This window comes from Tasmannia lanceolata, unplaced genomic scaffold (genome assembly GCF_043159265.1).
Source record: "Tasmannia lanceolata isolate RefF3 unplaced genomic scaffold, GAP_Taslan_0.1 ptg000016l, whole genome shotgun sequence".
Lineage (NCBI taxonomy): Eukaryota > Viridiplantae > Streptophyta > Magnoliopsida > Canellales > Winteraceae > Tasmannia > Tasmannia lanceolata.
In genome coordinates, this window is record NW_027518693.1 from 1,045,253 (window position 1) to 1,178,212 (window position 132,960).

At 37.7% G+C, this 132,960-nt stretch overlaps 8 protein-coding genes across 16 annotated transcripts; 4 read left to right on the forward strand and 4 right to left on the reverse strand.

Moving 5' to 3' along the window:
- The first annotated feature begins 6,170 nt into the window (after nt 1–6,170).
- LOC143848820 (putative F-box protein At4g09190) lies at nt 6,171–6,908 on the forward strand. Its single transcript, XM_077357886.1, has 2 exons — nt 6,171–6,224; nt 6,270–6,908. The coding sequence occupies exons 1-2, from the start codon at nt 6,171–6,173 to the stop codon at nt 6,906–6,908; spliced, it is 693 nt and encodes a 230-aa protein (XP_077214001.1).
- A 4,469-nt stretch (nt 6,909–11,377) lies between these two features.
- LOC143847859 (putative disease resistance protein At4g27220) lies at nt 11,378–17,159 on the reverse strand. 4 transcript variants are annotated; one of them, XM_077356659.1, is made up of 4 exons: nt 13,507–17,159; nt 12,100–12,248; nt 11,849–11,899; nt 11,378–11,723 (listed from the first exon to the last, which is right to left on the reverse strand). In XM_077356659.1, the coding sequence occupies exon 1, from the start codon at nt 16,858–16,860 to the stop codon at nt 13,525–13,527; it is 3,336 nt and encodes a 1,111-aa protein (XP_077212774.1). In that variant the 5' UTR covers nt 16,861–17,159; the 3' UTR covers nt 11,378–11,723; nt 11,849–11,899; nt 12,100–12,248; nt 13,507–13,524. The 4 variants fall into 4 exon arrangements, with proteins under 4 accessions (XP_077212774.1, XP_077212771.1, XP_077212772.1 ...); XM_077356656.1 differs by having other exon boundaries at nt 11,378–11,738; XM_077356657.1 differs by lacking the exon at nt 12,100–12,248.
- Nucleotides 17,160–27,688: 10,529 nt separating this feature from the next.
- RAB18 (RAB GTPASE HOMOLOG B18) lies at nt 27,689–43,479 on the reverse strand. The gene is made up of 7 exons (XM_077357690.1): nt 43,348–43,479; nt 43,026–43,231; nt 36,800–36,868; nt 33,275–33,340; nt 31,511–31,632; nt 31,145–31,273; nt 27,689–27,945 (listed from the first exon to the last, which is right to left on the reverse strand). Exons 2-7 carry the CDS (start codon nt 43,162–43,164, stop codon nt 27,841–27,843), a joined length of 630 nt encoding a protein of 209 aa, XP_077213805.1. The 5' UTR covers nt 43,165–43,231; nt 43,348–43,479; the 3' UTR covers nt 27,689–27,840.
- Nucleotides 43,480–45,870: 2,391 nt separating this feature from the next.
- On the forward strand, nt 45,871–52,677 carry LOC143848766 (uncharacterized). 2 transcript variants are annotated; one of them, XM_077357805.1, is made up of 3 exons: nt 45,871–46,247; nt 50,915–51,077; nt 52,232–52,677. In XM_077357805.1, exons 1-3 carry the CDS (start codon nt 45,918–45,920, stop codon nt 52,414–52,416), a joined length of 678 nt encoding a protein of 225 aa, XP_077213920.1. In that variant the 5' UTR covers nt 45,871–45,917; the 3' UTR covers nt 52,417–52,677. The 2 variants fall into 2 exon arrangements, with proteins under 2 accessions (XP_077213920.1, XP_077213921.1); XM_077357806.1 differs by having other exon boundaries at nt 45,873–46,247; nt 50,915–51,053.
- A 1,318-nt stretch (nt 52,678–53,995) lies between these two features.
- Nucleotides 53,996–66,512, forward strand: LOC143848435 (Protein phosphatase 2C family protein). The gene is made up of 9 exons (XM_077357382.1): nt 53,996–54,155; nt 58,451–58,593; nt 59,226–59,324; nt 59,427–59,585; nt 60,037–60,123; nt 60,247–60,338; nt 64,138–64,209; nt 65,890–66,014; nt 66,137–66,512. Exons 1-9 carry the CDS (start codon nt 54,043–54,045, stop codon nt 66,141–66,143), a joined length of 897 nt encoding a protein of 298 aa, XP_077213497.1. The 5' UTR covers nt 53,996–54,042; the 3' UTR covers nt 66,144–66,512.
- Nucleotides 66,513–69,783: 3,271 nt separating this feature from the next.
- On the reverse strand, nt 69,784–71,697 carry LOC143848552 (U-box domain-containing protein 26-like). Its single transcript, XM_077357509.1, has one exon. It carries the CDS (start codon nt 71,095–71,097, stop codon nt 69,856–69,858), a length of 1,242 nt encoding a protein of 413 aa, XP_077213624.1. The 5' UTR covers nt 71,098–71,697; the 3' UTR covers nt 69,784–69,855.
- A 15,894-nt stretch (nt 71,698–87,591) lies between these two features.
- On the forward strand, nt 87,592–106,847 carry LOC143848617 (DNAJ heat shock N-terminal domain-containing protein). 4 transcript variants are annotated; one of them, XR_013235429.1, is made up of 11 exons: nt 87,592–87,902; nt 91,689–91,748; nt 92,252–92,334; nt 95,169–95,325; nt 95,828–95,957; nt 100,581–100,739; nt 100,829–101,007; nt 101,874–101,954; nt 104,502–104,642; nt 106,048–106,155; nt 106,361–106,847. XR_013235429.1 is itself a non-coding variant. In XM_077357596.1 (10 exons), the coding sequence occupies exons 1-10, from the start codon at nt 87,816–87,818 to the stop codon at nt 106,084–106,086; spliced, it is 1,116 nt and encodes a 371-aa protein (XP_077213711.1). In that variant the 5' UTR covers nt 87,592–87,815; the 3' UTR covers nt 106,087–106,847. The 4 variants fall into 4 exon arrangements, 3 of the variants coding, with proteins under 3 accessions (XP_077213711.1, XP_077213712.1, XP_077213710.1); XM_077357596.1 differs by having other exon boundaries at nt 106,048–106,847; XM_077357595.1 differs by lacking the exon at nt 106,048–106,155 and having other exon boundaries at nt 87,593–87,902.
- Nucleotides 106,848–108,626: 1,779 nt separating this feature from the next.
- On the reverse strand, nt 108,627–125,589 carry SKP2B (RNI-like superfamily protein). Of its 2 annotated transcripts, none has more exons than XM_077357598.1 (5): nt 125,456–125,589; nt 124,226–124,489; nt 110,764–111,112; nt 110,550–110,691; nt 108,627–109,369 (listed from the first exon to the last, which is right to left on the reverse strand). In XM_077357598.1, the coding sequence occupies exons 2-5, from the start codon at nt 124,465–124,467 to the stop codon at nt 109,014–109,016; spliced, it is 1,089 nt and encodes a 362-aa protein (XP_077213713.1). In that variant the 5' UTR covers nt 124,468–124,489; nt 125,456–125,589; the 3' UTR covers nt 108,627–109,013. The 2 variants fall into 2 exon arrangements, with proteins under 2 accessions (XP_077213713.1, XP_077213714.1); XM_077357599.1 differs by lacking the exon at nt 125,456–125,589 and adding an exon at nt 117,649–117,838 and having other exon boundaries at nt 124,226–124,363.
- Between the last annotated feature and the right edge of the window lie 7,371 nt (nt 125,590–132,960).

Genomic DNA, 132,960 nt, shown 5'->3' on the forward strand with positions numbered 1-132,960 from the left:
TCATTTAGTATTTAAAGGGCTTGAAAGAGCTTTTTGAAAACTGTAATATCCTTCTGAAAGCCCTTAAAATACTAAACGATGAGAGAGTTTGAGTGTTATAAAAACGTTTGTAAATTTATTGTAGATCCTTATATGGTTAAGAGTGTGTTATTGTAAATTTAGATAATTTAGATATTATAATTTTTCTAGAAAATTCTGTAGGTGACATGACATCCTGAATGAGAATTATGTCTTCACGACTTTTATTCTACACAAAAACATCTTTCAAATGGCACTAACTTCTTGAATTTTCTATATGCCTCGATAGACATTTGACTGAACCTAAGTTTACTTACAGAATCTGTTTTGCTGTCTAACCCAGACACTTGAACTTAGTTTCCAAGAATTCTGGTACTTCTGTAGGAAGAATTTGGTGATGAAACTTTGTCTTATTATAATTTGGTTATCTAGTTGACCTTAAAACTATTGAACGAAGAATTCAGATTAAAGTAGTCTATAGCGTGAATCATTCTTGACAAATTAAGAAAATACATGAATTATGTACCATCTACAATATGTTACTACCGTTTTTTTATCATTAGTGTTTGACTGGTAACTGATTTAAACCTTTGAACTTTTAGGAGAGTTGTCGTGCTATGTTCAGGCTTTTGCCTAGGGCACTTTCCTTTTTGTTTGGGGTTGCCATTCATGGAGGACGGGTTAACGACCCATTTGCCCTTGTTTCCCAAGTGGCAAGTTCGTTTACAAAAGTAGTCTGGTTGCCACGTGTCTGATGTTTAGTGGATGGACGGATTTTACCCCTAACTGTATTCATGGACAAAGACCATAGCCTTGTATTCCAGGATAGATTGATCTGGATAAGTTGGTCCCAAATGATAACTGAAAAGTAGTTTATCTTCAAAAGGCAAGGCTAAATGCAATTCCATCTTTTGGTAGGAATTACAATCATCCTAATTTTCAAAGATTAAGGTCATGTTTGTTATTGATTATGATAACAGATTGTTAGTCCAAAACCTATTATTGGGTAATTTTGAGTCCAATAATAGGCTTTGGACTAACAATCGGTTGTCATAATCTGAAACAGACAGGGCTTAAATATTTTTGAGGAGAGATCTTATCTTGGATAGTTGTGCAACAAACAATGAATGCTTTTATCTTGGAATATACCTAATCGAGGACAATCTATCCTACAAACAAACAGGCCCTTAGGTCCTTGCTGCACCTAGGTATGGCTTCCTATGCAACCCATATTATATGTTTGGAATGGAAAACCCAAATCATTGGATTTGAAATTCGACCTCCTACCATGGATGGCCCCATGATACAAAATCATCATCCAAAGACGGCATCTTAACTGTCCTCTATCATTGGATCAACTGATCTACAGTGCCCTTGATTAGACACTTCTTATGTCCCACTAATAAGCAGAGGGAAATGATATATTTGCTCCCTTTTGTTCCCCGGTCCAGCCCTTTCAGTGTAAAAACTGTAATCATAAATACAATAAAGGGGGTGGCCCGGAGAAGAAAAGGAAGCATGGTCCAACATCATAAGATGGGCCCACCTAAAAAAACACGGCACCAAATTCTTACAACTTTTGAATTCCTAATCATCCAATCAATGGGTAATGATCGGTGGGCTTTAATACTTGCATCCCACTAAGGCCCAGTTTGGGTTGAAGGAATGTTTTGAAAAAATTTGAGAAGGAAAAATATTTCTAAAAGTTCCTACAATTTTTTACACGGTAACTAATCTATTCAATTTTTACTTATTAAGGGCAAATGTAATGTATAAGGGAAACGGGGCCACATGACATAAGGAGGACTAGTTTTGTCCTGAAAAGTTGCTTTGGAAGACTATTGGTCTCACAATTGGTCATGGAGCAAAAATACGTCTTCTTACTTATACTTTACCCGTGCTAGCACTTATTTATCATTGAGCTAGAGTCGGGTCTGTTTGGATGTACACAATATTGAAATAGAAGGGGGAAAAAAGAGATTCTGGTTGCTTTCCTTTTCTTTATTTGGAAAAAGAGAGCTTTCATTTGGAAAAATTACACCCAACAATTACCATCATGTGAATAGGGAAAAGGTTGCATTTTCTATATTTTTTATGCAATCAAAGGGGGGCCCGGTTGAATTCCTGTTAAAAACTTTCTTCCATTACAAGTAGAATTATAGTTGTGCATCAAACTTTCTTTCCATTACAAGTGGAAAGTATGTCCTCACCTGTTGTTCCACCATACCAATCCCCATTACAGCAGTAGACGGCAGACACGCGTTCTTACTGCCAATATCTCTGGGATCTTTCAATGCTATTCGTGTAGTTTTTGAGAACATTGAGGGTTTTAAAGCAGCATGATATTTCTTTGGTTGTTTTTCGTGAAGACGGGTTTGGGAGACTTGAATTTTACATAAAAGTCCAACGCGGAGGCGTAAAAAATGAGGTGGCCAGTTTTAAATTTTTAATCCCCACCCTTCTAGAATATCTCCTGACCAAATTACAAAACTCTTCCTAGTCTTATTCTAAATTACATAAGCAACCTTTCATCTCCTGAATTTTTTCGAAAGCCTGATGCTCTGTTTGGGTCCCTTTTTTTTGAGAAAATATAGCAGAGAATATAATTCTACTAATTCGTTGAAGGATGTTTCGTAGGGAATTTAGCGAAATTGGGGAGTTTGACCGCCGGAGATGTCGGGCGCTTGTCGGTGACGTGGAACACTCAAAATTCGCTGGATGAATTTCTTTGAATCGAAGAAAAAATGGGAGAAATTCTCAGGCAAATTCTTTTTTCCTGTAATTGTCATAAGTTTTTTCCGTAATTGTCATATGTTAATACATTTGTTGGTATTTTTTTCCGTAAATTTCCTACTTTGCTTCTATTTTTCCGTAATTTTTCATTTAAAACTTAGTATTTCTGCCACAAATCGTAATGATTACCATTTTTTGTTATTTTATATTTTTGCTAGCCACCTTTGCACTCATGTTACTTCTGCCAATCTTTACACAAAGGATGGGCCACAAGCCGACAAGTGGCCTCGACGAAGGTCGCTAGCAAATTCCTATACAAAAAAAAAAAAAAGGGAAATGTTATCAGCACTACTGTATTTTTATGAGGGCACTCCTCACTTTATTAAAAGTACGGTATGGCCCACACCATAGGATGATCCAAACCGTCCATTAGATGGGCCATAGCCTAAATAGGTTATGCCCCAAAAATCATTTCCATAGGCTGATCCTAACCCTCCAATCTGAATGTTAGAGGGTTGATCCTAGCCCTCTATAGCCCTCTATAGATCGGAGGGTTAGAATCAACCTATGGAAATAATTTTGGGGTATAACCTATTTAGGCTATGACCCCATCTAATGGACGGTTTGGATCATCCTATTGTGCGGGCCATATCGTACTTTTAATAAAGTGAGGAGTGCCCGCATAAAAAAATAGTAGTGCTGATAACATTTTCCAAAAAAAATCTTAAAAATACGGCAAAAAACCTCCTTCACATCTCCTAACGCAACTAAACAATGTCTGGGAGATTTGCTCTCAATCTCCCCGTTGACTGATTTTCTTTTGATTTGCTTTTAATCTCCCTTTGACTTCTTCTTCTTCAAATCCTCCCAACATCTACCAGCATCCAAACAGGGCATAACTGAACTCGTGAATTGGAATTGGCATCCTATTTCAATTCCTATTCAAATCCCCCATTGAATGGAAAAAAATTGGAATTCCTTACTGCCTGAAAGCCTAAATCCTTAACAATTTATTCCACCCTGTAGCTAAAATTCCCTCTATATCCTTAATTAAAAGTCATCAAATTTCACTTAATGTCTTCGATTAGATAAATTATCTCCACTCTCGTCCGTTGTGCGATACTTTATTTTACCTATGTGAACCAAAAAAAAATCGAGACTTATATGTATTTTTCCCTCTTCCGTTTGGAGAAGATAGTTTCTTCTGAGATTACTTGCCCCTCATACCAAGTCCAGAGTTGCAGTCTGTGTTTCATAGTCTTTCATTAATCTGCCTTAATTTGGATGCTAATATCCATATCATAGTTGCTTGAGTTGCTATAATGGCTTCAATCTCATCAAATTCAGCTACTTTGTCATAGCTTACCTTGTATCGTAGAGAAAGTCGGCATTTTCAGATCATTAAAAAAAAATACATGTTTGAACCCGTGTTTCGAAGGGATTTGCCAGCATCCATCGCAGAAGGCATTTCGTGGATGGTCTGTTGCATCTAATAGCAGCCACACAGTCACACTTTTCAGAATATCGTAAGAGGAATGCCATTGTTGTGGTCAAATCAATAAATGAAATCAACGGAAATGAAAAAAAAAAAAATGGGTATCATTCATCGGAGCCAAGAGAGCTCATGTTGAAAAGGTCAAATCAACGGTCACGGTCACAACAATCCTGTTTTTATTTTCCACACGGAATCCCATTTTCATAGTGTTTTCTTTGTTGAAAAGAAATTATTTTAGGATACTAATATTTGCACTACCATATTCTAATAATTGCAAAAAGTCAGCTTGTCCTTTCCTTTTTAATTGGGGATTTCCTACCGTCCATCTCATAAGGCATTTCGCGGATGGTCTGTTGCATGTGAAAGTAGCCACCAAGGCTCATTGTTCAGCAGATTTTGTCTTCATTCACTTTGTAGCTGCTCTCACATGCAACAGACCATCTGCGAAATGCCATTCTGCAATAGACACTAGCAATTATATAATCATATTAATGCAAACATCAGGTGCGTTATTTTGTGGAGAATAATATATTATCCATTATGAGATTTTAGGGAGAATATGAGCCCTTGATATTTGATCCAACATCAGAGCAGTTTTTAAGTTGCTGCTGAGGGATGAAATAACAAAGATTAACAGTCAATTTTTCACTCGTGTGGTCGTGCATAGTGTGCCGGCCCAAAGTTTGAATGCATTGATTCAACGTAACTTTGCATGTACAGAGATGGAAGTTGAAACGAGAGAGAGAGAGAGGAAAGGGAACTCTTTCCTTTATCTTCCCACATAAATAAATACTCTTCAACATCTTCCTCAGACTTTCTGTTGAATTCCTCCACCAAATCACTTATGCTCTGTTCTCTCGTCGGGAAAGAAAAGGAAAGGGAAGCGAAGGAAACTGACGTAGCAGAAAGGAAAGCGAAGGAAAAGAAACCTCACAGAAAACCTGTCAGATGAGCGTTTCGTTGCACAGAAACCTGACAGAAAGTTCCCAAAAACTTCACAAAAACTACAGAGATATGTGTTTCGTTGCAGGGAAACTGAATAGAAACCTGTTAAACATAAACTGTGACAAACTAACATGTAGAATTCTGAGTAACAAATACATTAAACCCAAATTCTGTGTTAAAAAAATCAGAAATGTGAATCTCATTACCATAAACCACTAAACCCTAATCCTAACCCTTAAACCTTATTTCCCATCACAAGAGAATAAATACCAAGCAAAATAAATATCCAGCACAAGAGAATAAATACCAAACAAAACATGTTGATTTGCAAAAAAATAATACGAACAGGTACGAACAAATACCCAAAATATTGTACCAAATACAAAGAAATGAGGAACAAATACCAACCCTAGATCTACCCAAAATATGAAAAAATGAGGAACAAATACCAAAAAATATTGTAACAAAACTTGTTGATTTGCAAAAAAAATACAAAAAAAATATTTGTAACAGATGTACCCAAATACCCAAATACAAAAAATACAGTAACAGAAGATCTATAAACCTTATTTCTGGAACCCTAAATCCATATAAATCATAAACCCTAACCCAAATCTGTAAACCCTAAACTAAATGCATAAAACCATAAACCCTAAATCCAAACTCGGAAACCTTAAATACCAAAATATAATGAAAAAAAAAAAGATAAAAAATGAAACCTTAACTAGTAAATCTGAATCCCTACCCTCAAACCCCTTATCCGAAACCCTATATCCAGCAAAAAAATTCAGAGAAAGATAGAGATAGAGAGAGAGAGAGAGAGAGAGGAGACTTACCGGACGGAGGTCTTGCGAGAGAGAGACGTCGACAGTGGTCTTGCGCGTGCGAGAGAGAGAGAGAGAGAGAGAGAGAGAGAGAGAGAGAGAGAGAGAGAGAGAGAGTGTGTGTGGGTAAAGTCGGGGAAATATAGAGGTTTCCGATGTATGAGGTGGGGAAAGGGCTTTCCGTGAAATCGCGGAAAGCCCTATTCAACGTAATTTTCTATAAATTTCCACGTAAATTATAAAAGTTTCCGCAGAAACTAAAGAAACACGGTTTTTGGAGTTTTCCACGGAAAAAAATTGAACTTTCTGCGGAAAAGTGGGAAAAGGAAACTAAAAGAACACAGCATTACGTATGCAAGCGATGGGCCAATCTCATATCTGACCCTCTCTTTATCGACACTCACCTATCTCAATCTCTCACCCAAGCTAAAACCTCCCTTATCTTCCAAGGCAAACGCTACAAAATCTACAACAACAACACCACCACGACCAAAAGGTCCAGATCCTCTTCCATTCATATCTGCGAAATGGAAGAATCAGGAGAAATCCAACTCAGATTTCAACTCCACCACCTCAAAGGTCGCGTAATCTCTACCTGCAATGGCTTAATTTTGCTCCAACACCTCCGAAACCTTCACGGTCTGAATCCCATAACCCACCAAAGATTAACACTACCAAACTCCGATCTCTCCTTACGATTCCCTCTCCACCCCAAATCCATTGGTTTTGCCTTCGAGCCATCTTCTAAAAAGTATAAAATCATAAGTTTTTTCAAGGACAAGAAGGGTGTTTGCTTGCATTGCCAAGTGATCACCCTTGGCTCGAATTCTCATTGGAGGGTGGTTGATGGTCCCTTCTCCCACCTTGGGATTGTTTCCCCACAATATCTGTGAATGGAGTCTTCTATTGGGTGAATGGGAAAGGAATCATCTCTATGGACATGGGTTCTGAAACGTTTTGTAAACTCAGTTCCCCGATTTTGGTGAGGTCGGAGGTTTCCATGTGATTGAATTGGGGTGTTCTCTTTGTCTGGTGCATTTCTTCTCACTATATTTTATCGATTTGTGGGTTTTGAAGGACTTCCGAAGAGGGGAATGGGTCAGGGAGCACCGAATTTCCATTTCTACTATGAGAGATTGGCCACCCAACTCATTCGATCACATGATCGCACTTGCTAGTTTTAGAAACGGTGAAGTGCTGATCTTTGAACATGACGAATTGTGTTGTCTGTGTGCATACAATTTGAAGCTCCAGAAAATGAGTAAGCTGAATGTGAAGGAGCGTCGCTTTCGATTGCATTTCTTGGAAATGCCTACCTTGCTGCCTTATATTAACAGCCTTGTCTCTTGGGAAGTTCATGATGAACCTAGATGGAAAGAAGCATGATCAATCTTCATTGATGTGATGGTGCATGTTTTTTGCTCTCCTTTCTTAGAATGTTTCTTATTCTCCTTATTATAATTGTCATTATTACTGTTATGTTACTTGCTTTTTTACTTTATCATATTAGTTGATCCATTCAATTTAGTTATTCATATTTGTTTATTTCATGGACTTTTGCTGAGTACCTGTTTCTTTTCTAGGTGAATAATCTGGGTTACGATTAACTGTGATTTTAGAGGTCGATCTCATTTGATTGATTTATCTTTAATTATAATTGAAACAGTTTTGTTAATGATTTTTCCAATATTTATCTGCGTTTCTTTGATTATATTTTTCTGGGTTGAATAGTCTCTTTCGTAATTCTTTGTGGTTCTAGCTGACTCATGTTATTGATTTGTATATTTTCTTATGTCCGCGCGTGTACCTTTCTTGCGTTCTGTTTTCCAGTTCTTATGTGGGTTTATTTGTGTCTGTTCTTGTTGGTTGATTGTTTTGGTTTGCAATGTTGAGGATTGCCCACCTTTATCTTTATCAAATGTTGATTCCACAAAATATTTCCTGTGGAATGATATATGCGGAAGCAGGAAATACCATTGATGAGTTGGGAAATTGTTTGCAAGCCTCAGGTGGAGGGACAAGATGCAATGAAGAATCAAAGGTCTTAGAAGATGGGGCGATCATCATTGATGTTAGCAAAAGCTTTATTTAATTTTTAGAGTTTTATATAAGTCTTTTTAAGTCATATGATGGGTAATAGGGTGTCTTTACATAAAAGTAGCTTAAGTTCATTTTAAATAGGCCCCACACATGTAAGATTTCGTGAGATTTTGTACGTTTAGATATGGTAACAGAGCAAAATAGTAGAAAATTACCTGACTCCCACCTTGAGCCATTTGGATCTTAGACCTTTGTCTCTAGAAAATATCTTCCTGTAACACTATCGTTTGTGTTCCTCTTTAAGAGCACCCATCTCCACCACCATCTCTGAACTGGCTGAGCCTTCTTCCTCCACCCTTGATGATTATTAGTCGTTCCGTCCGTAAACAACTTGGATGGATGAAATGGGAGCAAATATCGTGTAGTTAATCGACGTTACTTTATAATGGGGACGGGGAATCCACGTAAAATACATATCAGGTCAATTAGGACTCCACTACAGAAACCTGATTACAAACCATTATCCCAAAATAAAGTGCCTTTAGACCATAATTTCATATCTTTCCCATGCTGTCATGGACATGCCTAGTAAATTTCTTTTTACTTTGGCTGCGCTCTTGTTGGAGTCCACGTTGTACCGTACAGAGTCAATCAAAACTCCTTTGACTTTCTTGAGTTAAGACTGAGTTAGCCAATTACGCACGTCACTCATGCCATCTTGACTATGATTTGTTTCCACCTACGTTCACGTTTTGAAACACTACTTTAGACCTTAATGGGACACATTATCCTGTAACCAACCTGTACCTGTAAGTTCATTGTTGGCCGATATGTGCTCCAATACATTTGCTGATCTACGCCTATACTCTATCTGTGGCTGAAGCCCATCACACAGATCCTGCATTTTTAGGACAATCCCTGCTAACTTCCAAGGTTCAGCTGATAGTCTTTTTGCTCATGCAATTGCGTTTGAAGAGCCACCTATTGTCAGATTTCGACCCAAAGAGCTGGTGAAGGTTTTCTACACAAATAGCAGCGATCTTGCTTCCGCTTCATTTGAATCACAGACCCAGTTGGTCCCGAGTTTGCTTTGATAATACTCCCACTTCACCCAAAATCCCCCTTATGCCAACCAAGCCCAGTTTGCCCATGGAAATTCTGTCAAAATTCATCTTAACCATCCGGTCAGTGGTGGCATCCATTTCGGGGTGGCCTTTGTCTTGTACCCTTTTCCCAAATATTTTCTCGAAAAATTAACACAATTCCTAATTTCCATGGGAAAAAAAAAGAAAAAAATGTCATTATGAATCATTTCCGGATCAAAACTATTCGTCAATCTTTTTTCCACTGTCATAATCTTATTGATTTTAAGGGTTATAACGTTGTTATGAAGTTGTTTCCATCTTCCCAAACTCTAAAGATTTTTTATTTTTTCACATTGGATTTAATATCCAAGTTGCTTCGCATTAAGTATGTCTTCACAACACTGTTGGATGTCTGAAACCAGGGAACATCGAAGGTACCTTCCCTTTCCCTCAAATCGCTAATGAAATATTTTCCAACTAACATATAACTTTTGGGCTCTAATGTTGATCAACATTACCCTTAAAAAGGCTACTGATATTTGCACTACAATGTTTTGATAATTTTACAAACTCAAGCTTGTCTTTCATTGGCCCAATGACTTGAGAAATCCCTATGTGACAAGGAGTCTCCTTGTAAATTTTCAACCAAAATTCCAGAAAGTTATTAATTGGGCCCCCCGAATAACCAATCCCCCTGTGGGTAAATTCCTGGCTCGGCCCCTGAGTAGCCAAAAAAATTAAAGCTTGACTAGATTGTGTTCTTTAGCTTAAGCAGCTCAGTCAAATTGCTTACTTTTATTACTTATTGCATTTCAAATTTATGGAATGGAACACTAACCAACCTATCTCAATTTTGGAAATTGATATCTTTGGAAAGTTATCTCTTGTTTGCTAAGCATTATCCTTTCCATGCTTGTTTCCTTTGTTTAAAACAGTTCAAAACACATGTTAATTAGCTCTATTCTTTCTTTTTTCTTTTGCAGTTTCCCAAGATCTCATCCTTGGAAGAATTTTAATGATGCGAACTCTCTTTTGCAAGAATGCTCATGAACTAATCTAGGCTTTAACACTTCTGATGTGTTTGGATGGAGGTGGATTTGGAGAGGAGTGCAGGAAATGGTATATACCTGTAGTTATTTTTCTAGTTTTGTTGGATATTGTCTTTTCTAAACTTCTTATTTAAAACTACATGTGGTTATTTAGGTTTCCATGGAAAATTTTACTGGAATTTTTCTATGGTGGATTTTTTTTATACCCCATGAACGACATGGATGGGGCCCAATAATTTTATAACACATGTTTTGACAAGGCGGGGCCCATCATTTTACACCCATGCATAACATAGGCGGGATCACCATTTTACACCTCATGTTTTGATATGGTAGGACCCACATTCTCTACCCAAACCCATGCATACCGTGGAGCCCATTATTTTACAACCATGAATGGGCCAGCCATCTCCACCCAAATCTATGCATAGGGTGGGCCGATCATTTTACACCATATTTCGATAGGGTAGGTCCCACCACCTCTACTCAAACCCATGCATTGATTGGGGCCATGGGTGGGTCTGACGATCTCCACCTAGGGTGAGGAGGACCACCATCATGTACCTGATGAGATGGGACCATTATTTTATACTGATGCTGAAAATCGCCTAGTCACAAAGATGCCTTATAAGGGTGATGTCTTTGTCTTCCCTCAAAGTCTCATCCACTTCGAATACAATATGGGGCCAACCAATGCCATTGCTATTGCCGCTTTGAATAGTGAGAATCCTCGTGTCATTGTCATGGCTAGTGCTCTCTTCGGATCGAACCTGCTCATCTCTAGTGATGTTCTTGGTAAGGTCTTCCAAGTGGAGTCCAGGATCTTCGCCCAAAAATAACTGGCCAACTTGTTTCTCTAATAGAGATTTCAATGATAGGGGTGTCAACGGATCACTTTGGATCGGATCCACCTATGTCTTACTTACGATCCATTCAAATCCCTTGTTGGTAGGATTGGATTAGTATTGTTCTTTGTATGATCCTAACCCTACTATCTGTCGAGGTTTAAAATGGACGGCACAGTATGTAAAACTCTATGGATAGAAGGGTTAGGATCATCATGTGGAGAACATTTTCTAGGAACACCCTATCTACATCAGCCCAGAAAATAAATGGTTTGGATCACCCAGATAATGTGCACCATATAATTATGGAATCTGATCTGTAAATATTAAAGGAACCATAATAGTAATAAGCACAAATCAGATGAATACATGAAAGTCACTTTAGACACATGATCTATGGAGTTTTAATCCAATAAAATAGCAAATAACAGAACAACGAACCATAATAGTTATAAGCACAAATCAAATGAATACATGGCATGAGAAGTCACTTTAGACACATGATCTATGGAGTTTTAATCCAGTAAAATAGCAAATAACAGAACAGCTCTAGTCAAAAGAATCCTAAAATTCACCAAAGATTAAATGGTAGGATAAGATGGTAATCCACCAAAAGTTGTTGTGGTATGTCAAAATGTCAACTCCATGGCATACACAAGCTAGCCAGCACCCATAGTATCACGCCAAAGCTGTAGACATTGCATCTGCAAAAAAATAGTGTCCTCTTCAATATCAATTAGAGACAAAATAAAAGCATTGAATGAAAGGTAGCTCCTTATCAATGGTTCCTAAAGGAAACATAGCTAGTACTTACATGAGATTGGAATGGTTCATTTCTTAACACTTCTGGTGCCATCCATTCTGGCTGCAATTAAATGGAAAACACTTAATTTTGACATTGCAAGGGAAAAAGAACAAAAGAAAGATATCTTCATTTAAGCAAAATGCAGATGTCTTAGACTAATTTAAAGAAAGATGAAATTGCCTTATCCTGAATACATAATATTACTAGACAATCAAATATGGCTCAATGTAACTATATACTTGAGAATAATGAGATTTAACCTTCGACTAGAACTCTCATTAATCACATCTGCAACAACCAGCACTATTTACTTTGATCAAGGTGAAACAAAGTAACAGAAATATCACAATAGTCCTATTTCTTTGGAGCCAATATATTCATGCATAGATTGATCACATGAAGAGGACCCCTGCACCACAAGCATTTCATTATAAAAAAATTGGTTATATTCTCGAATGTCTAAGGATCTAAAAGACAGCAAATCATAAACAACCAACATGAGTAAATAAGAAAAAAGGGCTTTTAAATCTGTAACCCTTGCAGCCAAGTTGCTAACACCACATCGAGCAACTGAAGCAGCACATTATGAGTAATGATGCGACAGCAAGTGCCAAGTGTTTACGACAAACTCACCGCGAACATTTTCCACCATCAATAAATCATAATTTGTTGATGCGCTTGATTGATCAATGGCCTAAGATCATCTGATCAAGGTGTTCTCAAATGCATTTGGCCGGACTTGTGGTTGCAGGTCACAGGTCAGATAACCAGGTCTGATCACTTACAAATATGGCAAAAGTGGTGACCCAAAAGGTGAATGTTAGGAAGGAGCATTTTTTATAATTTAAAAAGAAGACTCTTATTGTCACACTATTTTTTTTTCTGAATGTTGATTGAGTTAATAAAAAGCCGGATGACCAAAGACTCCAAGAATGTCATCAACTGCATGCCATGTCCCCACACTATTGAACATAGATAACTAATAATTATAGACACAATATTATCTGTTGTATTTCTTTTACTTCTTCTACTTGGGGTTTCGGATTTGAGAGGGGTAAGTTAATTTAGGCATCACTGAAACTGGTTACAAAACCAACTCTACAAGATCCGATCTTTTGATCTCCCTTTGTAGAGGGCATGACACACTTACCCTTGTTTGTTTTGAACTTTCAGAATTGATTTTGAGTCCAAAACAGTTTAATTCCCAAGGACCTTGAAAACAAAGCCAATCCTTAAAAATAATGATTTATAAGCAATAACATAAGCATTTCCTACGCATCAACATCATGCAGACCACCTATACCTAAATGTAAACAGCTTCAACCGTCAAGATTCTAACAAACATAATATCAAACACATAAGGGGTTGTGCTTTAAAGTTAAAATCTGCTTCAAAATGGAATACCAAATTTCTTATGACTTTAAACATCCTTTAATAGGTAGAGAACTGGATGCATAATGCAAAAGAACAATAAGAACTAGGAGAGAATGATACAACAAGAATAATAAAAATAATCATAATTACAGAGTTTTTTCATTCTATATAAGATAAGGATTGTGGAATCCATGTGGTAGTAACTTGGAATGCTATTATCTCTACAATAAATTAAAGTAAACACAAAGGCATAACACATCATTAGATAAGAAAGGAAATGAAATGAAATTTACCTCATACTGAAACGGCTGTTATATGTCGCCTTCGTCCCAGTCTCCATCTTCGTCCTCCGACTCTCCATCTTCGTCCTCCAAGTCTGAATATTGATGACAAAGAGGTAGCAGGCGTGACATGTCGCCTTCGTCCTCCCACTCCAACCCTTCAAACCATGCTTTTCTTCCGTCAATCTCTTCAAGTTTAGGTGCATTCTGGGGTCTTACCGGAAACCTCTTTAAATTCGGGCATCCCAATACCCCAATAGATTTCAAGGATGGGAAATCAAGAAATACATGGGACCCTCCTCCTCTATTGCGATGGCAGCAGAGACTTGTAAGCTTTGGGAGTTTGTCTAACTTTATAGTCTCTAATCGAGGAAGCAGAGTCTCTTCCTCTCCAGTTATTATCACCTCCATTTCTTCACACCGATATACATTGAGGTATTCCAATTGTTGGAGCCCTTGTGCTATGTTCCACGAGAAGACATCCTTTAACCTGCGGCATCTTCCGATGGTTATTCTTCGTAGATTTTGGAAGGTTAGAGGTGGCGGCAATGCCAACATCACTTCCTCATCCCAGATTATTTTCTCCAATCTTAAGCAATTGTAAACATAAAGTACCTCCAATTGTTGAAGGCACTGTGCAAGAACAGGGGAGAATAGACATCGCAAGCTAGGGCACTGATCCACCATCAACAGGCTTAGGTTGTGGAATGTCCCTGTTGGTGGTATGGCCCCCTTCCATATACACGACAGTTTGGGCAGATTTTCTAATCTCATTTCTTTCAATGTAGAGAGAGGTGATGTAGTAATAGCAGCATGAATCTCTTCTCTCATCCCCTCTTCGTACTCAAATACCTCCTCTAACTCTTCACAATCGTCTACTTCGAGTTTCTCCAAGCTTTGCAATCCTTCAAGCAGATCATATGATAGGATATTTTTTAATTTCCTACAACCGGTAATGTCCAGCTCTATCAGGTTCCCAAAGAATCTAATAGGAAGCGGGCCATGACAGATTTTTTCTAATTTCTCCATGCGTTTGAGGTCCAATCGTTGCAATAACCTAAAAGCATTTGGTGGAACCCGATGAGATTCTTCCACCGTATTGATGAAATGTTCCATTTCGTCACAACGGTAGAGACGGAGGTACTTCACGCCGTTGAAAGTGACACCTTCATCATCCAGGAGGTGTACAATATTGGAGACGCCCTTCAAGTCAATTTCTTCGCTTCTTTCTAATAACAGTTTAACCCACTTTGATACAGGGTATGACATTATGTCGATGGATGAACACTTCTCGTAGCTGCTAAGCATGTACCCTCCTTCCGTCACGCAGATCCGAAATTTCTTTAGTTTTTCCCAAGGGCCGGGGAGTTCTAGAGACAAACAATTCACGTCTTTAACATGGATGTATAGAACGGTCAAGCGAGCCAAAGATGCCACCTCATCAAAGCTTGCTTTACTTCCATCACCGCTGCTGCTGCCTCTTACCTCCCACTCATTGAAGCTATCTCCCATGTACAATTCTTCTAATTTAGTCAACCTTGAAATGACATTCGGCGCTACCATTGTAAGAGCAAGACTCCATGTCAAGTCCAAAACCTTCAGATTGGATAATTTCCCTATTTCTATTGGCAGTTCTTTGATCGCAGTTTCTCTTAGGCTAAGGACTTCAAGTTTCTCCAAACCTCCAAGTTCGGATATGTTATCGAAACGCCGGCATTTATCTAAGCATAGTGTCTTCAGGTTTTTTAAGTACGATGGTGATTTGGGCAATGCTGAAATCTCGGTATTACTTAGATCCAAGACGACAAGGGCTTCCATTCCTTCAAAGAAATTATCTGGGATTTCTCTCCAACCATTCATTCGTTGTAGTAATAATGTTAAGAGACGTGGGCAATTCGGCTGCTCAGGGAGCCCACCAATTGAAGTTCCCATAAGTGAAAGCCTCTTGCATTCATCCAAATTCTCCGGCCACTCTGGCAGTTCCACTCCCACTTTAACTAGAAACCCGTGCTCTTTTCTTGATGCGATCCATATGGCCACATCTCTTACAACATCATGCATTTTTACGCAATCTTTCTTGTCACCGTCTAACAACAAACAAGAATCCTTAAGTATATCAACCAAGGCATGTATTTTATTCCATGCTTTCTCAAAATTGTCGACACCATTGAAAACGCTCTCCCCCATCATGTATCTCATCAATAGACCCACTTCAATGTTACGATCTTCGGGAAAGACACAACAAAACAAGAAGCACAACTTTGCTTCCCCACTTCTGATGTAGTCGTAACTCAGCTTGAGACAAGAGTACACCTTTTCTTCAACACCCTCTATGTTTGTTGGAGAAGCAAGCTTTAATTCTTGAAGTGCATTAGCCCAAATCGATGGGTCTTTGCCTTTCAGTGCCCTTGCAACTGTGACAATCGCTAAAGGCAAGCCCCCGCATTCTTCAGCAACTTCCCTTGCCAAACTCTGCAATTCATCAGTTTCAGCAACTTCTGCTTTCTCTTTGAATAGTTTCCATGAATCTTGTTTAGATAAGACTTTGACTTCGATCATTTTCTGGCAATTCATATCAGTACATACACGTAATCTCCGCGTTGTCATTATAATTTGGCAGCCTTTTTGTGTACCTCCACAGGGGATTCCGACCTTCATCAAGTCCAATCTATCCCACAAATCGTCCAAGATTATGAGTATCTTCTTTTCTTGCTTTAATCTCTCCAACAGCCAGCCCGCCCGCACTTCTTCCATATTTTCTTCAAATTTCATGCCTAATTTCTCAGCAAGTTCACCTTGGATCTCTTGCAATTGGTTTTTGGAAACAGTGACCTTTACAACCTTATCATACAGCTTTCCCACCTCTTCCACTAGGGTCGTCTTGCCAACACCTCCCATCCCGTATACCCCGATGATGTTGATTCCCTCCTCTTTCAATGCCTTGATGACCAGCTCCTTAGCTGATTCTGCGGATTCAAAAGCCTCAAATTCTCCTGCAGGGTTAAAGCTTGGACAAGGGCGGGGAGTTGATACATGAATGGAATCCCCTCTTGTGAGTAGGTCATTAACATCAACCATCTTCTTCGTTGCTTCTTTACCTAAAAAATAGCGTGAGCTGAAATTGGGACACCATCCCTTGAAACATCTCTTGTTCTCCTTCATCTCATCATCCAATCTCTTCGTGATTGCCTCAATGTCAGCTACTTGTCTTCGCCATAACTCCACTTCACCAGGGATTTCTTCTACATTCCTCCAAGCAGCGTCCACTAGTCGTTGCACAACTTCTCTCCTCAACATTAGATTCTCAGCTTTGAGTTTAAGATTTTCAACACTCTTTTTAATTTTTATAGTGAACAAGATAATCATAACGGCGCTTAACAAAATCAAATGGAATCGTCACCACTTGTAAGATGAATGAAGCTAAAGGAACATAACCAATAGCAGCCATGATGTTGGAGAAAACAAGGGATCTCAAAGAGGAAACTAAGAGTGGAAGGAATAGCAAGCAGATGAGAAGCTAAAGGAACTGAAGAAATGCCTGTCTACCTTATTTCTCTTTCTTCTTCCTGCAATAATTTAACCTTTGACAGCTGTAAATAAAAAATAAAAAATCCCAAAAACTGAATCGCCACCAGGCAATTTACAAATATGATCATAGTTGCAGACTCTCTTTTTTTACTCTTCTATTTTTACCTTTAAAGAAGGTCACAACTGATGGAGGTGTGTCTACTATGGCAAAGTCGTCCCCATCTTTGATTCATGGGAACCCTCCATCTAATAGGCTTTCTCTTTATCACAATGGGGTCGATCGATTTGTAGAAGTTTCTTAGTTTTGCCTTAATTCTTTCTCCATTTTTAAGAGTGCAGTTTTTATACGGTGTCAGGCCCTGTAGTCTAGTATTTTTCATAGTGTACGGCTAACACTTTAGGATGATCCAAACCGCCCATTTGATTGGCTTTTGTGCGATAAAATCATTTACATTAGATGATCCTAGCCTTATGATCATTAGAGGAACTTCATATTATGGGAAACTCTATAGATCAGAGGGTTGTGATCATACTATGGAAATGATTTTTGGCTCACAATGTATTTACGTTGCGGCCCATCAAATGGACGGTTTGGATCTTCCAATGGTGTAAGCCGTATAGTCCATTTTTTTTTTTTCGAAAAGCATTTTTCTTTTAATATAATATTTTCGTTTCTTTCTTCATTCTATTTCTTCGTCCAAGTGTTTAATAGTTTTTTCGACTCCGGGTGGTCCCTAACCCTGGAAGAAATGGAGTCTTAGATAAAAAAAAATGGTTATGCTACCGTCCTGGGCTGGAGCCTACCTAGAGGCAGGTATGGAATTCGGTGGGACCCAGCTTGGTGTGGGATGAGAGAGGGCGGTTGTTGCCTTATGCGGTACTCTCTCTTTCTCTCTCTCTATTTGCGAACATGATCATTGTTACAGACTATCTATTTTGACTCTTTCATTTTATTCATCCATTAAAGCAGGTCACAAGTGGGGAGGTGTGTCTACTATGGCAAAGAGGTCCCATCTTTGATTCATCCGAACCCTCCATCTAATAGGCCTTAAGTTGGATAGTTTCTTGGTTTTTGCCTTAGTTCTTTCTCGATTTTTAAGAGTGGAGTTTTTATACAGTGTTAGCCCCCTATGGTCTAGTATTATTCATAAAGTAGTGTACGGCTAACACTTTAGGTTGATCCAAACCGTCCATTTGTGGGCTTTTGTGCGAAAAAAATCATTTACATAGGATGATCCAAGCCCTATGATCTTTAGAGGAACTTCACATTATGGCAATCTCTCTACATCGGAGGGTTAGGATCATCCTGTGGAAATGATTTTTGACGCACAATGTATTTACGTTGCGGCCCATCAAATGGACGGTTTGGATCTTCCAATGCTGTACGCCGTATAGTACTTTTTGAAAAGGCTTACAACAAGGCATTTCTATTATTTTGGAGCTTTCATATGGTATAAGCCCTATAGTCCAGTTAGATCGGAGGGTTGGGATCATCCTATGGAAATGAATCTTTTCGCACAATGTATTTATGTTGTGGCCCATCAAATGGACGGTTTGCATCATCCAATGGTGTAAGCCTTACAGTACTTTTTGAAAAATAATGGACGACACAAGCTTACATCATACAATTTCTATTATTTTGGAGCTTTTAGCCTTTCATATGGTGTAGAGCTCGTAGTCTAGTTTTTTTGAAAAAGAATTTTCCTTTTAATATATTTTTTCGTCTTTTTCTTCTTTCGTTTTCTTGGTCCCAGTGTTTAATACTTTTTTCTGACTAGGGGTGGTCCCTAACCTTGGAAGAAATGGAGACTAGATAAAAAATGGTGATGCTACCATCCAGGTTGGAGCCTGCCTAGAAGCAGGTATGGAACTCGGTTGGACCCAGCTTGATGTGGGATGAAACAGGGCGGTTGTCGCCTTATGCGCTCTCTCTCTCTCCCTCTCTCTCACGCCCTTTCCCTCTCTCTCTCTCTCTACCGTCACTCGCCTTATGCTGGATTTGTAGAAGTTTCTTTGTTTTTGGGTTAGTTCTTTCTCGATTTTTAAGAGTGGAGTTTTCATATGTTGTAAGTCCCTATGGTCTAGTATTTTTCATAAAGTAGTGTACGGCTAACACTTTAGGTTGATCCAGACCGTCCATTTGATGGGCTTTTGTGCGAAAAAAAAGCATTTACATAGGATGATCCTAGCCCTATGATCTTTAGAGGAACTTCACATTATGGGAACCTCTATAGATCGGAGGATTAGGATCATCCTATGGAAATGATTTTTGACGCACAATGTATTTACGTTGCGGCCCATCAAATGGACGGTTTGGATCTTCCAATGGTGTAAGCCGTATAGTACTTTTTGAAAAATACCCTACTACACAGGCTTACAACATGGCATTTCTATTATTTTGGAGCTTTTATATGGTATAAGCCCTATAGTCCAGTTTTTTTCAAAAATCATTGTCCTTTTAATATAATTATTTTGTTTCTTTCTTCTTTCTATTTCTTTGTCCCAAGTGTTTAATAGTTTTTTCTGGCTCCGGGTGGTCCCTAACCTTAGAAGAAGTGGAGTCTATATAAAAATCGTGATGCTACCGTCCTGGGTTGGAGCCTCCCTAGAGGCAAGTATGGAACTCGGTGGGACCCAGCTTGGTGTGGAATGAGACAGGGCGGTTGTCACCTTATGCGGTACTCTCTCTCTCTCTCTCTCTCTCTACTATTAGTAAATGGATCCCTCCATTGGGCATCCTCTTTTCCCATCTTTCTTTATTTCTTATCTTTTCTATTCTTTTTGGGAGATGGACCCGAAACATGCATTGCTGAATAAATATTTTGTATCCGAACTGCACATGCGTTGCTTGCATTAATTCCGGGTTGGCCGTGTATTTTATTTGGATGTGTGTTGCCCTATCGTTTTTCTTACTTCTGAATTTGTTTTTTACCATCTGTGTGAGGCAATTTGCAAACATGATCATTGTTTGTTGCATACTATCTATTTTGACTCTTATCATTTTATTCATCCATTAAAGAAGGTCACAAGTGGGGAGGTGTGTCTACAATAGCAAAGAGGTCCCATCTTTGATTCATCCGAACCCTCCATCTAATAGGCCTTAATTAGGATCTCATATGGCCAATAATTCACGATTTCATAAAAGGCTTATATAGGCTTTCAATTTATCACAATGTGGTCGCTCAATTCGTACAAGTTTCTTAGGTTTTCCCTTTTTCTGAATTTTTAAGATTGTAGCTTTTATATGCTGTAAGCCCCTATAGTCTAGTATTTTTCAAAAAGTACTGCATGGCTTACCCTCTATGATGATCCAAACCAGCCATTTCATCGGCTACAATGCAAATAGGGTGTGCCCAAAAAAAATCATTTTCATAGGATGATCTTAGCCCTATGATCATTAGAGGAACTTCATATTGTGGGAACCTCTATAGATCGGAGGGTTGGGATCATCCTATGGAAATGAATTTTTTCGCACAATGTATTTATGTTGTGGCCCATCAAATGGACGGTTTACATCATCCAATGGTGTAAGCCTTACAGTATTTTTTGAAAAATAATGGACTACACAAGCTTACATCATAGCATTTCTATTATTTTGGAGCTTTTAGCCTTTTATATGGTGTAGAGCTCGTAGTCTAGTTTTTTTGAAAAAGCATTTTGGCACTCCTAATGATCTCAATAGTACTTGGGTTTGTTTGCTTTTTTGACAAACTGTGCAAGCAAATATTTATGCGATGAGGGATACAAAAGGCCCAGGCATGACGCTCCTAATGACCTCAAACATGCCCTCATGACCAATCATCAATCAAACCATGGCTAATCTAAGCCGTTCTTCGGAAAGCCTCACTTCAGATAGTTCAATGCAAAGAAGAAAAAAAAGCGTAATAATTGGGTGATCCTAACTATCCAAGTAAGATTGTATAAGAGCACTAAAACCGGCGATCACTTTAGATGGTTCAATGCCACGTGGACGTGTTCTGATCCGTTGATTTGAATTTGGTAGCCCACTTACTAGATTCTTAATCACCATGACCTTCAATTTATCCATGCTAATATAACTCAATCTAGCATGCCAAATTGAAGCGCCATCATTTGTACTCATTTTATCAACATATAAAGTCGAAACCGATAAAACAAACAAATCTTTAACTCTCTTACCGGTATAGACAACATCCGCCTTCAAGCTTGAAATATTCCGAAGAAATTTCACCTCCTTAGGCCCGAACAAAACATAATTTCCTGCATCCACCGCATTTGCCACCGAGAAAAGATTTGTCTTCATACCGGGAACATGAAACACACTCTTAAGTGTAATGGGATCCTCATTCACTCCACCAATGGTGATGACCCGTTCTTTCTCTACCTGATGTATGGTATTGTCTGCCGTGATGATAGCATTATTGCCTTCATATTTTCAGAATTTTGAGAATTTAGATTCGTCACTGGTAAGATGATACCCACAACCGGAATCGACAATCCAATCATCCTCAAAATTGATAGATGCCAAAGCACCCACTGTAGTAGTTTCCGCCACAAAACATCTACCCCAATCTTCTTCATTTTTTGGCTCATCAACTTTTTCAGCTGCATTGCCATCATTCAATTTCACACGACAATTATTTTGTATATGCCCAAGTTTACCACATCGATAACACTTGATACCCATTCGGTTTTCATTACCCATAACGGATTATCCTCCTTCATCTCCACCTTTACTTGGAATATTTTTCTTCTCTTTGTATTTGTTGAAGGGTTTCTTTTTACTAGAAAATAATGCTTCTCCTTTACTACCGAATATTGAACAACTCGCCATTTGTCTAGCTAAAGACTCTTGTGAAGCAAGAAGATTTTTAAATTCCACAAAAGAAGGTCGCCAATCTCACCCTTGAATCGACGTAACATAAGGAATGTACTCTCTTTTCAACCCACGAATAATATGCCGCTTCATTCGTGCCTTCGAAATAGGCTCTTCCGGATCCAATAAAGAAATCTCCGAACAAATATTCTTAATCTTCAAAAAAAATTGAGAAATAAAGAGATGACCTTGTGTAGTATTCACCAACTCATTCTCCAACATTTGTAGACGTGCCATATTCTTCTTGTTAAGCAATCTATCAAGGGTAGTCCAAATCTCACTCACCGATTTACACCCAATGATGTGCTCAAACAAGTCACGTGAAATAGACCTCTTCAAAACAAATTCGGCCTTGGCATTCTTCATCATCCACGCCTTCAATACATCGGCATTTTCTTGTGTATCTTCCGGAGCTACAACGGCATTGCCACAAACAACCTCCCATAAATCTTCTCCCACTAGATATGACTCCATACATGTTCTCGATTGATTTAGTACCCCAATGCCGAGTCCACTAACCCTTCCGCTCATATCCATCTCCAAAGCACTGATTGAACTTCTTCACAAAGGAAATCTTGACAAGCACCAACTACCACCTTTGTGGCTCTGATACCATATAGAGAAAGACGGCTTTCGCAACACCGGAATATCTACTTCTCAAATAGTGCAACCGAAGTTTACACTAGCCCAAGATCAACAACCAAAGTAGAAGAAGAACAATACCCAAAATCGATGTGCTTCAATATACGATAGAAGACAATACAAGACAAGAACAAAAAAGAAGAAAGCTTCAAAATATAGAAAATATGGGAAAGCTTCAAACACTAGCTTGCACACAAGAGCTTCAATGGAGTTTCAATGGAGGTCTCTTGCTTAGTGGAGAATCTCTACCAAAATAGTTAAAAGAGAATAGGCTTAGTCAAGGAAAGTAAAGAGAAGTAATAGCTTAGGTAAGTAGTAGTGGGTATGGGAAAGTGGTGTCTTAAATGCTTTGGGAAGTGGTGGGTTTGGAGTTCCAAGTAATGTTTGAATTTGAAATAGGAAGTAATGGAAAAAGTTGTAGTAAACATGTGTGGCTCACACATGTGCAAGCTAAGCCAATAAAAGACCAAAATGCCCATGGACACAAAATACATATTTCTCCTCACTACATCTCTCAAAATAAAACAAAATAAAGCTAACCAAAAAATACACTCTAAAATTAACATTTAAATGGTGTAAACCCCGTAGTCTAGTTTTTTTCAAAAGGCATTTTCCTTTTAATATGTTTTTGTTCGTCTTTTTCTTCTTTCGTTTTCTTGGTCCTAGTGTTAAATAGTTTTTTCTGACTCGGGGTGGTCCCTAACCTTGGAAGAAATGGAGTCTAGATAAAAAATGGTGATGCTACTGTCCTGGTTGGAGCCTGCCTAGAGGGAGGTATGGAACTCGGTTGGACCCGTTTGGTGTGGGATGAAACAGGGCGGTTGTCGCCTTATGCGGTACTCTCTCTCTCTCTCTACTATCACTCGCTTTATGCTGGATTTGTAGAAGTTTCTTAGTTTTTGCCTTAACTCTTTCTCGATTTTTAAGAGTGGAGTTTTTATATGTTGTAAGCCCCAATGGTCTAGTATTTTTCATAAAGTAGTGTACGGCTAACACTCTAGGTTGATCCAAACCGTCCATTTGATGGGCTTTTGTGCGAAAAAAAATCATTTACATAGGATGATCCTAGCCCTATGATCTTTAGAGGAACTTCACATTATGGGAACCTCTATAGATCGGAGGATTAGGATCATCCTATGGAAATGATTTTTGACGCATAATGTATTTACGTTGCGGCCCATCAAATGGACAGTTTGGATCTTCCAATGGTGTAAGCCGTATAGTACTTTTTGAAAAATACTCGACTACACAGGCTTACAACATGGCATTTCTATTATTTTGGAGCTTTTATATGGTATAAGCCCTATAGTCCAGTTTTTTTCAAAAATCATTTTTCTTTTAATATAATTTTTTCGTTTCTTTCTTCTTTATATTTCTTTGTCCCAAGTGTTTAATAGTTTTTTCTGACTCTGGGTGGTCCCTAACCTTGGAAGAAATGGAGTCCTAGATGAAAAAAAATGGTGATGCTACCGTCCTGGGTTGGTGCCTGCCTACAGGCGAGTATGGAACTTGGTGGGACCCAGCTTGGTGTGGGATGAGACAGGGCAGTTGTTGCCTTATGCATTACTCTCTCTCTCTCTCTCTCTCTCTCTCTCTCTCTCTCTCTCTCTCTCTCGCTCTAGTATTAGTCAATGGATCCCTCCATTGGGCAACCTCTTTTCCCATCTTTATTTATTTCTTTTATTTTCTATTCTCTTTGGAAAATGGACCGGAAACATACATTGCTGAATAAATATTTTGTATCAGAATTGCACATATGTTACTTGCATTAATTCCGGGTTGGCGGTGTATTTTTTTTGGATGTGTGTTGCTCTGTCGTTTTCCTTACTTTTGATTTTTCTTTTTTTTACCATCTGTGCGAGGCAGTTTGTGAACATGATCATTGTTCCAGACTATCTATTTTGACTCTTTCATTTTATTCATCCATTAAAGCAGGTCACAAGCAAGGTTTTAAATTTCTGTTTCGGGGTTAATTTCGGACCCCACCGAAATTTCAGCCGAAATCCTGAAATTTTGGCCGAAATTTGGTAGTGGGGCTCGAAATTTCATTTTTTGGGCAGAGGATTGGTTGTTCCGAATATTGATGTCGAAAAACATTATTGTGTTGGTTCAAGAGAATATGAGGATCAGAACGTTCTATTGTTTTCCTTTCAAAAAAAATTTCCTGTATTAAAGAGTAAAATCCTTTTCAGATTGAAATGTTCATCTCTTCAAGACCAAGCTTAGTGGATTGTACGGAGTAAAATTATAAATGAAACTAACAGGACAAAAAAAGTAGACTGTTAGGCACAAGTTCCACCTTACCAATCTCCATGTACTGTAATCGAATTAAAGTGGGCCCAAAGGCCCTAACTCCCTCACCTGTTGTTCCACCATACCAATCCCCATGACAGCAGTAGACGGCAGACACGCGTTCTTACTGCCAATATCTCTGGGATCTCTGGTATTTTTCAAAAAGTACGATGATCCAAACCGTCAATAAGATGGCCCCTAAAAATAATTTCCATAAGTTGATCCTAACCATCCGATCTATAGAGGGACTGAGCATTTGAGGGTTGATCATTGATCGAATGGTTAGGATCAACCTATGGAAATGATTTTTGGGGCACTGTCTCCCATCTTATGGACGGTTTGGATCATCCTATGGTGTGGGTCGTACGGTACTTTTTGAAAATTAATGGAGTCTGAGGCCTTTCATTATATAAAAACTCATCTTATTGATTTTAAGGGTTATCAAGTTGTTTCCATCTTCCCAAACTCTATAGATTTTTTATTTTTTTTCACATTGGATTTAATATTCAAGTTGCTTCGCATTATGTATGTCTTAACAACACTGTTGGAGGAATGATTGGCAAATTTGGAAATATTTTCCAACTAACATATAACTTTTGGGCGCTAATGTTGATCAACATTACCATAAAAAAGGCTACTGATATTTGCACTACAATGTTTTGATAATTTCACAAACTCAGCTTGTCTTTTATTAGCCATAGCCCCTCCAATGACTTGCAAAATCCCTATGCGACAAGGAGTCTCCTAGGAAATTTTCAACCAAAATTCCTGAAAGTTATTAATTGGGCCCCCCGAATAACCAATCCCCTGCCGGGTAAATTCCTGGCTCTGGCCCTGAGTAGCCAAAAAAAATTAAAGCTTGACTAGATTGTGTTCTTTAGCTTATGCAGCTCAGTCAAATTGCTTACTTTTATTACTTATTTCATTTCAAATTTATGGAATGGAACACTAACCAGCCTATCTCAATTTTGGAAATTGATAACTTGTGTGATTTGCACTTGTTGTATACTTTATTGTACTGTTATCATTTGGAAAGCTATCTCTTGTTTCCTGTGTTCAAAACAGTTTAAAACACCCATGTTAATTAGCTCTATTCTTCTTCTTTTTCTTTTGCAGTTTCCCAAGATCTTATCCTCGGAAGATTTTGATTGATGCCTATTCTTTTTTTCAAGAATGTTCATGAACTAATCTAGGCTTTAACACTTCTGATGTGTTTGGATGGAGGTGGATTTGGAGAGGAGTGCAGGAAATGGTATATACCCGTAGTTGGTTTTCTAGTTTTGTTGGATATTATCTGTTCTAAACTTCTTATTTAAAACTACATCTGATTATTTAGGTTTCCCATGGAAAATTTTACTAGAATTTTTCTATGGTGGATTTTTTTTATACCTCATGAACGACATGGATGGGGCCCAATAATTTTACAACACATGTTTTGACAAGGCGGGGCCCATCATTTTACACCTAGGTGAGATAACCATTTTATACCTCATGTTTTGATATGGTAGGACCCACATTCTCTACCCAAACTCATGCATACCGTGGAGCCCATTATTTTACAACCATGAATGGGCCAGCAATCTCCACCCAAATCCATGCATAGGGTGGGCCGATCATTTTACACCATATTTCGATAGGGTAGGTCCCACCACCTCTACTCAAACCCATGCATCGGGTGGGGCCATGCTGGGTATGATGATCTCCACCCATAGGGTGAGGAGGACCGCTATCATGTACCTGATGAAATGGGCCCATTATTGGCCCATTATTTTATACCGACGCTGAAAATCGCCTAGTCACAAAGATTAAGGGTGATGTCTTTGTCTTCCCTCAAAGTCTCATCCACTTCGAATACAATATGGGGCCAACCAATGCCATTGCTATGGCCGCTTTGAATAGCGAGAACCCTGGTGTCATTGTCATGGCTAGTGCTCTCTCCGGATCGAACCTGCTCATCCCTAGTAATGTTCTGGCTAAGGTCTTCCAAGTGGACATGAAAGTAGTCCAGGATCTTCGCATGGGCCAAAAATAACTCGCCAATTTGTTTCTCTAATAGAGATTTCAATGATATGATGGGGGTGTCAACCGATCACTTTGGATCAGATCCACCTATGTCTTACTCACGATCCATTCAAATCCCTTGTTGGTTAGATTGGATTAGTATTGTTCTTTGTATCTTTACTTCCTGTGTCTCGGTCACGATCTATTTCTAATCGGTCCATCCATGGGAGTATCCTAGTAGGTGCTAGTATCCTAGTAGGTGCTACTGCTCTCTTCGGACCATGCAATGCATGGGTTAGAACATTGGGCCCACCCCATCAAAACTTGAGTGAAAAATGGTGGGCCCACCCTATACATGGGCTTGGGTGGAGAACGTGGGACCTACCCCATCAAAACACGGCAAAATGGTTGGCCCCACCCAATGCATGGGTTTGAGTTAAGTTGGTGGACCTATCCTTTAAAAACATATCAGTGAGCATCGAGGGTATTTTGGTGTTTTTACAAGGTAAAATTCATTTTCCCATACGTAAGGATATTTTGGTCTTTTTCTAAGAAAAACAAAGTCTACCATGGTCACAAATTGATGGCATCACCTGATTGGCCAAATTCACTCAACTGTGATGACCCAATTTGCAAATTGTCAAACTAGAAGCCTGTTTTTGCAAATAAAGCAAACTACACTTCTTTTGCAGAAAAACCTATAATATGATATAGTGTTTAAAGACATGTCAAAAGGTCATTACAATTCCGAAAAAGCTCTTACAAGCTATTTAAAGAAGAAAAGATGTAGGACCGTGCAATTATTAAAACATGGTTGTGCTGATATCATTTTCCATTCTGCTATGCATGTAAAGCTCAAAGAATAGTCACAACAAATGATGAAATCTTGAGACTGAATTTATAGTGTTCCATATCCAACACATAGATGTTCTACTGGATTAAACAGAAAGATAAACACCACCAACACCACATCCTTCGCACTGAAACAGTTGAGAATTCAAAGATTTCACAAAATGATTATATTGTTGTTAACAACAGCCGCTTGTTGATGCGTCTGTTTGGGGCTTCTGTTTGAAAATGTTCCTCTTCACACCCGTCGAGCCTTCCGCCAATAGACTTGGTGTATCCAAAATCTGCATTCAACATTTATGTCATGAGATAAATTGGCTAAAAAACAACTTAGATTCGCAGTTCAAGAAAACTAGAATAATACTTTCAGGATGTCTTCTTTCATAGAAAGGATAATTTCAGGCTCGTCGAACTCCGCAGTTTCAATTATTGCATAAAAGATATCAGGATTTGATCCATCTTTCTTAGAAGTTAAACTATCAAGACTTCATTTGTTGTGCATTTGGCTTTGCTTTTCCTCTCAGAGCTTGTTTTTAGAGTACCATTTCCTCACTGTGCTCAATGTTTGAAATTTGGACAACTATTTTCACTGCAAAATGGTTCACCCAAGATGGGTTTTTATTACTTGGAACAACTACTCAACCAAAAAATTTCTTGACAGGGTTGAAGGTTAGAAAAAAATATCGTTACTGTATTTCCAATGAAAGTTATGTAGCCATCGTATTAATCTCAAGATCTTATGTTTTTATCAATATGCCAGGTAATCACAGTTATGCTATTGGAACTACAAATGGAAGAATTCCAAATAAATAATGTAGCCATCATATTAGTCATGGCAAAAAGGGAAGGTTATCGTTGGGGACAAAAATCGAGCACCAACCGGAGAGCGCCATCAGGCTCCTGAGCCCACTAAGGTCTTGAGGCCACGCAGCGTGACACGTCATCCCACCTGGCTCCTTAGGCAACAGAGGCCTTGGCCACATAGGTGAGAAGCGTCGTCACAGTTGGTCCCTGAGGCCACAGAAGTGATACGTGTCCTCCTATCGGGTCCCTGAGCTGATGCAGGTGAAATGCAGGGGCTGTTATGGAAGCACAAGCCTGAAGTAAAGACATACCGATGTGTGGAAGAAAATGCTGTGTCACCACTTTGGTACAAGTCGAACCATAAGCTTTAGTTGAGCTTAATGACTAACAAAGCTATTTTTAGTCGCAACAGTCTAAAATTATACCAATAAAACATTCTTGACTCAAGACAATTTCTGAGCACAGGGTCGATTTATGGGTGATCTGATTCCCATCAATCCCCACATATTCTGGAACTAAAAGATTCATTACCATAGCATATAGGGAGCTGAACTGTCGTTAAATGTTGGACAAAATAGGCTATGCCAAACAACTCATGATTAATCGAATATAGCCCCAAATTGATTCTTAGCACTTTGACAGTTCACATTAAATGAGATAGTCCTGTGCTTCCATGTATTAATGAATATAGGTCTACTAATATTTGAGGGAGCACATCACTGTTTTGGGAGCTCTTTGGGGCATTATATTGGAACCTTGCCACTTTGAATCTTTATTGGATCAAAGGCCATCACACTAACAGCACAGATGGAAGTTCATGGGAAGGAGATTACTAAGAATTTATGTGAAGCATCAATCAGCAACAAGAAAATGTAAACAACTGTTTCAAAGGTGAAATGATTTAGCAGCATGCACATCCGGACTTCTTCACATGCATTTCACCAAACACCAAGCATGCAAGTTGTAGATCTAATAGAAAAAACCAGAAACATGTCTAGGGGATTTTAAAACAAAATCAGAAATTAACCTGCAATACTCTCTAAACTCAGAACAGAAGTCCATAGTAGGCTAGAATGAAGGTCAATTTCGCAATCAAATTCTGGAATAGGAAGAAGCCAATAATTTAATGATCTTATTCACTAATTCAGCTGCTTTCCAGATTGACAAGCTTATATTAGGTTCAGATCGGTGTCATTCCAGATGCAATCGTTCCGAAATTTGCTTTGAATGAAAATGCCAAATCTTGCCCGAATTACTCAGATAGGATGTAAAATATGAACTAGCTGGAAAGGATCACTTACAGAGATTAGAACTAATGAGAAAATTCACAAAGATGATGCCCTATCTTGTAGCAGCTTGCACACGTACTCAATTTCAAAACAGATCCGCCATCCTTATGCTTCTTTTTGGTGTTCTTGGAGAAAGAGATGCTGATCAGAGGGGTGGGGGGAACTTGCAAATCCAGCTTTATTTCTCTGTTATTGGATGAATTTCCACCTCGAAACCCTCTTTTGCCAGAGGTTTCCTCAAAAGTAAAATTTGCAACAAAAATCCCCAAAGTTCTATTTCATTCTCAAAATTGAAGAGTCTAGCTACAAATGGTTGGAAATGGCCTTTTATAGGCAATTACAATGTAAAAAGACTAAAACCATGGTTTTAAATTTCGACCGAAACCGAAATTTGGCGAAATTTCGGATTTCGGCCTTTACCAAATTTCGGACAGAAATTCCGAAATTTTGAAAAAATGTAAAATTTTTTTTTTTAAAGTGTTACAAAATTTCGGAATTTTGGAATGAATTTCAGTCCGAAATTTTGAAATTTCGAAAAAAAAAAAAATTTAAAGGTAAGCAATATATTAATAAAGAAAAGGGAAGACCGAGAAGGTCATCCAGAGAAAAAACAACAAAGAAAACGGAAATCACAAAAATACAAAAGCCACAAGGGGGCAGATAATAAAAAAACTCCAAACCCGCACTGATAACACCAACTCTAGCTAATGAGTCTGCCTCGCCATTTGCCGATCTACGAACAAGAGCAAAAGCGATAGCTGAGCCCCCAACAATATCATGGATCTCATCAAAGAATGACCAGAATCTCCAAGGCGGCACCGCGGACCCCAGAGCCATCGAACCACATTCATAGAATCACCTTCCACAATTGTATTATCCAAAACCTCCCTAGCAATTTTTTTAATACCCTCAAAAACCGCTCTAACCTCCGCTTCACTGGAATCGCACACACCCAACGGACCAAAGAAGGCCCATAGAGACTCCCCACTGGAATTTCGAAACAACCCACCAATTCCCGCCGGCCCGAGATTGCCAAAACTCGAGCCATCAAAGTTGAGCTTCAACCAACCAGGAGGAGGAGGGTTCCATTTTTGCACCACCTTAGATCTGACTTCCCCTTCCAAGCACAACGCTCTTTCGAAATTTCAAAATTTATTAAATACCCTGTTTTAATTTATTACCAAATTTCGACCGAAATTTCGGAATTTTGGTCACTTGAATGATTTGAAATGAAACCTGGTGTCTATTCTTTTGAATTTGCAGATTATAGAAACAAAGCAAAAAGGCCAAAAAAAACCTACAAAGTAAAATCATGAGGTATGGTTTGAACAAATAATGTTCCATGTTCACTTGTTTGCAAATAAAATAGAAACATGAACAAAGCACTTACCTTCAAAACAAGCTCCTCAAAACACTGCTCAACATTAACTCGAGTTTTTGCACTACATTCAAGAAAAAGGCATCCACATTGCCGAGCAAAGTCAATTCCCTCTTTCTTTGTGACAACCCTTTCATTTTCCTGCTAACATTGAAATAATTAGGTTTGGACCTTGCAATTACATTGTGCATGTTTTTATAATTCAAGAGAAGGATAGACCAATCAGTGCAAGAGATAGAAAATGTTTCCAATACCTTGTATAAATGTAAGTATATAATTATATAAATAGGGTCAGTAACTAGATGCATTAAATTATTGGCACACCCATGAGTTCCTACATAAAATAAAAGCAGTATTGTAAAACTCCATAGGAAATACCTTATCAACTTTGTTTCCAACAAGCATCTTGATGCAATCTTGATTAGTCGAATAGAGGTCCACTTCCTTGGCCCATATATCCGAAAGATTTGTAAATGTTTCTCGCCTTGTTACATCATAAACTGTAACCATTCCAATATCAAAATAAAATTACCTGAATTTTATATTACAATTTCTGCATTAGAAAATTTTAAGAAAAAGGAAAGGAAATCATAGCAAGTCGAAAATGACCACATAATAAAGTGACTCCTGCAAGTCGAAAATGACCACATAATAAAAGTGACTCATAAGAAAGATCTTTCTATTTGTATAAGTCAAACTGCAAGTACATAAAATGCTATTTTGCTACCATAACATAAAAGAGCTCCATAATAAATGTTGTGCTCACTGTTGGCTGGTCAGGCTCCTTCCCTTGCAGCCTATCCGCCTCACTGTTGGGTGACCTTCTTACATGGTGAAAGGAGAGGGACACCCCGTCAAACCAATGCGCAAACCTCCATGGATGTGCGGGGGATGTGGGCCTTGCAGCAATTTTATGACATTTAAGGAGGCCTCCTCATCCTAATAAACCGTCCATACTGTTATGTTGTATACTCCTGAGGCCCCCAGTGGACAGCTCTAACTTCCGCTTCATTGGAGTCCGCTATGCCAATAGGACTAGAAAAGGCCCACATATTTGCTACATGATCATCTCTAATGAGGCTTCCTATTCCCGCCGGCCCCAGATTACCAAGGCTAGATCCATCACATTGTACATGCAATAATATAAATATAATTATGTAACACATATTGATATACTATACCACAGATATAGTATACCACAAAAACATTTCAGTCATTTCCTGTCAGTTTCAATGAAAATTTAAAACCATGCTTACAAGTAGAAGGAATGAAATGGTTTTCAAGATTACCAAACAAGGCTTAAGAAAGAAAACCAAACCGATAATGAACTTGCACAGGTTTTACTGTGTATCTATATTCTATTTATTTGTATACATTCTTCTATTCCATTTATCGTAAGTACCAAAATGAAACGTAATACAATATATATTTTTTCAAATGTGAATTTTACATATAATGGATCTATTAGTAAAGCTTGTGCCCCTAGCCATTTAAGTGACAAGCTTATAGGAGCTTGCTGGTTTGATCCTAGCATATACTATTATTGATATTAACTTAAACAAGATAAACTAATACATTGATATTAACTTAAAGGCCTTTACATTTTTTGACTTTTTGTATATGATTAATATATTATTATTGCTAAATATATGTAGACAATCCCTATGCCATTCCAGCCTTCGTTTCCAAGTCTTGAATTCCTTCTTCTCCCACTTTACTACTGGAATCTACATCTAGAACTTAGGCTGTCATGAATGACGCATAACAATAGACTTCTTTTTTTAGCAGGCTTCTTCTCCCACTCTACTATTGGATTCTGCATGTAGAACTTAGGTCATCATGAACAAAGCATGACACGTACAAGAGTGTATTTGTATACAATGGATAGCACCAATGATCCATGGACGACCAGTGGGGTTCATAAAAGGAACCAAACATTTTGGATACGGCAAAAAAAATCTATTAGATCTAATGTACTTATTCGATCGAATAAGTACCTGGTGTCTAGCCATGCCCACATAAGATCAGTTATGCTGCATTCATGAAACATATAGCATAAAAAATGGAAGAGGGAAGAAAGGGAAAATCCTCAACATTCTCCACATAGACAGAAGAAAAAAAAAGAAAAAGAAAAAGGTGTACCCATTATAACCCCTTGTGCTCCTCTATAATATGAGCTTGTTAATGTTCTGAATCTCTCCTGTCCAGCTGCATGATGAACCAAATATTTAGGTTGGCATATATTGACACAACCAACCTTTCTATATTTACAGGAAGAAATGCGGAAAATTCAACTACAAGTTATTAATTCAGATATTTTCTACATAAAAGGAATTATAAAAAAAATACTAAAATCTTATCATACTCCAAAAGTTGATCAGAGTCTAGTGCCGGATTAATGTCAATCATTTAGATTAAAAAAAAAAAGATGATGATGAAACAGAGAACATGCTCTACAGAAACCACGTCAACATAAGCAATGAAATATGAGGGGCTGGAGTATTTCCGCCCATAAATATAGCCACCCATGTTAGTTAGCCCTATTGGCCCTATTCGGAACCGGTATTTGAGAATCCAGGGATAACTGGATTCTCATCGGTTTTGCCGGTCCGTCACGAGGAAGGCGGAGAGCCATGCTGAACAGTGACACATTCACCAGGATTTAAGATTAGAAACCATTGCTCTCAAGGATTTCGAGAAGATTTGACGAAGCTCTCTCCCACTGTAACTGTCGCTTTTTTCCGGTCATGCAGAGATGTCGGAGAGGATATAGAAATATCAGCTCTGCCAATAGATTTCAGTATCTGCCCCTTTCCTTCCCGGCCTCCATACGTGATCGGAGAAAGTGTGGTTGCAATGAAGGTGGCATCAGAGAATCCCTTTCGAAATGCCTAGGGCTGAGGAGGAAGCTGAAAATGATGTGAGGGCTTGGCCTCCACATATGATATCAAAAAACACGAACTGTGATCATGTATGCACTTCAGCAATATATTTGGAAATTAAGAACGAATTTTACAGTATGCAATATTGTGATGAATGCTATGATTCTATTCATGTGATCAACAAACAGATGGACAAAATCAGAAATGCATGGATGAGACAATAAACATAAATAACAACAGGACCTCATCTTTCAGCAATTTTCTGCATAAATTATGGAATGATAAATAGGAAATGAGCACCAGGATTACCTTCATTAACAGGCAGCCAATGTGCAAAAAGTAACTATTTCAGTAGTCACAAATATTTAAAAAGGAAGCACTCGTGGCATGATGTGAGTCATATGACTAGATTTGTCACATAACGTTGACTATCCAATTATAGTAAGTTCTTTCTCCAAAACTTGCTAAGGTTCTGTTTAGTAAGTCATGGGTGAGTACAATAGTAAGTGTGCTCTGAATATTAGAATGAAGATCTGATATATTTTTTCCAGTTAGCTTCTAGTAGCTTCATTTCGATATTTTCAGCTGGAATTTCATTTCCTGCATCAGGATAGGCCCAATGATGATTTCAGAGATTCTCATTGAGAGATAATTCTGGGATGGGAGGATGACTTGAGACCCTAAAAATAAGCCACTCCCTCCCATCTTAGTTTGTCATCATACATGAAAAAATTGAAACAAAATTCTGCACGGAACCATTATTCAGTTATCGGCATCTCTTTTACTACTTGTCTATTAAGCAATAAATCACCAAATCACGTTGGATTTTACATTAACATTGCATAAAATTCTGCATGGAACCATTATTCAGGCTTATCTAGCACTGTTATTTCAATTACGACACCTAGCCACTTTGCATATCAGTAGGTGAATTCAATTATCTGCAAATGTCCATTCCCCATCGACATTGACATGCTGTCCCATCCAGGTATGTCTCGTGTTGAGGGACAGATGGAAACCACAAAAGGTTACTGACTGGGATGTTTTTAATAACTTTTTCTTGTGTTAAACAAATAATTGGTCAAAATGAAAATGTCAGTAGACATGGAACAACATGCTCAGCCACCATTTCGAATGGATCTAGCTTTAACACAGCACAAAACATTCACATTATTTATTTCCAGCCATGCTATCGTTCATAGACTCACTCTTAGTACGTGGAATGTGTTCACATATGCATATGAGTGGTCATGTCATTAAATCTTTTTTTTTAAATGGTAAGAGATTTCATTAAGACTGAGCAAAGACCGAGGACGTCTATACAAACAAAAGAAAACAACTAAAAGCACTGAAAAAAAATCGATCGCCCTCTCCTAAAGAGGGTGATTATTTTGCAGTTTAAACCTTGTTATATGCAAGTCTAGTAGATTCTATAACAAAGATCCCAATAATTTCTTTTTCCAGGTTAATCACGTTCCTACGAGAAAAATTGTTAAATCCAGATGAGTTTTCTAATTTTTTCACTCCAGATTTGTCATGCGGCATATCAAAAGGTATTTGATACCAGTCTCAGTACCCATATCCTGGATTGTGGAAAATAATGAGACGAATCTTTGCTCCCTATAATCCTATATCCATGTCCGTATTCATATTTTTTTTCGGGTATCATAGGTAAGCACAAACTTTGAGGCTTGATCCCCTTTCTCAATGTTATATACACTTGAAGTCATCACCGTTGGTCATACTTCTCTAAAAAAGTTGATTTTTGTTATTTAAAGATATCATAGGGCAGTAGAATAACTGTTCTTGATGAGGAATCACAGCCATTAGTAGGTAAATTCTGACAGCTTTTTCCAGATTACTCATGCATATCAGTTTCAATAGTGCACAAGGCCACAAGGGCATTACAGCATATCAGTCTATCATAAAATTTAAAAAGGGGTGGCTTACCAACAAAATTCCAAGTAATATATAGAGCCATTTTTTCCCTACAAATGGTGTTGTATTTGAAATTTGGTGGGGGGACAAATAAAAATTGAAGCACAAGTATATGTAGACAATATAATATAATATAAAATTGAAGTATAAGTTGTTTCCCTCCAAGTGGTATTGTATCTACGTGTTGAGCGATATCTTGTTCTATTATCTCAGCAGGAAGGTCCTCAAGGTGATCAGTGCTATGAGGAACAATGTCCCTAGTTAATTTTCCAAAGGTTAAAGAAGATAGATAGGTCTGTTGAAGAGTTTGTCGGAAAGTGCAGTTAGGTGTCGTTGTTTTTAGGGTTGTGGCTTAGCATGTAGGCTTTCTCAACTCTTCAAAAGTTTTCAATGTGAGATCTATCAGTAGTATTGAATTCTTCTGCTTGACTAGTTTAAATGTTTAATACTGGATTTAGGGCTAGACAAGAGGATAACCCAAAATTTGTTAGGCTTTCCAACTAATGTCAACTGTTATACCAGCATTAACTGCTCATTACTCTTCAACTAAAGTTGTATGGGTTGCAAAATGAACATAATTTAGAGGGGACTAAAAGCATGATAACTTGCTAAGGCCAACACCCAAGTCCTCATACAAACTACCACCAATTTAATGACAATGTTTAAATTGTATCTTTTGCTTGCCGAATAAATTATAGTTAATGGTAAAGAGCTTATTACAATTGAAGAAAAATAAGCTCAAGATACAAGAAATGATCACAAGGAAAATAATATGAAGAAAAACTGAAAAGAAGCATTGAAGTTGTGTTGAGTATGTATTCAAAATCACAAAAAAGAATACCATTACCTGTGTCCCAGATTGCAAGCTTCAATTTTTTGTCTCCAATGGTTACGATTTTTACCTTGAAGTCCACACCTATGAAAAAAAAGACAAATTAGGACATCAAGGACATAAGCAAAAGCAATGACATACTTGAACAAATCAATATTAAATAAAATGCACTTTTTCGTGGCAAATGTAATCCAATAGAATTTCTCACTTCGTGAACATTGAAAATATACTTTGATGTGGTTTAGAAAGAAATTTGATGGGATTTGAAAAAAGGAATGCACCACTATCAAATGTTAAATATCTGATTTACAACCCAAGAGTTTAAACCAGACAAAGGCATTCCAAGGATATGATCAAGGCATAATTGTAAATTACACTCCATTCTATATGGAATTTTAGAACATTCTATTTCGAAAGAATCCAAAACTAAAAGAAGAAAGAAATGTTCCAAACAGAACTCCAGAAATCCCGGTCATTCTGGACTCTTCCAGAAACCTCATCTGGACTAAAATGCAGATTTAGTCGACCGTCATGGTAGGATTCCAGATTTTTTGTATTCTTGCAATTATGCCTAGAAAATTAGATGGATCAGGGGTATTTGATGAATTTATACTCCCAAATCAAGTCTGAGGCTAGAAACAGGCTAGAAAAACACACACACAAAAACAAAACAAAAAAACACCAGTTTGGGCAGATCTAGGCTTTTTCTCTTTCTCAAAACCCTTCCCAATCTTACATCTTTATTAAAGCGGTCATCCTACCTCTTTATTAAAGCGGTTGCGTTAACCATTTCATGGGTCAAGGCTATCCCATCTTTCAAATTTGTGTCTATCCCATCTTTCAAATTTGTGTCAGTTTTTTATCTTTGGTGGTTGGAGGGAGATTTGCCTTAGTGTGGAGCACAAGGATAAGGTGATTCAAGATTGGGTTGCATCGGATCATTCCACACTAAGGATAAGGTGATTCAAGATTGGGTTGCATCGGATCATGGTCTTTTGAAGTTAAATTTTGACGGCTCGATTTTGGGGAACCCGGACCCGCCGGTATTGGAGGTGTTCTTAGAAACGAGGTTGGGGTGATTCTTTGGGGTTTTGCAGGTCCAATAGGCAATGCTGATGCATCTTAGGCGGAGGTGCGAGCTTTGCACCAAGGCATTAAACTTCTAGATAAAGAAGGCCTGGATAAAGTAGTAGTGGAAGGAGATGCCTTAAATGTCATCCGGTGGGTCTCGTGCTCTCATCATCATCCTTGGAGATTTGCCCGTTACTTTGATGAAATCCAAGACTGGATTGGGTCCTCATCTTTAGCCTTTCATCATGTGAGAAGATCGGCCAACAGTATAGTATAGCAGATAGCTTAGCAAGCTACGATTCCTTGCCTCTTTGACGTCTTTCCTGTTTTCCTTAGTTTTTCTTTCTTCCTTTGTTTCTTTTTCGTTCCTTTTTTGTATCGACCATCTCGTCCTGTTTTTCTTCTAATAAATTATTTATACCATTCATCCCAAAAAAACAAAAAAAAAAACTTCCCAATCTTGAACATGCCTCATTTCACCATTTTTCGTTGCAGATCTTCATTGTTTTCTTCTACAAAATTGATCTAGGGCTAGGAGTGACGACATTGTTGCATCCCACTAAGTGACTTGAAGGAGGTACAATCATAGTTGCTAGAGTGGGAAGCGAGTGCGAGAAGCGATGCGGGATGCAAAAGCAAGAAGGGAAGGATTTAGAAAAGAGGAAATGCGGGAAGCAAAAAAAACTCTAAAGAAAGTACAGAGAAAATGTGCGAGAAGTGTCATTAATAGTCAACATGAAGAGTGTAAGAAGCCTCATTGGAAGTAAACAAGAACGTAGAAAGAGTAGGATTGTTGTAATTCAGGACGACGGGTTAATGTATATATAAGAATTACAAGTAGAAAAGAAGACTTCACAACTAACTAGAATTATAAATTTTAGGAATTTACAGTTTCAAATATTTTATTCATGTATATTTAATGTTAAGTTTTTGAAAAAGATCCACATAACTTTCATTTAAAACTTGAATTCATTTAAAACTTAAAATGAGTTTTCAAGTTTTAAATGCAGTCTTTTTTTTAAATACGCTCCTTCAACATTATCAAATGGAGAAAAAATACTTTTGGGAAGAAATAATCACCTAAATAGGAAGCGCAATCCTAGATAAGAGGAAACGCATAGGAAGCGTTTGGGAAGCACAGTTCCCCTAAATTTGAGAAGCGAGAAGAACTTAGCTCCCGAAGCGAGTTTTCGGGGAAGCGAGCTTCCCATCCAACTAGGAAGTTTCTGGTAACTATGGGTACAATTGTCTTTAAGGTCTCCAATTTTTTTGTTCTCTTTTGTTTTTTTTTTTTTTTTGTTTTTTTTTTTTAACAAGTCCCAAATGAATGTGAGACCTTCAAGAGCCAATTTGATAGTAATTAGATTCGGTAGATGATTTAACTAAGGAAATGAGTGTTTATTTGTTACATTAGATTGTTGCAATGCTTCTGTTTCATTTTTCAAAGTCTATTCTTTAAGAAAAAATTGCATTTTTTTAAATCAAAAAAATAGAATGAGTAGAACATCAAAGCATTTCAATCCAAAACAGGACAACCTCCAAATTGAAATTGAAGACCATGAATTCAGGCTTTCTGCCTTCCCATTTGCTAGTGAGATGGTCTCCTAGCTTACCTACTAGAAAGATTAAGGTGGCGCTTTAGGAAATTTGATCTGTCGTTTAGGATCATCCAGCTAGTGCAACCCATCGCCACAGACAATATCACCCATTGCATGATGACTGTAATAGTTACACAACTATAGATTGGAGCGTTAGGCATATAAAAGTGATATCAGTTTGAGTCTCTCTGTGTTTGTGTGTGTTAGAGAGAGAGAGAGAGAGAGAGAGAGAGAGAGAGAGAGAAGGATGTGAGAGATAGATTTGCTTGGAACATACATCCTCTTGATAAAACTTATAATCTCTTTTTAGGCAACAATAAAATTTTAATTTTGTGTTTTGCATTTTTTTTAACTGATATTATAGATGCAATTTATTTTATACATAACTTTTTGTTGTAAGTCTGTAACAGATTAAATTTTAAGTTAAAATTTAATTTAATTTAATATGAACTATAAAGCCATCATGGGCAGTGAAGTCCACCTAGGAACATAGTTTAAATTTCCACTGAAAACGATACAAAAAGATCGAAATGACATTTCCATTGCCATCCCCACCGACACATATGAAACAGAAACACAGTGAAACAAAAATTGTAACCATATTAGTGATATAAATATAATACACCAACATGTATTATTTACGTAATTATATTCATATGAAATGCATGTGAAATGTGGTGTATGCATTATGCATAAATATTTATATGATTACATGTGAAATGTGGTATGTACTTAATTACCATGCATGTGCGACAATGCACGTCACTATGTATTCGATGTTGTTTGGTTTTTCTGTTTATTTGATAGTTTATGAGTGTCTTCGTGCTTATTATAGCACTTCTTGAAGTTGCATCTTAAATGTCTGCCATTTACATAGGTTTTCATTCGTTTCTATAAAATTTCCATTTGAAACCACATGTTTCCAGTGTTTAAAAACTCCTTGACTCGGCAAGGAACTCGCCCGAGTCGACTGCTTTTTACCTCGGCCGCATTCCGCATTTCACCACATCCGCGTTCCGCGTTTTGCCTTACAGAGTCAATAAACTCCTTTGACTCTCCCGAGTTATGACCTTGTCAACCGTGTTAACCGCGTTCTTGGCCGCGTCCGCGCCGAGTCAACAAGGATTTTTCTTGGCCGCGTTCCGCGTCAAATCCGCGTTTTTAAACACTGCATGTTTCTATTTCCATCACGACCGAAGCACGTGTCAAAATTGAAACTTAAAACCTTTCTCAAGAACTGATAGTATATATATCAAATAATTAGATGATATATGATTTTAATAAAATATTCAGATGTTGAATTAAGATCCAGGTATCATTGACTAATGTAGTGCTTAAATGACAATAAATATCTATTAGTATAACCATGCATCATTCAAAAAGAAAACATGCAGATTGTAGCATATAATATTCATGTTAGAATGGAACATACAGTACATAACTTAGCAAAACAGGATTCGGCAGAGGAGGAGGAGGAGAAGGAGGGGGGGGGAATTTGAGTTTAATGCGGTATTGGTTAAAAAAACAGTCAAATGAATGAAGTTGAAACATGAAAAAACTCATTTAATACGTTTAAATTTTTGTCATTTATAAAATATAGTGGGGGTAGAGCTAGAAAGTTGGCCAAAAAACGCGTTTAATACGTTTAAAATGCATTTAAAACGTTATATTAAAAAATGAAGTTTTTTTTGCTGAAAAAGTTTTAAACAGAGTATTAAACAATGAACCGCCAAAACGTTTTTTTTTTTTCAAAAGAAAAAAAACACTGTTTAAAACAAAGTTTTGCTAACTATGATGGTATACTCAACGTATGGAGGGGCCACCTTCCCAAGAGGGGTGGGATCACTTTCTCACAAGGAGCAATGGAACATGCTCCCTGTATGAGTCCTCTCCTAACTTGAAAATCCATGACCCTGAAGTGAGATCGCCACCATAAAGTAACAGACCTAACTTCTAAGTGCACCTTGTGTAGTGGTCCTTAAAACACAAGAGAGGTCCTTAATTGGATAAAGGACTCAGCACCATTTCCAAAGGTCCTTTGCTTGTGCTCTCAAAGCTTAGGCAAAAAGCCAAACAGTCAACATTGATGACAAACTCCCTCTCCAATAAAACCTAAGCTCCTTCAGCTATCACCGTGAAACTTGAGCTTCCAATAGAGTAAGGATCCTTGATGTGATCTATGGAGCAACCCATTCTTGTTTATAACTAAAAACACGTTGGTTAGTTCAAAATTTCAAATTACAAACACTTATTAACACGGTTTTAAAGTTCCGCAAAAATTGATACTAAATGACCGGAATATTTCTGCTCCCATCCCTAATGAAACACGTACTAAAACCAAAATGTATACCAAATATGTGTTACATAATTATATTTATCTAAAGTGCACATGAAATATAGTGTATATATTATATAAATATTAATATGAATTACATGTGAGATGTCTGTATTGAATTATTGGGCATGCTCAACATGATGTCCAATGTTGTTAAACAATATACGTGGTTTTGGCACAATGTAATGGTTTTTTAGTGTGTATTTGTGCTTAGTCTAGCACGTCTGGAAGTTTCAATCTAAATTAACATCATTTGCATAAGTTTCCATATGTTTCCGTGATTTTCACCGAAACTTTCATCCGAAACTGACATGCTTCTATTTTCATCACAACCGAAACACACCTCAACACAGAAACCTGAATCCTTCTTATAAAGGAGATTGCTCTATCTTTCAAACAATTCTTGTGCGTGTGAAGCAAAGAGTTATCTGTGAGTTCTATAAAATTTGTGTAGATGACCTTCACACTAAGATTTATAAAGAGACGACCTCTTCATGAGTTGCAGTTTTGGTTAGGTAAATGAAAGAAATATTGTTCTATTCCCCACATAATAAAAGCATCCTCTAATATTTTCAGCCCCATAGTCACCATTTAGCGCCAAGAGAGATTTATAGATACCATCAAAAGTTAGTTTCAGCTACCACCCCAGTGAAGAGAGTGCAGAGAGGGGGTGTTCAAGAGATATACATTGAAAGTTACCAATGCGCATATCACTAAAAAAACATAAAAAGGAAACAAAACAAAAATCTAAAACAACCAGCAGTAAAACTGATTTGTTCAACACAAATACATGCAATAACCTCCACATATGAAGAACGCAAAGTTTTTTCTACATAATATTTCCCATTGTAGGATGCAAAATAATGTCTACACGGGTAGGATGCAGTAAGGAGAGAAAAATATAGAGGAACATTGAGGTTGCATTCCAATGCTACTTATTTGTGTCGCCTTAAAAACCAAACATAACATTCTTCCTAATGGAAAACACAACAAACAAAGCAAATGGTAACAGACAGACAGTTCCATTGTTGCAATTTGTTCCAAATGAATAATGAATTTTTTTTTCAACCAAACCGACATCGAAAACCCATTATCATTTTATCATTTCCATTATCTCTATAGCTTTTGGCGTATTGGGTAGGTACTTAACAAGTAATTCTTTTCTTATTTGGCTCTAAATAAATCAATAAGACCCATAAAAAGATAATCGTGAATTAAGAATAAGCATTTGACATACCGATTGTTGGAGAAAGATCTTCAAAGGAATCAGAGGTGAAACTCAATAGGAGGCTACTCTTCCCCACCCCAGAATCTCCAATTAGTAACAATTTGAATAAATAATCAAATTCTGGTTGACTTGAAGACAAATCCATCATATTCGCCCTTGTAAGACCCTAAGCAGAGAAACCCAATTTCAGAAACGCACCAGATCCAAATCCAAACCTGCATAATCAAACCCAACATTCAAGAAAAAACACAAGAAATCAATGTAAAAAAAAAACCCACCATTTTTTAAGAGAGAAAAAAAGGAGAGATGGGTAGGAAGGGATTTTTCATACCGGTGTGATGGAATTCAATGTGAAATCACAAAACTCAGATTTGGGTTTGCAGAGAGGGCGACACGGAATAGAGATGAAGAAAATTGAAGAGAAGTCGAACAGGTTGTACAGATATGAAGGAAGCGAAGTCATGTGTCCCTGTTTTGTAGAGTATTAATTAAGGGCAATGATAAATTCACACCCCCTGTAGGATAATTCGCACCACATAAACGTGAATTGAGGATAGAAAACGTTAAACTCTGCCACATACCCACGTTTACAGGAGTGTGAATTATCCTACAGGGGGTGCGAATTTATCATTGCCCTTAATTAAATAGTCACTTTAATAGTGAAAGTAGAATGTTTTCCAATGGCAACTGATATCTGCACTACCATGTTTTGATAATAAGACGAATTCACATTTGTTTTTTCTATTTTAATTAGCTGCCGACAGCATTTTTGCAGGGTTGCAACTTGCCCGCTGATGGTGCCGGAATCTGATTGCACGATCTAGGATAGTAGAGCTCTAACCTATGATAGACATGCACTCACAACAAAAAGCATTAGAGGCCCGGAGTGATGGTTCCGGACCACTCCGATGCTCAAGTTAGAAATCCGCACACATGGAAGAGAAAGCAAAGCTAATTAAAATTCCAGGGGGATTTTGGATTGGTAGTCTTTAAAAGGAATTTCATCCCTGAAATTCAACTACTTTCTTTTCATTATGATCTTGATGGTTTTCCAAATTGATGTAGTGTCCCTATTATTATCTCAACATACAAAGCACAAAATAACTATCTTTTAACAACATGACAGATCATATTTTAACCAAATAGATTAGGTTGAGATTAGACCTCCAAATAACTCAAGGTAGTTTTTTACGTATATAGTCAAAATCACATTTGCTTTATGACCGAATGTCCTATCTACGCTTCCTAGGACTTGCCCATCCTCACAATGAACCGCATCCCTTTCCGATGGGGATCTTACATATGTGCTTTGATATGGATTCCTTTACTCGAGCTATGGCCCCATTGCTGTCAGAATACAATGGGATGGGCCTCTCAACAGATGGAACAACCCCGAGTTCTTCCATGAACTTGCGTAGCCACGCTGTCTCCATTATAACATCACACGTAACAATATATTCTACCTCAGGAGTGGAGTCCACGGCGGTATCTTGCTTGCAACTCCTCCAACTCATCACCCCATTAGTCAGAGTGAACACAAAGCCGGAACGCCACTTCATGCCATCAACGTCATACTAGAAATCTAGTCTGTATACACTAAGATGATCAAATCATCCCCACAATAGATCAAATAGCAATGCTTGGTCCACCTCATATATTTGAAAAATATGTTTCACTGCATTATAGTGCTTGTAACCTGGATCGGACTGATATCTACTAACCACGGTCACGGAGTAATAGATATCTGGCCTAGTACATAACATGCCGTACATTAAACTTCTCACAGCATATGTATTCGGAGCGTTGTCCATCTTCTGTTTCTCCTTGGACGTCTTGGGAGACATCTTCTTAGAAAACTAAAGGGGATCAACCCTTTATTGTCACGCCCCTGCCCTCCTGTGTAGATATTGTCCGGTTCCGGGTCATCTACCCTCCCATGTTTTTATTTTTCCAGCAGAAAACGCGTCTACACAAGGAAGGGGGGAATCCACATATATAGCCCAATAACTTTTCCTCCCTTTCCGATGTGGGATCTTTCAGGGTCGGGTCAGATTGAGGCCAACCCGAACCCCGCCTCAACCTGACCAACCATTTACTCAACCTGAACCTGACTCAACCCGAGTTCCACCCGACGAGGTCAACTCGATCCGACCTGAGGACCCTTTTTTCGAACCTGACCCGACCCGACTCAAGATTTTAAGCTTAGAGAATAAGAAATTATTTAATATGTCAAGTTTCACGTAGGTCAGGTTGCCCAAGCCCTCAACTCGAACCCATCCCGAACTCAACCTGAACCTGAACCTGACCCGGCCTGAACTCAACCCAACCCGACTTTTTTTTTTCCTGGTTGAACCCGACCTGAGTTGCACCCCTAATATTATTAGAGTGTGACAATTGAATAAGTTTAGCTCAAGTAATATTTTTTCATGTCTAAAAAAGGTATGAAATTTTAGAAATTATTTTCCAACTTTTCCCGCTAATTCCTGCAATCCAAACAAGGCCAAGGGAATTTCTTTTTCATGACCCTTGCTAAAGGTACCGGATCATCCAATATTTCTGGGACAATGCGATTAGAATTAAGATTGCAGGCTTTAGGAATGGAACAGTGCGTTTAGATAGCAGGCTTTAGGAATCGGAATCGGTATCTTATTCCAGTTCCTATTCTGCCCCATGAGGCCATGAGCCCCATGATGCTGTTCATTTTTGTTTTTTGAACCAAACTCCAGAATCAGAATAGGATACAGATTCCATTGCCTACCAATTGCTGCCATGATTCGCACACACTATAACGTACACAAAACCAGCGTGGGACCCATATGATTTTTTACTGTGTAGTGTGAACGGAAGATGGGAGAATAATAAAGAGAAAAAAAAGGAGAGGCCTAAATCATCCAAACAAACATGGGTGCAGCCAAACTCCCCCTTCTTCATCTCCTAGTCTCAGACCCAAAACCCAAAACCCCCAAAACTCAAGGAAAAATCTCTGTTACTCCATCAACAACCAGGCGTGTACTGTTCATCTCTCTCCCAATCTCCACTCTACTTGTTCTTCCCAACACCAATCCCCTTTTATCAGCTCCCCTTCCCAATTTCGACCCAGTTACACCTTCTGAGAAAAATGCCAGCATTGCCATCTCTAAACGAGTCTCCGATGCCATCGAATTGCTCGAAAAAGGAAGAGAATTTCAGGCCCAGGGAGACTTCAGACAAGCCCTTGAGTATTTTACTCAGGTACCCATTTCTCTGTTTCCTCCTAATTGTATGTTTTTCTCTACTTTTCTTTCATTTCTCCCCAAGTTTTTTAAATTCCTAATCTGGGTTGGTATGTGAACGAGTGAAAGTCTCTAATTTGATCAACAAGATTCAATCTCAATGTCTATTCAATATGCTATTACTGCCAAGATGGGTCCTACATAGGTAGAATAAATTAGCTTGGGTAGGAGGTTTAGAGGAATTAATCAAGTGGGTTTTCTATAAGTAGCTTTTTTTTAAGTCAACGAAGAAACTTGTTCCGGAAAGTGTGTCTTTGTGCACAAAGGAGGACTGATCCTTCCCTCAAAGTGGGTCAATAGGCTGATCTTCCCTCTTAGAAGATCAATCGCGTTGTGAACCGATTTGGGTTCATAACATATGCCTCCTCTGCAAAAATTACACTCCGCACAGAATATAAGCCTCTCTACTAGCTTGTCAGTAAAAAGAAATTTTGATCCTAGTATGGACATATTAAATTTTGGGAAGTGATATTTACCCCCCTTTTGATTGCTAGGGACACCCATTGACTGAAGGGGGGGCTAATGTACTTGATGTCAGAAAATCCAGTTGGTTTGATTGCCACATGCACTGGCGCTGGGTGTCCCTGGTGACAAAAGGGGCCGTAAATATCACTTCCCTAAAATTTCCTTATAATTAAGTCCAACCAAACTGAAGTACTAGTTGTTAAATTTTCCTTAATAATTAAGTCCAACCAAACTAATATAGTATTTGTTAAATTTTCCTTATAATTAAGTCTATTTTCATCAACATGACTCAATTTTCTACACCATTAGAATTCCTTTTAATAAAAAAATTCCTAATGCTCTGGATCTCATTGAATTGATGCTGAATCATTGACATGATCCTGGTCTTCCCTGATGTTTACGCGTAGGCAGCGTGTTATAGCGAGCAGAATATGCTTATTTAACGGTTCTAGGCAGTGCTGTGGACAATTTTCTGTCAGGGCATCGAGCTTTGGGAGCTTCTTTAGGATGCCAAACTATTTGCATTGGGAGAGCAAGAAGCTTAGTTATTGGTTATGTTCTGTTCCATCTATAATGGATGAAACATTCCCTTCCAGTTAGTAAAGCGTAACAAAACATAGAACAAAACATTCTGCTCAGAAATCCAACTGGTTTTGTTGAGTTCCGGTCCACCAACATGGAATAGATCGAAAGTGAAATGGAATTAATAACTAAGGCAAGAACCTTCGACGGTTTGGTTGACTGGCGGATATCATCTGAACATTCAGTTTATGGAGGAAGAGAGAGTGGAAATGCAAAGTTCAGTTTAAGGTGCCTTCGCATGTAGACTAGCAACTTGGAGATGTCTGCAATTGTGCAGTGGCTTAGAGGTTTTTGTATCGTCTCTTCTGCTAAGGAGTAGGAACTAGGAAGTGTTGGATAAAGGTTGAATATAAGAATACAATGCGGGTTCTTATCGTGGAGCTATACATTGTTACTAGGAAGTGGGTTTGGGCCTTCCGGTGAGTGTGGGTAGATTTTATTACAGGGCGAGACATGAAGAGATGGAAACTAGTATTAATAGTTGTAGTTGTAGTTGGTTACTTGGTGGATAGAGATCTAATGTGTTTGAGATATGGGTGAGTGATTGTTGGTTTGACAACAATTGTTGTGTTTCTTGGTGACATTAAGAGATGTTGGACGGAGAACCCAAGAGCCATGGTGTGGGATAGATGTCAAGACGAAGGTATGATGGAGGATGGGAAATCCAAATCGAGGGTATAGCCTTCTGGATGATGACAGTGATAGTGCGTTGGAAAGGAGCTGCAACCGCAACGAGATCGATCGAACAATCAGCGACGTGGCTACAACAATGACTGTGTAGTGGATGAGGCGGAGATTGGTGCACGAATTGTCGTGGCAAGTAGCAACATACAGTTAGGGTTCAACCACTGCCAGCAATGATGATGGAGAGGACAGGAGGCTGTTGTCGCCATGTAATGAGAGGGTTATCAGACACATAGGCATGGGTACCAAAGAGATGAGGATGTTTGGTTGGAGTGCATGATCTCGAGAGCTAAGGATGATGTGTTCTGTTTGGAGATGGTTCCAGCCGATGGCCAGGCGGTGTGATTGCGAGATGAGCGATGAATCCGTAGGTGGTGACGGTGGTTGACCATGGACCATGACAACAGCGTTGGCAAAGGCACGCGAATTTATTCAACGGGCAGTAAGAGTAGGTCCATGTTGTGTTTCATGGTGCCGAAATGATGAGGACTAGTTGGTTAATCGTTGAAGATGATATTGCATGCATCAATCACCCCAAAAATGTTGGCAATGCAATTTTTTTGCCTCATTCCAAATTCCTCTTGCCAAAACCCTAAATTTCTGCTCTCGTCATTTCCCTTGCAGTTGCTGCTTTATTGTTTATCTCGTGTCTCGTCGCTCGCAGCCGGCATGGCTTTGAGGTAAACAATGAAATGAAACGGGAGTTGGGAGAGAGATCGCAGATGAACTAGATAAGGAGTTTGGAAGAGAGATCGCAGATGAACTAGATAAGGAGTTTGGAAGAGAGATCACAGATAAACTAGAGAAGGAGGTTGCATGAGAGAGAGAGAGAGAGAGAGAGAGAGAGAGAGAGAGAGAGAGAGAGAGAGTTCAATAAGTCAAAGAATAAAAATTTGTGGCCGATGAAAAAGAAGGGCCAAACTGATCGGCCCCATATATAGGGAATTGATATCCGCAGTCCCTCGTCTCAATGATGGCACTCCACTCTTTGCTTTACACTTTTCTAATTAGCTTGTAAAGGCAGTTATAATTCCCACAATGCTCTGAATATCCAATAAAAAAATTGGCTAATAGAGTGTTGAGTGTCATTATCAAAACAAGAGTGTGAATATCATTTCCCTATATATAATATATATATATATATATATATATATATATATATATGCGTGTGTGTTTATTATTATTATTATGGGAATTGCAAGCGTCCATCGCAAAAGGCATTTCGTGGTTGGTTTGTCACACATCAGACCAGCCACCTCGTGAATGTAGACAAAAGCTGTTGTCTTCTTTCACGAGGTGGCTGGTCTGACATGCCACAGACCAGCCGCCAAATGCCTTTCGCGATGGACCCCAGCAAATCCCTATATATATATTATGGCTGTTTATGGGAGTCATGGGATGTGGTCTGAAAGCCAGTGAACTCCATCTTTATCTCAGTTATGTTCTTTCATTTCTCTCTCCATGACTTAGATTGCCTCTTCAATATTTTCCTCTCTTCGCTTTACATTAACAAGATCCAAACCACTTTTTAAAAACTCCCCATATCAATAGTCTACTCTCTGGAATCGACTCCCTTTTACCTTGGTTGAGTTATCATCCATATCCGAATTTTGCCCTACAAAGTCAATTAAAAACTTCTTTGACTCGCACAAGTTAATGAAAAATCAACTGCATCTATCACTGACTCTCCCAGATCAACTTCTCTTTATGGTGATGGAGCTCTTGTCCAAGTTCTAGTTTCGAAACACTTATCCAAACCGCTAGAAAATAGGGTTGGTCCAAAGCATTGATCAAAACTATTCCTACAATCAGAGTCCCTAAAATCAATTAGAATTAGAGTAAAACATAACCAATAGGCGGGATCGTTTTGGTAAATGTTGGGATTTCCAAAACCCCAAATAATCAAAACAAATCACCAAAACTAATAAATAAACAAATAAAAGTGACCGACATGCTGAAACTTCGAACAACATATGATGAATGGGCTCCTTGCTGATGTCAGCCTGACATCATCAAGGGGCGCCCTGACATCATCAAGCGGTGCCTAGAAACCCCTCCTTAGCTTTAAGGCCATCATAGATATCATTATTTACCTTGGATTCGTAACAAGCTTGTAGAGGACACTTTCTCTTTGTATGATATTAACAATTTCCCCATTGGGGGAGAGGTGATCTCGTAGCATAGCTATATCTTTGACTACAGCATTCATCAAAGTTCTCTGTGAGACGCTTTCTTTCTAGTGGACAGTGAAGATTTTTGGCAATGACTTATAGCAATCTAGGACTCCATCAGTAAAATCGAAGACATCCTACTGAATGTTCCAAAGTGGTGTTAGGCAGGATCATATGCCATCCTATTTCTTGGATAATATTGGTTTCATTTCCTTTCAAAAGGTATGATTGTCAAATATCTGCATTTGATTCAATTTGACCAAATTCATGTTCTGCTGTATGCATGGCCTAGAAGCTATGGCTATGTTTGGCAACCATGATTTTTTTTTCATGGAATATTATCCTATCAAGTGTTGAAAGAGGGGTAGTGAGAGTTGGGGAGTGAGAGAATTGCAAGGAAATGAGTGAGGAGATGGTGCGAAGTGGCTGAAAAATAAGGAAAACATAAACTCTATTTTGAGTAGGGTTTTTTGTTTCTCTGTTTTCAATCACGTCTCGCCCTCTCCTCACTCATGCCTTCTCATTTCTCTCCCTCTTTCACCTCCTTATACATCTCCCACCACTCGATAGACTAATATTCCATTGAAAAAATCTCATGGCTGCTAAACATGGCCTATAGGTAATCCTGCAAACACCAAATACCAAAATCTATATCTCCTAAGTTAAAGAATAGTTATGATCTGAACTCTTTTTGATATCATCACACTTGTTTTAATCACTTCAGGTTGTCGTAGATTACAAAGACTTTGCACTCTCAGACTATGCAAGAATAGGGAGGGCACTGGCCTTGTATGAAGTTGGCGATAGAGAAGAATCAATCATAGAGATGGAGGATGTTTCAATATCTCTAAAGGGATATCCAGGTGCATTGAATAACTATGACATTGGTATTTCTTCATTGAACATAAATCTTTAACGAATTCATATCCTTAAACAAATGTTTCTCATAGCCAATACTAGTTTGATTAATAAATCGCTATCTTTAAAAAAACAAATGTTTTTCATAGGTGTGCAACTTGGGTCGGGCCCAACCTGAACCCGATGGGTTCAACCTGATTTTGGCTCGGGTTGGGTTGGCATTTCCTCTGGTTGGGTTAGGATTAGGGTTGTGAAAAGCGAACCCGATTTAATTTTGGGTTGGGTTAGGGTTGAGGCCTTGGGCAACCCGAACCCGACCTCCATCCTCTAATTTTATCGTGATTTTCAAAACCGTAGGTTACTATTATTACTATATATATATATATATATATATATATATATATAGAGAGAGAGAGAGAGAGAGAGAGAGAGAGAGAGAGAGAGAGAGGAAAGTGTCTCTAGTCTCTCCCCTAGATAAGCTTATCTACTCCTCCCTTTAAAAAAACACAGTGGGCCCACGCTGTTTGGATGATCCAAAACATTCATTTGACAGGTCCTAACATAGATAGGGTGTGCCCAAAAAATCAGCACCAAAGGGTCATCCTAGAACTTCGTTTTGTGGGGCACACCGTGTCCAAAATGGACGCAGACGTTTATATGTGTCCATTCTGGGTACCACCACAAAACGAAGTTCTAGGATGACCCTTTGGTGCTGATTTTTTGGGCACACCCTATCTATGTTAGGACCTATCAAATGAATGTTTTGGATCATCCAAACAGCGTGGGCCCACTGTGTTTTTTTAAAGGGAGGAGTAGATAAGCTTATCTAGGGGAGAGACTAGAGACACTTTCCTCATATATATATATATATATATTTATTTTTTATTTATTTATTTATTTATTTTTGGGGGGGGGGTGTTGTTCCTAGGCTAAACCGAACCTAACCCGACTCAACCCAACTCAACCTGGAAAAAACGAGTTAGACGGGTCGGGTTGGGGTTGAGATTTAGAGGCGGGTTGGGTTAGGATTGACCATCCTCGACCCGAGGCTCAGGTTGAGTCGGGTTAGGGTTTGAGGGAATGCTATCTCGAGTTGGGCTAGGGTTGGCCTAAACCCGGCCCAAGTTGCACGTCATGCACCCGTAGTTTCACACTTGATTAACTGATGTGTGGTTCTCTGCAGAAGTTCATGCAGCTCTGGCAGCAGCCTTTTACGTGGACAAGCATTCGCCTTTGCTTGCAGAAAACCAGTTCAGGATTGCCACTCTACTCGATCCTCACTATTCAGATCTGTCATATGTAAAAGACACAAAGCATTGGCCTCCAAGCCTGGTTAGTTCTTTGCAACACTTCATCACCCTTTCTTAGGAATTTGTCATATAAATAGGAATGCTATATGTATAGAAAACAAGATAGTTTTGTATCATTACTCACTCTCTTCTCAATCAGAAGTGGATGTCAACCATTGTCTTTAGTTTTTGTTTTCCTCAACTGATCTTTTGGGTCAGTGTCCATGCAAGATCTGAAGTTTAACATTGCGATAATTCATCAGTGAGAATGTACTATATACACATTCATACACTATTTAATTCTCGTTTTTGTAATAATATATTTAGTTTCTTGCTTTCATCCAGACAAAGGGTACTTCATGTTTACGCCGAACTGGGCGTACGATTTTCAAATATAAATCATGGTCTGGGGTCCCCCAAAAATCCTAGAAAAATCCGGGATATTGGCAACCAGACAAAGCCTTGGGAAACCAAAGTATCAATTTAGTGGTAGGATCTTTAATTAGTATTCCAAAGGTTAATTTGATCATCCATGACTTTTCTTTCCAAAGGTTGTTCAACAAGTGGGGCCCCACTAAAGAGATGCTGGCCACATATAAGTCATTCAGTTCCATGGTTAGGACTGGCAGAGACTGCAACTTTTAGGCCATGTTTGGAAACCATGAATTTTCTATCCATGGAAAAATACTGGAGTACACGTGCCTACAAAGATACCCCTCATTAATAAACTTAAATGAACAAAAATATAAATGGCTCCATCGGATTTTGTGGATACATCTGAGACCCACGATTCAAAATAATTTCAGACCTTAAGATATAGATCCAATCTACACAGTTCGAATCCATCTATCTATAATGCCCAAATACTGTCCATTAGCATTCGGATCCCTTTGGATCCATTGGACCGTCTCAGTCCATCTACTCTATGTTTTCAACTTCCTGAACCGTCCATCTTGCAGCCTATAACTTGAATGGTTAGGATCATCCAATGGAGAGCTCATGGACTGTTCATCATTGGGACAAGTAAATGAATGGTGTAGATCATTTGCTCCCGACTGCAACTTTTTATCCGTCCTTATTGTTAGCTCCGCACATCATATAAAAACTCGAGTTCTTATATGGTGTAAGCCCGTGTATTCCAGTATTTTTCAAAAAGTACGTAGCCCACACCATGGCTGATCCAAACCGTCCATTTGATGAGCCACAATGTAAATAGCTTGTGCCCCAAAAATCACTTCCATAGGATGATCCCAACCCTCCGATCAATAGAGGTTTTCATACTATATAATTCCTCTATAAATCGGAGGGCTAGGATCATCCTATGGAAATGATTTTTTGTGAAAAATCTATTTTCCAGTGGCCCATCAAACGGATGGTTTGGATCATCCTATGGTGGGGCTATAGTTATTTTTTGAAAAATACTGGAGTATTCGGGCTTACACGGTTACACCACATAAAGGGAAATGATATCAACACAATCATATTTTAATATTTTGCACTAACTCATCTTGTCTTTTATTACTTAAAGAGCGGTCAATGGTTATTACAGTTCCCAAAAAGCCCTCACAAGCCCATTACAAAACAAAAACAACGTGTAATTATCAAAATATGGTTGTGCTGATATCATTTCGCCATATAAAAACTCAAATAAAAATCCTTCACAAAATGGTACAAAGTGTACTACCTTTCTTCAATACCCAATTCAATGTTCTCCTTCCTCTCCCCTGCAAATATTCATAAACAGAGAGGGAATGATGAGGAAGATTCAATGATGCAGAAAAGGGATCCCGAAGTCCTCTTCAGTGGTGGTGGAATAAGGTTAGTATCAGAAAATTATAGTAACCCCATTCAAAATTCCATTTATATTTTCATCTTCTTCCTCTTTTTTTCATCTGGGTCCTTTAAATTTCTTATATTCGTTGGAATTCCAGCGCAAACTGTCTTTTAATTTCCGTTTACTGTGATGGGTCTATATCAGATTTTTGGGATTGGTGGGTTCTTGAGGAAAGGAAATATAGATAAAATATATGATTTAGAGCTATCTACAACAGAAAAAAAAAAGGCCAATTAGTAGGTCTCACATCACCACCCCATTCAAAAATACATGTATTGGAATGATACTTCTAAAGAGGCACATAAATCCAGAGTTCCCTCAATCAGATCTGCTAATTACCATATGAGATATGTTCTCTTGCTAACAAACTTAATCATATCCATGGAATCTTCCCAAATTATAAATGATCCTTGGAAGTTTCCCAAAACACCCCCCTCCCTCCCCACTCAAACAAACACACACACCCCAAACCCTTGTTACTCCCTACTCTTAATTGTCTCAACCCTTGCTAGTTGTTGAAGTATAAATGATTAAATAAGTTCAACTCTAACAGCTTAAGCTTTTGGAGTAATTGGTTGTTTCACATGGTATCAGAGCGATTGCGCCTCACGGCAGGTTCTGGGTTTAAAACCCAACAAATTTTTAATATAAAAAATCCATGTGTACGACCAACCCAAAAAGAGGGGCCGCAGGTGAGGGGGAGTGTTGAAGTGTAAATGACTACACCAATTCTAAAAGCTTAAACTTTTTGAGTAATTGGTTGTTTCACACTAGTCCCCACTCTTGAACCCATAGAATTGTTTTGACCACTAGCCCAATAGATAATATGCCTTGTATGTTTTCTTTATCATGTAGAGCATAGTTTTAAAACTCCCCCATGTCATCGTGTCCTCCCCCGAGTCGACTCCCTTTTTCCTTGGCCGCGTTCCGTGTTTTGCCGCCCCGTTGTGCGTTTTTCCCTACAGAGTCAATAAAAGCTCCTTTGACTCTCTCGAGTTATGACCGTGCCAACTGAGTACTCAGCTGTGTCAACCACATTCTCGGTCGCGTCCGTGCCGAGTCGACAAGGATTTTTCTTCGGCCGTGTTCCGCTCCACATCTGCATTTTTAAACATTGGTGTAGATAATTAAATTTCTGAATTTTTTTTTCTTTCACATTCTCCACAAGGCTGCTAACAAGCTCTGTTTCCATACAATATCGCCTCTAAGAATGAAAGAAACAATAACCCTTGCCTCAAGCAAAAGGAATAGGCTAGCATCACCCAATGGGCACCAAAGAGAGAGATGACGAACCACTATCTCGAGACATGACGAACCACTAACGCTTAATCTGCAATTGACCAATGTATCATAAGATGGTCTACTGATTTGTCCGATTGTCACAAATGGTGTACAATGTGAGTCTGAAATAGACACACAATTCAACAAAAAGCCAATAAATCTAAGAGAAAACCTAAAGGACCAAAACAAAGAAGTGGGTAGCATAGACGTTCCACCCCTCATGTCATTTGTGTCTATTCCTATCTTTGTCACAGAGGCACTTACTCATCCTGAACGGAGGAAAGCAGTGGAAGAAGAAATGACTGCTAGTAAATATTTTCATGATGGTTCCATTGAACAACTCAAAGCTTTTCTTGCTGCCAAAGATTATACTTAGACATGTGGTATTGACTATTCAAAGATATTTTCCCCTATTGATAAAATTTTATCTATTCAGGTAAGAATTCGCTTGCTGCTAATTGTGATTGGTCACTCTATCAGCTGGATGTGAAAAATGCCTTCATTCTAAAAGGAATGTATATGGAGCAACTTTCTTTAATTCTTTTTGTTGCTCAGGAAAAGTATGATAGAGTTTGCATATTAAGGATGGCAATTTATGGGTTGAAGCAATCACCCCATGCATGGTTTGGCAAGTTTAGTGATGCCGTTATGAGATTTGATCTTAAGCATTGTGGAGTTAATCATAATGTGTTTATTCAATGGTTGGAGTTTGGATGTATTGTACTAGTGGTTTATGTGGATGATATAGTCTTTACAAGTGATGATAGTACTGAAATTCGTCATTTAAGAAATTTTTCCAACAAGGATTCCATACTAAGGACCTTGGAAAATTGAGATACTTCTTGGGCATTGATGTAGCACGCTCTCATCATGGTATTTCTTTCACAATGCAAATATGTTTTGGATTTATTGGAGACAACATTATTGGGATCTAGGCCAGTTGATACTCTTATGGATCCTAACGTGAAGTTATAGGCTGATCAAGGAGACTTGTTTGAAAATCCAAGCAAATATAGGAGGCTGGTCAGTTATTTGAATTATTTGATAGTGACTAGGCTAGATATCTCATTTGCAATTAGTATAGTGAGCTAATTTATGGATTGTTCTTGTTATTTTCATTGTGAAGCTGTTATTCGTATTGTGAAGTACTTAAAGGGTGCTCTTGAATGTTGTATATTGTTTTAAAGCATGTGCACTTAAACACTGTAGGTTTTGCAGATTCAGATTTTGCAGGATCTCCTTACAGAAAATATGCTATTGGGTATTGTAAATTTGTTGGAGGTAATCTTGTGTCTTGGCGGAGTGTGAAGCAGTGTTGTGGCTCAATCTAGTGTTGAAGCAAAGTACAGTGCTATGGCTCATACTTCATGTGAGCTTATATGGTTTAAGACGTGAAGTATTCGTTGTCCGAAATTGGTTTTAATACCTCCTTGCCTATGAAACTATTTTGCGACTACTAGGTTGTTGTTCATATTGCTACTAATCCTGTCTTTTATGAAAGAACTAAGCACATTGAAGTACATTGTCACTTTATAAAAAAAATGATTCAATGTGGAGATATTTGTACTTCTCATGTGTGCTCAGGGGATCAATTGGCTAATGTTTTTATCAAGTCTTTGGGTGGATTATTTTTGTGACAAGCTGGGCTTATACAATCTTTACGCTCCATCTTGACAGGGAGTATTAGACATATTTAAGAATTGTTTTTTATTGTCTTTTCCTTCATTTACTTTAGCAATACATATGCATGCACGCACACACACACACACACACACACACACACACACGTATGTATGTCTAAAGTAAATGAAGGAAAAGACAATAAAAGACAATTGTGTGTGTATAGAGAGTATTATCATTCTTATTGTCTCTTCTTCTCTTCCCTTCTTCCCTTAATAGTTACACTATTTTTTCAGGATTGCTAGAAACTTCTTGGCCGTTTTTTTTTTTTGAAATTCTGCAAGTTAATATAAGTAGGTTCTTAGTAATTAGGTTCCTGTGTGTGCTAGGATTTGAGCTGTGTCAGTTGTTAGGATTAGGGAAGAGGTCAAACATTAGCAGTGTGGGTTAGATTACAAGTTGGGGATCATAATCTTGATATATATTGGATGTTCAACATTACTGTTTGCAGGCATTTGTCTTAATCTTCTTGATCTGAGATCTTATTCCCGATTTGAAATCCAATTGGGACTGTATGGTTCTTTGCTTTGAGTTCCAAGTCAAAAGCAAATCCTGCAGTTCTTTTGTTGGAGTTAAAGCCAGGAGTTCTTGAGTAACGGCTTGTTTGCTTGCTTGAGTACCTTACTTGCTTTCAAAATGGCTTGGGGCCCTAGACAAACACACACATATACATTGTATATACATACAATGAATATTATCGCTCATTTTCTCATTGTCTCTTCTTCTCTTCTTCCCTTCTTCCCTTAGTGCTTACATTTATTAATAGTTACACTATGTTTTCGAGATTGCTAGAAACTTCTTGGCCTCTTTTTTTTTTTTTTGAAATTCAGCAAGTTAATATAAGCAGGTTCTTAGTAATTAGGTTCCCATGTGTGCTAGGATTTGAGCTGCGTCAGTTGTTAGGATTAGGCAAGAGGTCAAACATTAGCATTGTGGGTTAGATTACAAGTTGGGGGTCTTAATTTTGATATATATTGGATGTTCATATGTAAAAGACACCTTTTATTCTCCATGTTACTAACATTACTGTTGGCAGGCATTTGTTTTTGCTGATAGTGATGTACCAACAGCTCAAGTATTATTAATTTTCTAACACTATGACCTAGTGATGCCACACATGCCTAGACCAACTAAATTGCATCCTTTATGATGGAACTGTTTAAACCAAGCTCTCACTTGAGCTTTACTGGTCACATGATCTCTAAATTTGCATGAAATATCTCAATGATTGCATTTGCATGTATACTTGATTTCGGTTCCATGGTCCTTGTGAGTGGTAGAAGTACAAGAAACTGAATGTATTTTGTTCTCTTGATAGCTTTGTCACTGGGAGTAAAAATGGAAGGTTCAGCTATGGATATTCCAGTTTTAAGGGTAAAAGGGCATCAATGGAGGATTACTATGAAACAAGGATATCAGAAGTCGATGGTCAAATGGTTGCATTTTTTGGCGTATTTGATGGTATGCTTCAAGTTTTAATTGCCTGTCTGTCTTGTAGTAGTTATTGCGAGTTACTGTTTGTGTAAATTCAATGCAAACTTTGGAACTGATGCTTTGATCTGTTTCTTGTGGTCCACATTCCTTTTTCCTGTACCCTGTCTTTCTTGTGTAATATTTCTTATTCCTGTACTTTTTTTAATTATGTGAAGATGGCTTGCTTCGTTTTAGCTCTACAAACTGATATTATCATATTAATAATATTGTTATCGACGGTCGAGACCAAGGTTTTAAATTTCTGTTTCGGTGTCGGTTCGGCGACCACCAAAATCAAAATATTTGGGTTTCGATGGAAATTTAGGCCGAAATCATGTAAAAATAGGTTAAAATTTTTGGTATTTTTAAATTTTCCATGGAAATGTCTAAAATTTTGGTGGAAATCTTTAAAATTTTGTATATAAGGGTGGAAAATGAAAATTTGAAGAAATCCTGTAAAAGTTCGATGCATGGTGTATTTCGATTCGGCCTTGACCGAAACCGAAATTTCGGCTGAAATTTAAAACTATGGTCTAGACATGTGGTCTTATTATGCTCTGTTGGTTTCTCATGGATATTATGCTCTGTTGGTTTCTCATGGATATTATGCTTAAATTTAGGTCATGGAGGTTCCCGTGCCGCAGAATATCTCAAAAACAACCTTTTCAAGAATTTGAGCAGCCATCCAGATTTTATTAAAGACACAAAGTCTGCTATTGGTCTGTGGCTGGTGTATTTTCATTTTTCAATGCTAATTATACATAATTCATTACTTTAGTTTTCCTTTGCATTATTTGACAGTGTGACATTCTTGAGTGCAGTTGAAGCTTTTAAACAAACAGATAGTAATTACCTGAATGAAGAAAAAGGTCAGCAAAGAGATGCTGGTTCTACTGCATCAACTGCCGTATTGCTAGGTGATCGACTGCTCGTAGCAAATGTAGGAGATTCCAGAGTGGTTGCTTGCAGAGCTGGTTCAGGTTGCCCTTCTCCATAAAATTGCATTTTTTATATGACTTTTTTAGGGCAATATGGAGTGAAAAATGTTATCACCAACAGTTACTCTTTTGTGGTGCATTTGATTTTGTATGACATCTTGTGAATAGTGTTTTTGATGTCTAAGAAGGAATAGACACGTCTCAAGTTTATCATCATCTGCCATGTATTGTTTCTTGAATACATGCTAAGATTTAGGCATAAATTTGACTTGCAATTGTAAATAATGGAAAGGGATTAGGTTTTATTGAATCTGGTAATTCAAGGCAGAGTACGTTCAAATCATGTCAAACTTCCTTAATTCTGTTTAGCCTTTCATGAATCAGACATATTGCTTTATTTGTTGTTTCAATAGCAACTTTTATTGTATAACGATATACTCACTACCATTGATGATTTTTCTTACATTTTTATCTGTTATGCTTTCCACCACAGCAATTCCGTTGTCTATTGATCACAAGCCTGATAGGTCTGATGAGCGTCAGCGGATTGAGAATGCTGGGGGTTACGTTATTTGGGCAGGTAATTATGCCTTCTCAGTTGTTGATGTTGTACTTGATTTTTTCTTATTGTATTAATACAATAAATGAAGTATATAGATAATTGCTTCACACTCACTCTTTAAGTTGTGTTGAACATTGCCAGGGACTTGGCGGGTTGGCGGTGTACTTGCTGTTTCCCGAGCATTTGGAGACAAACTACTTAAGCCATATGTTGTTGCAGAACCTGAAATTCAGGTAATCTGCGGCACATTCTCTTCTCAATGCTGATGTTCTTCCATATTGAAGTTTTATTTGCAAACTCAAGTGTCATAATCAAGAAAATGCACAAATAACATTGAGCCGCTTGAGATTTCTTATGTTAGTTCCTAAGAAAGATTGATGAAGAGTTGTGTGGAAGGCTCATGAAGAATTACGGGACTCTTCGTATGGTCATCTGAAAGATCACTTAACGACTATATACACTAATACTAGAATCATTCAGAAACTTAGACAATAGATCCCAGAGTTAGAAGCTAATGTGAGAAGCGAAAGTGCGAAGTGACACTTCTGAAAAAGGAGAAATGCAGGAGGCCAGAAGCGCGTATGCTTTGTTTGGTTGCACAAAAGCTCAGCAGCCGTCGGAATTTGGTTTGGATTTGGTATGCCATTCCACGTTTGGTTGCAAAAATGCATTGGACTCCCATTGATTTCCTTGGATTTGTTATGTAATAATTGCTTGTCTCTTTCTTGTCCCCTCATTCCAAAAGCAAAGAATTATTGTTGAATTTTCTAGGAAATGATGCTCTCTCTCTCTATCTCTCTCTACCCTCTCTCTCCTCTTTCCATATATTGGTAATGATACCCCCTACTTTTTCTCCTAGTCTCCCATTATTTGCCGCGCAACCAAACACTACTACACAATTTTCCAAGTTAATTCTAGGCAAATCAAAATTCTTGTCTCTTCCCTTTGACTTCCTATTCCACTACTCTCCGAGCCAATCCAAGCAACCAAACATAGCATTAGGGTGGTGATGAGGAAAGTGAAGAGGAAACGAGTGTAAAGTGGCATGGAAGTGAACATAAGGCATGTAGGAAGCGCCATTAGAAGTGCATAAAATATGTATCAAAAGAAATAAGTTTATGGAGACTGGGTGAATGTTGTTTAGGATTACAAGTAAGGAGAATTGACTAGGGTTACAAGGTCTAGGGATTCATAGTCTTACAATTTTGAATGTTGAGTCATTCAGGTTTCATGTTAAACTCTATTCCAAAATTACCCCGTCGACACAAATTTCACGAATTGAATATCACAAAATTCGGGATAAATTACAAATAAATTTGTAATTAATGAAAAGTGGTACGACTTTATGTAATCCTCTGATTAACGATCAAAGTGGTGAAGACGAGGGCTTTCACAGCGTGATTTCGTTCCTCAGTGTTTGAAGATGTGTGAACTTCACTTTGGGCTTCGCGCTTTATCGGCTATGAAGATGTGTGAATTTCCTCTGATGAAGGGACTTGTGTGTTGACTTGATCTTCGTGGAAGGGTTCTTCAAGTACTTGATTGCTTGCGTTGGATGGAGGTTTTTTCTTCTCTTGAGAGCTTTCTTTGGATCCTTCTTTTGCCTTCTTGCTTCTTTTTCTATGCCATGAAAAGATAGGGAAATGCCATTATATAGTCCCTCCTCATGCAATAACTACCCCCAACCACTTTGCATTGTGTTGTGAGTGGTTGTGGGTCCTACTACCTCTTTTGGATTTGGTGGTGATGAGTTGTACTTGAATTGGTGGCCCTTGGGCTTGCCACTAAGCGGGTCCCATTTGGGCTCAAGTAAGACCATCTACATTTAGACCTCTTTTTAGGGGTGTAGGGCCCACTTAAAATGGGGGCGATTTTGTAATTTGATATGGGCAAATTTTTTTATGTCCACAATGAGGTTCAAATACTTACCGTAGATTTTTATGATTAGATGATTTACAAATGTTTAGGTACCCCGTGAGAAAAGTTGTTCATTTTTATGATTAGATGATTTACAAATGTTTAGGTACCCCGTGGTGATGAGTTGTACTTGAATTGGTGGCCCTTGAGGTTGCCACTTAGTGGGCCTCCCATTTGGGCTCAAGTAAGACCATTTACATTTAGACCCCTTTTTAGGGGTGTAAGGCCCACTTAAGAAAATGGGGGTGATTTTGTAATTTGATATGGGCAAATTTTTTGATGTACACAATGAGGTTCAAATACTTACCGTAGTTTTTTATGATTAGACGATTTACAAACGTTTAAGTACCCCGTGAGAAAAGTTGTTTAGGTAATATTGTGCTTATTATAGTTTGCATTAAATGGTACTTTATTTTTTTGCACCCTTACAAAGATCAACAGTGCCTTGGTCTTTGTTAGAGGGGGAGTTTGATTCTTTGCAATCTTCAATCATGTATCTCCAGATATTATTTATAAATTTTGACTGGTATATGAATCTTGCATTACTTTTTTTTTTTTTTTAAAATTAACACTTTTCTGCTCATTGTGTTTGAAATTGAAAATAACTATCATGAATGAGATTTCGTACTTCTCACAGCCACTTATACATGTGGGGTTTCACAATTTCAAATATATAGTTTGTGGCTTCCAGTATCATTTTTTGAAGCTATCTCTTCCAATGTGAGTGATGCAGGACCGGAAAGAGAAATAGAAGAAAGGGGAGAAAAGAGAAGAATAGGAGGAAGGAGAAGAATAGAGAAGAGAAGAGAAATCTGTAGGAGAGAGATCTCTTTATTCAACTCAATTCATCGAAAACTAATAATCCCTAATACATGAGGCTTTCATATTGGCAATTGAAATAAAATTCCATGAAAAATAAATAAATTCCCTAACTCTAAATAACGTGGAAAATAAAAGCCCTAAAATTAAATACTATGGAAATAAAAATCCTAGAAACTAAATAACATGGAAATAAATCCGTAGAAATCCTAATGGGCAAATATGCCTCTTATTGGGCGTACAGTCTGCATGAGATAGATTCGGTGTTGATGAAAAATACCGGTCCTTGAAGATTAACATGTGTTACTGATCATTGACGAGACATAGAAGGGGTTTGGATATTTCTGTCTGTCGTATTTTCTTTTAGGCCAGTGAGATTGCAGATATGTTACTTAGAGAGTGTGTTTCAAGGAATCATCTGTATATAGGAAAACCTTTGCCTTTAGGCCATGTTTGACAACCATTAAAAGAAGGAGGGAGAGGGAGAGACTTGAGTTGGTGGGGTTGGAGAGAGCGACAGCAATCCCTAAAAAGAGCAAATAAATAATACCTGCTCAAAATTAGTGTTTTGTTTTCCTTATTTTTAGGATTTTTTCATGCTCCCCTCACTCCCATCCTCAAGTTTTTCCCTCTCCCGCCTATTTCTCACAACTGGTCCTACAAATATTCCATGGAATATTTTTTTGAGGTTGCCCGACATGATCTTAGTGTAAAGAGTTTTACTAACAAGTGCCCTAAGGTGCATTGGAAATGATATTTTACACATGTTTTGATAAAAAGTCCCAGGGCATGTGTATTTTTATCAAAACTTGTGTAAAATGATTGTAAAATATCATTTCCAATGTACCTTAACGAGTGCCCTAAGGACCAAATATGACCAGTTTGTGATGTCTTTGATGTATATGTGTCTCTCAAGTTTAAGGGAAAACCAAATGCTGCTTATTGCTTATGTGAACTGAAGACTATCATCTTCTATGGAATATTCTACTTTTGGTTCGCACTCTTTGCATTGAGTTATTTATATAACTGTCTGCTGCATGATCATTCATCGACGATTTAAAATTATAAACCCTGCTCTCCACCCACATTCCATATTCTTGTAGTTTTATCTTGTTACTTTTATTTATACTCATTTAATTAGTTATCTTTCGGTGGTATTAATAATCAAATTTGCAGGCACTGTTAGCAATCCTTTGTTTGTTCAAGCATGTGATTATTTATTTTCAGATGGAAATGTAGTGGAAGATCTGTACTCATCTTCTTCTGGTTCTTGCTTCTTTTGTCTTTCACGTCTAGGAAGAAGAAATTGATGGCGTTGAATTTCTAATTATTGCAAGTGATGGACTTTGGAATGTTGTATCAAATAAGGTAAATTCCTATTTCGGCAGTCTGTATTTGGATAATCTGCAGCCAACATCAAGTTATGAATGTTATTCTGCGGTTGATTAAATCCCCTACAAGACCAAACTGCACTTTTTTTTTATCAAACAACACCTGCAAATTTGCATCATTAATTATGTGGTATTTTAGCCACTGCAAAAAAGTTAGGTTTATGCTACTTTATTTTTTCCTTGGCCGAGGATAACTTAGTCCAATTTATTTTTGATGAGGTAGAATATCAATTATAAAAACTAAAAACATATTGATAATAATAGGAACTGAACCATTATGGCAAGGAAAAGTTTGATTCAGTGGGAGAGGAAGAGGCAGAAATTGGAACAGAAATATCATTTGATTTATCTATTCTCAAAAAAAAAAAAAAAAAAAAGCATCCATGCTTTGGTACAAGTAACCAACGTACATGACATAGCCCATAAAGCCTTTTACATGATCTATGCCTTCAGTGTCTCAAATTGAGGACATTCAAGTGACTGAACATCTGTGTCACAGAAAATGAGTTTGGCACTTTGAACTTTTTGGGGTATTAGCTACCACGAAACCTATGTTCATATCATGCATTTATTTAAACAGTCGTCTTGAAAAGGTTACCATATCTTTTATCGGGCAATAGAAATGGAGCAAAGTTGACATATGTGCAAATTGATGTTCTCTTCTGGTCTTGCGTAATTTAACCGATCAGTAAACCAAAAGATCTGCCTCTACCTGACTTTTGTGTACACAAGTCTTTTAAGTGAATGCCCAGGTGAACTTTCTTAAGCTATGGGTTAGTCCATGCACATCACAACCACCCAACCTTTCTTTTTCTTGGAAGTTTCTAGTTACATTTCTGTATATCCTAAAGGTCCTTAGGCACATCTTGTACTGCGCTGAGCAAGGTACCACTAGTACAGCTATTACCAGGACAGGGTCACTGGTGAGGGTGACAGGGACTAGCTTGGTTGATCTATTGGTGATGTCCAACCATCCATCATTCTAACTGTAATGTAGGTGCGATTTCTTGTCATATATCCATCTCCCCCCTCATTGAAAGTCTTCTCTCTGAAGTTTTCTGGTATCACATCTTTATGTCTTACAATTTAGTCTTGGAACCAGTGTAATTTGTCTAGTAAACGAATACCCATGCAGAATTAGATTAATTTCCTGTTTTTCTCACTTGGCATCTTGTATTTTAAATCTGTTTTCTTTTTCTTTTTTCAAATATAGCTGGACAATAAGCGGACATTTTAATATTTTCTACCGTTACCTCCTAGTTATCATTGGGGCATTTTTTTTTTTTTGGGGGGGGGAGGGGGGTTATGTTAAAATATTATTGCAGAGTAATATGTGGATACTTCCCTCTGGCTATGGCGATTTGATCCTAGGATTAGTTTCTGCCCCTCGTCAAGGAGAGATAGATATATAAAAGATGATCTTGAGATTAGAACTAAAAGTCCTAATTACACCACTCCTTTTTTTTCTATTTTATATTTACACCGGATATATTTTGGGAATTATCTCTAAAACTCGTTACTAAAAAAGTCCTAATTACACCACATGTGGGCCCCACCATATTCGCACCAACAGTTTGTCCTTTTTGTTTCTCATTTTCTCTAATATATGACTAGAACTGCGTATATCACATCTCAAGTGCTCCATTTTCACATGCAGGATGCTGTAGACATAGTGCAGGCCATATCGGATGCCGAAACATCAGCAAGAAAACTCACAGAAGAAGCCTATGCTCGAGGAAGTAACGACAACATTACTTGTGTTGTCGTTCGATTTGAAAATTCGTGAGTAAACAAATCATTTTATCGAGCAAAATGGATTCCTTTCCTTTCATTCCTTTCTTCTCTTGACTTAAATTTGATATATAATTTTGCGGCATTGTTACTGGGTCGGTGAATCTAAGCAGATTTTAAGATGTCCCTGTTCGAAGGATCGAATGGATGTGAAGAGTCTCTTCTGATACACATGCCTCTGCCATCCATTACATTATACTGTGAGGATTGTTACCAATCTCCAGTCACATGATTTCAAGTTATTGATTGTGCTCTTTCTTCTGTCCTTAAATTTATTATCCACTGTGGACTTTTCGCATTTCTGAACTTGGGTTTATCATTTTCTTTTGGTGATGGAAATGTGTTCTTGTTTTGATGTTTTAGTCACTTGAAAGGTAAAGACGTGGTCAAAGGAACCAGAAGTGCTTGGCATGAAAGCAGCTTTGTAGTGTATCATCTATATATTGTATGCTAAAAGTTAGTTGTGATTTGTAAATTTGTTTTTTCCCACGGAATTTTTTTATTGGAAATCTTTCTCCCTTAGGAAATTTTATTGCAATTTTTGTCCATGTGAAATCTTTATTGGGAATTTTTTTTCCATTGGCAGTAGACTCATTATTCTTGGAAATTGTTTTTTCCAAAACAAAAAATTTCCCCTGTTTTCAACGAAGATTGCAAACAGATTTTTTTTACACCTCTTGCTTGGCATGGGTGGGACCCGCCATTTTACACCTCATGTTTTGATAGGATGGGGTCTACCATTATACACCCATGGCTGAGTCCCATCTACAACTAAACCCATGCATAGGGTGGGCTCCACCATTTTAAACCTCATGTTTTGATGGAGTGGGGCTTACAATTTTACACCCATGGATGGGCCCACCACCTATATTTAAATTCATGCATAGGGTGCGCCATCATTTTATATCTCATGTTTGATGGGATGGGCCCTACCAACTCCACCCAAACCCATGCATAAAGTAGGGTTTGAAAGGGCAAGTGCGATAGGACAGGCACTAAAAGGCTAATAAAGTCCCTTACACGAGCAAGTCCCAGCGGTTAAAAGGCACCCGAATTGTGGCAGACTTGAACGTTTTTTGAGGTGTAAAAGAGGTGTGAATCATCCTACAGTGGGTGCAAATCATTTCCCTAAAAATATAACTGCACTTTTTTTTACCGAATTATTCCCAGACGCTTCCCATGTTTCCGAAATTCATTCCTGAACCCGAATTTTGTAACTATGATCTCAACCATTTCCAAAAAGCAGTTAAAGTGTAAAAAATTATATAACTCCTTCTCCGACAGCTTAAGCTTTTGGAGTAACTGGTAGTTTCACATGGTATTAGAGCAAATGTCTGGGTTCAAACCTCCCAAACAGCAAAAATCCACAAGCAGTGGCCAAACCAAAAAAAAGGAGCCACATGTGCCACGTATAGGCCAACCCTAGAAAGAGGAGCCGCACATGAAGAGGAGTGTTAAAGTGTAAAATATTAAATAAAGCCTTCTCCAAATGGCCGAGATTACAATGGATCTTCGACCCAATGGAGGTTAGACAACCTTTTCCTACAAATAACTTTCCTTTTTATTTTTACGCTAGGCCTCTATTTTTTTTTATTTTGAAGTGGTGAAATTGTATTAGAAAGAAATGGCCACAACCAAGCCAGTCATGGAAACAAAGAGTATTATAATGAAAAGATGATAACACTGTAAGGAAAACAAAACTCAAGGGGGTAAGAAATCAAAAATCTCTAATGCCGATCTAGAGACTCTAGCTCGAGCTACCTAGTCCGCCTCAAAGTTCACTGGTGTGATGGAAATAAACTTAGTGACCCTCCACACGGTCAAAGATCTCATCTATGAGCTGAGAGAATCTCCAGGGACGAGACTACCTCCCATCCGGTCCTCAGATTACATTAACAGAATCACCCTCCACCATGAGGTGGTCCAAATCTCTAAGAACCAATCCAATACCCACTAGCCCCGAGATGAGCAAGCTTGAGCCATCAAAGTTTCGTTCAATCAACCATGGACAGTGGGATTCCATCTAGGAGCAACAATCTCCCCAGGATCCCTAACAAGACAAATCTCCTTCTAGTATAGTTTCATATCTGTGGTCGAATACAAGCAAAGTTGGGGAGCGTTTTAGCTCATGAGATAACTAAAGCTACGATCCTCAAATAAAAAGAGAATGCACTTCTAACTATATTCTTAAACGTGCAAGAATCTCTCTTTCCAAAAGACCCATACAGTGGCCAACAACACATGTGGAAATGATTTTTTCCCAAGTTACTTTTTTTTTCTTGCGTTCAGGAAAGGTCTCCTTTTCCAAACTTTTCTAAAAAATTCCTTCAATCCAAACAGGGCCCAAGGCGCTGTTCCTTTCTAAGTAAAATGGGGGTAAAACACATTTTACAACCCATAAAATGCGTTTTTCACCCATTTTGCATAGAAAGAAATAAATTCAGAGACAATTGCAGGTGGAGAGCTCAAAATGGCGATTGTGGTGCTTTTTAGAAGGCCACAAATGGAAAATCTGATCAACGGCCAATTCAATCCGGGTGTGTTGATCTAGCCGTCCATTGCCTTTGATTGTCATCCTGTTTAAACGTGGCATATGCTTGGTGGGCCAGTCCTTGTTTCCAAAAGATGTAACACAGTCATTGTCTTTCTATGATTAAGCTAGTTGAATTCAGCATATATCTCCAACCATTAAAAGCAAAAAAAACATTATAAAAAGTATTAAGAGATATGATTCAAGGGGAGCAAGCACTTGGCAGGACACAATGCTCTACAACTCCTCTAGCCAATTATAGATTTGGCCGAGTCGACCCAAATTTAGCTAGGGTGCAACTCGGGTCGGGTTTGATCGGGCTGAGGCAACCCTCGCCCAACCCGAGGTAGCGTTACCTCAACCCTAACTTGACCCGACCTGAGCCTTGAGTCGAGGAGGTTAGACCCTAATCAAACTCGCATTAATCTGATTCTCATTCTAGAAGTAAGAATCAATTCTTATTTTTTTGGAGTGCTTCCAGAATTAGAATCACGGTTTTTTTTTTTTGAAATGGATTTGAATTCTTTTTTTTTTTGAAATGGAGAATTACGGTTTTTTATCTCACTTCTAATCAATTTCGTTTCTTTCTTTTTTTTTTATCTCAACCCATATGACCTGATTTTCCAAATTGGGTCCGTTTGAGTTCAGCTTATCTCAGGGCAAAACAAAATATTTACCAAAAAAAAATCAACCCGAACCTGACCCGATTTTTAGGTAAAAGCTCAATCCGAATTACAAAAAATCGACCCGAGTTGCAACCCTAAATTTGCTGTGAAGTCAATATAAAATTAGAGTAACGGATCAAGGTCAGGGTCGGGCTGCCCAAGGTGTCAACCCTAACCCAACCCGAAATCAAATTACGTTTCCTTATTTCTCAACCCTAACCTGAGGAAATGCGAACCGAACCCGAGCCAGAATCGGGTTGAACAGGTCCAGTTCGGGTTGAGCCAGACCCAAGTTCTACCCTTTATTTTAGCCCTTCCGAGTCAATTAAAAACTCAAATAAAATTAAAAATATACTCCAAGTAAATAAAAAGCTCGGCCTATTACGAACAAACTTACTCAACTCGGCCGAGTTGAACCTGGCCGAGTCTATGTCCGCAGTCCAAGTTTTAACACAGCAGAAAACTCAATGCACAGTGCTCTAAAAATATATATATGTGCAAGAAATCATGATACATCACCACTCTTTGGAGTGAGTAAGAGATAACAATATCCATAACAAAAGCCTTTTCCACAACATCAAGCAGAGGGATAGATATCTCACCATAAACAGAGTTCAATACTAAAACAAAGCAACTCTTAGGAATCAACAACACCATACTGTAAATTACACATACTTGGGTCTTCAGCCCACATTGATCTAAGCAACTTGAGCAAAACCCTAGCCTTGTTCTTAGCCCTGCAACAACATTGGCTTTGAAGAAGTAAAAGAAGCTGTGTTAAAACTCCTTCACTAACAGCTTCTTCGCGAACCCGTAACGATTCATAACAGATGATTAAGAGCGACCCAACCGCACTTGCACACCCTTCGTGATCAGACACTCTAAAAACCATCTTCACAAAAATATGAACAGATTTTGGATTATTAATGGCAGCCCTTTTGCCACTCTCTAGTTCTAAGAGTAGTTCTAGTGTAGCCAAAGCTCTTGGTACATCACATTTATCCGAATTCGAAAGGTATGCGATTAGGCCATCGACCCCGCCTTCTTTAACGACATTTTCTCGATTCAATTCTAAAGAACATAAGCCCCACAAAGCTCCGATTGCTGCATTGGACGCCAATTGATCGGAATTTTGGTGAAGGAGTGATACAAGGACTTGTAAAATGGCGAGCGTTTGTCCAAAAATGAAACAAAGCTGTTGGGTTTCCATTGAGGAACAAATTTCCTCAACTAGATGACATAAACTTATCTTGATCTTAATGCTTCCCTGATTGAATAAAATGAGGAAAGATGCTAAATTGGAGGTTTCTTTGAGTAAGTTGAGAGAGCCCAATTTGGTACAAGGTGACAAGTTCACAAGACAATTGAGAGCTTCTTCTGAAAGCTCTAAATCATCCTTAGAGGGTTTGGTTTCTATGCAAGGATTTTGAAATAACATTTGAACTATTATGGGATAGAAGCCTAACCGAATAATGCGAGCCCTTTTCGAATCGGATTCTTTCAATAAACTTCTGATCTTTCTGAGTATCTCGAGCCGGATTGCAAAGGTGGATTCCTCTGAGATAAGGTGGTCTTTTAGGGTAGCTAAGGAACGGTCAGGATCAGTAGAATTTGGGTTTTCGGGATCGAATTGTGAATCCATCAGAAGCCATTGATTGATCAGATGGCGAAGAGTGTGGTTTGGAACCATGGATAAATCATGGAGTCTCTGCATTGTAACAGGACATGTAAGATTTCCATCTGAAAGCCATTTCTCAATGCTTGATCTCTCGTAGGTTTGGCCTGTACTAAGTGTAACTGGATCAGTGAATAAGTCTAGACTGATTGGGCATCTGAATAAATGAGGAATGCCCATTTGGGTCTCCTCTAACAAAGACATCCAAACATTCACAAGACAAAAAAAAATGACACACAAATAAAAGAGAAAGAATGGAGGGGCTTGAACAGATTGAAAATCTAAGATGTGGGTTTACTATCAAATGCAATGTGGAGCTAAGAAAATGGTAAAAAAAGAAGAAGGAAAGAAATGGAGAATTACCCAAGTAAGACTAGATATATTTATATTTATGGTAGTTGGTGAAAACCAAAAACTCAATTCAGTTATCTTCCAAGTCTTTTTTTTTTTTGGGTAGGTATCTTCCAAGTCTTAAACTAAGGAGGGATGGAAAAGTGGAATTGGGTTTTCAAATCAGAGGCTTAATGAGCATAGAATACAAGAAAAAATGGAAAAGCAAAGATGTGTTCTGAGTGTACACACTTTCTCTGGAAAGAAGGCAGAGAAAGGAAAGCTCAAATCTATTGACAATACAAGAAAAAGGCAGGGATGGAGGAGGTGGTGGGACTGTTGAGAAACTTAATGCAACTATGAGGATACAGATTTTACAGCTCTTAGCATTGTGGACTGACAATAGATCAGAGATGCAAATGAAGAATAACAGAAAAGGAAAGAAAATAAAGTGCAACTTATTTGGAGGAATCAGATGAAAACAACTTCCTACAAACACTAGAGATAACAATGATTGTCCTTATCCTGCATAGCCAGTGATAGAATAATAGAGGGCCAAATTTATATTAGCCAGTCAAACTGACCCACTTGGACCATTTAAAAAATAAAAAGAAATTGCTTTGAATGCCAACTAAAACAAGTAAAAAAACAGAGAGTAATGGTAGTCACAAGACTCATGAGAAGGACAATCAATTTGAAATACGAAAGGGATCAATCAAGTCAACAGCGGATAGTAGTACTTGCCAAGAATATCTTATTCCACATCATTTAAGCGTATACACAATACCATTGGTGTATAGAGAATGGCAAGGTAGAGATGATGGGCCCCACTAATATTTTGTCATGGGCCTACTGTACACTCAATTGCATTTGATGGAGATCAGATCAGGAAAATTTTGAAAGGGTATCTTCTGGAAGGGAGATGATATTTTCACATGAAAAAAATGACTTACCACCACAGTTAAAGTTTTAATTACGAAGACCTTTAATATATAATCATATCCCTAATATTTATCATTTCTCTCTGAATTGTGTAAATTAAAAAAATTCAAGGAAAAAGTTTTCCTCAAGAACATCATGTTCTCTGCTCATTTTCCCCAGTGAATAGCTACCTTTTGAATGTGAACCACTTAAATTTGCATTCTTTCTCTTTGATTTATACTTCTTTTGAGTCCTACTTCCTTGTTTTTTTTCTTAAATAGAAAACTAGAAAATTATCCCTAATTCAACCAAAAAAAGAATTAGAAAAAAAATAAATAAATATTTTATTATAAACTAAATTATATATAAATTTTCTAATGATGTGCATATTACTTTAAGATTTATTCCAAAATAAAAGAGAGAAAGATCTTGATAAAAAAACTAAAATAATAAAATAGGGAGTCAATAAAAAGCAATTAATATTAGAAATAACAAATTCTTTATTATTGGGTATTATATATTTTTTAAGAGTTTTTGTATGTGTTATTTATCATACAGATGCTATAATTTTCTGGCCCTTGGATCTTGATTTTTTCTTGATTTTTTTTTTTAATTTCATGCATTTCTCATTTGCGCTTAATTTCAAAAATGATAAAGATAGGCAAAATTAAAGTCACTTAGGAACAATGATAGCATGCAAGTTTTGGGTCCCACAAGGGAACATGTATGTAGAATAAGATTGTTGATCTTGTAAAACATCGTTAGGCACTTAGGCAGGCCACATGTTCTTGGTCCCATTCTTTCCTTAAAGACGGCTGCATTTCACCCTTTTCTCGCTCTTTTATCTATCTATCTATCTATAATATATGCTAACCACGTTTCTTTCCATTGTATGAGACAGCCAATCACCGTATATGTGGCAATCACCGTATATGTGGCAATCAAGCCTGTTGAATCCTTCAAACGTGAAGTAAATCAGCCCCTCTGCAGTCATATAGATACACCAGAGTTGGCTGTCCCGAGTAAAAAAAGGGGAAGATATATCATTTACCATTTTATTTTATTTTGAAAAAACTTTTACAGAAATATTTTCTACCATGGATTTTTTTACACCATAGCAAGGGTATGGCCCCGCATTTTTCACCTTATGTTTTGATATAATAGGGCAGCATCTCTACCAAAATCCTTGCATAGTGTGGGGCCCACCATTTTACACGATGTTTTGATAAGGTGGGTCCCACCAACTCCATGCAAACCCATGCATCAGCGGGCCATCATTTTACCTCATGTTTTCCACCGGTCCCTCTATCATTTTCATTGTAATTGCACGACAACAAACTAAATTTCTAAAAAAAGGGACAATTAGAAAGGTACCAAAATTAGGAGGTGGGAATAGTACCAAACTCTCCCTTTCTAGTTTCTAAACTTGTTTCTAGATGGTCTTTGCCAAAGAAAAATATAATTTAAAAATATCAACTTGTGACGAAATTCTAAATTATTTGAATGGCCGGGGGGTTGGCTCACTACCTTATATTTGATTAATGCCACCCCCCTTTTAGCTTTTGGTTCCTCGTTCCTTTCGCGTAGAGGGAGGGATTGTTCGAGTTCCTAGTCGAAGAAAACAACTGATGTAGAAGGGTTTATAAGGACTCGACACCTCTCCTTGATGGCTAGCTTTAAAGGGTGAGTTCTATGTGGGCCTCAAAATTTTAGGAATTATCCTTAAAACTTATTATCATTTTTAATAAAAAAATTAATATGAGAAAAGGGTTTCTGCTCGAGCTCAGATAAGCTTATCTGTGCTCTAGCACAGAAACAGGAGTAGGGCCACATTGGGGGGATCCAAAGCATTCATTTGATAAGCCCTTTCATGGAGAGGGTGTCAACAAAAAATCAACTCCATTGGATTAGCTTAGGATGTCCATATGTGGGGTGGAAAACTGGGTAGATTAGTGGACTAACAGTATCTATCCATTTTCACCCCCACAAATGAACACTCTATGGTGATCCAATGAAGCTTATTATTGGTACACACCCAATCCATGATGGGGGCCTTCCAAATGAATGCTTAGGATCACCCCCCCAATGTGGCCCTACCCGTGTTTCCTGCACTCGAGCGCAGATAAGCTATATGCGCTCAAGCGCAGGAACCATTTTCTTAATTATTATTACTAGTTAATTCTAAGATAACTTTTATATATATAGAGGAAAGTGTCTCTAGTCTCTCCCCTAGATAAGCTTATCTACTCCTCCCTTTAAAAAAACACAGTGGGCCCACGCTGTTTGGATGATCCAAAGTATTCATTTGATAGGTCCTAACATAGATAGGGTGTGCACAAAAAATCAGCACCAAAGGGTCATCCTAGAACTTCGTTTTGTGGTGCCTTGTGGTACCCAGAATGGACACATATAAACGTCATATGCGTTCATTTTGGACACGGTGTGCCCAACAAAATGAAGTTCTAGGATGACCCTTTGGTGCTAATTTTTTGGGCACACCCTATCTATGTTAGGACCTATCAAATGAATGCTTTGGATCATCCAAACAGCGTGGGCCCACTGTGTTTTTTTAAAGGGAGGAGTAGATAAGCTTATCTAGGGGAGAGACTAGATACACTTTCCTCATATATATATGTGGTTCTGAGTTCTGACCCAAACTGAGGCTATCAATTTCATATCAAATAAAATAGTTTACCTCTAATCTTCTTGTAGGCTAATCTAAGAAAGAAGACATTTTTCTTTATTTATCTTATTTATGCAATTTTTGCTACTCTGTGTTGTCTTATCAAGATGGGAACGATGACAATAGGCCAACACGGCAATACCCATCGAATTAAATGACCATTTTATGTATAAACGGCAATGGGCCCAAAAAACCATCAAATGCATTATTTATAGGGCAATGATTTTAGCACTCCACTGTTTTATATGTGGGAAAGCTTCTTCTCTTTCAGTGTTTTAAGGGCTGTCAAAAGGTTATTTACAATTCTAAGAAGCTCGCAGAAACGCATTTCACAGCTGACTTTTGCATGAGAGTACAGGCACCTCGTATGAATAAAATGGCTGTTGAAAAGTGAGCCCGTGTGGCTGTTCTCTCATGCAAAAGTCAGCCGCAAAATGCCATTCCACAAATTTCCGTAGCAAATCCCTAATATTGATAGACTACATGAGGAATGATAGATGCGAGAGCTAGTGAAGGATTCTTGAATAGATCCGCATCATTTTTAAAGTTGGCTGAGAAACTGAATTTGGTTGCACTTAATGACGTGCATCAATTCAAAGGCCCGTCTTTAGCCCTTGCATAAAGAGGACCCTTGCTTCTATCATTCTTCTTTAAATAATAAATAAATAAATAAAAGGCAAAACACTTTTCTCTTCTTTTTCACCTTTGTGAAGCCAACATCATTCAACTAAGACTAGAGGCCACGGAACAGCATCGAACAAAGGAGAGAATTGGTAAAAGAAAACGGCGAATAAATTAGGTTTGAGTGTGACAGGGAGAGGATAGAGTCAAAAGAGTTAAAAAATGGGAGACAAACACACCACAAAGAGGGCAATAAAAACTGGTGTTTGATGCCATGACGTTGAGGCCTTTGAACGCACTTTTGTCTGCCGTTTGAATTCTCCTACTGCACTAGTACTAGACTAATCCTTTACTACTAAAAGGGAAAATCCTTGAAAAATTGTCTGCTTCTTTCCTACTACTGCCTTATGTGTCCCACCTTAATTTCCGTAAAACTCCCACTTATGTCCTTTTTCACTACTACTTTTTCGTCATTTTCCCTTCTCATATGCCCTTGCACATGAGTTAAAAAAAAAGAGCCAGCTGTCTCTTTTTATGCCTTTTTTGTTCCATAATTATCATCATTTTTTCAATTTTATTTGCAGTTTTGACCGTAATTGTCATATTTTAGTACCTTCGTTCGGTATTTTCTTTTTCTGCTTTGCTTCCATGTTCCCGTAATTTTTCATTTAAAACTTAGTACCCGCACACGATTATTATTTATTGCTATTATGTATTGGTAGCCACCTTTGCACAAATCACACTTCTACCGATCTTTGCAACAAAGGATGGGCGACAAGCAGAAAAGTACGCTCAGCGAAGGTGGCTAGCAAATCCCTATACAAAAAAAAGGAAAATGTTATTCGCACTACTGTATTTTGATGAGGGCACTCCTCACCTTATTAAAAGTACGGTATGGCCATAGGTCAAAAATCCATTTGACCCGCGGGTGCGGGTCCAAGCCCAATGACCCGTAAAATTTTCCGTGTCACTTTGACCATGCCCGCTTGACCCATTTCCCCATGATTTTAGAGGGAAATGATGTGATTATGAGAGTTTTTATATATAGTGTAAGTCCTTATAGTGAGTATTGTTTTTCAAAAAGTACTGTATGGCTTACATCGTAGGATGATCCAAACCGTACATTTGATGGGTCACAATGTAAGTAGGTTGAGTGCCAAAATTCATTTCCATAGGATAATTACAACCCTCCAATCAATAAATGTTTCCTAAATATGCCATTCCTCTATAGACTGAAGGGCTAGGATCATCGCATCGAAATGTGTTTTTTCGGAACATCCTATTTACGATGTGGCCCATCAATTGGACGGTTTGGATCATCCTATGGTGTAAGTTAAACAGTTCTTATTTTTAATAGGGAGTGTAAGAAATATGTTTTTGGTTTGCAAGCTTTGTCACAAAATTCTTGTTAATATATGGTGTAAGCCCATGTAGTGAACTATTTTTTAATAAGCCGGTAGGGGTCCTCACAAAACCTCAACTTACGTATCAAAAATTGGAGTGAATATTTTACGGCCTACACCATAGGATGATCCAAACCATCCATTTGATCATTCCCAAAGGAGGATCGCATCCCTACAATCTATAGATAGATGACATATTTTGGAAACCCGTTGGGATCCTATGGAAATGATTTTTGGCATACAACCTATGGTGTAAGTCCGTACAATCAAGTATTTTTCAAAAGAATCGTACGCCCTGTATCATAGGATGATCCAAACCGTCCATTTAATGGGCCACAATATAAATTGATTGGTCCCACAAAATAATGTACATATGATAATTCCATGCCCTTCTTTTAGAAAAACTTCCTACTGTATCCCATTAGCTGGGGGCATTTACGTCATTTTGATGCTAGAAGTTTGTCTGAATGAGAAATGATTTGAGGGTACAATCGTCAATTGCATACAAAAAGTACCGCCATATGGTACCTGTCTATGACAATTACGGAAAAAAACTACGAAAAAGAGGTATAGACATATGACAATGACGAAAAAACTACGTTATATGACGCATTCGAGACAAGTTACAAAATATTGACGGATGCCGAACACCTGAAGAGGAACAACAATTATGGAAACCTCTATCGATTGGAGGGCTACGATCAGTCTATGGAAATGATTTTACAAGCACAACCGATTGATGTTGTGTTCCATCACATGGACGATTTGGATCGACCTATAACCCTCTATAGATCGGAGGGTTAGGATCAACCTATGAAAATTATTTTTAGGGCACAACCTATTTAGGCAGTGACCCATCTAATTGACGGTTTGGATCATCCTATGGTACGGGCCATACCGTACATTTTAATAAAGTGAGGAGTGCGATCATCAAAATATGGTGAGTAGTGCCATTATAAAATATGGCAGTGAGGACATTAGCACTATATATAATTTGAAACCATTGCTGTTACTTGGATGTTCCCACGCGGGTCGAGTTCAACCCGAATTTGGGTTGGATTGGGTTGGGTTAAGATTTTTCGCATATCGGGTTGGGTTGGGTTGGGAAAAATCAACCCGAATTGGAAATCGGGTTGGGTCGGATTGGGGTGTCGGGCAACCCGACCCGACCCGAAACCTGAATTTGGGTTCCATATGAAGAAGTTCTGTATATGTATTTTTCTTTTTCAACATTGAAATAGTCTCCACAATCCACAATGGACGGTTTGGATAATCCTATGGTGCGGGCTATACCGTGCTTTAATCAAGTGAGGACCGTAATCATCAAAATATAGTAGTGCGGATAACATTTCCCTTTGTTAATTATTAGTCCCTGTTTGTTTTGGATTTTGAGAACCGATTGTGAGTTAAAAACTGATTATTGGTGACTCACTATTGGTTCCCAAAATCCAAAATAACTCGGCTTGAGTTGAGGTGGTCAACAATTGGTACCATATCAAATCGGGTCAACTCGAGCCAACCCAGCCCGAATTGGAAATGGGGTTGGTTCGGGTTGAGGAAATTGCAAATCGGGTTGGGTTGGGTTGAACCCAGCCGAGTTGGACATCGGGTTGGGTCGAGTTGGGTTGGAAAAATGGGTTCTCAGGTTGGGTCGGGTTGGCCTCAACCCAACCCGAGTTACACCCCTAACGATAACTAAAAAACTACTTTTCCTTATTCACTATGTGAGGGTCAAATTACAAAAAGTTTGATATTACGAAAGATACTTTTTTTTTTCAAACAACGAAAAAACTGGTCATAAAAGTAATGGAATAGAGTAGGTCAGCCCTTACGAAACAACGAAAGACACTTAGGAACTAGGAGGATTGATCTTCCCTCTAAGAAGATCAATCACGTTAGGCAATGTCTGAAACCATTTATAATCCCACATGCATACGATACCGACAAAAAATAATTATTACTCACCACTTGACATTTCATAAGAGATGACCTACTCTATTCCATTTCTTTTCATGAAGGAGTTAGAAGGACAAAAAAATGAATTGCCAAAGTGCCCGTCGAATAGAAAATGGATTCCGAAGTTTTTGTACAAACTTCTTGTTTTACCTTAAAATTCACAACCATCTCTGCTATTCTGGACAAGTAGATTCAATCCCCTATAGTTGAAAGCTTTGACGACTATGTGGCTCTCCACCTTGTGACTTTTTTGCAATAAAGTTGGCTACCATTTAAAAAAAAATGAATTGCCAAAGTGCTCGTCGAATAGAAAATGGATTCCAAAGTCTTTGTACAAACTTCTTATTAATACGTTGAAATAAACAAATTGAAATAAACAACGAAAGACACTTTTTTTTCATGAAAATGTCAAATTACTATTCCTTATTCACTGTGCTTTTTTTAACCAAACTGATCATAAAAAAACTTTTATCTTTTTACCTTTTCTTTCCACGCAAAATTGTACGTAAAACAAATTTTATGCCCATTTTTAAGGTTTGTAAACCAAATTTTTTGCCCATTTTATTTTTACGCCCATTTTAGGGAGCCTGGCGATTAGTCATTGCTCTTCTATCACTTCATCAATCAATTGATATACAACTATGCATTTGCGGTACCTCATGCTCGGAGCATCTTCATCTTGCTTTTCTTTCTGTCTTGCTTTTCAGAAGCTGCCAAGTGGGCTCCATAGCAATTGTTATGTTAGCATAGTATGAATTAAAATTCATATGCAGTATTATCTTGTTTGCTAAGACTCTTAGTCAATGCCTTTTTTACTAGTAGTTAATAATGAGAGTTTCTAGACGTTTTCGACCCTTACATGTATTTTTTTTTAAATGCAATGGGCCCACATGGTTCGATGATCCAAACCATTCAATTGTTCGATGGGCCCTGACTTAAATAGTCCCTAGAAATTATCTCCATAGGATGATACTAACCCTCAGATCTATAGAGGTTTGTATCATATGTGGTCCCTCTACATATCAGAGGGTTAGAATCTTGGGGTACAGCAGATGAGTGGTCTGGATATTCGAACAAGGTAGGCCCCATTTTATCTTTTTTTTAAAAAAAAGAAAAAAGGTACTGATACATGAGAATATTTCTCGAAGGAAAGATACATACTGTTAGAAGTACAAGTGGGGCTCACTAGTTCTATGATCCAAGCCATTTATTTATTTAGGCTTTTAAAAGGAAGTGATATATGCGCCCCATTTTTTCCCTTTGGATAGTCTTTCTAGTATATTTATGACTACTCTTTTACAATGGATGGGGCTGTCCCTAGTAAAAAAGGGGGGCGGATATATCATTTCCCTTTTGTAATTGACCATTCATTAGAATCCACTTTTATCAAACCATTCTAACCCTCCAGAAATCTAACCGTCTATTTTATGGCTTTTCAATTGACGGTGAGAAAACAAAGAAACAACTATCTATATTTGCAGCCACTAAGATCTAACCATTAGATTGGGTTGAGATCTCACCGTTGGATTGTTTGGGTGATATATTAGGGAATTACAGTTGATTAGGTAACTAGATTAAATTAGGATTATCTCACATATTCTCTAGCAAGTATGGATCATTGAGCAAGTGGGCCCCACTTCTGCTTCTAACTTGCTTCATCATTCTAAGGCTCTAAGCTCCCCACTGCAATTTTGTCAGTAATTTAATCCTATTTTTTTGTTTGTCTTTTTCTAAAAAAAGCTGCAGTTTTACCTCTTTTGTTTGTCTTTTCCTGGAACTAAAGTTATTTTCAAGAAAAGGCCAACAAAAGGGTGTGGAAATACTGAAAAATGGGGTGGACTTTTAAACCAAAAGAATAATTTTACTAAATCAAATCTCTAAAAGATCTCCCAATTTGATCTAAATCTACTTCTCTTAAAATTTCTCTCATATCGGAGCAAACCACTAAAAACAAAAACGTTCAACTCTTACGTTTCTACTAACACTAAAATTCCTAATTTACTAAAACAATGAAAAACGTCTAACGTCTCCTCTACCAAAACTCCTATAAATTCTCTAATATTAAATCCTACGAGTAATTAGGAAATTAAAATTCAAATAAAAAGAAAATCTAAATTACTTAAATAATTATTGTCGGCCGTTGATCTCGTGATCTAGTGATGTAGCGAGATGCACCTGCATCAGCTATATATTATGTGGGTCCATTCTACATCCAATGTGGCATTTATTGGGCTCTACTATGAGGGTCATAGCCAAACAAATGCAGTGATTAGATGAACCTATTGGTTAGATTGCTAAACTTTTGCTCATTAAAGTTTTTATCATCTTTTGTAGATCGTAGATTAAACAATTAGTGTCATCCGATCTATGTTACGGTAGGCCCCTTCGATTAATCTTGATGATTAATATACAAGTGCCATGTGTATGGTTGAGATTGAATCGATTGTATAATTTCAGTTTTATTCTTTGCCTTTCATTTTCAAGCATGGGTTTTGATGCCTTCTAAAAATGGGTCGTTTGGACTTTGGATAGTGGGTTTTGTTTGGGAAAATGATTTGCTTATTTCAGCCTAAAGATTTCCATTATACACAAAATCCACTAAAGATAAGGGGGAAAATACAATAAGCCCCCAAGAGCAAAATCCACTGAAATCAACACTTAAGTGTAAACCTCCAAACAAATCAATCAATTAAACACGCATATGAGAACCAACTACCTCTGAAAAAAGAAAATTAGCTTATCAATTTTTTTAAAAAATTGCTTAAGAAAAGAAGGGAATAGAAAACTTAGAGAATCAGAGAGAAACTGCTTCAGATTTGGGCTATGGGTTAGGATATTTGGGAGATATGGATAATGTGTTTTAGAATGGTTTTTGTGTAATTTTAGCCGGTTTCAATTTGTTAAAGTGGGGTGTCCACAGAATAAAGAGGGGCGAATTTATCATATCCCTAAATTTAGAGATATTTATATATAGGGAATTGCTAGGGTCCATCCCAAAAGATATTTCGCCTGTTGTCTTCATTCATGAGGTGGCTGGTTTGACATGCGACAGACCCTAACAAATCCCTTATATTTATAAGATTTTAATGACTATACAAAAATTAACATTTATAAGGTACTGAACTGTCAAATGACGTTTATAAGGTTTCAAAGAACCCTGGGCCACAAATATTTTCCATTACGTATGCTATGAAAATACTTTTGGATTTAGACAGGCAACGTGCTATTAGGCCCCAAATCTGTTACATATGTCTGCCTCGATAGAGCAGTCCAAATCCGGAAAAAAATGACATCTTTGACCGTGACCAGTTCTAGACAGAAGATAACCACTCTTCCCACTCTCCCTATTGGTGTAAAGTCTAGTATTTTTCAAAAAATACAGTGAGGCCCACTTCATAGGATGATCCAAACCGCTCATTTGTTGGGCCACAACTTAAGTGGGCTATATTCCATAGGTTTATCCTAACCCTTTGATCTATAGAGATTTCCATAATGCGCGGACTCTTTACTGATCGGAGGGTTAGAATCACCCTAGGGAGATGATTTTCGGAGGGTAAAAAAATATTTTTCGTGAGACCCAACAAATGAACGGTTTGGATAATCGGATGAAGTGAGCGGCACTGTAGTTTTTGAAAAATACTGGACTTTTCGGGACGCGCAGCATATTAAATCTCTCACCCTTTTTCCTAGAATTTCCAAAAGATGGAACTCATGGAACAGAAGATCAGCTATTTTTAGGAAAATAAAAACAAAATGGGTGGAGATGATGGAAAGCTGATCGAATGAATAATCAGACCGGACAATGTACATAGAGGTAGGATCTCCAACTCGAACTACATGATTTCTCTTTTATTACCATTTTCTCATTGACTTTTATAATTCCCAAGAGGCTATGATTAGCTATTTAAAAAAAGTTTAAATAAAGAGTGGAGTGCCAATATTCCAATATTAAAACAAGGGATTGAATAAATCATCTGACTTTTGAAAAATTGTTACTTCCACTAAACAAACATGCTCACCATGGAAACTGGCAAATGTTGTCCACGTTGAAAAACAAGAAGAAATCATATTGATAAGAGAGTGGTAGCCACTAGCCATCATAATCATACTGATGGCAAAAATTCAAAGGTTGAACGGAGTAATGGAGAAGAAATTCAGCATTATTATGGGCCAGAAATGGGTGGCTAATCAATGGGACTTTGGACTATGAACAGATCATGATGAGTCCACCACTTGTAAGTTATAGCTTTCTAGATAGAGGAGCGTTGAAGAATGAGTGATTCAGGCTAGCATCCCCCTAGGCCTAAACATTTAGCCATGCTGCCCCTTATTGTTCGGTCTAAACCCCCCTCCGGCACACTCTGTCGGTGCTGCCGTGCGTGTGGAGTGTGTGATAAGTTTATCTATTGGTAAGAAACAAACTGACTAGTGAATATTGAAAACATTAGTGATCGAACGGTGGCTGATTGGAAACATATTGAAAATTTATAATGAATTTGACACTTAAAGATCATACAACATTAATGTGATTTTAATTTTGTCAATTAGATACTGATTCAAACATTGAACCCTCTACCATATGAGCTAATAAGAAAGTGAAAATAAAGGATATCTAGTGAACAGTGGCTCAAATACAGCTCAGTAACTTGACATGGGAACATTGTTGATATGGGCTTTGGGTGGGGAAAACACCTTAGCGGGTGTAGAGAAAAATCGCTCACTCTTAGTACTGGAAATGGAGTATTACCGGGTGAGGGGAGTTGGGGGCGTTCAGTGGTCACAAGTGGAGTGTGTAAGCCCCTTTAGAGATAGGGGCGAGCAGCCTCCTTCTCAAAGGAGGCCTAATACATCATGGCTGATCGAACCTCCTGGTCATCATGAAGAATATACTCATCAGACATCAGTACTAATGGCACCTATTCTTACTCCCCTTGCTCCCCTGACCCCTTTTTACAGCTTTCTATGTAATGCCCGATAACTAATCGACGGCGACCGTGTTGCTATTCTGCTTAACCTCCCTCATTAGTAATTTCAATTCGCTTTGTCTTAGTAGGGCCTGTCCTTCATGGGAACATTGATGGTGTAGATTGATCCAAAGGGATCGTCTTCAGAATTATTGGGACACTAAAGTGTCTAACTCTACTTGGACGTAGGAATGGCTTCAGTGAATAGTGGACTGCAGTTGGTGCAATGGTATCAGCACAGCCTTACGACTAATCCACCTGGAACCACATCTAAAGAGACTAATATTACTAAAACCATTGAATTCACAATGATGCTATCCTTCTTTATAATAACAAGATATCATATATGTTCTTAGTTATGTGCGTGTTATGCTGAGTAAAATTTGAGAGTAATTGTATAAAGAGGAATGATAGATGTAAAGGCTCTCTTTAGAAAGGTCCCTTGTGTAAAGAGGGCCCTTGCATCTATCACTGCTATTGTATAAATGATCCATTAAAACTAGTATAACTTCCTTTTTAACACTGGAATATGACCCATTGAACAGTGAACCATTGGCTGAAATATGACCCATTGGATATTGAATCCGAACAGTGAATCATTGGGTAAAATAAGACCAAAAAAGTTAATAATTGGAATTAAAACAGGGAGTTTTTATATGATGCCAGACCGTCAAGTAGCGTCAAAAAGCTACCGCCCTTTATATTTGATCCAACAGCAGCCCACTTTTTAAGAGGCTGCTGTTGGATCAAATATCAAGGGTGGTACTTTTGAAGTACCCCCTTGACGCTACTTCACGGTCGGGCACCATATAATTTCTCTTAAAACCCTCGGATTGAGGCCGTTTCACCTGTGTCCCGATACATGTGAAATTGCTTCGTCGCTAACGTCATAGCCACACGATAGAATGTGCAGACGGGATTAAATGTGGTTAAAACCTATTGTAAAGGTAATCCGGTATCCCTACACTCAACTCTCATGCAAATCCCTAGATAGATAGATATGTATCGGCTACTGATTTTAACATTACCATAGGCTACTGATATTGGCAGACCATGTCCATTCAATTGTTTTCTCGTTGCAAGAAAAGAAAGGAATCTGATGTGGAGAAACAGAAAAGAAAGGAAAAGAAACTGTGATGAGAAACCTATTTTCTCGTTGTTCACTTACTTAGAAACATGTTTTCTCGAGGGAAAATATGCAGGAAATTGTGGATTCCCGAGAAAACGTGATTTCCTCGCTATTTTGACGGGAAAATAGTTACTGCTTTTGCGAGAAAGTTCATTTTCCACGTAATTTTTTTCATTTTCCACGTCAGTATATCCGCTTTCCGAGGAAAGCAAGCGAACATTGGAATATGTGGATTCCCGAGAAAATTTGGGCTCTTTTCATTTCCTTTCAGTGAGCTGTCAAAGCTTATTACAAATCCCAAAAATCTCTAAGCTCTCAAAAGCTAATTAAAAAAAAGAAAAACAAGATGAGCTAAGTGTAATCATCAAACATGGTAGTGCTAATATCAGTTGCCAATGAAGCCCCGGGACAACTAATCCAAGGATTTCTATCCCCCGTCGAGAACCGCCCCACTATGTTAGTGGGGCCCGCCCACAACTAGCAAATAATGGGAATTGCTGCTAGCGGATTTTATTATGGTTAGACATTATGTGGCCCCCATTGCTTTTTAATTTTCCCATAAAAGTATTGGAAAGTACCACCCTAAATTTCTGATAAGAATGATTAAAAGCTTAAAAGACAAGTGTACATGTGAATTTGTTGATGGAACAGTGCCAAATTGACCCTACCAAAATCATTAAAATATGACTAAAAACCTATTTTTGATCTATATCTCACTGTATGTAGTACAATGTCGCATTGTACACTGAGTCTTGACCTTTGGTCGATCTAGACCTTTGATACAATTTTATCTTGGAGATTAGATGTGGGGCCTACTAGATGGACCGTCCGGATAAAACAAAGTAGTGGGGCCCACTACGATTCGAAAAAGTGGTATAGGCGTGGAAGACAGGGAAGTTTAGTAGGGCAAGGAGTGACCGACCCCTCATATACATGTCGATCTTTGGGCCTTAGAAGGAATCCCATTGTCTTTTAGGGGGAATGATAATGTGAGATGTCTATCGTCTGAGATAAAATGAGAAGCTTAATTTGGTCCCAGCGACATGAAATTAGAGTGATCTAGACCGTTCAATTCCTATATCCTGCCGTAGATAGTTGAAACACTTGAGAATCCTTATTGGTTCTCAACCTCACAACATGGATAACACTGCATAAGAAGCCTTATTCTTCCCCACCAATGTGGAACTAGAAGGATCTAAACCGTTCATTTGGTACGTCCGCCATGGAGGTGAGATAACTATAAATAGAACTGAGCCGATTATCTAAACTACCAAATCAATGACTTAAAACCTAAAATAATTAAGAAAAAGGGATCCGGACGGTTCATTTCCTATCTCAACCTCAAGTTTATTGCTTCAATCCTGACTTAGTAAACTTCGTTGTGGATTTTGAGAATCGATTTTGAGTCCAAAAGTGACTATTTGACTGAAAGTTTTTATTTTGAGTCCGATAATCTGTTTTGGACTCAAAATCAATTATCAAAATCCATGTTCGTTTTAGATTATGAGTCTTATGACCACCGATTGTCAGGCCGAAACCTATTATTGGACTCAAAATTATAATCGGTTGTCATAATCTTCAACAAGCAGGGCCTAAGAAAAAAATGGGTATTGATCCACATTCTAGGTCAACGATCTAAACGGCTAGAGAAGTTCAAAAGTACTAATTTTCATGGGCCCTCAGATGAAGGACCCAGATCATGCTGACATCACGTGGGTGGGCCCAGATGAAGCTTCTAGTAGCGGTCTCACATTAATACGGCGATGATAAATTTGCACCACCACAGGATAATTCGCACTCCTCTGGTATGCAGCAGACTTTAAACGCTTTTTAACGCCAATTCAAGTTCAAAACGGGCGTGAATTATTATACGGAGGGTGCGAATTTATCATTATCCCATTAATATCAACCTCTATCTTTTTAAGAGATCACAAAAGGCAAGGTATATATAGGGGTGTCAACGGATCCACTTCGGGTCGGATCCACCTATGTCACAGTCATGATCCATTCAAATTTCTTATCGGTCGGGTCGGAGTCGGATTGTTCTTCGGATCCTACTTTCCACGTCATGATCACGATCCATTTTAATTCGGACCGTCCATCGAAGTGTCCTATTATGCCCCACTAAGCTAAGTAAACAATTAATTTTTTAAAAAAGAGATAGAATGGCAGTCCACTATTAGTGTGTCTCTATGCATTTTCTTCAACTGAATTAAAAAATTATCTCTGTGTATAATAATGCTTGTAAACAATAAAACTAATCAAAATTACATACACAAATATAATGTATGACTATTATAAAAGAATATGATGCATACAGAACAAAACCCCTCTCTCTTTTCCTTCGTGAAAGTGTGAAATGAAACGACTGAAATGGGTGAAATCGCATTCAAATCCGATTCATTAAGTGATAAGAGAGGTTTTGACAAAATTGCCCTTCATAGAAGGGTTAGCATTAACAAAATTTGGAGGGCATTTTTGTAAACCATCTCGGATAGTGACTATCCAATGGGCATCTGTGGCGTGCTCATGGACAATGCAAAATTTTTCAGATCCCAGATTTAATGATCCGAAATATGCCCATGGATTCTATTCATATGTTTAGATCCCGTCCATTAACGTTCGGATTCGGACGATCCATCGGACCGTCTGGATCCATTGACACCCCGTATATAACCCACCGCGAAAAAGACCCCTTTCATTTGAATCTACACACCCAACTAACCTTCGCGGCAAAAAAAAAGCACAAAAGAGAGGGTTTTGTGTTTGTTTATTGTGTGTTGAGGAAGTGGAAAGGCAAGAGAGCATGTGGGCTCTAATGGCATCTCCACCTCCCCTTTTCATTCCTCTTCTTCTTGTTTTTCTTCTCTCTATCAACAAAGAAGAAGAAGAAAAAATTAGGGTATCGAGTAGAGATGGTGAAAGAATCAGAGTATTACGATGTTCTCGAAGTCAGTCCTTCTGCAACAGAGGATGAGATTCGCAAAGCTTACTATCTCAAGGTTTTATTATTATTGAGGAAAAATTCCTTTAAGTTTCAGTCATTTTAGGGTTTTCTTTGGATCACTTTTTTTTTAGTATTATGAGTTTTTTGATAGATCTAATTTGAAATGCTTGATTGATGTTTTGTTGTTTTGGGTTTTTCTCTGTTTTGAGCATTTTTTTTTTTGGTATTAGGGTTTTTAGATATATCTAATTTGAATTGCTTGATTGGTGTTTTTGTTGTTTTGGGTTTTTATCTGGTTTGAGATTGAGATTCCTTATAGAATACCTTGATTCGTTGCTGATACTGGTGACTGTTTTTATTGATTTTTTTTTTTTGAAGTTTCAGTCATTTTAGGGATTTATCTGGATAATTTTTTGGTATTAGGGTTTTTAGATAGATCTAGTTTGAAATGCTTGATTGGTGCTTTTGTTGTTTTGGGTTTTGAGAATCCTTCTAGAATACCTTGATTAATTTCTGATTCTGGTGGCTGTTCCTGTTGAATGATTTAGTTTGTCTTTTTAGGGATTTCTTTGGATTATTTTTTGGTATTGTGTTTTTTAGATAGATCCAATTGGAAATGCTTGATTAGGATTTTCGTTGTTTTGGGTTTCTCTCTATTTTGAGATTGGGAGATTAATTGAACTCATGTGTCTATTTCAGTTTATTTAATTGACAGTTTTTCTTAGAATTCATGTGCATACCTTGCATACTTTTAAGTTTCTGAATATGCTTTTGATTGGGTTGCTTCCTTTAGGAACTTTTTTGTAAATGAGACCACTGTCAAATATAGACAAATCACTATTTATGCGGACATGCAAGAAGATTTTCATATCCAATATCATCATAGGAACTTGTTTGTAAATGAGAAACCGTCTAATATAGACAAATCGCTATTAGAATTTATGCGGACATGCAATAAGATTTCCATTTTCAATTCCGTGAATACATTGTCTCAGATTACTGTTCCATTCTATGTTTCTTGAGCTGACAAGCCTCTTAATTTTTTTTTATTTAACTATCTTTTTAATCTTATTGTTTGTTTTCCTATACCAAAGATCTTCTAAAATTTTTAGTCAATTTTTTTGGAAAACTATCGACAATGAAAATGGTCCTTCTGAATTTCTTTGGGTTCAGTACTTCTGTTCAAGATCACCTTGATGCGAGTTGGATTCTTTGAGACAAATCATCAAGTTTCTAACTGGTGACTAGTTTTATTGAATGTATTTTTTAGGTTTCGGTCATTTTAGGAATTTATTTGGACCACTTTTTTTGTATTAGGTTTTTTAGATAGATCTAATTGGAAATGCTTGATTAATGTTTTCGTTGTTTTGGATTTCTCTCTGTTTTTAGATTGAGAGATTGATTGAATTCACATGTCTTTATCAGTTTATTGAATTAATATTGCTGGCAGTTTTTCTTCGAATTCATTCGTGTATTTTGTATCCTTTTGCGTGTTTGGGCACTTTTTCAAGTTTCTGAATATGCTTTTGATTGGGTTGCTATCTTTAGGAACTTTATTTATTTTATTTTTTTGGAATTTATGTGGACATGCAATAATATGTTCATTTCCAATTCCAGGAATTTACATGGTCCTCAATTACTGTTCCATTCTGTGTTTCTTGAGCTGCCATATCTTCTATATTTTATTGAATTATATTTTTTAATGTTACTGTTTGTGTTTAGCTGTATCAAAGATAATCTGAAATTCATAGTCAATTTTTTGGACAGTTATCCATAGACAAAATGGTCCTTCAGAATTTCATTGGTTTGTGTTAAAGATCACTTTGATGCGAGTGGGATTCTTTCAGACGAATCATTGAGTTTCTTATAGAGCAGTTAAATCTTAAAAGTTTTATCCGATTACAAATTTTTTTAACTTCGCTGGATCAAATTGAAAATTGAAAAATAATATCAAATGCTAAATTGCTTAGTTGCCAGAGTAGGAAGCGAGTGTGAGAAGCGACACAGTAGGTGGAAGCGAGAAGCGACACAGCAGGCGGAAGCGAGAAGCGCCGGGTTTAGAAAAGAGAATATGCGGGATGTGAAAAGATCTAAAAACATAAGGAGGAAACATTTGGAAAGTGTCATTGAAAATGCGGGATGTGAAAAGATCTAAAATCATAATGAGGAAACACATAACCTGAAACCTTGCTCTTTGTTCCTCCTTCAAGCCTGGGCATGTTTGCACTTGGAGGCAACGGTTATAATTCAAACCAAGGCACTGCTTGGTTGTGTTCAAAGGCTTGTGCACAAGGAAGGCAAAGCAAAGGCAACTGGTAGGTGGTTTTGGCTCACATGGCAGCAAGGCATTGGCTTGCACATGCACATTGTGAAGACCACTTAAAGCAATTGTGCACACATCATGGCTGGATGGTTAGGCAACTTTTATGGCACATGTTCCAGTGCTCAATGATCTGGTGCCCACCGATCCAGCGCCTTCCTCTTCTAAGACTTATGATTTTCATGGGGGTCACATAGATCTGTCAATGTGAGTCGTGGATCATTTTCTACAGTGTGGGACTTCCCACAAGATAATAAGATAATGTAAGCATAATTGGCCATGTTAAGAAAACTTCAATAGCTCATGTTCTGCAATCCACTTCACATGATCCCATTCGCAGATCATTTTCAGTTCGGATCGCCAGAGATGATGTTCCAGAAAGATATTCACAAAGAGAGGGCCACAAGGTCCCTTTTTATGACAACTTATATGTATGCAACTATATTATAATGTGCGGATAATTCTACATGTATAATTACACATCCTTAGTAATATATAATGGAGCTGCTTGAACAATGGTTTGCTACATATTGCATACATGAGTTGCGACCCAAATAACCCCTATCATACCACGTAACAAGTGTCGTACCTCATTCCCGTTTTGGTACCATGCACCAGAGTAACAAGCGTTCCTAGTAACATCGGTTTAATTTATGGAGATACTGTGTATTGAGACATGGGATTCAATATATGAATCATATTGTGAGATTTCCGTTGTTCAATTCATCCATATCTGAGTTAAGTTCTAAGATCGGAAATTAGTATATATGCTCGTTTTGGTGCACGATCTTGATGTTATGAGTTTCTTCAATATAAATTGCTTTCTGAAGCTGTTGCATTTTTTAACATGTTTCGTAATGTTCTTTGAATATCATCATAGAATGTTTACTCCCTTTTTCTCTGAATTACACAGCAGTTTGATCCATTATATTGTCATTCATTTTATGAGCAGGCATTATGCATAGATATTTAGGGAAATAATATTTCTGCCCCCCTTCTCCAGCATTTCCACTACCTATTTGTCTTTTCCTAAAATTAGCTGCATTTCCACCTTCTTTTGTTTGTCTTTTCCTAAAAATAAGTTCATTTTTAGTCGAAGACAAAAGGGGTTGGAAATGCTGAAAAAGGGGTAGGCATATCATTTCCCAAATCTTTATTTATTTTACCTACTTTACTATGGGTTTTGGCAATTTAAGTTAGCCTATTCAATTAAGTCTGCTAATTCTTTGATTCTGGAGATTGGACATTTTTTCGAGGCAGTGGGTTTTATTTTTCATTTAGAGTAACTTGGGATTACTTCACACACTGGGATACAGTTGCTTTAGTAAATGATCAGTGTATATTTACAGCTTATAAATCCATGCTTCTGCATATAGAACAATGGATTTATTTACACATTTTAGTAGCTTAATATAAAAAACTTCTATTTTTCGTTTAGGCCTGAATCTGGTTTCTAGTGTTTATGGTTATAATGTAGACTAAATCATACTCATTGGGAATATTTTCTCTTTTTTGGTAAAGGCAAGACAGGTTCATCCTGATAAAAATCCAAATGACCCTCAGTCTGCTGAAAGATTTCAGGCAAGTCTAGTTTTCTTTATATGCGGAAATCTAGTATTCATCAAAGAGTGCTGCTATGGAGACCGAGAGTGTAACCTAACAAAACCCCACACACGAGATGGCATGGGAGCTGTAGTTTTGCCATTTTCATGGGAAAAAAGCCAAAAATCAAGGGAACGATTTCTAATGTGTTAAAAGAGGCTATTTGTCCTGTTCCACTCTCGGTCCCCAACTCAGTTACCATATCATTATTCTTCATCAAATAAGTGAGAAACTGCCGCATATCACAAATTCATGAAAAGGTTGCATTTCTCATTTCTACACATCAGAAGGATCCTTTTTTAATGATATGGAAACAATGATTCTATATCAGTAGACCCATGTATGGAAACAATGATTCTATATAGGTAGCCTTTAATGGATATATTTTATTGGGTGCATCAATTTTGGTTGATCTAATGTTTCATAGGCACATATATAGTGTGCAGTAGTTCTTGAATTATTCATCTCAATAGCTTTAGCAGGTATTGGGAGAAGCTTATCAGGTTTTAAGCGATCCAGTGCAAAGAGAGGCATATGATCGGAATGGAAAGTACTGCATATCAAGGTGAGCAGCTAATAATATCAAGCTCTAATTTTACATTGAACATCATTGTCTTCTCAATTACTTTTTTAAGCAAAAATCTTAACCTACCTGTTTAGACATAGTAAGAATTTGATGTTAAATACATGAAATATGCAACATGAATTTCACATGATAGATTTAATAATGAAGTGCAGTTTGTTGAATGCATCAATAGTTATTGCTCTATATGGTGTTAGATATATGCTTTAGCTATTAATGTAGATGATGATGAATTTATGCAAACCCAAATTCATTTTCTTCGAGCGACGGCTGTAACTATTGAATGCTCACAATGGAACTTATGATGATCCTCTATACAGATTTCATTATCACTTTCTTTCCAAAATGCAGTATACATTCTCATTTTTGTTACGAATCGTGGGGCAAGATAAAAGCAGAAACACATAAGCGGCAAATATCTTTGCTTTCTAAACTGAATGGTGCTCCTAGATGTTATACAGGATGGTTCAACGTAATGTCGTTCTTGAGTTGTCAATTCAGAAGTTTGAGGGGTGTTATTTAAGCCATTTTACTAAATCCAATGACACATGTAAAATTTAACTAAATTAGTTGAACGATGACTTTGTACTCCCAACCTTCTGCCTTCAAACTCAACATGTAAAAAATACTTGCATAGAGAGAGAACACCTTCATTCTTCAAGCTTCATTTTCAACATTTTGAGTCCGTTTTAATGTGATTGTGAAGCTCTCACTTGCCAAATCTTTGTTGGATTCCGCAAACAAGAAGCGTACCTCGATTTGTTGGACCGCGGGCGATCTGATAGTGGATGTGGATGTTCTTGAATCGTTAACCAATTCGATCAACTCCCTGTTCACCTTCAAGCCCATTGACGCTCTCTTCCAATTCCCAAAATCCAAAAATTGTACTGTATTGAAAGTGCCACGTAGTAGGATCTCTTTGGCTTTTATAGAAGATCCCTAAAACTCTGATCCCAGGGCTAGATCTGTAAATTTCCAATTTGTGATGGCCAAATTGGTCTACCTTTAATAGTGCTTCAATCACCAACTTAGCCATCATCAGTTTGTGCTCTTATAAATCCCCAGTGTGCACAACTGTCTAATAGTTTCCCAATCAAGTTTGTTAGAATAAGCCTATGGGTATTTCAGTAATTGTACTCTTCTCTTCAGTATATAAATAAACTAGTGAGGGGGAGACAGCACTAACTCACTTTTATCTTCTTTCAATTCTTCTCTCAACATGGAGAAGTTGGTAAGTTAACAAATTCCAAAGTTTCTACACATGCTCAATTCCTCTGCTAATACATTTACCTCATTTAAATATCAACATCCGTGTTCGCATTACGGACACACCCCATTGATCTTTTAAGGAAGTCATTATTTCCTTTGTAGTCATATTTTTAACAGATTCAATGTTTATCCAGCGATAATATGTTACATTGTAATTGTCCCTTGCATTTGATGTAAGTCGGGAGGACAATTTTTTTCTCTTTTTAAGAACATGTTGGGGGGACAATTATTGTCATTATTTCCCATAATTGTCGTCTTCAAGTACATAAACCAGCTTCGGCTTCCAACTCATCAAGTTAGAGCCATCTTATTTATAGTTTTTTAAAATAGCCATGATTAAATCAAAATAAATAATTCTGAAGAGGTATTACCCGATTTGGAGAGCTCCCACTATTCCACGGTGTGATCTGTCATTCCCAATACGGTTCCCGTGTATAAACTGAGCCGTACTGTGAAGTCCAGCTTGATCCGATGGTGGGGATCTTCTGATCTGAATTTTGGGAGCTTATAATATTCTGTGGTGTGATCTGATCCTTCTGATCTTATTGCCATGTCTAATCCGAGTTGCATTTCAAATTCCTGATCGATTCGATGGTGAATCTCACATGCTCAACGATCAAATTTGGAAAGCATTGAAGGTCCCATGGTAAGATCAGATGGTACGAATCTAATTCCCACCTTCAAATTAAGTCGTACGTGAATTCCGACTCAATCTCATAAAGTTTTCCCATTCGATCTAAATGAAGAGCAGATATTGATATTCGATCCAATCTCACCCTTGCATCAAGGGTCCAAATGCATTGATCGTGATGAGGCCGACAAATTCCCAGAAGAAATCGGAGCAAAAATCTGATCCAAAATGCCTCGGTTTTACCCCTCTGTATGATCGCGAGTTACGTTAAAAGTTTATCACCTTTTGCTCTTCCTTAGGATGGCCCTCGGGCTACCAAAAAAATCAACTTTCCTTTTGGATACAGTGGATCACCAGTACCTCAAAAACACTTTTCTTTTCTTTTTTTCACTTGATCTCTTCTTTTTGGTTGCCTTTTGTGATTCAATCCACAACAAACACGTCACTTCGCCTAATATGCAAGAAAAAAATTAGTTCAATTTGGTGTGCAGGTAGCCTATGGCAACCCAGGTTTAATACATTTGATCATCACTCGTTCTTGTTCATCATGCGTTCTTGTTCTAGAACTTTCTGAACTTGTCACTGAGTATGCATGGTCAATCCAAATTTAATACGTTTGATGGCCCATCAAAGCATGTTGGTAAGATAAAAAATGGGTAGTAAGTTGTGCTCCCAAACATTGCATTAGTCTGTTCTAAGACCGTCCATCGTTGGTTGTTGAATGCTTGAATTTTCAATTGGAAGGATTACTACGTGCAAACTGAATCTTTCTGTTAAGTTTTAGCAGAGCAATCTACTTTCAAGATGATTTACTTGTGTTAGCTGTGGTATAGCTGCCTTCATGGCAACTCTCTGCATACGTTGATTTTTTACTAGTGAAACATTTTCGTGCCTTAATATTTTCATATTTCTGCAGGGAGACCATGCTAGACCCCACTGCTGTCTTTGCCCTTGTTTTTGGAAGTGAACTATTTGAGGATTATATAGGACACCTTACTGTGGCATCGATGGCTTCTTCTGAGTTGGCGGCTAGTGACATTGAAAATCCTGAGAAACTGCATGAAAGGCTGAAGGTGAGTATGTTAGACATTTCATTTTATTCTTAAATATTTAATTCACACACACACACACACACACACACACACACACACACACACATTATGTATATCATTATGCCTGTTTAATTTTAGGCAAACTCGGTGTATTTATCTGTTCTTTTTTTTTTCTCAGAAATATCTTAGGTTTTATAATGGTCACCTTAGAAAACATAAAATGTCCACCTGATTAGCTGCAGCAAAACTTCCAATTGTTATTTTATGGATGCCTGGATCAATGATTGCTTCAATATATTGATAGCTTGATCCTTTAATATTTTCTACTATGTTGATTTGTCAATTTTTTTTAGTATACTATGATATATGCTTGTATTTATGTACATTTTATATATCTTGGTGTAAGGTTTTCATTCCATTAGATCCTCTCATTCCATTATAACTGTTTTGCTTTACATTATTTTCAAAGTCCTCTTTTTAGACTGACCATTTACTTTCATTCTTATTTTCAACTGCAATGAAGGCTGTCCAGAACGAAAGGGAAGAAAAACTTGCAAGGTCACTGAAAGATTTTCTTAACCAATATGTGCATGGTGACAAAGAGGGTTTCTTGTATCGTGCTGAATCTGAAGCGAGACGACTTTCCAATGCAGGTTAACTAAGTTAGTTACTGTCTTTTTAAATTAATGTACTATGTCAGTTTTTTCAAATATGCGGGTTCATTTTCTAGTGTCTCTATGCTCGAATATGTAGATGGTATGCTAGTGAATAATGTTGTCTCATTATTCCCATACACACCAATATGTGCATGGTGACAAAGAGTCCATTTTGTGCTATCTAGTTCCTGAGAGAGTTTCAGTTAGTCATTTCTTGTCTTTTGGGGCTCTTTTCCTAGTATTTGTGTTTCTTAGTGTTGTCCTGAACCTTCGACTCTTCCTTCTCGGTGTCAATTACCTAGCATATAGTCCTCCTGTTCTTGTTTAGGTGTTGTAGCATCTCTCCAAAGTTTGTAGGGTTGTTATGCACATCCGCTACTCAGTTTTAACCTATGGCTAATAAAGCCAACGTTCCATGTCAATGACCAGGTTGAGGACAACCCGAGGGGGCCTGGCAACAAAGCATGCAAGCTATGTTGGACTAGCACTCAAATACGTTAGCTAAGATGAGAGTCCCCCTAAGTTGCATTAGCGAGAATATTAGGCTTGGGACTTCTAAAAATGCCATGACTCCTAGGAATACGTGCCTACCCTATCCACTTGTGCTAGGCAAGGTGAGTAGTTGAGGGTTAGGTGTAGACGTCTCCTCTGAAGGCGGGTCAAAACACATTGAGAAATTTGAATCTTATGAGGAGTAAAGATGTTTCTATGACCGGCCCAAGCATCGTTTTGAGGATTGACTGATGCGGGCCTTAGAGTGCTCTAGAGACTAGTGAGTTAGAGGTGGATCATTCTGGATTCTCTGGTTGTAATTCGCAGGCAAAGATGATCATAACTTGCTCGGACAACACAACCCTTTGTTGCGGTGGAAGGATATTCTCGAAATGATCTTCCGGTCAACTCTCCACCCTATCAAGTGCAAAAAAGTAAAAAACACAGTGGGATCGGCAACACACGCTGCTGTTGTGCTTCCTGCCCACAAGGAAAGAAAGAAGAGCAAAAAGGTTCGAGCTGGTTCGAGCTTCGCCAACAGAGATGAAGTACAAAGCATGCCAAACAGATATCTTGCACTCCTTTCATCAAGATGTTGTTGGGGATTTTAAGGGTCACCTTGACCTTGATGAGTTCCTTGAGTGGGTAGACAAGATAGATCATTTCTTCGAGTTGGAAGAGTTCTCTGAGGATAAGAAAGTCAGATTTGTTTCCGTGAAACTAAAGGGTGCTACCTTGTTTATTTTAAACAAATCCAAGCCAGGAGAATTTAAGAAAGTCAGATTTGTTACCGTGAAACTAAAGGGTGCTACTTTGTTTATTTTAAACAAATACAAGCTAGGAGAATTCAAAGAGGCAAGGCCAAGATTGATAACTTGTCCAAAATGAAAAGTAAATACTTTTCATCTGACTTTAAGGCTGTTAACTAACCAACTTCTCCAATAGCTTAAGCTGTTAGAGAAAGGCGTTATTTTTCTTTTATACTTTAACACTCCCCTGCACGTGTGGCCCACTTGGCAAACACGTGGCACATGTGGTTCCACTTTGGGCTGACCATTGCATGTGGATTTTCACTATCCGGGAGGTTTGAACTCGAGACCTTTGGCTTTGATACCATGTTAACTTACCAACTTCTCCAAAAGCTTAAGCTTTTGGAGAAGGGCGTTATTTTTCTTTTATACTTTAACAAAGGCCACACTCTACTAAAGACTTTTGGGCCTTAATCCAGGAGCTAGATCCATGGGGGAATACAAGGAAGAGTTTCATCTCATGCCTTAGTTGAAGATGAGGAGCAAGCGGCATCTCAATATATTAACGGGCTGTCTTTTCAGCTCCAGAAGTCGGTCTCCCTTCACACTCTTCTCACTGGTGGATGATGCTTTTTGATTGGCACTTAAAGCCGATAAGATGACTTATCATTCTTAGAGAAGAGACAATGTAGAGGCCCCTCTAGTTCTGCCATTAGAGATCCCGTGGCTAGTCGTTCGAAACCTACTCTCCCCCCTATGAGCATTACCCCATGATCACCTATATGTGAGACAGACACGGTCGTGGACCTATAGGACCCAAACCACACAGTACTATCTTAAAATTGTTTCAAGTGTGGTGATCCAGGTCACCGATTATCTGATTGTTCATGTAAGACATTCAATCCTCAAACTAACTTGGTAGAACTCGTAGATGATGATGATAGAACTAGCCTTGTAGGAGAAAATAGCCCCCTTGATAGAAGTGCTCCACATGAGGGGATAGATGAGCAAGCTTGTGACGGGGAGCACAATGAAACCATACTTGATGGGGATCATGTGGGAATAATTTTTGTGATCCGTCGGATGTGCTATCCTCTAGGATCCCATGGACAGATGAGTTGTTGCAGAGCAGTATTTTCCATACCAGTTGCACTATAACTGAGAAACTCTGCACTATTATCATTAGTAGTGGAAGTATTGAGAATTTAGTGTCGCATACAATGATGATAAGTTGAAGCTGAAAACTAGGATATTAGCTCAGCCATATGGCATCACGTGGATCAAATATGAGTTTAGTCTCATTTAAAACATGAATGTCTTGTGACCTTTTCATTGGAAATGTTTAAAAAGGCTCAGTTTGGTGTGATGTCGCTCCAGTAGAGATGTGCCATATTTTATCGGGCCATCCTTGACAGCATGATCGTAGGGTACCTATGATGGTGAGAAGAGTGCATATTCCTTCATTAAAGATGGCAAGAAGATTAAATTAAACCCCATAAAGGATGCCCTTGGGCCATCGACGGATGTGTCGACATCTCTGGTTACAACGAATGAGGATCATCATATGTTCGAGGTCGCTTGCAAAAGGTCTACTTTTGAGTCTCTCAAGGACCAGTATCCTACAGTTCCATTCTCTGGTTCTATTGCGTTACATTTCGTTCAAGACGATTTCCCATTTTACTATTCTCCTTTCTGTGTTCTGAAGAATCTCTACATAACAGCTTTATCCCCTACACTTTAATTGAGCCCAATACAACGTGACTTGATCCACTGTAGGGCAAGTCAGTCCATTAGGAGTCAAATTCAAAACATTGTCATATAAACCACTTTTCTCAAGACATGCACATATCTAGTACAGATCATGGTTTTAAATTTCGACCAAAATCCAAAATTTAATATTGAATAAAATATTATTTTCTTTGTTGTACTGGATTTCGACCGAAATTTCGAAATTTCGGTCGAAACTCCGAAACCGGTACCGAAACTGAAATTTTAAACCATGGTACAGATTAAGAGATTTTGACGAGAACTATCCAAGGAACCAGAAATAGGTACCCAAATAGAGAAAGGTGGGTCAGGAGGAATATTCTTAGAACCATTAAAAAAATGAATATTCTTAGAAGAAAACTCTAAAAATCCAGTACACATGGGGTTCCAATCCAAGCCAAAAGTCCTCACAGATTGGAAGCCCCCAAGAGAGAATCAGGTTTCATTTCAAGAAAATGAAAAAGAAATTCACTAATTTCGTTAGTCCTCCCTTCTCCCTTTTTAGGTCACTAAAGATAAAGAAAAGAAGATCCAAAATAACTTTGTGAAATATGACAAGACCAAAACACCCCTTATTTAGACCCCTATTTAAAAAACCAATGTCTTTTTAAGTAAAATCCTGTACTAATAAAATATAAACTCTTGCACTACCAAACCACCAAGTTTTAATAAAAACCCTTTTAATCGTATGGTCCCCCCACATGTGTATCAATCTGCCCCAATTAAAGAACTTGTCCTTGAGATTGGCTGCTCCGTGATACTTGACTCCTTCCTCTGGTACCTCTTCATCACGGCTAATTGTCATGCGAGCCTTCTGAGTTTTTAGCTTTTTATTGGTGAGCACTGAGCACTGCTCCTTGCGCAATGTTGACTGTGACTAGATCACCTTCCTGAAATTCTTTATGTATCTATTCTCGTGCTTGTTCTTATATTTGGAGTTGCTTTGCTCCAATTTCTTGTGCAGCTGATCATGGACCTCCTAATACGTCTTAGTATGTCCTTGTATCCTCATTGCTTTTTCCTGTAATCGTCAATGGGACTAGATCAAGACGATTGTTCGGATTCCTCTCATAAACCACGTCAAAGGACTCTTCCTTGTAGAACTGTTGTGTGAGAACTTATATGTAAACTCTGCATGAGGTAGGGCTTGATCACACTGTTTCTTTGTACTTTCAACACTGCTCCTAAGAAGATTATAAAGGTTTGCTTATCCAACTTCGGTTTAATCATCTGTCTGTGATTTAGAATTCTGACCAGTATACATTTTGTATAATGTTTGATCTATTTGGATATGACAGGACTTTCTATTAGATGTTTACTAACATGTCTAGATTATCTGGACCTTTATATTTCAATGTTAGTTAATTTCTGGAGGACCTTTTGTTCTAGCAGGAGTACAGTTCTTAAGCTATTTTTCTACAACCATGATAAATAATGTTCATCCTACACACACACACACACACACACACACATATATATATATATCTATATATATCTATCTGTGAGTTTGTGTTTCTATGTATATACTTACTCGTGCTATAGCTAAAACATAAACAGCATGGCCTGGAGGTTGAAATAATGTAAATTAGGATTCCCTTGTTCTTTAATGCAGCTTTTGGAGTAGATATTTTGCACACCATTGGCTACATTTATGCAAGGCAGGCTGCGAAAGAACTAGGAAAGAAAATAATTTATTTAGGGGTGCCATTTTTGGCTGAATGGGTGCGGAATAAAGGACATTTCTGGAAGTCACAAATCACTGCAGCAAAAGGTATCTATGTGTATTTCTTCATAGCTGTTAAAGTATTGAGAACTTTTCGCAATAATGATCTAAACTAATTTTGTTGAAAAATTGGTTAGGTGCTTTCCAGTTATTGCAACTCCAAGAAGACATGCACCGACAATTTAAAATGGATGGTGGCAGTGCAGAAAATGATATTGAATCACATATACGTTTAAATAAGGACATGATGATGAGCTCACTATGGAAACTGAATGTAGTAGACATTGAAGTGACCCTTTTACATGTTTGTGAAATGGTACGTTCAAAATCCTCATTGACTTTAACATGCACAATTATATTGTAGTTGTTGATGCTAGAAAACACAGTTAGTCAACAGATGTATGTTCCAGCATCAATGGTATTTTTGCAGGGTTATATTCATAACATTGTCACTTATTCAGTATCAAGTATTCATAACATTGTCACTTATTCAGTATCAAGTATTCATAACATTGTCACTTATTCGCTATCAACTCAGGGGTTGTGCTACTGTGCCATGTCTAGCCTGAGTGTCCTGGGTGCTTTCACGTGTACTTAGCACTGTGCTTAATGACATCGTGTAGCCTTTCTTGTCCCGCATAAGTGCATTGTGTGCGTGCGTCCGGGCCTTGCGTTGCGACGAGCTAGCGTAAGGTCTCCTTGGGGGGCACCTCCCGCGGGAAAGGACAACGTTGGGTAACGGAAAAACAACTGGATGCTTCCAATAATTGTCTCTGTCCAAAGAAATAATGAAATGTCAAAGTACTCTATATGACAACTTGAAGAGAACCTATGCTTTTATTCCAGCTAATGTACAACTAATAGAGATATCTAGCGCTTGAAACACCAAATTACTGTGCTTGCTTTTTATGATAAAAACTTCTTGTGCCATCATCAAATTTTCTGTTCATTATCAAGTTCCACTATCATTATTTTTTGCACATTTTCTACATTTTCTGTCAATTTTCTACAATTTCCAGCAAGTTACTGGGTTTTTGACTGGTTTTGATCAGGATTTTTGTTCTTTTACTGTTCCTTAACTGTTCCGAACTGGTTTTGATCTTAATTGACCAATTTGAAGTAGGTCTACACTAGATCTACATCAACATGCCTTTTTTTTACTATGAAATGGATATTGTTCAGGTACTTCAAGAAGCCAATGTGAAGAAGGAAGAACTTAAAGCTCGTGCATTAGCCTTGAAAATTCTTGGAAAATTTTTTCAGGTATTTTATAAATTGTAGACATTATGATTTTGCCTTTTGATAAAATAAATCTTTTATTTGTGCTACTCTTTTTTTGAATGATTAAAACTTCATTAAAGAATGGGGACCGAGATGGTCAAGTACAAAAGATAAAAAGGAATGCGCCGGAAACAAATCTGACAAATACAAAACTAAATCAAGAAGGAAGAAAATCATATTGCTCATGAGCCTCCAACGAACCCCCCTTATGGCTAAACCATCTGTTGCAGTGTTGGACCTTCTAACATGATGATAACAGATAGATGAGGACCCAACAATATCATGAATTTCCTCAAAGTACTGAGCAAAGCGCCAAGGATAGTTTTTAGAGCCACCTAACCACCTAATAACATTGCTGGAGTCTCCCTCCACCTCCCCCTCGTTAAGGTCCTCTCCCACCAAGTGTTTAAGGCCAAAGAAAACTGTTGTCACTTACACCTCAGTAGAGTCAGCTACACCCAAAGGGCTAGCAAATACCAGTGTGCTACTATTGTGGTCTTTTATACCCAAGTATGATTTATCTTCCTCGCTTCTTTGTATTTTTACAAAATTTGGTATAAGCATGTTTTTGGAATAACTCTCTCTATTATGCAAGACTGATAGGGAAGAAACTAATTCTTGTAGCTTAGGTACCAAAGATGATGCAGAGCTAGGTGAGAGATTTCCTAACTTTTGGCTATGTGAAACTCACTCTAATATAGCCGATCTAGGGTTTGAACAAACTTCAAAATATATAACCAAATCTAACCTTTAAATCTCAGATTTAGAATTCTAGATTAAACCATAGTTTTAAAACTCCCCCGCGTCCGCATCGACTCCCCTGATGCGACTCCCTTTTTCCTTGGCTGCGTTCTGCATTGCGATGCATCCGCATTCCGCGTTTTGCCCTATATAGTCAATAAAAACTCCTTTGATTATCTCAAGTTATGACTGCACCAACCGAGTACTCAGCCGCGCCAACCACATTCTTGGCCACGTTCGCGCCGAGTCAACAAGGATTTTTCTATGGCTGCGTTCAGCGCCGCATTCATGTTTTTAAACACTGGATTAAACACAATCCATTGATTGAGATCATGGTTTATTTCCACTGGAACTGACACGGAACGATCAAAATCTTTCTGTTTCCATCCCCACCAAAATCGAAACTGAAATGATCGAAATGCATACCAAATTCATAATTATACCAGCAGTATACTGTATCAGTATGTGTTGTCTGATTATTTTTTTGAATGGTATATTATATCAGTATGTGTTGTCTGATTATTTTTTTGAATGGTATAATTATCTTTATATGAATTGCATGCTAAATGTTGTGCATGTATTATTTATAAATATTTATATGAATTATATGAGAAATTTAGTATGTACTAAATTTTCAGACATGTGTAACAGTGCATTTCACGTGGTATTCGATGTTTTTAAACCATTATGGAAGGTTGTCTTTCTTATATAGTGATTTCTAAGTGTGCATTTGTACTTATTTTAGCATTTCCTGAAGATTCGTCTTTAAATTCTATCATTTGCACATGTTCCCATGATTTTGGAGGATTTCCACTGAGATTTCCAACCGAAACCAAAGCATTTCCATTTCTGTAGCGACTAGAACCATAATCAAAACCGAGATTTTAAACCTTGGTTGAGATTAATCAATCCGACCATTGGAACCGAGATTAAAGTTTAGATCCCTTTTGACGATCCGATTTCAAAAGCAACATTCCATCTTAAAATCATACAGTTCCAAAAAATAGAGTGGTAAAGATGAGAGGAAAATGGTCGAAAATTACCTTCGAAAGATGAAAGAGAATGAAGATAGTAGTCTAGGGCATCACACCGCTGGATTGATCACGGAATTGCACCAAAGCCGGATGGAGAATCACTCATCCAAGTCTTGTGTAGAAGTTCTTTATCATAAGTGCTAACACAACTTGCTGTAGCCATAAACTTTACATCATATATATAGACCTTCACTTGGAATTCTATATTGTTCCTACAACTTAAGACACTCACATGGCCCTTTAGACACGCAACCCTGTACGCTAGAAACTCCTCCCTTCAAAAACCCAAGAAAATAACAAGCTCCTCTCTTCAGCAAAAAATATAAGAGACTAATCTTTAAGGAAAGAGACGTAGTACTTGTCTCGTCATTCTCATGATTTCTTTGAAGCTTTGGAGAGTCTGAATGTCATGAAAAACAAATTTGATGATTCTCACCTCTGTTGACGTATGCATTTCGAAATGTCTAAACACTAGAGAGTATCTGAATGATAATTAGTGTAAATGAATTTTTTTCTAGTATTTCATTGAGACTACATTTTACTTAGGCATTCTTGAACCTGCTTATGACTACACTCTATTTATGCATTATTGAACCGGCTTATCTCGTTCTTTGAATAGATCCATTCTTTGTTCATTTATGGTAATTAGAATCCTTTTCTCCCTAATTTCTGCTCTGAGGTGATGAAGAACTGAGGCACACATGTTACGTAACTAATGAAATACAAGCCTACAATACTTCTGTGACTTTTGCAGAGGAAGAAGTACACCCAACATGGTGGAACATCAAAAGCAAAAAATGCTGCCGATGTTAATGAAGATGGAAGCAGTTCTGATTGCAGTTCTGTTGAGGACTCACCAAGAGCGCTTCCATGTCGAACTCCTTTAATCACTCAGGCATGTTTGAAAGTTCTTTGAAGCTATCTTATCATATAAAGGATGCCTTTCATGGTTATCATACGTCATATGGATATCTTGTTTATCATTTTAATTCCTTCTAGGCATTAGATTTATTAATTTACAATTTTTTCTCATTAGGAGCAAGTATATCAGGCAGTAAAACATCAACAATTTTTAGTATTTCTTAATTTTTTGCCATATAATATTTGAGTTTTTGAAACATTTATTTTTAGCATATTTCTTGCTTCAAAGTAAAACAGTGTATATTTTCAAAGGAAATATTATTTCCTTATATTCTCCTAGGATTTGTGCAATGGTACTATTTGTTGATTTGTACTCCATGGTAGTCCTGGACTGCTTTTTGAGTATGAAACATACTTGTATTGGTAAGAGAAGTCGTCCGTCATTCATTCAAAAAAAAAAAAAAGTATTGTGTTTGTGCCAAGCAATCTCTCAAAGTCCAAACAAAATAACTGATGTGAATCAATTCCTAAGTTAAGGACTTCTCAACAGAAAATGAAAGGGGTGGTTATTTTCTTTGATTGAAACACATCACATCAGTTAAACATAAAACATTAGTTTTGTATGATTGGTAAGATCAATCCAATATGGGCAGTCCAAAGAAAAACCTTTAAAACGTTTCCAATTAGATCTACGACAATTTTCTCATTTTTTCTTTCTCAAACAAGAACCATAAAGTTCCAATCAAACTTCATAATAAAATAAAAAATTTATGTGATAAATGCCTATAAATGACGCTCTTTCTCATGGGGTACGGCTTGGTGATCAAAACGAACCCCAATTGTACAATTCTTGAAGTCAGCTATGTGGCCATACTACATCTGCTCAACTTCTTCACTCAATCAATTTCTCATTATGCAGATCTCATAGAATTGCTTATAATGTAGATCTCATAGAATTGATTAAGGTTCTGAAGTGAAGAAAATATGTAATGATGGGGAGAAAATGGGAATCTGATTAGTCACAACCAATCAGCTCATAATATATACTTTATTGATTTAATTGAAGCTTAAATTACAAGACAGCCCTTTAAACTGAAATTACAATACCAACCCTACATTAAATATGTACTATTTGCCATTATCAACAATTTTCAGTAATTTTCTCTCACACTTTAGTTCTACTCCAATAAAACTGCTATATAATTTCTGCATACAATCTCACTTTCTATTTTCTCATCCCTGTGTTTGGATTCCATGTGGGTTTGTTGTGCTTTATCTGTGCACGGGTTTATTGGTTCATAGTTGCAAAGTTCTTAGAAATCGGCAAATCAATCTGATATTTTACCACTTTAGCATACTATATCGATAAAGGAAAATATTTATTACTTTTGTTGATCACTTGGATATTGGGTGGTGGTAAATTGGATGCATTTCTGTAGGTTTTACAGACACCAGCTGCATTTATATCTGTTCTTTGATCCGGTTTTACGTACCAGCACAAACAAGTCAAGATTTGAGGCACTTAGACGCTGTACTTAGAATTCCAGGTTTCAAATAACCAAATGGCCTAAATGTTGCATTCTTCCACATTTCCTATTGCTGGTTTTGAGATTCCTAAGTTAAATTGTTCAACCATGAAAGTTTGCAATTTCAAAATGTCGTTATCGTGTTTGAAAAATATACTGTATCATATAAGACGGGGATATCCTCTTGAAATTTTAGAAATGAGATAATGCATTTGTACTGCTGCAGGGTATTGGAAGACTGTTCAGATGCCTTTGCAATCCAGCCTATGATGTGGATGATGGGGAGATAGCATACAAAAGAAAATGATGGCTAAGATGATCTTAATTTATATGGAGGAATGAAATTGAAATCACGTGAGATTGGACGGTATCTCTACATATTTAACTTTGAACATTCTAAGCTCTTGGTTTCTCATGCTTATCCAGGTTTAAGACAGAGATGCAAGAGATTTCTTCAGTAGAACACAACTATGTTCACCAGTTATTCATCTTTCATATTTTTAGAGAATGTGGTCGTTCCATTTTAAGGAATTTGTGTGCAAAGATCTGTAATAAGTTGTCATCCAGACGAGTACATCAAACTACATTTTCCTTTTTTTGGTTAGACAGAGAATTAGTCCTAGTAGCCATGATGGGTAATCTGAAAATACTTTCTTAATGCATTTGTTCATTATTGTACCTCTCCAAGAAAATAACTCTGGATTTTTTTTTTCTTTTTCTTTTGTTCTACATCAACATTGTCTCTTCTAGGAAAGAATGGTCGTGCCAAAACTCTCAAACACTTCAATGTTCCATTGCATTATTTGAGAAAAGCTCATTCTGATACACAGCAATGACCTGAGGTGGGTTCACTATGGATGGGCCACTACACAGGTCTTATAGAGAGAGGATTCAAATTTTTTTAATTGGTATCTGCTAGATTTTAGAGACAAATGAAAGCATGGTAAAGTTTAAAAATTTGAATTTGTATCTACTAGAATGCCAAGTTGAAGGCAATAAGATTTTTAAGATTTCAAATCTGGTTTCTGTTTTCATTGAAGTATGAATAAATCAGGGTGCTAAATGTGTTTATAAATTGAGGTTCTGAAGTCTAGCAATGCATAGAATAATTCAGTAGAACATGAAAAGTGAAAGAAGTGATTTTTATGGTAAATCTATATTCAGAGTTTCGAATTAAACAAAACATCAGTAGGGATATAATGATAAAACTGATTTTGTAATGAACTGAAATTCAGGTTGGTGGAATGAATAAAAAAACAAATATGCTAGCTGATGAGGAACTAGCTTTAAAAGAAAACACAACAAAACAGATCTAGGCTGGATTTGTCTTGTTTTAATTGGGGTTAAACTTTAAGATGGCAGATCTGGAGTTTAGGGATTTGCTAGGGACCATCGCAAAAGGCATTTCTTGGGGCCGGCCGTTGCACAAGAGAGCAGCCACGCAGGCTCACTTTTCAACAGATTTTGTCTTATTCATATGCGATGGTCCCTAGCAAATCCCTAAAATTAATTTGCTCATTCGATAAATTATACATAAAGAACGAGTATTTGATTCAACAGCGGCATCTTAAAATCTGTGCTGCCGTGGGATCAAATATCAAGGGCAGGATAATGACTACGAGCATGTCCACTCGTTCATATAATTTCCTTGCTGATTGAGATTTTTATCAGTCAATTAGAGAAACACAAGAAAAAAACGTAGTCCCATGCCAAAGAGCAAAGGACTTTTGCTTGTTTGGTTACACAAAAGCCGTGATGGCTTAAGGATTCTGCTTGTTTGGTTGCCAATGTAGCATTGAAATCCTTGGAGACTCCTAGGGATGTCTCGGGGTTAACCATTGCATGTCTTATGATGTGTCACCCTTGTCCCCTCCCAAGAATATCCAAGCCCAAAACCACTAAAAAAAGGTAGAACTTCGCTTAGATTTTTTTAGAATGATGCTTTTTCCTTCTTTCTATAATTGTAATCGCAGCCCCTGCCACTACTCAACGAGGTTGACAACTAAACACTACTTACCACTATTTGTCTAAGGTAAGTTCAAGGCAAATCCAATGCTGGTCTCCTCCCTTTTGAGGATTTGTTCCTCCAAAGGGCTCACTAGTTTCAATTACAAAGTGACAAGTTATTCTTCACAAAAAGATAAAAGCGACGTCAAATCACGTTACAAGGGGGGTGCATGCGTACTATAGGGGGTGAAAATATCATCATCCAAAGTTAAGTATGTAGTCGACCGTTCATTATTGAAATCAAAACTTAGTAATTTCTTTTTAATTTGCCCCCAAAAAATCTTCCATTTTCCTCTTTCGCACAGCAGATATTTCTCTTACAAGGAGAATCAATACTGGTTGTTATAAAGTTTCCTCTTTTCCTTCCTATCGAAGTTCTCTCATCTTTGAGAAAGAAACAACAAATATGACAGAAAACACCCTATGCAATATGAAGAGTACTTGGCTGCTTGATTAGAATGATGACCTAAATCAAGAGAAACACATACCAGAACCAGCTACTCCAAATCATTGAGCAATAAACATGAGAACATGCATTCTACAATTTTTGTCTCATATACAGACATAAACAGATACAAGTTTGAGTCTAACCCCAAGTTCAGCAGTTTTGGTTTTGGAGGCTCAAATAACAAAAGCCAAACAGGCTTGGTGGTAACCCCAAGTTCATATATAAACACAAAGAAACACAAGGTAAAGTTTGATTCTAACCCCAAGTTCAGCAGTTTTGGTTCTGCTGTCTCCAAAAACAAAAGCCAAAGAGGCCCATTCAGAACCACACCATCTAGCTGTTCAGGCAGGGATTTGATTGATTTTCCTTTCAAAGAGATCCACTTCTTTCACTTAAAACAGATTTTACCTCGCAGTATTATCGGTCAGTGGGCAGGATGAGACAAGGCCCTCCTCCCACATGCACAGTGAACGGACGTGAGGTTAAGACAGCCACTGATGATGAGAGAATGCCTTTCAGGGCAAGTGTGGAGTGCCGGGAATGAGTCACAGACGGCCTGCACGGCCGGAGGGGTAAGGGCCGTGCACTGGCTAATGTTCAGGTTCATGAGCCCTTCCTCACTGCAGCTACTTAGAACAGACTTCCAAAGGTCATGCTTATTACCCTTCACAAGGCAGTTAGCCAGAGAATACATGGCCCTGTCTGTAATGTTCTGGCAGTAGTACAAGCCGAGAGATCTCAAAGAATGGCATCCGTTTGCCAGTGCAATAACACTCTCATCTGCAGTGAAGTAGAAACGATATAAAAGGACGCAAAAACTCAATAATAATTGAAGGGAGTTGAAGAAAGAAGATATAGGAATTTTCTGTTATTTGGCACGAACCATGAAACCAGATGTCGTCACATTTTCTTTTTTGAATGGTCAAATGTTGTCATATTTTAAATGACCAGTTTGGTGTGAAACACAATTGTTGAGCCTTGATAGGTTTCAGCTATGTTACATGGATTCTTCTAAATGGGTATCGGACACGTCTCGGCTTCCAATACTTCAGGATTCTTTGAGACACTTTTAAATCTCTTTTATCTGTTTTTTTTAATACTACTACCACAATTTTACAATTACCACATGTTGAGTTTTACCCATCCTAACAGTAAGTTTCTTAAATAGAAATGAAACGTTACATATATTGTTTTTGAAAGATCTGCAATATGTGAATGAGAAATGAAACGTTACATATATTTAAACTATTAAAATTTTCAATATATTACTTATAAACATTATCACGGACCATTAAAAAAAAAAAACAAAAAACACTATCACATAAAAAACTAAAATTTGAGAAGTTATTTAAATATTTTGGCAAATCCACGAATCATTCTTTTTGAGGTTTCCCAGATCCGACACTCACCCGTGTCGGATTCCGACACTTGTATTTGTACTAATGCAGCATAGGGTTTCAGCAAACACGAATTGCATGCAGAATGAAAGCAGGCCTCACACTGAAGACTGCCCCTAAATAATGATGCCTTTCATAATTTCAGAGTAATGATGCCACACACAAGTGAAAGTCTCATATGGTTGTTGATTTATCCCTTATTAGAGTAGATGCTTATTAATAGTGTCAAGGTGAATTATACCCTCTTTGAAAATTGGATACCCTCTTTGAAAATTGGATGCTAATAAACGCATATCATGGTAGTAGACGGTCTCTCCCTTAAGAAACAAACTGGTGTGTGTGTATGTGTGTGTGTGTGTGTGAGAGAGAGAGAGAGAGAGAGAGAGAGAGAGAGAGAGAGAGAGAGAGAGAGAGAGAGAGAGAGAGAGGGAGGGAGGGAGGGAGGGAGGGAGGGGGAGGGGGGGGGGGGGGAGGGAGGGAGGGAGGGAGGGAGGGAGGGAGGGAGGGAGGGAGGGAGGGAGAGAGAGAGAGAGAGAGAGAGAGAGAGAGAGAGAGAGAGAGACCTGTTATAAGGACACAGCCACACAAGTCTAGTGCCCTTAAGTCTGGACATCCCAATGCCAAACTCATCACTCCAACATCAGTGACATCCTCACACCAGCCCAGACTCAAGGCCTGCAACTGCCTACAGTTGTACGCAATAGCCTACACCAGACAATGGAACAGATCAAGCGAGAAAAAATGAATCAAATTCAACTGAAAATTGTTAGCCCATACCTGCAAGGCTCGGTCAGATGCAGCTCTAACACAACCACAAAGATTCAAGCTTTTCAAATTCGTGCACACACTCGACAAATGTGCAAGAGCAGCATCGCTAAAGGCTGAGCATCCACTGATGTTGAGTTTAGTAAGGCGGGGACAACCTTGGGCTAAGGAATACAAGGATCGATCACTAAGTTTGAAGCTTTTGCTAAGGTCCAAGTCCCTAAGGTCTTGGCAGTAATTTGCAATAGCTACAACAGCATCATCCTCGAGTTGCGGTTTGTTCTGGCGTAGGATTAGTACCTGCACCTTTGTGAACTTTGGGGCAAGTGATAGAACAAGGTTATTCATATTGTCCTTGCACCTGCAAAAAGGGGGCATATCAGAACCCTCATTAAGTACATGTATCCACGCTAATCAAAGGGGTATGCACAAATATGGATAATAGAATGCCATAAAATAAACAAAATGCATTTGAACCATTACAAACCACCTTCATGAACTAACCTCAAGACTTTGAAAGCTAAGGATGCACATTCAAAGAGTACTTAACGTGGTACCACGAGCTCTACTTGTACTAAAAAAACAAGTGTAATCACCCCTAGACAATGAAATATGTTGACATGAGGAGCAACATATCTACTAGTTATATCATCGCAATTGCCTAAATCACTCGACACTCCTCAAACCAACCATATACTTTATTGAGATAGGTAAACCAAGGGGACTCCCCCTCTGAGAACCGTATATGAGAACTTAATCTAGTCATGTATACTTGTTCTACATTATTAGTTACCAAAGCCAAGATGCCTCCTACAAAGGCCTTTACTATGTTATTTTTTTTGAGAAAGGTAACAGAATTTTATTCCAACATAAACGGTAGGGTCAAGATGTCCCCAATTACAAAGGCCTCTACTCTTGATCTAATAAATGTGTACGAAAAAAATAATCATGAGGAGGTTAAAGTATTAATTCAACAAGGAGAATTGATTTGACAAGAAGAGAAGTACGATCCAGAGATGAAAGAGATGAGAGAGCAATTCACGATTAGAGAGGAGATCTCACAACTCAACATTACTTCCACGCAAGTTCTATGCAACAAAGCCATACCACATACTCTAGATCCACAACAAATGTCAGCACACGATTGTGTGGTAAGCGTAGAAGATGAGGAAGTATCCTATGAGGATTTGAGTGAAGAGTCCTATGATCTTGTGGATCTTTCCTAATACCAGAAAATAATCCAAGAGAAGAGTTGTTCAAAACCAAGATGATAGAATTAGTGGTGAAAAATTGTGCTCGAGGAAATCATATCAAAAGAAATTGTACTAAGAAATTTGGCGCAAGAGCAATCAGTTTGATTAAAGTGAACTTTGTCTTTTTTGTTGATTTCAAATTAAGAAGTTCTCCTGGATACTAAGGCTTTACTACCACCATTAAAAGGATCAACCTAAGCAAATATGATAGCTGGATTGAGTTAATTCTAACCAACAGATTTATAGACTAGGTTGGTATCAAGATACAATGATTGGATAGGATTGATTTTGACTTGATTATATAAGATTAACTGTAGATGAAAATTTCGAGACCTGTAGAAGGGTTACACTGTAGAAAACAGAAAGTTTACATAAACAAAAGATCGACCATACCATAGTTGATTTTTGCATAGCTGAAGATTAAAGTACTTTCATCAATTAGTTCTACATCATATGTGGTCTTAGGACAACAAGAACTAGTATTGGATAAATAGTTTATCAAGAATTAAGATCAATTCTATTGGTTCTACACAAGGTTTGAAACTTCGGTGTAAATCTTATAATTTAGGCCAAAATTTTTAAATTTCGGTTTTGGTTTTAAATTTCGGTCCCTATGAAATCCGAAATTTGAAAAAAATGGGTCTACGTGGTTTTTTGTACCAGGGTGAGATTCGGATGGCTTCTTAAGTAGTGGGATATATAGTGACGGGGGAAGCAACATAATGTTTTGTTGCAAAGCACCATTGAGCACCTAAAGCTGACACCATAGCAACATCCAAGTCACATGGGTTGACAAGACTACTATCCCGATAACTCAAAGATGTTTAATATCTTTTAAAACCAGTGTTTATCATGATTATATATGGTGTAATGTTATCCCTACGAGTGCTGCAAATATATGGCTTCATAGACCGTAGAGGCATAATAGGGAAGTAATCCATAGTGGTCACCTAAATACTACTATTTTCAGTATAATGGTAAGCCCGTTATATTGAATCCTATAAACATTAGAGAAGTCAAAAGATCTTTGAAGGAAACTCCTAAGCCTTCAGACATGGAAGTGAATGTGACTACTAAGGAACATTATGAATACATGCAAAAAGAATATGTTTAACTGGGGATGTAAAAAGCTTAACAAATGTATTTTGCAAAGAAAGCTTAAAAAAATTGCTTCCTGTGATTGCTATCTTTCAATCAGGTTTGCATAGGATGATCAATTTTAAAGAGCTCAACTTCAAGCGATAGACAAAGTTGTAATTGTTATCCAAAGTCAATATCACCAATAATTGGTCCGCTTACATTATTTGTAGATTAAGAAGACAGCAATCATTACTCAATATGTCTCAGAGAAAAATTTGCTATAAGAGAACTATGAAAACCTCAAATGGTAGCAAAAGAAAATAGGGATCTACAAGTTGCCAAGGATAGATTGGGAAAGTAAGTTGAAGACCACAAATGAGATCTACGAATGGAGAAGAAACACATGAGGATTGACATAGAGGAATCTTCAACACATGAAATGCAAAACTGTGATAAACTTAACATGAGATACAACTTCAATTCAAGGAAGATTTAACAATGTTGATAATGGAGCGAGAAGATGCGAAAATGGGAGCAGAACAAGTTTGGGAAAACATAAATTTCGTGCACCAAACAAGTTCAAAGGTCTACAAGGAGAGTAACCAGTTGTCGATATTTTTTGTCCGAGGAATTAGAACTGCAATTTCCGAATCTCTACTATAAGATAGAGATCGAGAATGAGAAGGATTCAGATGCTCCTATGGAGATATATGTGCAAACTTTTCGTCTAACATCAGTTAAGAGACCTAAGACTTCGAAGATATGCTCAACGATAAGATTATATCTATCCAAAGAAGTGACTGTCAGAAATATATTGTTCAATAGTATAATCCTGTTTCATGCAAAGGACAACCATTCTCCACTCATAAGCAGATTACTACAATGACTTCCGGCGAGTTAATCATGACTCCTATGATTACTACCATTCCCCATACTCAACGAAGCCGAGTATGTTTAAAAGCGGGAGGCACCGATGGAGACCATGTTCCACAAGAATCAAAGCGTTAAATAGGATGATGGGGCCATCATTAGTTTTGAAGTATTTTTTTCATTTTTTTCATAGGATTTTAGTTGAGTCTTTTTATAAGGTTTTAAGTAGTAGGGATAAAAGTGTTTTTTTTTTTTTGAATAGCAAAGTTTTTTAAATCTCTTAAGTGATAGATTTCACAAGAAACAGAGTCAAATAGGATGATGGGACCCATCATTAGTTTTTAAGTGTTTTTTCTTATTTTTTTTTCATTGGGTTTTAGTTGAGTCTATTTATAAGGTTTTAAGTTGTAAGGGTAAAAATGTCCTTTTCTTTTAAATCCATGAAGTCACTTTAAGTGGTGTTTGAAAAAAAAGAGGGAACACCTAATTCCCAAGAAATATTTAAGAGGGAGTGAGAGTGAAATCGTAGGGAAGAGAAAGGGGGTATTTAAGTCGTTTCTCCTATTTTCACTTAACTCACTAAAGTGAGTTCATCTGAAAGATGGGGCTATCAATGTTTACGGTTTTAAAATGTGATCAAGACCTTCAAGTCGTATGTAGAGTTAGAGGTCTTATTCTTGTAGGTTTTGAGAGAAGTAACTAGAAGTTTAGAGTTTTATATGAAGGGTTCTGATGGGGATCATGCTAGGCCCGTATTTTAATTTTTAAGTGTCTTTTATGTCCCTCGACTTATAGGAGGGATATCATGGTCTTTTCCTACCAATATGACTTAGTTTCTTTGAGTTATGAGGGTTTTAAATAGGAGCCACATACGTATTACGGGAATTTTAAGTGGGTTGCAGGTTTTTAAGTCATTAGAGTGTATTTTAGTCTAAAAGTGTTAGGTTTTAGTTTAGGGTTTTAGAAGTTTTTGGTTCTCTTTCTTTTCTTATATATCTGTAGCCTCAGAGCACTTTTCATATGACGATAATGAAATGAATGATAGATGGATGATGATTGAACAAAGATTTGGAGAGTTTCTTCACTTGTGTGGATGTGATCAAGGTTCTGAGAATTGGAATCGAATCATAAATTGTATAGCGTTCGAATCGTATCGAAACGTAAATCGGAATATTTTTTTTCAGATTTATACATATAAATGAGAAAAAAGATTAAAATTATAAAAAGGCGAAAAACAAGAATAAAATGAGTACCTATCTATTTTCATTCAAAACCATTAAATTAAATATAAAATTCTATGATGAGTAATCTAAAGCACAATCATCATACGATAAATCACTAAACAAAGCATAAACTATATTCATCCTACAATGAAATCATCATATAATCTATCACAACAGTAATACGATGAAGCAACTAGCAAATGTCCCTATTTGTTTTGGAAAGAAGAGGAAATCACCAAATCGTAGTTGAAACAGGGACAAAACCTTCAACAGAAAAAAGACTTGCGGCTAGTATTGGTAAGTAGGAAGAAAGCGAAGAAGGAAAGAAGAGAAAAGGAAGGAGAAGAATAGAAAAAAATTGAAAATGCAAGAACAAAAAAAAAATTTGCCTGGAAGAAGAAATCGTGAACAAGAAGGCCGAGGTTCGGTTCATTAGGGCTTAAGAAACGACCAAGGGGAAGTAGTATGGGGGGCTTTCGCGGGCCCCATTGGGGAGGCGGACGCTACAAAGGCCGATGTTCGCACGGTTCAAAAGGGCTTAAAACTCTTGGCTATGAATAGTGTGGATAATGTGATACTGGAAGGGGATTCTTTGAATGCTATTAAGTGGTTGAAAGGGTCACAGAAGCATCCGTGGAGGTTTGATATGCTCTTTGATGATATGTTTGACTGGATGAGGCGTTTATCGATAGATTTCAAGCATATTCACCAATCGGCAAATGAGGTAGCCGATAGACTTGCTAGAAAAGGAGTGTCGAAAGAGTCTTTGGCATTGTTTGACTATTTTCCTTCGTGACCTTCCTTATTCTCTTATGTATCTTTCTTTCTTTTGTTGTTCCCTTTTCCTTGTATCTTGACAATCTCGGTCTTTTTGCAATAAAATTGGCGATCTTTCAAAAAAAAAAAGAAAAAAGAAAAAATCATGAACAATGGTTTCCATCTTCTTCTCCTCCTCTTCTTTTTCATCAACTACAAGAGCAGAAGGTGTAGAAACTGCGAGAAGATGTAGGAAGAAAGAGGAGAAGGAAAGAAAGAGCAAACCGACAAAGAAAAAATGCCTGCGGCTGGTATTGGTAAGAAGCAGGAAGAAAGAGGAGAAGGACAGGAGAGAAAAGGGGGAGAAGAAGAGAAAAAAACCGAAACAGCAAGAACAGAAAGAAAAATTACCTAAAAAACTAAATCGTGAACAACGGTTTTCCATCTTCTTCTCCTCTTCTTCCTTTTTATTGGCTAGAAGAAGAGCAAACCAATAGCAGAAAAAAGGTGTGGAAATCGAGAGCAAAAATTTGTGAGCATTTGCAGGGTAAAACGAGATTTACAGAATTTAGGGTTTTCTTTACTTGTTTTTAGGTTATAAGTAGGGGCGGGGTTTTTTTTTTAATGGCAAATAGTTTCATTAAAGACAGAGACCGAGAAGGACCCTGGAAAGATGTACAATCAAAATAATGATAAAAAAACAAAAAGAACTAGGGAGGAAGAAAATCGAACAATTCGAGGCTTTCTTTGGGGCGGTGGGTAATTTACGATTTATTTCTAATCATAAAGGGCCCACCACAGAAAAATAGGTGAACAAAAAAGGATCGGAAAAAAGAGTCGGAAAAATCGTATGATTCAAAGTCGAATCGTACATGAATCGTGCGATGTTTACGGAAAACAATTCTTCCTTCCAATTTGATTCGCTCAACCTTCGATTTGATTTAAATCGTACGATTTTAACAAATGTGATGTCTACTTGTCATGGTGTGATGCCTTGATCTTCCATAAGGAGCGATGCCTAAGAACCGCTTGGTGTGATGCTTTAGGTTTTGGTTGGGGAGATTCCAACTGTGCTATCTATTTCTTCCATGTTTCACTTTTTGGGTATTTTTTCATAAACCACATTCCCGGGAGCCAAAACCTCCATTAATCTCACCCAAAACAGCAAAACCACTCTTGCATTATTTTTTACCTATCTTCTACACAAAACCCCAAAATATTTATAATAAAAAAAATTCATACCTTTGAAACAACATTCAAATCCATTCGTACCTTATCATTCCAAAAAAAAAAAAAAAATCCATTCGTACCTTACGTCCCTTTTGTTTTGTCCCAAAACTAATTTTACACCTTCCTGACATACGTATGCAACTTTTCGGCATACGACTTTTCGGCATACGTCTGCAACCTTCTAAACCTATCCTGAACCTAGTAGAAATATTTTCAAATTTAATCACAAATTTTAGGACCTGAAAACCTAATTTTTACCCATCATTTCCAAGCTAACGCCCTTTCTATGGATCCACCCTAGAGCAAATTTGGTATCAGAGTGATGTATTAGTTCAAACTTCGATCATCCTGCGTCAAATTTGGTATCAGAGCTCATTTTGAAACACATTAAGATGCAATGCCGATTGAATAGTTGAGTTACTGGAAGCTTAAACGCCAAATTTGAAGTGTTGTTATCCCACTTAGATCGTGTGGATCGTACTCACCAAGATTTCCATGCACCTCTTCTAGCCTTGGAGACTTCGCAGGTTGCACTGGGTCGGGAGACCATGCCGGAACAATCATTATTGATACCTTCTTTAGAGAGCACATTATTGCACGGAATTAGAGCAACAGACCAGAGCCACTATCGTCATACAAAGCCTGTTCCAATAGGCATTAACCCGTGAACACTACCTGAGAAATTAAAGAGCAACAATCGTTATCCAACACGCCTGGAAGAGGTGAATCACTCATCAATCATACTCACAGGAAGAGCTTATACAACAACTACAACAAGAAAGGCTGATCAAGATGATACTTCTATCGATATGCATTTAACGGAGTAACCAATCTTAGTTTTAGGACCTCTTGCAAAGTTTCACTATGTAATCATGAACGCAAGAACAGAAGTTTATAGGCATAATAAAGCAGAAGACTTGTGCTACATTTTGCCTAAGCAGACGCGTTATAAGGATTACATCAAATGTGCACCCTGTGATCACACTACTTCAAACCAATGACATGGCTATCCAAAGCTTCTTGTGCCTTGGAAATACTTAGTCTGTTGGAAAGGCTAACTAGTTGTAGATTGCGCAAGCCTCAGAGCCGACGACAAGTTCTCACCTGACGAGGTCGAATCTTTTCAAGCGATGGGAGTACGACGGGGACCATTCTAGGCTCGTATTTTAATTTTAAGTGTCTTTTATGTCTGTTAAGTTATAGGAGAGGTATCACGATCTTTTCCTACCAATATGATTTGGTTTCTTTGAGTCATGAGGGTTTCAAATAGGCCCCACACATCTATTATGGGAATTTTACGCAAGTTTTCAAGTCATTAGAGAGCATTATAGTCAAAGTGTTAGGTTTTTGTTTAGGGTTTTAGAAGTTTCTAGTTCTCTTTTTTGCATATATTTGTAGCCTCAGGGCACTTTTCATAAAGCGACGATGAAATGAATGATGGATGGATGATGATTGAACAAACATTTGGAAAGCTTCTTCTCTTGTGCAGATGTGATTTATGCTCCTTGCCAAGGTGTGATGCCTTGATCTTACCTTAGGTGCAATGAGTTTTGGTTGGTGATATTCCAACTATGCTATCTATTTCTTTCATCTTTTTTTTTTCTTTTTTTTTTTTGCTTTTTTCCCATAAACCACCTTCCCGAGAACCCCAGACCTCCATTAATCTCACCTAAGACTTTCTTGCATTATTTTCAGCTATCATCTAGGCAAAACCCCTCAAACACACATTATAAAAATTTCTCTACCTTAGAAACAACATTCAAATCCATTCATACACTACGCCCATTTTATTGTCCCAAAACTAATTTTAAACCTTCTCGGCATCGTTTGCAACCTTCTAAACCTATCCTAAACCTAGTAGAAACATTTTTCTAATTTAATCATAAATTTTAGGACCCAAAACCCTAATTGTTACCCATCTTTTTTTACCCCCAACACCCCTTCTATAGATCCATCTGGCATCAGATTTGGTTTCAAAGTTCAACCTTCTATCGTTCTGCATCATGTTATCTTGAGTCAAGATGAAAAACTTTATAAAAGTCCTTTATGAATCGATTTATATAGTATAAAGCCTTAGGGCTACAAGAAAGTTTATGATATTACGAATGAAAGGAGGCTTTGCTTTGAAATTTCATGGTGGATTTCTCTTCGATGGGTTTGGGCAACCTAAGGTATGATGCCCGATCCAAAGATGTGATGCCATGGAACATCTTTCATTGTCGTGCTTTAGAGACCCTTTATATTTTTCTCATGTCAAATTCTCGATGCCAATGACAAAACTTGGCAACTGGTTCTTACCTACAACATACAACTGAAGCAAGGCATATCTAATAACTGCTCTCAAGTTAACGAGAACATCAAAAGCAAATCGAGCTTTTGAGACATTTTCAAGTGTGACTAGCAGTAGGTATGAAAGGCCGAGTTAGAATGAAAAATCATGTGTAGGACCACTAACATTAACAAATTCCAATAAGTTTATTCCCTCGTTCAGATTCATTCTAAACCAATGTTACTGAGAGAGAGAGAGAGAGAGAGAGAGAGAGAGAGAGAGAGAGAGAGAGAGAGAGAGAGAGAGAGAGAGAGAGAGAGAATCACAATGAAATATCGTTGATGAATCAAACTTGATGTTAATGACAAGGATAACTATATTTAGTACCATACCAACAATGCCAACATTCAACTTCAAGCTTTGTTGATTTGGGCAGCCACAAATCTTACGTAGTTTCAACTCAACTCAACAAAGCTTTTGTCCCAAACTAGTTGGGGTCGGCTAAATGAATCCTTTAGAAAAAAAAAATCAAGAAGGTAAAAGAAATCTACCCGGCTCTAATCCTAGTTCTAGTTGGGTTCTTCTACGTGGATCATTTTCTTCCATTCTATGCTATCCAAGGTCATGTTCTCTGTTATGTTCCTAGCTATCAAGTCTTTCCACACTGTTTCTACCTAAGTTGATTTCGGTCTGCTCCTACCACTTTTTACTCCATCAATTTGGCACGAGTCGCCTCTTCTCACCAGAGCATCCAAAGGCCTACATTGGATATGTCCAAACCATCTTAAGCGGTGCTCTCTCATCTTCTCCTCAATTGGAGCCACCCCCACCTTTTTACAAATGTCTTCATTATTAATCCTATCTAGCCTTGTGTGGCCGCACATCCATCTAAGCATTCGCATCTCCGCTACACTCATCTTATGCACATGCTGCTTCTAGGTGGCCCAACATTCTGAGCTGTACAGCATGGCTGGCCTCACAGCTGTCTTATAAACTTTCCCTTCAACTTGGTAGGGATTTTACGGTTGCACAGAACTCCTGAGGCAAGCTTCCACTTCAACCAACCTGCTCTTATTCTATGGTTAAATTCCTCTTCAATCTCTCCTTCCTTATGTAGAATTGAACCAAGATAGCGAATGATATCCCTCTTAGGTACCTCATGTCCAGTCATATTTACTACATCCTCATCATGCCTCCTTACATTACTATAGTTGCATTCCATATATTCTGTCTTAGTCCTACTCAGTCTCAAACCTTTAGCTTCTAAAGTAGTTCTCCATAACTCTAATTTAGCATTTACTCCTGCTTTGGTTTCGTCGATTAATACCATGTCATCTGCAAATAACATACACCACGGCACCTCATCCTGGATACCCTCCGTAAGCTCATCCATAACTAGCGTAAAAAGATAAGGGCTTAGAGGTTAGAGCTGATCCTTGGTGCAGTCCTATTGTAATTGGAAACTCACTAGACGTTCCATCCGTGGTTTTGACACTAGTTACTGCTCCATCGTACATATCCTTAATCACATCAACATATTTAGTAGGCACTTTTTTCCAACAAATCTTACGTAGTTTAATGCAAAAAATTGAAATGCTCATTTTTTTACCAATTAGATCAAGATCTTATAACAATGGTACAAGGTGATGAATCTATACAGAAACATATGCTTATATGCCTTACTTGTAATGCATTAGCAATGAATGATCTTATAATTAAAAAGTACATTAAGTTTCTTAATATGCCTCAGACAAATTCAGATAACATTCACATACATTCCTTAACATGCCTATTGCAAGACCATTTTTCATAATTTGAAACTAAGATCCATTGATTTTGAGTCCTAAACAAGTCTAGATATGAATCGTCTTTTTTTATTTCTCATTTTTTTATGTTAAACTGGATTGGAGTTATGAACCATCTATCCCTCCAAGTTAAAAGATAACTCACATCTCCTATTCATCCCATGTTAGAGAAAAAAATAGCAGACTACACTTTAGATTGTCCAAATGTTGATTCGGTCATAATATAGCCCTCTGGTCTCAAAAGGTCACCTTTTTTGTCATATTTAGCTTTCAAAATTCTGAACCAATAACTCCACTAGGTTGTTAACTAAAGATCACCACAATTTAGCTAACAAAGCCAAATTAGTGGATCTAATTCCCTTTCTCAGCCTCATTCCTCTTTGATCGAAGAACATTTTCCCAATTCACCATGTGTACTTTTATAACCGAAGGTCTTAATTCCACAAAAGCTCTCTGCATCTTTCCTGATTTATCTGCATAGTGACAAGGATATGATGGACTAAGAGATCATAGATTAGTATATTGGACATGTCACATTTGTAGATATGACCAGTGTTATCCTTCACAATAGTGACAGATGGTTCCTTTTCCATGAATCCAGGGAAGATATGTAGATTGTGAAAGATAATTCCTTTTCCATGAAACTAGGGAAGATTCAATAAAGATAGTTCCTTTTCCATGAAACTAGGGAAGATCCGATAGACTAAGACATCATAGGTTAGTATATTTGACAGGGCACATTTGAAGGTAGGATTAGTGTTATGCTTCACGATAGTGAAAGATAGTTCCCTTTCCATGAATCCAAGGAAGATACCACCATCTTTGTCCATAATCTAATAGACATTTCAATAATACACTATTGATGATACATGTTACACTTTTATCGATAAAAAAAGTATATACATCCAACGTCAGCGGTTGGGATAGGTTCTCACACTTTTCGATCGCAAAAATGAAGTGGATAAACATATCAACTAGGCAAGTCAGTCAAGGTGATTGGATTTGTCTACGAAGAAAGTGAACCTCGACCAATATTTTGGAGAATTGAATAGGAAGAACAACAATCATTTAAATTCAGTGAGCATAAAACAAAAGTGACTTCTTATTAAATTAACTGACCATATTATGAATCTTAGAAGAAGATAACGCACTACAGATCCCTAGATGACACGATAATTGATGATCTTATTATATATTTTCCCAACCATTGTAAACAGTATGATGACTTCTTCCAAGAATCTCCTACTTCCAAAATTCTCTTGATATTTTATAATATTTAGAAGATAGAAGGTCCGCAAGTAAAATCTTGGCTTGAGTCAGTGATAAATTGAGGGTGATTCAAAAGTTTCTCATGATTAGGCAAAAATCTTCAACTCCAATGCACATTGTGCTTGGACGAACTTGAAAGATATTAAAACCTGCATGTTATTTTTGGCCCATGCACAATTAGCCTCCAACTTTTTTGTTAAATTAAACTTAGTTATATTTCCTATCACCTTACAGCAGAGAAGAAAATCCATCCATTGTCACAATGCTTGTCAAGAACCAGGTTGTGAAGACATACAGCTACTACTGGAAAAAATATCAGTAGTCCCCTTCACCATGTCTATGGGAAGGTAAATGAGAATATGCATGCTTCCAAAACTAGCATAATCTAATTGACTTTAAATGTTATGAAACTTTGTATCCCTCCTGAACTATATTTCTAGAATTGATAAAATTTGTTGCATGAGCATATAATGGCACTGTGGCACATATGTAGAGTAACGAGTTCACTTTCATGCATGAACATATAACAGCCTTATTACCTTCCATGAATATAGATCCAATTCAAAATCACTAATACCAATAAGGTAATAAGGCTAAAAAGGCTTGGTTTTACAACCAAGAAGGGGACCGAACAAACGTGTTGTTGCCACAGCATCACAGGTGACATATAACCAGTCCTTTCGTTTAGGAAAATACCAAAACAGTAATTTATTTTTTTGCCCACATGGCACATTCTCATTGTTAGCTTCTCCCATCGATCTTACCATCGGTTACCATATCATTTTCCATCAGTACAAAACCACCAAATAACATAGAAAAACATCCAAGTAAAGTTCCCTTAAATTAACACAATATAACTGCAAAGTGCAGAACACATGCCAAAGAAACTCCAAAAACTTACAAGTGAAAAGTTTGCTTTCAAGTGGGGAGTTAGATTCTAGGATTCAAACCTTTGACCAAGGAATGTCATCAAAAGTGTCCAGGATAAGGATGGTTATTGTTGGCACTTTGTGAACCATTTTGAGCAGTGGATGGGCACAGCATTGTGTTCCAACACACTCATCGCCCTGCCAACAACGAAGCAGTTGTGTTTCCAATAGAGTTGGATCCTTAGTTCGGGTTGCTGTTTTTGTTGATGCCCCCACTCATGAACAGCTCATGCTGTGAGTGTAGTTTGTCTTTTTTTTTTCTAATACAAGGAAGCAGTTGTGTTTCCAATAGATTTGGATCCATAGTTTGGGTTGGTGTTTTTGCTGTTACCCCCACTAAGATCAGCTCGGTCTGTGAGTGTAATCTACCTTCTTTTTCTTATATGCCTTCGATTATCATCATATAAATAAAAAGTAAAAGTGATATCATGAAAATCGGACTATTGGGATTGCCCCGTTGTCATGATCTTCACAATCCTGTACAAATGGCACAAGCTCAAACTAATGTCACTCAAGAAAGTTATAGGAGCATAAAAAAAGAAAAGAAAATTGCATCCTACCAGTACGTTTGTCTTCTACTTCCCGTTGATTAAAATAAATACATGAACAACGTCTAAACAGGACATATGTCTACTCGAAAGTGCATATGGAGGATCATTATCAACACGATCGTGAAGCCGTGTCCAACCGCTAGGTCTAAAATTGAGACCTCACATAATTTGAAAGAAATTAAATAGAGCACATGTAAAACAAGAGGGGGGAAAGAAAGAAAGAAAGAAACAACCATTACCACAACAAAGAGAGATGGGTGAGCCCGAAACAAATAGCATCTCTCCACCCAGTACACACACCGGAAGCCATGATAACAGTCCGATCATCCACCATCGAAACAATACGCAAGAGAAGCTCCATCGGAAGATCTTTCCAATCGGCCATCTCTACTCTTCCCACTTCCATGTTTTCTCCCCCACCAACAGCTAGGTTGCGAAAACACGAGTCCAAATGCTCTGTTCCCAACTTCTCTCCAATCATCACGATAATAAGTAGTTCAAAACTGCCAATAACAACAAGGATTTCAACTTCCCAGAGATAAAGGGGCCGTTTGGACATATGGATTTTACAAGCTAAAACCTAGATTTTATAAGCTAAAATCTGGATTTTATATACTAAAACCTGGATTTTACAATCCTAAAAAACTACAATCCATGTCTAAGCTTATAAAATCCAGGCTTTAACTTATAAAATCCAGGATTTTACAATCCTGGATTATAAAATTTGTATCCAAACATACTGACAATGCTGAAAAACAATCCATCCAGAAAATACAAGAAGGCATGAATTTGCCCTTTTTCTTGTTTCTGTACTGAATTAGAGCAATCGCAGGATGTTAAATTTCGAAGCGAAAATCAAAAGCAGAGTTTCAAAAAGAGGGAAGATAAAAAAACCTAGCTTAATCAGGAAATAAAAACAGAGCAAAAAAAAACCAAGAACTAGTACTTCTTACTGGAAAATCAAAAGCAGAGCATCAAAAAGAGGGAAGATAAAACCCTAACTCAATCAGGAAATAAAAACAAATAAATAAAACCAAAGCAAAAAACCAAGAACTAGTACTTCTTACACTAGTAATAAAATGCAATATTTCAGAAAATATACACAAAAAAAGTTACAAAAAGAAGAAGGAAAATTACCATAGATGATTGAGAAACCCAGAAAATAAAAAACCTAAAGCTTGAGAAGAACACGAGCTTTGATTCTAAAAAACAAAAACAAAAACAAAAAATGAAATGAAATGCTAAAACCCTAGAAAAAACCAAGAACTAGTTTTCTTACACTAGTAAAGAAACCCACTATTACAGAAAAATATACACAACAAAATTAAAAGAAAAAAAAAAGAAGAAGAAAAAATTAACATACGGAGAAACCCAGAAAACAAAAACCTAACACGAGGTTTGATTCTAAAAGAAAACAAATAAAACAAGGAAATAAAATGCTAAAACCCTAGAAAAAACGATGATTTCACCTGCTCTGGAAATCCGATGGTTGATCGAGGTAGAGAGAGATTATTATGAAAAGAAGAGAAAACGTATGAATGAAAAGGAAGTTTTGTGAAGAAGAAATAGAGAATGAAAGGTTTTGTGTAGAAGGAACGGGAGACGAGTGTGATGCCACGTGGAAGTCAATGAATAGAGGTGACGTATGAAGTATGGCCCACGTAAAGTTGGAGTATGAGGCTGACACGAAAAGGAAGGAAAAGTAGGGCCTTTCTTTTTCCTAAATAGCAAAAGAAAGATTGTGTGGGATATAAGATTTTGATTCGGTTGTCCAAAATCGAAAACGCAAAGAAAGAAATGAGGTGGAGTGCAACCAAGAATAGAATCCAAGAGGCTGCTCTTCCTCAAAATTGAACAAAAAACTTCCCGGGAGGTTGGTGGGAAAAAAAAACTCTCTGAAAGTATCCCGGTAAAATAAAAATCCCATGTTTGGTTGACCGGACTATAGTGGGGGAAAAAATCCCGGTAAAATAAAAATCCCATGCTTTGTTTGGTTGCTTGAATTGTTGGGAAGAAAAAAATTCTTCTTTTGGTTATTTTGGTTCATCGGATTTCGTGCGGGATTATTTTGGTTCCTGGGATTTTTTTTCTTCTAGCTTTAGGTTTCGTGCGGGGTTATTTTGGTCTGTGGGATTCTTTAGTTATTTTGGTAAATCTAACCTATTTGGTAAAAGTGAAAGAAGTGAATTTAAGTAGCAGAGACGGAAGCCATGACGGTGTCTAGGTAGACTTAGACACCTAAGTGCCTTCAATATCTAAGGATGATCCTTTGGGATCAATCTACTCCTGCTGAGGCGTTTCGCATTTCTCCCACTCTAAGCCCATATCATAATCTTGATAGAGTGTACGTCCTGCTAAGACGGTGAACTAAGAGTGAGCCACTTACACCCGTTAAGGTGTCTCTCCCACTCAAGGCCCATATCAAAATTTCCAATGAAGGGTATTCCTGCTAAGATGCTGAGTCAAGAGAGAGCCAAAGTTCAGAAGGTATCTTTTACTTCCCACTTTCTTATTAATGCCTTTGTTTCGTAGTTCAGTGTTCATTTTCCATAATTTCGATAATCCAACTTTCAAGTTTTTTGTTCCAAAATGAGATTTAACTTTAGAATATCAACATATACTTTGGTATTTCAAAATCCATCTAGAATGATCAATGGGCTGTAAATCAGTTACAAATCAAACACTAATGATAAAAAAAAAGAGGGTAGTAACATATTGTAGATGGTAGATAATTCATGCGTCTTTTCTTAATTTGTCAAGAATGATTCATGGTATAAACTTTTGCACATGAACATATCATAAATACACATAATATTATACAAAATACTCAAATTTAAAATCAGTAGCTTACTACTGTAATCTGAATTATTCGTTCAATAGTTCAAAGGTCCTCTACTCAGTTTATTACTGTCCATCATTCAATTTTGTAAAATCTGCATATAAATATATAATTCCAAAAATGATGATTACAATTTTTCATGACCCTAGATAACCAAATTATAATATGACAAAATTTGATAATCAAATTCTTTCTACAGAAGTATCAGAATTCTTGGAAACTAGTTCAAATGTCAGGGTTAGACAGCAAAACAGATTCTGTAACTAAACTTAGGTTCAGTCAAATGTCTATCAAGTCATATAGAAAATTCAAGAAATTAGTGCCATTTGAAAGATGTTTTTGAATAGAATAGAAGTCGTGAAGACATAATTTTCATTTGGTAAACACAGAAGTATCTATATAAAAATCCTAGACAGTACTCAAATTCAGGGTGTCATGTCACATCAACCCAAAAGTATTACAAATATCCTCTATGCTCTGTTTGTCAAGAAATCTACCACTCCGATGAAGCTTTTCCTTTGATTCTTCCGGAAGCTTTAGTTTCTCTTAGGATTTACCATGACTTTTTTTCAATCTCCCAAGGGATTCTCACCAGGACATCAAAGGGAAATACTCTAGATGGGTTTATATTTGAGAATGGAGATGTAAATAAGCATGTGAGTAAGCTTTCGTCATGCTAATGCGTGGAGAGTAGGGAAAGACACTCTATTTTCTAGGTTTATCATTTTAATATATGAGAATTTAATTTCCCTAACCCATTTCATCTTCCCACAAAAAAGCATTAATTCACTACTAAGAAATGGTTTGATGTAAAATTATTGGTTTTACCAAGGATTTTATGTTTTCAAGATAGATATGAGTTTTCATAATCAACCCTTAGGATTACTTCAATACCCAAGTGACATCATCATGGGAAGGGTCTGAATTAACTAAGTGAAGTGAGCTACCTTTTTGGGAGTTTTGAACCCATGAATGATAGCTATGGATGTTCAAAACACTTACGGTGAGATCAATTTGTCCCTAGAATATTTAGAAATTAAATTACGACTCATTTGCCCTTAGAATTTAAGAATTTTACGCTTGAGATCGGGGCTTTTGAAAGAAGGCCGCTTTCCTTACGGATGGTGAAGGAATTTTGTCTCATGTTTCAGAGGTGGAAAGGAGAGTCGTCTCGTGTCTCGACCGTGGCGTCGAGACAGAGGTAGACACACGACGCTTTCCGCATAGGCTTTGGGTGAAACTTGGCGATTCACCAGTGAGAGAGATACTGTGTTGGGAGACGCTGGCAGGGCGGCAACTGGTGGAGAGAGGGGCTCTCCCACGAGCTTATGAGGGCGGTGAGCGCCTTCAAGCGATCGAACCGCTCAGTGCCCATGTGCTAGGTGTCTCTATGGTGATCTTCGGGGCTTCAGGGACTCTGGTACGGGCGGCTGGTTTGGGTCGCGAGCGCTTGGAGATGGTCCTTCGAGAAGGGCTGGCCTGGAATGGAGGAGATGATCCGTGTCTAGGCGTTTTGTCTCTGGCTTGAAGACATGGCCATCGATCTTCTCCAACGGTGAGGAAGGGGAGGAACTTCGTAGGGCACGATCACAACTAGCCCTAGCCTCTATTGCTTCCCCGTATTGGAGTGCTTGACCCTCGTGTCTTGACAGTGGATGTAGTGTTTAATTTTCCATGTATGTAATGGTGTAGAGCCTTTCTTGTAAAACTTCAAAGTAATGTATGGAACTTCTCTGTGCATCTTTTTTTTTTCTTTTTTTTTTGAAATAGCGATTTGTATTAAATGAAAAGGGAGCACCTGAGAAGGGCAACCCAGAGAACAAAAACAAAAAAGAAGAAACAGAAAAGAAGAAGAAAAGAGACAATAAAAATTACAAAATTATACTACGGGGGAAGATGATCGAACCAGAGAATACTCTCCCCCCAACTCGTTGCTTGGCTAACACATCCGCCTTTTGGTTTGCCGACCTCCAAACATGTTTAAAGACAATAGCCTCACCCGCAACAAAATTCGTACTCATTTGGCGCGACGGGTCTGAAGCGTTAGACTAGTCTGCGAGTTGTACTCATCTAGAGCCATGAGGTGGAGAAGTCCAAGAAGCACTCGTTTAGCCTACGAGTTGTACTCGTCTGGGCCATGCTACAATAAAGTTAAAGTTACCGCCAGTAAATCATATTCATCCCCGTCAGTCATAATGTGTTCGCCGGTGTATAAGGGCCACTTATGAAGCCTAAGATGAGTACAACAGACCGTGGGTAAATCTCCTTTTCCCCCGGCGCTCACAAGTATAAACACTGGTGAAATACTTAGAGAATCGCCGGCATTAAAATATAACGCCGGTAATAGTATGAGGTAAAAGGGAAGAGAATGGATGGGATAGTTGAAGAGGTGAAATGGGCTCAAGGGGTGGTGAAACGATGTTGAAGCAGAGAAGTGATTGCTTCTTGGAGGATATTCTTGCATAAAAAAAGATTGAAAAAGTGAAGTAGGTAGAGAAGCTACACGATGGAAGATAAAAGAGAAGAACACTTCTCCAAGCAAGGAATTTTAACTCAAAGTTGAATGCCATTCAAAGAGATATGTAATCCCTATTATAAAGGTGGAGCCTCCTTACGACAATAAATAGCATACATACATAAAGAGATATTTTTCAGCTTTCACACACACAAATCATACATAATAAATGGTAAAAAAGAGACATTTTTCAGCTTTCACACACACACACACACACACACACAAGTGTGACCTAACTTTGGTTGTTCACATTGGAACTAGTTTTCTTATTGCCTTATTTCACAGTTGAAACACTTTATGTTTTCAGACTAGAACACCTTGGGCGTTCACATTGGAAACACCATGAGTGTTCACACTAGAATCACTTTGGGTGTTCACACTGGAAACACCTTGGGTGTTTACATTAGTTGCCCTGTTTGGTTGCAAAAAAGGTGGAAGACGGCCGGGCATTTTATGGGATATAGAATGCAAATGTTGTTTGGTTGTAAAATTTGAGCTCAAATTTCATTTGACTTCAAGACATTGAGGAGACATCATCATTACACTTTTTCCTAGGTGGCGCTGATATGGCGGGAGTAGTCCCCTCTACTAAAATTCCAATGGCAAACCTCTTTTTTGGAGTTTTTTTGTGAGAAGAGTGGAATTTGTTTGTCTTATAAAATCATTGCCTTTTCCCTTTCTTTCTCTCTCTTCCACCACCAATTTTGATAATGACACCCAAATATTTCCACACCTCTTCTAACAGCCAAACGCCTTCCGCTTTTTCCCTTTTTGACTACCACTCTTCTCCCCTAGACAAGCCTACACAACTTCCATGCTTGTCACCTCCCCCTTTGACTACTTCTTCCAATAAAATCCCAACAGCCAAACAGGGCAACTACTGGAAACCCTTTGGGTTTTCACACTGAAAACACTTTAATTGGCCTAAAACGACGAGGATCGTTGATCTGAGAGGTGCTTCGATCTCTTGAAGATCTTTGGATGGTCGGCCTTGTGATGATATTCGTCAGAAATATCCAAGACCAGATCTGAGTTTCTTGATATGCTCAAGGTTTGATCACTGAAATTTGTACTCAATTTTCCTCAATTTTTTCTAGATATGTACAAGATTTGATCACTGAAATTTGTAATCAGTTTCTATACTATAAGTTTTTAGAGATTTTCTGTTTAGATACTTCTTTTGATAATTAATTTTCCTTAATTTTTCCTATTTGTATACTAATGGAAAATGCAATAAATAGAATGAGCCAAGACAATTCTCATCCTAATCAACTTGACAGTAGTTGGTTCATGGTATATGGTAACCGTTCTTCCTATTGAGTATAGGAAAAAAGAACTTTGTTAGTGGAGTCCTAACCATGTAAGTTAGTTTGAAATTTAGGTCTGGCAGGTCTGAAGATTCCATTTTAAATTGGGCGAAGATATTTTCACCCCCCGGGCGAATGCGTACTGCAGAGGGGGTGAAAATATCATCTCCCTTTAAATTTGTTTCCCTTATTTATTAGTCTTTTTTATACTGAAAGAATATAGTGGAGGTTTGTTAGAGGAGTTTGATGATTGTCCTCCTTTCAATAGTTCACATTCAACAATCGATAAAAGGGCGGCCCAGTGCACGAGGCTTCCGCCATTACAGGGTCCTGGGAGGGCTAGAAGTACGCAGCCTTACACCAGCTTTGCAGAGAGGCTGTGTCCGTGACTCGAACCTGTGACCACCGGGTCACAATGGAACACCATTCAACAATCGATAATGCACATTATTAGATGTTAGAGTTGCATGATTTAGCCAATAAACTGATGGAAAAAGTGTAAATAATGTTGCCGTCCACATCTTCATTCTAATACCAGAGTATTTTTGTATGGACAGATACTTCATGTGGGGAAATAGTTTACCGGTAGATGTGATAGATGCATGCTCAGCACATTTTTGTGGATGCAAGGAACAAAATTCTGACTTATATGACTCAGCAATTTCTTATGAATAATTGGACTTCAAACTGTTTGGGAAGGTGTATGTTACTAAGTAAAAATCCAAATTTATACTGATAATTTTTCTTATTGGAGGCAAGCAAGATTTAACTATAGAATTATATTGTTAAACAATTTTTGTGCAGGCATAACTACAACCCCAGTATACTACTATCTTGCAGACCTAAATATGCAGGGCCAATTCAAAAGGAAGACAAGGCCCAAGCTCCGAAGTAAATGATCACCAAATTCTATCTATGTGGAAAGATCTCACTAATTATCTATTAAGATTTGATTTCTTTGAATTTTGATCTACATTTTTATTGTGTTCTTTGTGACCCGGGCTTCACACGGGTTTCTCACTAGTAGAAGAAAAGGACAAAACAATAGAAGCACTCCTAAAATGGGGAGTGATAAATCGACCCCAGTATATCTTAAATCGACCCCTTTTAACGGAAAACGTTAGGGCTTGTGAGTTGTAGACTTGTACGGTGTTTAACAGCAGATGAAAACTTTATTCACACGCCCTAACCTTTATTCACATGCCCTAACGTTTAGGTTAAAAGAGGTCGATTTATCACTGCCCCCTAAAAATTGAGAAAGAATGAGGCAAAAACTAAGTTAGAAAATTGTACAAATCTAGGGACCCTGATAAATCGAAAGCCTAGTTAAGCCTTTAATAAATCATGATTTATTTGCCATATGAGATCCAAATTAAGGCCTATCAGATGGAGGGTTCCGATCAGTCAAAGATGGGACCACTTTGCCATAGTAGACAGAAAAGAATAAAATGAAAGAGTAAAACAAGAAAGTCTGCAACAATAACATGTTTGTAAATTGCCTGGTAGAGATAGTAAAGCAATATCAAAAGTAAGTAAAATGATAGAAACCCAGTAACACGTATCCAAATCAAATAGATGGCCGACCAGGAATTAAAGCAAGCAACATATATGTAATTCCAATACACAGTATTTATTCAGAAAAGAAAAGAAAAGGTATTTATTCCGATACACATCCAGATCAAATAGATGGTCCATTTCCTAAAATGACAAAGAAAAGAATTAAAGAAAAGATCGGAAAAGAGGATGCTCAATAGATGGTGACTAAAGCTAGAATAATAGTAGAGAGAGAGAGAGAGTACCCCACAAGGCGAGAACCGGCGTAATGGCTCTTTAGAGACCTGTCCCATCCCACACAAAGCTTGGTCCCACCTAGTGCCATAGCTAGGCGGGCTCCAACTCTGGATCATAGCATCACCATTTTTATCTAGACTCCATTTCTTCAACGGGCATAAAGCAAATTTTACGCCCATTTTTTAGTACAAAAAAAAGGGCTTATACCATTGTTTTTCAAAATAATAGAAATGATATGGTGTAAGCCCGTATAGTCGAGTATTTTTCAAAAAAGTACCGTACGGCTTGCACCATTGGATGATCCAAACCGTCCATTTGATGGGTCGCAATGTAAATACATTGCGCGCAAAAAATCATATCCATAGGATGATCCCAACCCACCTATCTATAGAGGTTCCAATAATATGAAGTTCCTCTAATGATCATAAGGCTAGACCTATCTATAGAGGTTCCAATAATATGAAGTTCCTCTAATGATCATAGGGCTAGGATCATCCTATGGAAATGATTTTTGTTGCCACA

Coding starts and splice junctions, on each gene's coding strand:
- LOC143848766 (XM_077357805.1), top strand. CDS start 45,918: ATGGGTGCAGCCAAACTCCCCCTTCTTCATCTCCTAGTCTCAGACCCA. Junction 46,248..50,914: donor CCCTTGAGTATTTTACTCAG/GTACCCATTTCT, acceptor TAATCACTTCAG/GTTGTCGTAGATTACAAAGA. Junction 51,078..52,231: donor ATTGAATAACTATGACATTG/GTATTTCTTCAT, acceptor GGTTCTCTGCAG/AAGTTCATGCAGCTCTGGCA.
- RAB18 (XM_077357690.1), bottom strand. CDS start 43,164: ATGATGGATTTGTCTTCAAGTCAACCAGAATTTGATTATTTATTCAAA. Junction 36,869..43,025: donor AGATCTTTCTCCAACAATCG/GTATGTCAAATG, acceptor TTTTTTTCATAG/GTGTGGACTTCAAGGTAAAA. Junction 31,274..31,510: donor TTGGAAACAAAGTTGATAAG/GTATTTCCTATG, acceptor CAATGTTAGCAG/GAAAATGAAAGGGTTGTCAC.
- SKP2B (XM_077357598.1), bottom strand. CDS start 124,467: ATGATTGGAGAGAAGTTGGGAACAGAGCATTTGGACTCGTGTTTTCGC. Junction 110,692..110,763: donor CATCTGACCGAGCCTTGCAG/GTATGGGCTAAC, acceptor TGTCTGGTGTAG/GCTATTGCGTACAACTGTAG. Junction 109,370..110,549: donor TGGCTGTGTCCTTATAACAG/GTCTCTCTCTCT, acceptor ACTTCACTGCAG/ATGAGAGTGTTATTGCACTG.
- LOC143847859 (XM_077356657.1), bottom strand. CDS start 16,860: ATGATTATCTTGTTCACTATAAAAATTAAAAAGAGTGTTGAAAATCTT.
- LOC143848617 (XM_077357595.1), top strand. CDS start 87,816: ATGGTGAAAGAATCAGAGTATTACGATGTTCTCGAAGTCAGTCCTTCT. Junction 87,903..91,688: donor GCAAAGCTTACTATCTCAAG/GTTTTATTATTA, acceptor TTTTTGGTAAAG/GCAAGACAGGTTCATCCTGA. Junction 92,335..95,168: donor GGAAAGTACTGCATATCAAG/GTGAGCAGCTAA, acceptor ATATTTCTGCAG/GGAGACCATGCTAGACCCCA.
- LOC143848552 (XM_077357509.1), bottom strand. CDS start 71,097: ATGTCTTTGTTAGAGGAGACCCAAATGGGCATTCCTCATTTATTCAGA.
- LOC143848820 (XM_077357886.1), top strand. CDS start 6,171: ATGTATGAGGTGGGGAAAGGGCTTTCCGTGAAATCGCGGAAAGCCCTA. Junction 6,225..6,269: donor CGCGGAAAGCCCTATTCAAC/GTAATTTTCTAT, acceptor AAGTTTCCGCAG/AAACTAAAGAAACACGGTTT.
- LOC143848435 (XM_077357382.1), top strand. CDS start 54,043: ATGTTCTCCTTCCTCTCCCCTGCAAATATTCATAAACAGAGAGGGAAT. Junction 54,156..58,450: donor TTCAGTGGTGGTGGAATAAG/GTTAGTATCAGA, acceptor TTCTCTTGATAG/CTTTGTCACTGGGAGTAAAA. Junction 64,210..65,889: donor GGAATGTTGTATCAAATAAG/GTAAATTCCTAT, acceptor TTTCACATGCAG/GATGCTGTAGACATAGTGCA.